At 35.3% G+C, this 101,505-nt stretch overlaps 6 protein-coding genes and 1 long non-coding RNA gene across 9 annotated transcripts; 1 reads left to right on the top strand and 6 right to left on the bottom strand.

The window, feature by feature from the left end:
• Positions 1-2,560: 2,560 nt before the first annotated feature.
• Positions 2,561-7,180, bottom strand: LOC111508904 (uncharacterized). Its single transcript, XM_023164543.2, has 2 exons — positions 7,025-7,180; positions 2,561-3,276 (listed from the first exon to the last, which is right to left on the bottom strand). Exons 1-2 carry the CDS (start codon positions 7,046-7,048, stop codon positions 2,632-2,634), a joined length of 669 nt encoding a protein of 222 aa, XP_023020311.2. The 5' UTR covers positions 7,049-7,180; the 3' UTR covers positions 2,561-2,631.
• Positions 7,181-15,507: 8,327 nt separating this feature from the next.
• On the bottom strand, positions 15,508-19,311 carry LOC141481631 (uncharacterized). The gene is made up of 2 exons (XR_012465065.1): positions 19,084-19,311; positions 15,508-15,938 (listed from the first exon to the last, which is right to left on the bottom strand). It is a non-coding gene; the product is annotated as an uncharacterized lncRNA (long non-coding RNA).
• An 18,528-nt stretch (positions 19,312-37,839) lies between these two features.
• On the bottom strand, positions 37,840-45,599 carry LOC141481630 (uncharacterized). Of its 3 annotated transcripts, none has more exons than XM_074173488.1 (3): positions 45,563-45,599; positions 38,317-38,478; positions 37,840-38,253 (listed from the first exon to the last, which is right to left on the bottom strand). In XM_074173488.1, exons 1-3 carry the CDS (start codon positions 45,569-45,571, stop codon positions 37,915-37,917), a joined length of 510 nt encoding a protein of 169 aa, XP_074029589.1. In that variant the 5' UTR covers positions 45,572-45,599; the 3' UTR covers positions 37,840-37,914. The 3 variants fall into 3 exon arrangements, with proteins under 3 accessions (XP_074029589.1, XP_074029588.1, XP_074029587.1); XM_074173487.1 differs by lacking the exon at positions 45,563-45,599 and adding an exon at positions 44,643-44,672 and having other exon boundaries at positions 37,840-38,238; positions 38,302-38,478; XM_074173486.1 differs by lacking the exon at positions 45,563-45,599 and adding an exon at positions 44,643-44,672.
• An 11,674-nt stretch (positions 45,600-57,273) lies between these two features.
• Positions 57,274-60,049, bottom strand: LOC111515569 (uncharacterized). Its single transcript, XM_023171787.2, has 2 exons — positions 59,911-60,049; positions 57,274-57,631 (listed from the first exon to the last, which is right to left on the bottom strand). The coding sequence occupies exons 1-2, from the start codon at positions 59,974-59,976 to the stop codon at positions 57,344-57,346; spliced, it is 354 nt and encodes a 117-aa protein (XP_023027555.2). The 5' UTR covers positions 59,977-60,049; the 3' UTR covers positions 57,274-57,343.
• Positions 60,050-62,384: 2,335 nt separating this feature from the next.
• LOC111515570 (uncharacterized) lies at positions 62,385-63,867 on the top strand. Its single transcript, XM_074173699.1, has 2 exons — positions 62,385-62,543; positions 63,392-63,867. Exons 1-2 carry the CDS (start codon positions 62,478-62,480, stop codon positions 63,695-63,697), a joined length of 372 nt encoding a protein of 123 aa, XP_074029800.1. The 5' UTR covers positions 62,385-62,477; the 3' UTR covers positions 63,698-63,867.
• A 6,800-nt stretch (positions 63,868-70,667) lies between these two features.
• Positions 70,668-74,534, bottom strand: rept (RuvB-like helicase 2 rept). The gene is made up of 9 exons (XM_023171786.2): positions 74,417-74,534; positions 74,158-74,271; positions 73,972-74,086; positions 72,552-72,708; positions 72,293-72,495; positions 72,024-72,212; positions 71,627-71,954; positions 70,883-71,130; positions 70,668-70,779 (listed from the first exon to the last, which is right to left on the bottom strand). Exons 1-9 carry the CDS (start codon positions 74,420-74,422, stop codon positions 70,742-70,744), a joined length of 1,398 nt encoding a protein of 465 aa, XP_023027554.1. The 5' UTR covers positions 74,423-74,534; the 3' UTR covers positions 70,668-70,741.
• Positions 74,535-78,366: 3,832 nt separating this feature from the next.
• Positions 78,367-92,704, bottom strand: LOC111511293 (protein takeout). The gene is made up of 5 exons (XM_023167304.2): positions 92,546-92,704; positions 82,394-82,486; positions 80,062-80,209; positions 79,697-79,830; positions 78,367-78,968 (listed from the first exon to the last, which is right to left on the bottom strand). The coding sequence occupies exons 1-5, from the start codon at positions 92,616-92,618 to the stop codon at positions 78,661-78,663; spliced, it is 756 nt and encodes a 251-aa protein (XP_023023072.1). The 5' UTR covers positions 92,619-92,704; the 3' UTR covers positions 78,367-78,660.
• Positions 92,705-101,505: the final 8,801 nt, after the last annotated feature.

Raw genomic sequence — 101,505 nt, 5'->3', positions numbered from 1 at the left:
TATTTGACTCAATTTCAAAGAGTTTCAGTAGAGAAAACTGAGAAAACTTATCGGAGATATGACCGTAGATTGAACCCAAAACCCGTGGCAAACTATTCCAAAGTTCTAACCACTACTCCAAAAAGTTGTTTAGGACTAATAGTGACATAAAGTTTTATGAATTTCTAATTAGTTTCATTTCATTATTTACTGATGAACTTTTGAAAAATGCAATTATTTGCCACAATAAAAATTTCTAGTGTGGTACACCAGTTTTCACTTTCGAAATCCATGTTTTCATTTTTTTTTTCGTTACAAACTATATTTTTCAGAACGAACTGTCAGTTGAATGATCAAATTTGACTTTTGAGAATATCTTTTGTAAGTGGAAATTATCAAGGCTAACTTGCGATCGAAAATAGTTGAAAAATAACCAGGAAGTAATGAATTTGCTCTTTTGTGATTGGCCTAGAGGTCAATTGAGAATGGTTGGAAGATGTGGCTACTTAATCAACAAGAAACCGTAAAATAATTGATTTTTTTCCAATAGTATTGAAACATTATTTCTATAAATACATACGAATGTAGTATCTGATGTTACCTGCTCGTTTTAGATAACTTCTGCCGCCGTTATAGAGTTGCGAAGTTCAGTGACTGTCTTGTGGATGCTTCATAATGACTATCAACATTTTTACAGGTACCTATAGAAGTTGATGATATTTGAATTCAATTTCAAATGATCATCAGTTAAGATGCCTGATACTATTTCGAATTCTATGATTTTTTCTGACTCTGAATGATATATTCATTATTGTATTCTACACACATCGGAAAAGTCTAGGGATATTTTTTAAAATTGCAATAATTTTTTTTAGATCGCTTTAGGGAAAAAAAAGTTGACGGGTGATTATTAAACGAATGTAACTTACAACAAAATTTATTAAATGGTCAAAAATACTGAGTGCGCATATAAGCAAAACTAAAAAAAATATGGCTCTTCTTTGGCACCCCGAAAAAAAATCATAATACAAAAAAAATGGAATCAGTACGAAGTATGGCCTCCACGCTGGTTTATTTCGGCCCTACATCTATCGTGCATCGACAAAATGAGATTGTCAATGTCTTGTTGAGGTACATTTGCCCATTCAGCGATTAAAAGCTCTCTCAATTGAAACGTTGTGTGAATGTTCCCCATATGGGGAGTAATTCTTCGTTGAAGCATGTCTCACACATGCTCGATGGGATTCAGGTCCGGTGATTGTGCTGGCCAAGGCAATACATCAACTCCTTCGTTGGTGAGCCAGTCAGTCACTAGACGCGCGACATGTGGACGAGCATTATCGTGTATTAGGTGGAAGTTTTCACCAACAGCACCAGGACCGACGATAGGTAGAAGAATGGTGTCGAGGTACTGTCTAGCTGTGAGGGAGCGATTTGGAAAAATGAGATCGGTTCTGCCGTCGATCATGATTCCGCCCCATAGCATTACTGTACCACCTCTGTATGTATGGACTTCCTGGACGTGTGTCAAACGTTCATTATTTCCAGGTCGTCTCCACAGTCTTACTCGACGAGAATCTGGATGAAATCCAAATCTGGATTCGTCTGTAAACAAAACTGTGGCCCAATCATTTGCATCCCAGTTTTGATGTTCTTGACACCACTCTAATCTTCTACTGCGATTGCCTCTCGACAAAGGTGGACATCTAAGTGGCCTTCTGTTGTGGAGATCTGCTTCATGCAGTCGATTTCTGCGTCTGCTGCAACACGTTAACCAACTCAGGTGCTGTGATTGTCGGTTGTCTTCTTGCGGTTAACACCAAAAATCGGTCTTGAACTGCAGTTGTAGCGCGTCCTCGCCCTGGATGTTGTTCGGCTGGACTGCCAGTTTCACGGAAAAGCCGCCACAATCGACTGATAACACTTTGGGAGACCCCCAAACGAAGAGCTACATCATTTTGTCGCATGCCACCTTGAAGAAGCCCTACAGTTCTATTCATCTCAGCCAATGGTAAGTGATGGCGTTCCATGTTAAAGCACAATATTTCCAGTTTAATTGCTGAGCAAGAACTGCATAGAATGTACAAACTCGACACTTTCAGATTATTCATTTTAGCCGAAAACCTACAGTTTGTAAAAAACTTGAATAAAAGATTAGTTACCGTTTTTGCAGGCTTTGTTCAACCCATAGAAATCTACAGGGTGGTCGAGTGTACCAATTTAATCGAAATTAAACGACCTCATGCATTTATTTTCATGATATTTAGTATGTTATAAAAATATCCCTAGACTTTTCCGATGTGTGTATTTTACTTCTATTTATTGGAAGAAACAATTTATTTTCATGAGCTCTGTATTAATTTTTCAATTATACATCATGGTTTAGGATTATTTTACTTAATTCCACTTGGGTCCTTTCTACTGTACGGATAGAATTTATGAAATATTATACAAACAATGAATAACAAGAAACTTATCTCAATTTCTTAGGGTATTCCAACTATCACTTAAGTTACCAATACTTCAATCCAACAGTAAAACAAAACCTATTCTAAGAAATAAAAAAAAACTCAAACCGTTACAAACCTCTTATTTATTACTATATCAAAATATCACCACTTTAATATAAAATGCAATACAACAGATAAAGTCTCATTTTCCATATCCTCCCCCTGCACCTCCTCCAAACCCGAAACCACCCCCTCCTCCATAACCCCCATTAGAGCCTCCTCCTCCGCCTCCACCCCCACCACCGCCACCACCATAACCACTGCTTCCTGGTTGGCCTCCGCAGCAAACTGGTTTAGGCGCTGGAGAGGGATGGTACGCAGGAGCAGGGGCTGGATGGTACGCAGGTGCAGGAGCTGGATGATATGCAGGCGCGGGCGCAGGGTAATACACTGGACTGGGTGCGGGACGGTACACAGGCTTAGGCGCGGGAGCAGGATGGTATACAGGCCTGGGTTGAGGGGCTGGGCGATAGACCGGTCTAGGCGGCGGTGCCGGTTGCTCAACAACAACAACTTCGACTGTTTTGGGTGGGGGCGCAGGCTTTGGCTGTACGTATACAGGCTGTTCCACTACCACCGTCCGTGGAGGTTCTTGGACATACACAGGCTGGGGTTGCTGGACGTAAACAGGTTGCGGTTGTTGCACTACCACTGGCTGCACACCTCCTCCGTAACCTCCTCCATAACCACCTCCGTAGCCTCCGCCGAACAATCCTCCCAACATTTTTTTAAGTGTTGGTTCGCAGTGTATACCCATCACCACGAAGGAGATCAGGATCAAAGATATCTGAAAAGAAATGTTATATCACCTCAGTGCAGAGAGCTAACTGTACTTTATCAGGATCATATGAATTGTGCGAGTTGCATGACTTCATTCATGTTACTTCCCTTTTCATTCTGATTGGAATTGTTTTTGGGTCCTGAATTTCTACCACCTTTTTTCATAATCTTGGATAGTAGCTCTGAGAACTACCAAGCACTTGGGTCTTTTTAAACGCGATAACTAGTACATTACTGGTACTGCTGATTCGTCGGTATGCCGCAGGGAACAATTTTTCTTGTGTTTGAAGTGTGAGGTACTTACACTTCTCGTGGTGGTTCCAGTGTTGACTGTTTCATAGCTGTAAGGGATCCGGTTTATAGCAGGTATTGCTGAAAGCTCTCTGGGGTTCTTAGTAATGGGAAAACCTATCGATTATGACTACGCTATACTTATTTCCCAGCACTCTTAACACTAGAGAAAGTGTCTCCTCAGATAAGCCGACAGATCAGCGAACATAAACACAGCTTAAAAAGTCACGTTGACCCCTTCGAAAAGACCCTATTACTCAGTAATTATGTAAAATTATACAGAGAGGCGACATAAATTCTAATATACAGAAAACGATTTCAACGGAAAGGAAGGGAAAACATAAAAAAATTTAGCATGTTATCGTGTATTATATGTTGGAGAATGATAAACAGATTGAAGAATATAGAAGCTAATCCTGGGTGTATTTCGAATATTAAAATCATGAAGAAGTGAAATATCCTACTCTCGACAAAAAACCAGTTCATTACTAACAGCATAATCTTAATGGGAGTATATCTGTAACACTTTTAAAGCAATTTCATTGCCATTTTCTGTAACATCCTCAGAGAAGATGTGCATCAAACAGAAATCTTAGGCTAGCACAGTAACCAAAATGAGGCATATGATTGTTTTAAATACTGTAACAGATATTTGAATGTTGAGTCGGCAGTTAACTCTTGTAAAATAAACCAATAGAGTTTTCTATTTTGAATGAAATGTATTGTTGATCATGAAGCCAAAGTTTTCAAAATCACCAACAACCTCAATATTTTCACCATCCATCTTTATGTTGGTTGTACTGATATCTAATACATTGTATTCGTATTGCGTTGTGATAATGATTGCTTTGGTCTCCTCTATATTTATTTATTGAAGGTTACTACTAATGTTGCTCAGGATATAATCAATTAGAAAGGTTAATATCGCTGACAATTAGCAAGGTGTCATCAGCAAATAGGTTGATGAATTCGTAACTGTCAATGTATTTGATATAATTCAAATGAGAAATGATGAGTAGAGAACCAAGCACACTTCCTTGAGGAATTTCTTAGCGAAATTTGAGAATGTATCGTTTCGAAGGGTCTCGTAATCTAGGAATTCAGCTATGATAAATTCTTTACATTGCTACTTTTCACTTCGAAGTTACTTGAATTGCTGTGTCATATGAATAATTAGATCTGAACCCAGATTGTTACTTCATCGAAAAACAATTATTCGGTATATATTCAATAACTGTTTATAGAAAGTCATTTCTTCCAATGATGGTAGGGTGTTTATAGGACGAAAATTACTAGCTTTGGTAGTTGGGTTGGGTTAGGTCCAAAATAAGTGGATCTATCCGACCCTCCACGGTAACCCGCAAGGGTTTATTGTTGCTCACTATTCACATGCGACCAAATAAACCCAGCTTCTTAACGAAGCCGATTAGTTTGTATGGTAAGTGGTCTTTCAAGTCAAATGGTAAGAGTACGGCTCTGCCGAACTCTAAAAACCTAATTGGGTCCCCAGTGGGGCAGGCACAAGGTATGTGCTCTGCTGTTTCATCATTTTCAAAACAGAGACTACACACACTGTCTTAAGATAATCCGAGTATCTGCATATGATTAATCAAATGACAGTGACCTGTAAGAAGGCCTGTTAGGCATCGCAGTTCATCCCTACTGTAGTCCAACACCTGTTTGGTATCAAGCCTCGAAGGTTGATTAAATACCTTGGAGTGAGCCAATCCAGGAAGCTTCTGCCAGAAGTCTATGAATCTTCTTGCCATCCAGGTGTTCAATGTTTGTTTAACAAAACCTAAAGCGATGCCAATGACAGGTTCTGGTCCGATGAAGCTGCTTCAGCACCCTCCTTTGCAAGGAAGTCAGCAGCTTCATTGCCTTTCAGGCCAGTATGGCCAGGAATCCAGACCAGAGACAATCTATTAAGTCTTCCTACTGAGGTGAGTCGTTTTTGGCAATTTGCTACCAAGCCAAGAGCTTCCAACTCCGCTTGACTGTCCGAGAATATTTTTATTGGCTTGTGTATGAGGTTGCATTCTTTCAATCTCTACGCACACCATTCAGTAGCCTTGGTAGTACTTGTATTATTAATTTTAAGTGCGGAAACCGTGTGATGAGTTCAATTTCTGAAGGAAATTTTCCTAAGAGTAGCGAAGTATTGACAAAGTTCAAAAGTATACGTCCTATAACTGTCAGCATTAACTGTTAATGTCGAAGCTCCATTTGTTATGTAGTTTGAAGGCTGAAGTTTCCAATTCCATCATATTTATTGGTTCAAATTCTGATATGAATGTATTGATTTCGGGGAGGGTATTAGCATGCAGATAAAAAGGATGGTATACGAAAAATATTATATTTTGAATATAAATTCGACAATTTTTTTGCTATGAAAAACATGTGACGAATACTCAAAACTTTAATAAAACCAGGCCAAAGTGGCATTTCTAATTGAACTTTATTCAACAATCAGTCAGATACTACTTTTTTCATACAGATTATCTTAGAGAGAACTAATTTACAGTTTCAGTTCTGGTCTGATAATACCGAAACCGGTCGTATAAATAAAATTTACCAGCGGTATTTAGACAATAGTGTTTTTATTATTTCATTTAAGTAATCATGAATTACCATGAAGTGAATAAGTTATCAATCACACACATTTTTTTTAATATTGAAAGATTCATTGGACGAAACTGAATCAGATACACTTCCGATATTCCACAAAACATCAGATTGTAGGTACTACGTGAATGTCAATACCAGCAAGATTTCTGTTGCAAAACCCAGTTGTTCATTTTTGCACATTTTCAATAGAAAATTTTCTAAAAGTTGAAGTAATACTGTTATGCGTTAAGTTACAACTACGAATAATGTCATCTGATATTATGATCGGTAATCTTGGAAGTGTCATGAAGCAAATTGAAGAATTATGGATTAGGATTATAAAAAATCAGCATATAGAAAACGATGAAATCAGTGGAGACATTTTTGTGTTTTCTTATTTACTTATGCTAAATTATAGCACAACTGACAACTTATGCTAAAATATTCTCAGGAAGAACAGCTCAAAACTTTAAGGCTTGTGATTGTGAATAATGACTAAAAATTAATTTTTAGGTTAGAAATACACTGCTTATTCATTATATCTCAGTTCTTCAGTATACTCTTCAATTTTAAAAAATTGATTTGTGAGTCTCAATATAATGTTGTATCAAATAACATGAAAAATACAGTATTCTGGTATTAGAACTAGTATCATCAAAATATTGTATGTCTAGCTAAACTCTTCTACCTATAGTGCAAAGAAATCATTTTAAGTCTATGGAAATATGATTGGTCTCATTACTAAACTTCGCTTCAGAAAAAATGAAAATTCACCAAATGCTTTCCTTTGAAACGAACGAAATACTCAAACAGTCCCTATAAAATCAATTGAACTGAAAAAATATAATCTAACTCACCTCATTGTGTTTGAAAGCGACCATTGTCACAAAAACTTGGAAACTACTGAACAATGCAAGCGATTTGTTTGCATTAACACTTTTTCAAAAGCATAATTTTATATATATTTTGTCAGCAGTAGGTAATGATGTACTTCTCCGGAGCAGAATAATTACTATTTTTGTCTCTAAATTACATACACTTGTGAATCAGATTAGCTCATGTTTTCCGTGTGGGTAATTCGATTTTCCCAGTGTTTCACAGGAGATTTTGATGACGGTTTAAATCATCCAGGAAGTTTGAGAAAAGTGGAATGGGATTTTGCGAATTCTGGATATGCTGTAGAAAACTCAAGATGAGAAGATTGGTATACTCTTCTACGGTTGAAAACCAGTGATTAACTATCACAAATATATGTCTCATCGAAGTAGTGCTTTTCTATTTATCCGTTTGTTTTCAAGTCTTTGAAAGGAGTGGCTTGAAGGCTCATTGTGTTATTTGTAAAGTTACCTGTACTTTGTTGGATATTCTTCATATTCTTCTGGACAAACGGGGCCTCATCAAAGCATAAGGCAACTGGTTGAATACATTTCAATACCATAACTCTTTCCAGAATTTGAATTTTTTTGTCAGATGTTGATAATAACAAACATTACATATTGGGAGCTCAAATAACTATTTCAATTTTAAAAATAAAAACTGAAGAAAATAATCACATCTCAGTTATTCATATAACAAAAGCCAAGTCTTCCTAAAAGAATCCTCTTTGGCTAATCAAATCTGGATCTGCTGAAGGTAATGTCACTGTTCCTATGGAAAAAGATGATTGTATTCGACATTGAAACAATATTAAACAATATTATTGAAGATGATGAATAAATAAATAGATCCAACAGACAGTATCCAAAAAAGTCAAATGACCTTGCATAAGAACTTTTGAATAATGAATTCATTGACAGAAAAAAAATACATTTTCTCACCATAAATAATAGTTTGTGACCAAAGTTTCATGGATGGCCGAAAGTTCATAAACCTACATTAGGTCTCAGACCTTTGATTTCGTCAATTAATATTCCTACTGAATATTACTGGAGTTTTTTCCCAACACCAAATCGTTATATCTTGTCATCTTCAAAGAGGAAGATTAAAACCAGTTTTAATCTTCCTCTTTGAAGATGATCACTTGGTGATCGAAACACATGTCGAGGTGTTAAAAATAAAGATTTGGTGTTAGGAAAAACTCCAGTAATATTCATTACTACATCAAAGGGTTCAAACAGTGCATCATAAGTAATATTTCTACTACTGAATAAGCAGAATATTCTACCGACATATCTTCTTTTCACAATTTCGATACTGAATAGTATATCAAGCACTCTTTTTACTTTGCAGACAGATAAAGAAACAACTTCCTCAGGGATGTGTGCTTATAAGTTTGGAAGCCGTGTCTTTGTTTAGCAATATTCCAAACCAAATTATTATAAACAGTATGAGGGAACTTTGGAATGACATACAAATCATGAATTTCATTGGTTCGGACTTCCATTGTCTGATATTATATAAAATGATTTGAAATCCGGAGGATAATACATGAAGATCGTTCGGGACCCTACTGCATCAATTGAAAAGAAGTTGTACCAGATTTTGATAAAACACCAAGTCTATTTTTCGGAAAAGGAGACATCACTAACACCGCATCACAGTAAGCCTCCGCACTTGTATGGACTACCCAAAATCCACAAGAAGAACGTTCCGCTCAGACCGAGCATCAGCTCCAGAGATTCGGCTACTCAAAACTTGTCCAGATTTTTACTCCCCATAATACAACCATTACAAGGAGAAACATCGTCTTTTGTGAAGAATTGAAGGCATTTTGTGGAACTACTAGGGACAATTGAAGTCACACGGGACGATCAACTAACCAGTTTCGACGTGGAAAGCCTTTACACCAACGTTCCGGTCAAAGAAGCACTCCAAATCATATAGAGGAAGCAATCCAAAGACGGAGACCTGGAAGCTAGGACGAATTTACCTATAGAAGTAAATATGGTATTACCAGGATGCTGTGTACGAAACTTTGCTGTGTACGACTGAAGGATGAATTCTTTACAAAAGATGAGGGACTTCCAATGGGATCCCTACTCTCACCAGTCATAGCCAACATATATATGGAGTGGTTTGAAACTCTGACCATTGAAGAAGCCCACAAGAAACCTCGTGTCTGGTTGAGATACGTTGACGATACCTTCATAAAATAGAACCATGGGAATACTGAACTAGACGTCTTCCTGAAACACATCAACAGCGTAAGACCTTACATCACTTCCACAATAAAGAAGGAGATCCACAACAAATTGTCATTTTTAGACGTATTGGTAAAGAGGACCGACACTAAGTGGGAAACATCTGTAGGAAACATCTGTAGGTTCCACATCGCCTTGGCTACTCCAAGGCGATGGTGGAACAGACCTTGGCTGAAAAACAGCAGGAGCCTCGCAAGAAAGAGAAGCCGCTATAATCAGTGCCTGCACTTCCCTACATCAGAGGATTATCGGAGAGGATAAGAAGAATTGGATCCAAGTACAACATCACAACCTGCTTCAGATCCGGAAACACTATCCGTAGCAGCCTCACGAAAACCAGGCTACCAATCGAGAACTGCGACTCCAAGAAATGCATTTACCGGATACCCTGTGAGTGCGGAAAATCCTATATCGGTGAAACTAAGAGGCCATTGAATGTTCGCATTGCCGAGCACAAGAAACACACACAGCGAGGGGAAACCAGCAAATCAGGAATAGCAGAGCATGATTGGACCCATCAACATAACATCGAGTGGTCCCAAGCTGAAAGCGGAAAAAGAAAAGCGGAGATAAGTGAGAGTACTCGAATGACCCATAAATAATCATCTCTCGGAGGAATTAGTCCAGTCATCACCCGAAGACGATTGTGGATACCTATAGCTACCTGCGTGACGCAGGTTGCCTACGTGGACATGTTAGATGTAGCGTGGGAATTCTAGGACTTCTAACTGGAACCATAAATGTGCGGTTGGCTCCTGTTGTTGAATCCGTGCGTGAAACTCTGCTTTACTTTACCAAGCTATCGCTTCTAGTGGGAAGCTTCTTCAGGGCAGTAAAAATGTCATTGAAAAATGACACTTATGTGAAGGTATGCCATTTGTCAAACCAAAAAACTCCATTAATGTTTAACTTTTTTCGTCGATTTATATGTTCAATTAATTGATTTTTACTCATTTTTACTGCCCTGAAGAAGCTTCACACTAGAAGCGAAAGCTTGGCAAAGTAAAGCAGAGTTTTTTATTTTTGATTTTTTGACTGAGAGACCCCGTTATTCCATTCTACTGTATATATATATATATATATATATATATATATATATATATATATATATATATATATATATATATATATATACAGTAGATCGTTCAGATCGATATATATATATATATATATATATATATATATATATATATATATATATATATATATATATATATATATATATATATATATATATATCGATCTGAACGATCGATCTTCACTTGCTACCGTCCAACCCGTGTTAGGAATCACACGTTAAAAGGTAAGACCTCGTTAATCCTTAGCTCGCACAAGTTTCGACTTCTGAGGGTTGTCGTTCGTAGGGGTGCGACAGCTGGTTAACGGAAAAACAGATATATATATATATATATATATATATATATATATATATATATATATATATATATATATATATATAATATTATTTTTTTTATTGAATGATGCAACTAATTTCCCTTCATTTTCAGTATTTCAATATTAAATTTTACAAAAAGGATTTGAAGCTTTATCTTCTATTAATTATCTGCGAGCGCAAATAATTAATAACGATTGTTTGGAATACAAACTGATTAGACGAAAGTGTTTTTATGTAATTCAGTGTTCATATAAAAGTATTTGTTTCGAAAGTATTTTTTCTTTCGTGTAATTCAATGTTTATATGGAAGTAGTTGTTTCAAAAGGCCTTTGTCTTGCAGTTTGTGTCTGAAAGTTACTTACTTGCATGATCTACACATATATGTATAAAGACATATTTTAATTCTTTCTTTTGGAAGATTCCCACATTTTTTTGTATCAAGATGGAGTAGTAAAAAGCCAAAATCTTTTTTCTCAAGACAAATTTTAAATAAGATATTTTTTCAATAACTTATTATTTGAAACTCAAAAACACTTCCACACTTCTCTGAATCTAATTAGCTTGACGAGAAAATCTGAACAACACTAAAGATTTGCCTCTGATGATTCATCTGATAATTATGGTATAGATCAAGGCAGATAAACACCGTAATTATCCTCATATTTTATCGATTTTATGGGAAATATGACCTGCTGATGATTTATTAAGACACATGATCGCAACACTATCTGTGGTAACAAATCAGTAGAAGGAATTGAAATAGAAATTGAAATACTGAGAAATGTTTACAATTTTGCATGATCTCGGAACTTGGAAAACATATTATTGCAGTTATTGAAGTTACCTATTGTATATTAATTTGAAAACCATAATTTAATTTCAAAAACTACGCAAACTACGCAAAAAACTCCACAAAGTTTGTGGAGTTTTTAAAATAACTATGGATTTTTATCAAATAACGACCGAATCAATCAGTAAAAATACAGAATTCAATTGATTGATAAGGTATGCTATTAAGTTGAACCCACCTAATTTGGAATTTTTGGACAACGTATTGCTGGCATTCCATAGCTCCTTATCTTTTAACAACTACACACACATGAAATTTTTTCTCAAGATGATGCTAACTTACCATGGGGTGATATTGTGACTATGCAAGATATTAATTCCAAAATAAATGTTCTCAACGAATGCATTATTATGCTTTTGGATGAATATGCTCCAATTTGCACTGTAAACAGAAAACATAAAGCATCCCCCTATATAACTCATAATATCAAATTGATGATGAAAACCCGTGATATAACTCATGCTAAATATCTTAAAGAAAAGACAGCAGCAACTAGACAGTACTCTGTAACTTTACGCAACTACGTCAATGACGCAATAAAACGTGAAAAAACAGCATATATACAATTCGTTTTGAACAAAAATAAAAACAATTCAAAAATGACATGGAGAAATCTTGCAGATTGGGGTGTTACTACAAAATCATCCTCGCAAACCAATAGCCTGCCAATTGAACTATGTAGACCTGAAGAAATCAATGACTATTTTTTGAACGTGGCTGGACATTCAATAGTAAATAATAACACTCTTTCATTCTACTATAATAATAAATTGAACGCTCCTATGAACTTCTCCCTCACCAATATATGTGATGATAATATTTTGACTGCTATCAAAGGAATAAAGTCTATTGCTTTAGGTATTGACAATATAACTATCAAGATGGTTTCTTTAGTGATACCACACTGTATTGATGAAGTTGAACATATTTTCAATGAGCCCTTCAGATAGGGTATTTTTCCAGATGGAAGGTTACTAATATGATTCCAATTCCGAAAAACAATGCACCTACCACGTTCAGTGACCTACGCTCTATCAGCATCCGGCCCTCATTCTCTAAAATATTCGAGAAAAATGTTTCCCGTCAAGCAAGCGCTTTTCTTGAAGAAAATCGAATACTCCCGTACGAGCAGTCTGGGTTCCGCAAAAAACACGGAACACAGACTGCCCTCTTGAAAGTAATCGACAATCTTGCGAGAATTAGAGATCAATCTAAAGTCACCATTTGATCAAAGTAAAGTTTACGATCTAGTTAATTTCGATTTACTCATCAGCAAGCTCAAGTTCATAGAATTCGATGACATTTCTCTTGAATGGATGACCAGCTATCTCACAGGCCGATCACAGAGGGTCAAACTGGATGATTACTCATGGTCATCCCTAAAAGAAACAATATTAGGTGTACCGCAGGGAAGTATTTTAGTACCTTTGATGTTATCACTTTCTTATCACAATGTCAAGTACATCTATACTTAGATGATATACAGTTATATTTGTCTTCTCATAACACTGATACAGAAAGTTGCGTGGCCAATATAAACACAGATTTGCACAAAACATTCCCATACTCGGAGAATCATGGACTAAAAATCAATCCAAATAAAACTTTGGTCTTATGCATAGGGTCTTAGAGACAAATAGTAGAAACTCAGTGTAACTTTAGGCTCACTCTCGATAACGCAGACATTGACTGGGTAGACAGTGCTAAAAATCTTGGCGTAACCATAGATACCTCTTTGTCTTTCCATGAACATGTGACAAACATTTTCAAACTATCATTCTTCAAACTCATATCGCTATATATATTCAAGTATCAGTTATCAGAAGAAATTAAACTCATAGGTAAAACTTTCGTTTACCCCCATATCGAGTATTGCTGTTCGGTGTATTAAAATTTTTGGCCTCAATATAACAAGCAGAAGTTACAAAGTATACGAAATACTTGCATGCGATTTGTATGCTGTATACCATATGGTGAATACGTCACACAATTTTTGTAAAAATGAAGGAGCTGAATGTGAGGTGCAAAGTCCAATATTTGATACAAATGTTTTTGTTTGAATTGCTTCAAACTAAAACACCTAGTTATTTATATAGTTTATAGAGCAGGCATTCTGACATACATATGGTAAAATTGAGAAATTACTCATTTAACATTTAATTGAAGGTGATTGACAACGTTTCATGATGAATTTCACTGGTTCGGACTTCCATTGTCTACTATATAAAATGATTTGAAATCCCTGAAACAACTAAAAAGATGAGGGACTGCCAATGAGATCGCTACTTTCACCAGTCATAGCCAACATATATATGGAGTGGTTTGAAACTCTGGCCATTGAAGAAGCCCACAAGAAACCTCGAGTCTGGTTGAGATATGTTGACGACACCTTCATAATATGGAACCATGAGAATACTGAACTAGACGCTTTCCTGAAACACATCAACAGCGTGAGACCTTCCATCACTTTCACAATGGAAAAGGAAATCCACAACGAATTGCCATTCTTAGACGTTTTGGTGAAGAGGACCGACACTAAGTGGGAAACATCTGTATACCGAAAACCCACTCATACGGGACAGTATCTGAACCACGAATCCAACCACCATCAATCGACTAAAAGAGGAATCATCAAGACTCTGTTAGACCGTGCTTTTGGGCTCTGTAATACAAAGGAATGTCTCGAGAAGGAACTAGATATCATCAAAAATGATCTTCAACGGAATGGCTACTCCAAAGCGATGGTAGAAAAGATTATAGCTAAAAGACAGCAGGGGCCTCGCAAGGAAGAGAAGCCGTCACAACCACAACCCTACATCAGAGGATTATCGGAGAGGATAAGAAGAATTGGTTCCAAGTACAACATCAGAACCTGTTTCAGATCCGGTAACACTATCCGTAGCAGCCTCACGAAAACCAGGCCCCCAAACACGGACTGCGATTCCAAAAATTGCATTTACCGGATACCCTGTGAGTGCGGAAAATCCTATAGTGGTGAAACTAAGAGGCCATTGAATGTTCGCATTGCCGAGCACAAGAAGCACACACAGCGAGGGGAAACCAGCAAATCAGGAATGGCAGACCATGTTTGGACCCATCAACACAACATCGAGTGGTCCCAAGCTGAGATCTTGCACAAAGAGGAACATTGGTTAAGGAGAAAATTCAAGGAAGCCGCATACATTTTGTCCAACAACGTATTCAGCCAGGCAGGTCACGAAACGTCGTGAACTAACGTGACTTGGAATCTCTATCCTTTTTATTTTTATTTTCTTTTTTCATTCCTTTATTTTTATTTATTCAATTGTTATATTTTTACTTGTAGTTTATTTTATTATTATTTCATTTCAGGTTTATTTTGGTTAATATAATTGTTATTTTCAGCTATTCATTTTTAATTATTCCGAACCAGTGAAATTCACTCATTTAACATACCTAGCCACCGTACTTTCAAATTTCAAGGATGTTTTTCTTATATAGCCCTTTCTTATCTGAATGATATTTTACCCGTTTTAAATCATAATATTCATCAATTTAAGAATGAAATAAAATCACAGATACTCGATGCTCAGTGGTAATTTGAAAAATTTAAAATTCAATGTATGGTAGTGCAATGAGATTGTAAAATTGACCAAAATAATGAGTTATCAGTAAATATATGATCTACTATTTTTTCTCTTCCCTATCATTGTAATGATAGTAAATAAGTATTTTTATAATTATTTCCTTACACTCACTGTAATTTTTGGGAGGGGTGGAAGGTCTTTGGCTAACCCTTTTTCTTTTATGTCTAAACGTATTTTTTATAGATAATAAACGATATTATTATTGAATGCAAAGCAATACTGGATAGGGATTTGAGGATCCTTTCAGATTACTCGTAAAAACCCGGCTGAGGATTGTATAGGGAAACTCGAGTTGCGTTTTTGGGCCTCCATCATGAAAAAAAACCTATTTTATTGAATTTTTGTCACATTTATTTTGGAATACACATTCAATTATTGAGTTATCAGAAATATAACATCTTATTCGCTTTAATAACGTATGAAACATATTTAGAATGGTGTAAACACTATTTTAAAACTATTTAATAGGTAATCAATAGATGAAGCATTGCATTTTTACATAAGAATCTGAAACATATCACAACTTAAATAACAATTTCCAAACTACCCATGATGATAGTTCCAGTAGGGTCTGTAACGAGGTCTGTAAGAATGATAGCGATAACGCCTCCATGGTTCAGGATAGGCTGTTTCGGCTGGCTTCAGATCATCTTCAGCTTGTGAGTCGGCAACCAATATCGTGGATATCTTGCCGCTACCAATGGGATTTGAAAGAGCCGTAGTTAAAATCACGAAACAGCAGAGAACTAGCAAGAGTTTCTGAAAAAGAAAACGAAATATTATACAGTGTCATCCCTAAAGTATGCACCATATGGGAAACTTATTTGTCAAGGGTTTTTCAACAAAACATTATTCTTGATAAAAGTTTGTGCATCCCCTAAAACTAAACGTGCACCAACAAAATACACTACAACCCATGTAATATACGAGGTGCCTTCAAATATTTGATTTTGTGACAAGAGTAAAGTACTCTTATTTTGAAAAATCCCGGGAAATGTTATTTAAAAAATTTGTTTAACATTGAAAAATATATTTAGATTTGAGTGATGGCTATCTGAGTAGAGTTTAATTTTTTACCCATTCGCAAATTTTTGCGAAAACGATAAATAGACAACATCCTATATACGACGGTTTATTTTGAAAGCCTGTAATATTACAAATTACACAACTGTCGTGTTAATCATGGTAAATTTTTTTGTGTATCACAATGTCTAAGTATTTGATGGAGTTATTTCCAAATCGTAATGAACTCATATTGAGTAAGTGATTGAAACGAGAAGAAAATGATAAGTACTTTATTTTAGCTCAATTTAGAGGTAATTTGTTATACCTAAACCACTTATCTATTTTACTGAAATCAGTTTCAGCTTTTGTTTTAAAATTCACCAAAGTATCACATTCATATAATAGATAGATATATTTTCACCACATTACATATATAAATACATTTATGGCATGTAAATATATTAATAGATACAATATAAAGTACACAATGAATACAATTATACAATAAAACTTATGATATTTTGAAAGTGTTACAAACATAATCAAGTGAGGCATAAATAAATAGCGTAAACAGAATGGAATATTTCAGAGAAGTGATGTGTTGAGTGCATGACTCAATTGCTTTGTTGTGACGAGAAACTCGTCTGTGGAATAAAAGCGGTGTTTAAGAATATATTTTTTTGTGCTTTTTTTGAACTGATCAAAAGATAGTGATTTGATTCTCTCCGGCAAGCAGTTATATAGATTGATATTCAGAGAATTATGTTGAGATTTGGTTAATCTATACCTTGGAGTTTTTAATAACTTAGCATACCTAGTATTATGGTCATGTATATCTGACTGGGTTTCTAACTGGTTGATATTTCTGTGTATTTCTAATAAGGCATTGTAGATATATAATGAAGGTAAAGGCATGATGCCAAACTTTATAAAGTGTGGGTGACAATGTTCTCTATATCCAACTCCAGCTAAAATTCTTACTGCTTTTTTTTGTTGTCGAAAGATGGTTATTGCACGAGTGGCATTTCCCCATAAAATTATTCCATAGTTTATCTGCGAATGAAACAGAGAAATATGTCATTCTCAGAGTATCAGGTTGAATTGCTTTTTTTAACTGCCTCAAGAGAAATAGAGTACTTGCTAATTTGTTACAGTGTCAATATTGCAGTGTCATCTGAAAAACTAATTATTTTTTCCTTGGTATCAAGGTGTGGAATGCTGTTCATATAAATTATAAATAGAAGAGCACCCAGTTCCTTGAGGTACACCATATGTAACAGTCATGGGATCACTGAGAGTAACACCTATGTAAACTTTTTTTCGCGGTCTGACCAATAATTTTCTGAGATTTTATGAATATCTTATGATTTTATGTGTATATCTGGATACAAGATACATACAAGAATGGTAAGTATTCAAAATGTTAGACAGGGATGAAAAATATATATGAAAATTGAGACATTAATTCATTAGAATTTGTTCATAGTAATATATTTTTTTCATTTTTGAGCCATTTGATCACTGAAATTTTGAATAACTGAACACAGATTCCGTTTTTATATGATCTGGAGCAAGATTGAATAATTTGGGTCCAATATATGTAATTGATCTTCGTCCAATAGCATTGTTCATTTTTGGTATATCTAGGTTATTCGCTTTGAGTCGGGTTTTCATATCCATGTTCATGATTTTTTAACTTATTTCTGTTGTGAAATATAAATATTAATAAGCGGTTGTACAGTTGTACTATAGACTCCACCTCATCCTAGATTTCCATACATTAAGAGAGACTGAACTAACGAAAAATATATACTGCGCAAATCATTGATACACAGTATATTTTAAAGTGTTCGGAAAACATACAAAAGGGCTCTGAGTCTTTTACAAAGATAGACTATATGTATTTTCCAACTGAGATTATGGTCGAGATACTTTACTGAACTAGATTTTTTCAAAGTTATGTTCTTATTTCTGCTAGTTAAATGAATATTGATGTTTTGTGCATTGGGAAAATCATGTCTGTTACTACAAAATGAAATGTAAGATGTTTCATCAGTATTTATCGTCAGGAAACTATCATCAAGCCAATTTACTATAGTGTGAGATATTACATTTTCCCAGGCTGTTCCATCAATTATTAGTACTGTATCATCAGCATATGAAACCACTTTTCCAGAAATATCAATGGATAAATATCATTCAAATATAATACCATCAGAATTGACCCTAAAACAGTACCCTGGAGAATTTCGTATTTAATTTCTTATGGGTCGCTCAGTACACCCTCTATTTAAACCATTTGTACCCTTTTATTGAGGTAGTTGTTGATTAGATCATTTGCCAGACCTCTGATACCAAGATTATTATCTGCCAAGAAATATTTTGTATCTTCAGGAGGAAGCAGATCACAACTAAAACCCTAATGTTGGCAGCAGGACGAGATATCTCTATCTCTAAATGATTTCCAACAATTTTTCAACAGTTGAGAGAAATTTCAATTATTGTATTGCAATATTTTGATTTTCTTGCATTTATGAATATGGTCCTAGTATTTTCAAAAATGATGGGTCATTTGGAATATTGCTTATTTTGGTATTTAATGTTTTCTATGAAAATGTTCATAGACTTACTTTTTACACCTCACAGTTAGTTTTAATTTTTGCAGTTGTTTGGATGGATCCCAATAGTATTAGTTCTAAGATATCTAGTTTGGAAGATTAAAGGAATGGAATCAATCACATTTGAAATATCACTAATGGCATGCAAGGAATATTTTTTTAAAATTGTTCGATTATTATAATATGTATTGAGAAAAAAAATGCGGACAACTTCGCCACTTTCCAAAACAATGATGCCTGCCAAAAAATGTCCTTTCAATTCCTAAACACAATTTTCTTACCTTCATATTTGAAAATTGACAACAAAATGGGTCTGAGAAATGAATTTTCATTGAAATTTTCACAATAACTGGAATTAGCATCATGATTGTGATTGGTATTTATAGTGCATTTTATTAATTCATTTATCATCTAAGGTCAAGACTGACACGAACCATTTCCATATGGAAATATAGTTTGCTGGACTGGTTGAAGCTCCGCCTTTTTTAAACGCGTCTCTGAACCACAGAATCTCACAAACACACAAATTAATTAATATGAATCATATATCTCCATGAAAAAATCAGACAGACATATGTTATTTACATGATTTACAATAAAAACATGATTTGGTGCAGCTGAATTGAAAACAAAATAGAGTAAAATCACCATATACAGGGCTATTCAAATTCGTTTCTGTACATGGGGATCTCGTAAACGATAAGAGATAGAGTGTTGGTTAAAGTGTGGCAAAGTTGCGTATTTTAGAGACCTATTCAATGATGTAAAGAAATCGAATGTAGCTCTTTCGGTTCTGGAGATATACAAGAAAAACCAAAAAATCCCAAATTATTTTTTTGCCTATATCTTCTTTATTCGCAGACATATTGAAAATCTGTCCACATTTTGCTATTGGCACTTGATGTGAGCTATCAGAATATGTCCATGAATCTTTTATACAGGGTGTCATCTGACTTGGGCCTCCCCCAACTTTGAATTTTTAAATACGGACCTGTACTTTTTGTTGTAGTTTTTGTATCGTAGACATTCACTTCATACTGAGAAATGAAATGAAGTTTTATATTTCGGGATGTTTTGGTTATATTTGATTATAATTGTGTGAATTATTCCCTTTTAAATTACGGCCTTGGAAATTGGTTGGCTGATTTAAATAAAAACACAATGGCAACTTTCACGTCTTCCTATGTACCGTAGAGTTTTTCGAGAGTGTTTTTTTCATTTTTAGGTTCCTATTCATATTTTTTCCATTGCTAAGAGCGTTTTCTACAATGAAAAAAACTTTTATGATTATCTGAAACATATCTACATCAAAAATATATTATATGTGTTTCAACAAGCAGAAAAAAAATGATAGCAATAATAACATCCGAAAAGAAATGAAGTAATGTATATACACAAAAAATTAATGGAGCAATAAATGTTCGAATTGGAGTTCTTTCATTTCGAAACATTTTTGAACTCGGTTTCTCATATTATTCATTGCCCTTAATACACTTATTTGCTGCCTTGTTGAGGCCATCTTATTGGCCCGTTATTTGTCTCTAAATGGAAGGAAATTTCGAGACAAGTTTCTTTATATGTTTGAACATTCAAATAATTGTTTTTGTAGAAACGTCCCGTTATTCAGAATTGTTATTTTGTTTTTCACGAATACCATTCGCCCTAATGATTTTCTCAAGTGAATAAATGTCCATTTTTCTCACTCAAACTAAGCTATTTTTGAGCAATACCAATTGAGCAACCAGCAGTAGATAAAACCACTCGTCTAACGGACTTGTGATGTTTGCTCTTATGGTATTGCGAAATATCTAAGTTTTTGTTCAAAAATGGAAATGCATGGTGGTCCTGATGGATTATATTCGATATTTTGAATTTTATGAAAATTTATAAACCCTATACAGTGCATTTCTTTAATGCCCCCCCTTATATTTTTTGAACGGATCAACTCAAAAAATTGTAATTTGGGATAATGAAATGAATGCATGAATACTTCATTATTTGCTGATATTTGAATTATTTGTGTTTTATCACTATTTAATTTTAATTTATTTGCTGCAAACCATTCATTTGCCTTGTTAGTAGCGCAAGTTAGTGAAGCATCCAAGTTTACGTTGTATTTCTCAGAAATAATAAACGTTGAGTCGTCAGCAAAGAGAACTGACCTATAAGGTGACATAAAGCAGCCTGAGGTCATTAATATAAATGATAAAAAGGAGGGGGCCCAAAACCGAACCTTGGGGTACTCCATGACTAACAATCTGAAAGTCTGATGTTTTACCGTTCACTGAAACGCATTCTTTTCTATTGGAAAGATAAGAACTGTTAAGTTTCAAGGGAATTCCTCTGACACCATAATAGTTTAGTTCTTTCAGGAGAATGTCATGTGACATTCAGTCGAAAGCTTTCGAAAGATCGCACAGCATTATAACTGTACGATTGCCTTGTGCAAGTGATTCTACAACGTCACCGACAACATTAAGAAGTGCCTGTACTGTTGAGCGGCAGTTTCTGAAGCCAAATTGAGAGTTATTAAAGAATCCCTTTTAATCAAAATATTCATACAATTGTTTTTTGATTAATTTTTCAATGACTTTACTGAATTTCGAAATAATACTGCTGGGGCGATAATTCTCGATAACCTTTTTAAAAAGAGGTAATACTTTGGATAATTCAAAAATTTTAGGGTATATATCAGTATTAAACTTAATATTTATGAGCCATTTCGCCATTTTGTAGTAGTTGAAGATATTGACATTATATTTTAGGGTTGGAGCTTCAAAAAGATGTGTCACGAGACCCCCCTTTCCATTAAATTGTTTTCCAGATGGCGCCCAGTCGCCATCTTGAAAGTTTCGTCTGTCAATTTCACTCCAAAATAAAGTATTCATGCAATAATTTTATTATCCCAAATTTCAATTTTTTTAGTCGACCCGTTCAAAAAATAAAATGGGGGGGCATTAAAGAAATGCAGCACTGTATATTTGTGAAATATGTTGTTACTCCGAGTTTATTACCGTATTTTAAGAAACATATTCCTTCCAGTGAGCCCTGCTATGAACCTATTTTCACTCACAATCAATCAATACAGTCTTTTTTTCTTTTTTCTTCTTCTTCTTTTTTTCTTCTTCTTTTTACTTTTTTCTTTTTTTTTCTTTCTCAAAATGTTCACCAAAGCTTTGTCAATAAGAGCTTTTCTTTGGGCAATAAAGCATATGTATTATAATTATTATAATACAGCATCCAGTCAGAAACAAAATTAAAAATACACACTTTCGGATTCAAAACTTTTATTACCAGTTTGAACATACAGTATCAATATTTCCATCAGAAGAAACTACCAGTAATAGCTCTTTCTCCAACCTTTGTAACCTCCCCAACCTGAGTGACCACCCCAACCACCACCCCATCCGCCCCCCCCGTATCTTTTTCCCCAACCATATCCACCCCGTCCGTATCCCCAATTGCCACGCCAAGCACTTTCGTCTGCACTGAGATCGTCATTTTCCCCCTGGATTGGCACTGCTACATTTTCAGGTTGATCAGCATATTCTCCCAAAGGTTCAGGATAAGCCTCTGTTACTACCACAACGGCAAAGAATAACAGCAACAGTTCCTGTAAAATAAATTGAGTGGTAGGACAATCATTATTATTCCAACGCAATAGCATAGCAATTTTATATTAGCATGCAATTTCTGTTCTAGAAAAAACCATTTCAGCTTCGTATCAGCTTGATTTCTCACCCAAATGAGGAAGCTAATGTTCCAAATGAGATATAAAAAATCTGTTTAATCAGCTGTCGCCCCCATACGAACGACAACTCTCAGAAGTTAAGAAACTTGTGCGAGCTAAAGACTAACGAGGTCTTACCTTTTAACGTGTGATTCCTAACACGTTAAACATCAAAACATCATCAAAATCAACAAAAAATAGGTGAGGACTGATGAAATGTTTACTCGCTTGCAAAATTTATCTGATGTATCTCAATTTTCTGATGAAATGAATCTCTCTCTGACTTATCAAAAAGAGAAATGAAAGTACACCAGACCCAGATTCCAAACATTTTTAAGAAGACAGCAGTTACAAAATCAACATCATCAACATCAGACCAGAAATATAATAATCAGTCGAAACTCTTGACATCAATTGATAAAAAAATATGTATACCAGTTCTTTTATAGTATACTGGGTGCTGTAATCAAGAGGTCACAGAAGTAATTGAAAAACTATAATATGGAGATTTATTAAACAGAGTGGTTAACATGTTTTTGATAAAACTCAATTTCTACGATTTTTCTTCCATGTATTATGTGCAGCAAGACGTTCTGGTATCTTCAGGTAGGTTTGCACGATAATGTAAATTGATTCACTGTGAAACCTGATACTGATTTTGATTATAACTAGCGAAAAAATAAATGAATGCAAAAAAACAAAAGCTCTGGTTGACAGTACTCCGAAACCGGTCTCCTTTCGGTGGTCATCCCGATCAAATGAAATTAGTTCCACCATATTCTTAATTTCTTCCCCTGTGTATGGTGTTTAACGAACCAAAATCGCCACAATTCCTCACGAACTTGGTGGGAAAACATTTGTTCGGTTCGCCAGCAGGGGGCACCAAGTTCGTCTGTGTGTGGAAGAGGAGAACCGTTATTCGACATTTTCCTCAGTGCTTGTGGTGATATGGCGCACGAAAACTTCAAGTCCTCCAAGTTTCTTCCAGTAGCTAAGTAGTGGGGTGTAGAAAAGAAGCGATGCTATTATGTGAGGTGTTTTGATATGTAGTGTCCAATAAGTAATTTAATTCTGTTTCGGTCATTGTTGAATAATTGGTGTAGTCTTTCGCACTGTTCTCCCAAAGATGAGATTAGAGATTGAGGTGACACCACTTTTCTTTCACGAAGCTACTGCTTGCTCTACTGCAATCTTTTCTTCTTCTTTCTTGTGGAACCCCTAAACTCATATAGTACAACAATAGCAGCTGCTATCTTTGAAAAAGATTGCAGCTGCTATTGCAGCTGCATGAACCAAATTAAGCGAACCAGGTTCCCATGTGTGTAGACCGATTCAGTTGTTGTTTTTCCATCGGGTATCTGCCACAAGTATCTACAAAATCGTAGGTTTACATGAGAGCCAAGTATGAGGTGTTTTGCACCTGTACTTGAGCATATCATATGCACCTCTGGAATATGTTCCATCATTCTGACTCCCACCCCGGGGTATGACTTTGGGGAGTGGAATATTTGTGAATAATTGATTTTGTTTGTTCAGGATATTCAGATGGTTCACTCCATCTGAAATGTTCCCTGGTGGTCGAAGGCTTTACAGAAAACGGTCCAGGCGAAGCTCTATGGGTTACAGAGACAGGCTTGTTTGGCCATCACTGGTGCCATTAGTAGAACACCGTCAGCGGCCATGGAGATCTTTCTAGATCTACCTCCTCTCCACATTTTTTATGGAGTGAGAGGCTGGATGAACTGCATATAGACTTGTGCACATTGTCAATTGCATAAATCGATTGAATGCAGAGTGCAATAGACTGTTGGTTGACATTGGAAGTCACAGCATTCTGGAAATGACCTCTGACTTTATACCTCCGATTGTCAACTACGAACTGCCTTATAAAGTACTGTTCCCAAGTAGAGAAGACTGGATCCTCCGGGAGAAGGAAATATTAAGAGCAGATAGTTGTTGGTTTACAGATGGATCAAAAACGGCTTCCGGTTCTGATGCAAAATACTATTTCAGTCGCAGACCCAGGACAAGGATATCAAACCTATGCGACATTATTCCAAGCAGAAATTTACGCTATTGAATTGTGTGCGGAGGGATTGGCAGTCTATAAAAATATTCTGGGACAGTCAAGCGACTTTGGAAGCTCTTGGCTCCTAGCGAGAAACGTCTAAATTGGTAGCAAACTGCCAAAAATGACTCTTCTCGATAGGAAGACTTAAACAGATTGTCTCTGGTCTGGATTCCAGGCCATACTGGCCTGGAAGATAATGAGGTTGCTGACTGTCTTGCAGAAGAGGGTGCTGCAAGCAGCTTCATCGGACCAGAACCTGTCATTGGCATCGTTTTAGGCTTTGCCAAACAAAGGTTGAACACCTGGATGGCAAAATGATTTATGAACTTCTGACAGAATCTTCCAGGATTGGCTCACTCCAAGGCGTATATTCACCCTTCGAAGCTTGATAGCAAAAAGTTGTTGGACTACAGTAGGGATGAACTACGATGTCCAACAAGCCTCCCTACGGGTCACTGTCATTTGAATCATCATATGTAGAGACTCGGACTGTCGGATGACAGTCCTCATTTGGAAAATGATGGAACAGCATGGCACATAGTTTGTGCCTGCCCCGCTGGAGACAGAATCAGGTTTTTAGAGTTCGGCAGAGCCATCCTCTTACCTTCTGACCTGAAATACCACTCACCATACAAACTAATCGACTTCGTTAAGAAGCTAGTTTTATTTGGTCGAGTATGAACAGGTGTCAGCCACAATAAACCCCTGCGAGTTGCGGTGGAGGCTCCAATGGACCCACTCTCTTCGGACCTAACCTGACCTTGACCCTGAAAAGACCTTGTCGGTACTGACGAGGAAATATATTTATACATATAGTAGGAGGGTAGTTGTTGCTGATCAGTTGGGAACTGAAGAGGTAAATATTTGACAGTGCCGAAGGTTAAATCTTTTTTTTGTAAATTTTCTCCTCTTTGAGAATCTTTCTGTCTCATTCCTTACATAATTTTAGTTTCAATGTTGATACCTCATTTATCCTCGATTATTTTGTTCATAACAATCGAAATAACAATTATCCACTGTAAAATCCTTTGAATACATTTTTCTAGCGCTCATACAGAATCGAATTGATTATTGCTCATGTTTTTATGAGCTTCTTCTTTATTTTTCACGTTTTTGAAAATTCAGCACAAATCATTAGTATTACTTGAAGATATTCCATTTCTCAGTATTGTTGATTCAAGCAAACAACAAATCAACAAAATAGATGAGTGAGGCTATTTCTTAAGGACAAAACACAAGCACCACAGGAAAATCCCTGAGGTGCCCTAAGAGCGGTGCCTGTGCGAAAGTGGTGATTCACATCCGATTTGAATTGCTTCAGATCAAATCCAATTTCTTTCTTTCTTTCTGAGGTGTGTATTTCAAGTGTATTTCACATAAAAGCAGTTCTCCAAATGAAAGAGTTCTCAAACAGTGAAGTTCGAGGTGTACTGAGTTGAACCTCAAAACGATGAGCAGCCACAGTCCGTCGCGTATTTCTGGTATGTACTGCTCTTGGTGGAATCAAATGTGGCAAGACACTTGAACACTTCCCGTGAAAGTATCTATAGAAGAGAGACAAATCCCCAACCTTTCTTCGAAGTTCCAGACTATCAAGGTTGCAGGTGATGTTCACGTCTCCAATCAGGCGGATGGTTCTTTTCTGGATGGAATCCAGCAGCTTCAGGTTATGCTTAGGGGAGGAGCTCCATACATGAGAACAATACTCCAAAGAAGGTCTGAACTGAGCTTCATAAAGCATCAAAAGTTGCTAAAGTGTGTACAGTTTTCCGGTTCGGAACAGTGTTCCAAGCTTTCGAGAAGCAGCCTTTGCAATTCCAGCGTCAAGATTGTGCAAAGACATATTGGTGTCCATTTTGACCCCCAACAAACAAACTTCTCGAAGCAGAAAACGGAATTGTCTGTCATGACATTATGATATGCGGTTCAGAGGAATTTTTTCTTGGAGAAAACCAATGCCAGCGTTTTTGTGGCATTGAATTGAACTTGGTTAGTTTCACCCCAATCCAAAAATCACTTCTAAATCCTTATTAAGATAAGCAACCTCCTCTTGGCGGTGAAGATGTGCATCCGCAGCAGATTTATTCATTTATTTATCATCAAATATTCCACTTGTTGAAAGGTACAATGGAAAAAACATTAAGAACATATCTTCCAATATACAATAACAAGGAAAACGTCAGCTTGAAAAAAATAAAAAACTATACGTATTTACAAATGATTTGCCAAATGAACAAGAAACACAAATAACATGGAGAGGGATAAAATCATCCATAAAATCCTTATATTAGGGGCTGCCTTTATATTTACGTCTAATTTGTTGAAAATTTTCGGTTCGAGATAAACATGGCTTTTCTGGTAGAGGGCTATTCGATGTGATCGAGGTACTAGCAAATTTCCATAGCGAGTTGGATAATCATGAGTTTGCTTGTTCGATAAAAAACTTGATTTGTTATTATAAACAAAAATACATAATCCATAAACATATATCCCAACAACCGTAAGAAGTTTCAGGTTTTTGAAAGAGCTCCTGCATGACTCTCTCCATCCAAGTTTAGCAATTATTCGAACTGCTGACTTTTGTAATATGAAAATCCTTTTCACGGACTCAACAAGATTTCAGCATTACAGTAGTTGGACAAGAATCATAACGCATAAAAATTTTTACGTAGTTTTTCACAAAATGAGTCGATATGTGGTGTCCATGTGAGTCTGTAATCAACTGTGATGCCTAATAATTTACTTTCTTTAGAGGATTCTACATGAAAATCATCGTCCTCATATATACTGAAAATTTCGGACTCATTTGTAACCATAGTAAATTTCATCAGCCCAGTTTTAGTTATATTGAGTTTCAGATGATTTTCACTCGCTCATGTTATAATTTGCTGGTATACCTTTCCAGTAATATCTGATAGAGTTGCCGAGTCTTTCTCTGTTAAAAGGAAATTTGTATCATCCGCATATGTTACCACGTGTACTGATGAAAGTTGTTGAAAACAAACAAGTGAAACAAGTCATTCGCAAAAACGATGAAGAAAAGTGGTCCGCGTATGGATCCTTGAGGGACACCTTGCTCTATGTTCCGTGTTCACTCACAGTGACGTCAACAATAACTCGTTGAATTCAGCTTTGCAGATATTATTTAATTAACTTGTGATGTCCTGGAATCCAAATGGAATGATGAAGTGTGCTGCCGTCAGCAAAGCAATATATTGGATTCTTGTTTTCTTCCAACAAGTCGTTGATTTACAATAAAAAGAGGGTTGGAGACTACCACTCGCAGGGAACGTTCTTTGAGGAAGTTGAAGAGCCTTACAAACAAATGAGCCATAGCATCGAAGTTTGGCCAGCAAATCCTCATGCCACACAATATACTACCCACTACACTATAGTACTACACCGTACTACATAGTGATAATTATACCAAAGGAAGACTGAAGATGAATTAGAACTAATATTTCTCTCAAATGAATTAATCAATCTTTCAATTTACATCTATCTGAGACTTCACCACTACTTTTCGAATCGATCAAAATCTAATCTGTTGAGAATAACGGAAATAATAAACATGGTAGAAATTTCAGCCAAAAAAACTAATGAAATCAAATCAATCAATACATTATCTCCAACCAAGAATATATTCATTATAAATCAATTAGGTTTCAGACATAAATACTTCTGCTAATTAATTATGCAATTTCACAGAAAGCGTGAATTGTAAAAGCGAAAATTGATGTTTCAATGCTATGATTGTTTTCAATATTATGAATCATTTTGGTACCTTTGTACTTTCAATACAAAATAATTCATTTGAGACAAAAAATTTAATCGTCACGCCTTTGAAAGCATTTAACAAGTTCATTAAGGGACATGATTGAAAATTGAAAATGAGCGAATAAAAAATTTATAACAGCCAAGAAAAGGAAAAAAACATCGAATATTAAATATAAAAACATTAAAAAGAGTTCATATGGAACACACTCTTCAGGTACTCAAGATGGAACTCTATACACTGTCATTACTGAAAAAGTAATAATTTTAAATTCCACAAATCTATATCTATAATATACATCTTCCAGTGAAGATTCTAAAGAATTTTATCGACTGCTATTTTCATTTGAGATATTTCAAGGGTAGATTACAAGAAGAGAAGGTTTTTATTACTACTTTAAATTTTCTTTATAACACAAATTTCCTCTAGACTGTCTGCTGAGGTTTATTTGGTTCTGCATGAAGATTTTTTGTGTTTCAGGTGAATACCATTAAGATCGAATGTTGATTAACATCGAAGCTTTCTTGAACTTGAGAAGAAAATGCTTAGTGCCCTCAATTGAAAATGTTAAGATTGAAACTGGCATATTTTCACAGGGATCATCAAGGTATTTCATTTGTTATGTATATGTATATGAAATGTGAATGTAACAATTTCAAAGTAGTGAATTTTCATAACTTTTCAACTTTCTCAAAGTTTTCTTGAACAACTTCTGAATACCCAAGAGAAAAAATATGTTCATCTTACCTTGATCATTTTTTACGAATTTTTCTTGCAAATGTCAACTGAACTTGTTGGTCTCAACTTTTCACAATCAGTTAAACTGATTCAAATTGCGGGGTGATGCTAAGTATTTATATAGTGAGAGACATTTTATTTGTTTTCATTTATTTTCCGATTGATCATTGTTATTTTAAGGTCGTCAAGATCATGAACGATGTCCCATGTGGTTGGGTTTTATGGGTTGTTTAATAACAAACTGGATTCTCTTCTCAGTGAAAAAGAGTCTGTTGCAGTTGCGGTCAAGGTTGAGACATGATTTGTTTTCTTCATTCTAATTGTAGATACTGGGGAATTGAGATGACAAAATGAAATTATTTTTGCTGTACCTAACTGGTCCATCTGAGTGTTGAAAAAATATTCTTTTCGAATCAAAAATATTTTGTATTATTTCAAATTACTTTCAATTCGTTCCTGTACTTCATGTCAATTTTTTTCTGAGCAAGTTCCTGGCAGGGCCGACTAATAAACGTTTTGATCTTACTGAGTTGCAACAAGTTGTACAACGACTTTTTTAAGTTATCTCAGGAAATCATTCCAATCTACAGGGTGTCCCTGGACTTCCTCTTTTCCTCTCGGGAATGTATAGATGGGGTCAAAATATCACCAGTACTTCATATAACTTTTTTTCCTAAAATCCTTCGTTACCAAGTAACGGGCCCTCGAAGTTACAAAATGAAAAATGTTTTTCTTTGATAACTTTTCAAGTGAATATTCAAAATCATCCAAATTTTGGTAATTGACTAAACAAATGAATTCCTTCGATGAGCTTTCATGCAGGAGTCAGTTGTTTTGCTACAAAGTCAGGAACGGACTACCCCCGATGGTCCACACCCCAAAACTTTGAAATGACAGATATTTTTCAATATTTTTCAACAAATTAAGGTTACTTGGACAATTTTATGAATAAAAGTACTCGTGTGGAAAGTCGATCGGAGCAACGAGTCTTGATAAAAATGTAGTTTCACTCGACGACATCAAACCCGCTCGTCCACCATTATTTGAAATGAATAATTATCAAAGCAGAAATAATAATGATAACGTTAATTCAACAACATTTATCCTGAGATGTCTACCATTATTCGAAAATATTAGTTTTTAAGGAAAATGGAAATGATAGGTAAAATGTTCATAACGAATTTTTATAATGCAAACACGTTTAACTAACGAAACTCAAGAGCCTCAAGACCAAACAGAAATGAAAAATCCGCTACAGAAACTGCTCGATATGACCACCTTCTCTCTCTATACATTTTCTTAGTCTGCGAAGACACCCTCTCTGTACTTGAAATAGCATTCCAGGGTCGTTTCGTATGGCTTCACAATGTAATGTTATTCTGTTCAACAATGCATCTCTTGTGTGAATAGGTGTAGCGTAAACTAGGCTTTTTAGATGCCCCCACAGAAAAAAATCCAATGGATTTAAATCCGGAGACCGCGATGGCCATGAATATGGCTCACCTCTACCAATCCATCTATTGTGGAAAATATGGTTCAGATGGTCACGCACAATCAAACTAAAATGAGGAGGAGCGCCATCATGCATAAACCACATATCTCTTCGGGTTTGCAATGGAACATGTTCCAAAAGTCCATTCAAATCGTTCTGAATGAACTCCAAATAACGTTCTCCATTCAATCGGTCCTGTAGAACGAATGGTCCTATAAGATGGTTTCCTATGATACCAGCCCAAACATTCACGTTGAATTTCCGTTGGTGTTTGGTTTGCAATATCCCATGGGGATTTTCTTCGGCCCATATATGGAGATTATGAGAGTTGATAACTCCATCTCTACTGAAACCTGCTTCATCAGTGAATAAAACTCGATTAATAAAAGTCATATCCTCTCTTTGCCTATCCATGAACCAATTGGCATATTCCAGTCGTGCTGGAAAATCTTGAGGTGTCATGGCACGTACCTTCTGGATGTGAAATGGGTGGAGCAGTTGTTCCCTAATTATTCTATGAATAGTGGACTTGGATGTATGGAACTGTTCTGAAAGATTTCTGATGCTCATTGAAAGATCATCAGCGACGGCTTCCAAAATATTTTCCTCCAATACAACGGTACGTACAGTCCTAGGAGCGCCCTCACCACCTCGTTTTAGCAAAAACTGTACCTACAATAATATCGAAATAAAACAACGTGCTCAAACTAATTATCAATTATTACATACCTGTCTCCCTTAAGCTGCGATCGACACGCTCGAATGTTTCTCTTGACGGTACCGTTCGATTGGGAAAATGCTCGGAATACAGACGACGAGCTTCTGCAGCATTACAAAATGCTCGTCCATAAAATACATGCATATCTGCATATTCATTGAATGTAAACTGTTCGGCCATATCAAAAAAATTCAAAATATCCTATAGAATATTGACAATACAATGATAGTCATATGACAACGCACCACTCAACAAAACAAAATCGCATTCCAGTTTCTCATTTTTTATCAAAACTTTCTAAAAGGTTTTTTGTCAACATCTGTGAAAGAAATGGAACATAATTATTCCCTGGATATTTTTCACCTGATCATGTGCAGCCGTTTTTGTAGTTCATTCGTTTGCTTTTTATTAGTATAGTAAATATTTTTTCCGATGTGCGTTTTTTCAGCTAAATTTAGATTCGTGTTAAAGAATTTCTCCCATAAAATTATAATTATCAGTGAAACTCCTCAACAGTTTAGCTGTGAAGAAGAATTTGAAACATTCGAATGTTGAGTTTCATGAGATTCAGATAACTGATCAACACGAAACGTGATTATTCCACACGTATTATGTACATACAAAATATGGAATGAATTCGATATTTCATAGTAGAGTAGCTTGTTAGTTTAAAAACACCACGAATCTACAGAACTAGATATTTCTTTTGAAAAAATATATGCTATCACAATTGTGACTTAAACTTCCATATAGGTACTGTACTTTTTGTTTACGACTTCATTTTAGCATACTTTGTATTATTCCTGTTATAAATGTTGTTGAATTAACGTTATCATTATTATTTCTGCTTTGATAATTATTCATTTCAAATAATGGTGGACGAGCGGGTTTGATGTCGTCGAGTGAAACTACATTTTTATCAAGACTCGTTGCTCCGATCGACTTTCCACACGAGTACTTTTATTCATAAAATTGTCCAAGTAACCTTAATTTGTTGAAAAATATTGAAAAATATCTGTCATTTCAAAGTTTTGGGGTGTGGACCATCGGGGGTAGTCCGTTCCTGACTTTGTAGCAAAACAACTGACTCCTGCATGAAAGCTCATCGAAGGAATTCATTTGTTTAGTCAATTACCAAAATTTGGATGATTTTGAATATTCACTTGAAAAGTTATCAAAGAAAAACATTTTTCATTTTGTAACTTCGAGGGCCCGTTACTTGGTAACGAAGGATTTTAGGAAAAAAAGTTATATGAAGTACTGGTGATATTTTGACCCCATCTATACATTCCCGAGAGGAAAAGAGGAAGTCCAGGGACACCCTGTATATCGAACATGTCAAACATGTTCTGTCTTTTGTTTCTATATTTTTTTTCAAGAGGCATAGCATTGAGTTCGTTATTTTAACACCTCGAACACGTGTTTTAATCACCAAGTTATCATCTTCAAGAGGAAGATTAAACTGATTTTGGCACGTAACAGACATACCTATAGCTCACAACTCCACTCATGAACTCTACATATTTTTCTACAGCATCTTAAAAATAAACGAAGCTGAATAGATACCGAACTGTAAAGTTTGACTGAGCTTTGTTTATTTTCCAGGTTGTGGAAGGTTATACACCTAAAAAAATAAAAATCTGTTGAATATTTGAATAAGACGGTAGTATGTCAACAGCTTTTCACCGAGTGTTTCGGCCGATAAACATTATCAAAGGCGGTAAGGTAAGTGCTCCACTTATTTCCTCCGGTTTTACATTATCATAGGTGAGCGTAGCTTCGTTTCTCTTGGATTGTGTAATCTTGTTTGTGTACAATTAAAGACAGGTAGCCATATTTCAATAATCTTTATTGTCTCTTCCTCGTCCAATAAAAAATAATTCATTATTTTCAGTACAAAGAAGAAGGCAATCAACATCAACATCAGTCAGGTAAAGCAATTGATACAAACGAAGCCAGGGCCACCTATGATAATATAAAACCGGAGACAAATTCCAGGATTGCAGTGTCCAAGACGCATGTTTAACACATGCATACTTCCCATCTGCCTGAAAACAGGCAAATACTATCCTGATCCCCAAACCTGAAAAATACCCCTCCAAACCCGACTCCTATAGACCCATTAGTCTTCTCAATGTCCTCGGAAAACTTCTAGAACGTTTAATCACTGACAGATTGAATAACTTCATCCATGAAAACAACATCATCCCTCCACACCCACCAACATGGCTTTAGACCCGGACACTCCATCCAAAACGCACCAGTCGAACTAAATACACATTAATAAAACATTAATTCTTCCTTCGGTACTGTCCCTATCCTTTTAGACATCAAAAAAGCATTCGACAAGGTCTGGCACGTGGGTCTGATCTGGAAACAAATTCAAATCCGACTTCATCTTCATTTCATCAAACTAGTCGCGTCCTATCTTACCAACCGACAAATCCGCGTCAAAGTCGACGAAGCCCTTTCTCCCCTTCTCATCCCCAAAGCCGGAGTCCCCCAGAGCTCAGTTCGTGCACCCTCTCGATTCCTAATATATCTGCATGACTCCCCCTTCACTCAAGAATCCTACACCTTCGCCACCAGTACCTGTATCCTACAAACACAATCCCAAACAATGATAAACCACTTTGAATAATGGTGCAACAAGTGGCGCATCAAAATAAACCCCCTTAAAACTCAAACCATCCTATTTATACACCATAATACCACTACCCGTCCCAAACTTAATAGTAACGACTTGAACCTCAGACTGTTGGGAGAGAACCTCCACCTCCAAGACTCGGTGTCCTACTTGGAGGTTACTTTCACCAGTACCCTTAACTGGGATACTGACTTTAGAGAAACCCTGGACAGAGTCAGGAAAAGGGCTAATTTCCTAAAAGCGCTGAGAGTCAAACTCGATAGATACAACAGTAAGACTCTCTTACACACCTGCAAAACCTCCATAAGACCGATAGTGGGCCATAAAGCCACCATCTACTGCACCCTTGTCCAGAGTCGAATCCTCCGTATACTAAGAACCGAGAGAAGAAACCTAAGAAATATCCACAACCTCCCATACCGATATTCCTTCTAAGACTTTTTTTATAACCAAATAGATATTACTCCAATTAATTTGAGATTGCAGAAATTCCAAGGCAGATACAACGAGAACAATGGGAAGCCACAACACCGCGGCCATCTGCACCATGACTACCCCCTGGAGGCCCCGCGGATGGGGAGGGGGGTGGGGGGAGGGGGATTGGAGACAATAAAGATCCCTGGGGAACACCAGCGTTCGAGAGACACACAAAAATGATCCGACAAGCTGTAGCATCGAAGTTTTGCCATGAAACATTCATGCCACACGTGGTCAAAGATCTCAGAAATATCAAGCGCAATAGCTCTTGACTCTCCATGTATATCGATTGCGCTATTCCAAATAAGAGTGACATACTTTCTTGTAAGACAGGTTGAAAAGTATGTAAAATACTGGTGCGAGTATTACGCACTCTTGAGTACGATGACGGACACTTCACGGACTGTTTCAGAATTCACCTGACTAGACGTTGTCGAAAAGTAATTTCCGGCATTGTAGATTCTAGCGTGGAAAAAATTGTTCATGCTAGTAGATTTTCTATTATATGGATGTCGTTGCAATTGAACCATTCGCTTGTATTAGTGGTAGAATTGTGGATTTTGTGAAGTTTTGAAGAACGACATGCGGAAGAAATTTGTAGCTATAATTCGTTATGATAATTGTCATTTCTTTCATATTTTCAGTCATTTCTAAGCAAGTAGTTCAGATAATTTTGGAATGCCAATAGCTGACCTCCGATTTCTTCAATTATGCAATGAAAGGTTGAGAAGATGGGCTAAATTATGGTTGGACAGTTGGTGGAGCTCATTATCATTCTATAATTTCGTTCCTATCGTTATTGTTTGTTATCAGTTTTTCTCAAAGGGAAAACGTGGACGTGTTGCTTAAAATTTTTGACACACGTCCACTTTTTAGTTACGGGAGTGGAATTTTTGTTACAACACTCTGTATTATGTGACATCAGGAACAACTCTTTGGATTCCTACAGGTGATATCCATCAATACTTAGATGTAACCTTTAATAACATCACTCAAAATGTTCTTATATTTTCGTATTACATTTCATTATTATCAGTTTGAAATCATATTATGTTGAAAATTTTTTGCCAAAAAAATTATCCTATCAAATTTGTCTATTTCTAGTCATGTGTGTCGAAATAACCAATGAAACCATCATTACACTGATAACTACCCATGGATAGTTTTCACGGGTTGTTATCACTTATGTCATGACATTGCTAAGCAACCAACACAATAAAGTTGTTTGACATTTCAGTAATTCAATTTATTTCGAAAATGTCACTTCCTCGCTTTGGTGTTCAAAATGATGCGGCAATTGACAAAATCATTGAAGAAAATACACCAAAAAATACTGTCAATAGTAAAAAATACACTTGGAAAATATTTATGGAGTTTCAACGGAATATCATTATACGAATTGTTCTTTTAATAACTGTGTGTTCAATAAATAATTTTGTTCGAATTGCAAAAAATTTTCTCACCGAATATCCCTCGAACATTGATAAATAACTCATAATTTTATCACAACTTCCTCAAGCACGTTATTTTAGGTAACATCCCTCCGCCTTCGGCGTCGGGATGTTACCAAATAACGTGCTTTCGAAAACTGTGATAAAATTATTTCGTTAGTTATCAATGTCCTTGGGATATTATAGCTGAAAATTTTTTGCCAAAAAAATGATCCTATCAAATTTGTCTATTTCTAGTCATGTGTGTCGAAATAACCAATGAAACCATCATTACACTGATAACTACCCATGGATAGTTTTCACGGGTAGTTTTCACTTATGTCATGACATTGCTAAGCAACCAACACAATGAAGTTGTTTGACATTTCAGTAATTCAATTTATTTCGAAAATGTCACTTCCTCGCTTTGGTGTTCAAAATGATGCGGCAATTGACAAAATCATTGAAGAAAATACACCAAAAAATACTGTCAATAGTAAAAAATACACTTGGAAAATATTTATGGAGTTTTGTGACCCCAGAAAATATGAATTGGATGGAAATCGTACTCTCGAAGAGCTTGCATTAATACTCAAGGATTGGGCGATTAATATGAGAAAAAAGGATAGCACAGAGTTTAAGGAGGCTACTGTTAAAACCGTATGGAATATAACAAGCAAATTATTACAAGAAAAGTATTACAAGGAGTATAATATCATGCTAGACCCCTTTAAAAGTGTTGCATTCAAACAAGCGCGGAATGCACGCGACGCAGCACGAAGAAATTTACAAACAGATCCCACTAAACGCAAAACAAGCTCAGTACCATTAACTTCAAATGAAATGAGTAAAATTATAAACTTTTGGGATGAAAATACCCCTATAGGACTCCTACGTAAATTTTATCACATAGCAGCGGTGGAATTGGCTTGGAGAGGTGGTGAAGGTGCTGCTTGCTTAGTTGATTATTTTCATATCGAAAAGGACAACAATGGATCTCCAACTAATAGGATAGAATATAATCCAATTTTCAGTAAAACCTGCCAAGGGGGTTCAAAGAACTGCGCCTCTAGCAAATGGTTAGTTCAAAATAGTGATAACAATGCTTGTCCTGTCAGATTATTCATTAAATTATTATCAAAACGAGGCACAAATATCAAGACAAATAGACTATTTTTAAGGCCAAATCGTCACTGGAAGACAGGAAGCGATAACTGGTATGACAATATGCCTCTGGGTATAAATATAATCAACGGATGGACGAAATCTTCTGCTGAAGCAATTGGCTTGGATACGAAACAGAGGAAAATAACCAAACACTCTAATAGAGCAACTGCAGTCAGTCAACTAGCTAAGAGTGGAGTTCAAGAACAGCAATTGTTGAAAATTACTGGGCACAATAATGGAAATTTCATAAAACCTTATTTGAATATTGATCAGGAACATCATAACCAAATAATCAATAGTATGCGTGGAAACACCTATGCAGTAACCGAGGCAAATACAGCAAGATCAACGGAATATCATTATACGAATTGTTCTTTTAATAACTGTGTGTTCAATAAATAATTTTGTTCGAATTGCAAAAAATTTTTTCACCGAATATCCCTTCGGCGTCGGGATGTTACCAAATAACGTGCTTTCGAAAACTGTGATAAAATTATTTCGTTAGTTATCAATGTCCTTGGGATATTATAGCTGAAAACTACCCCAACTGTAAACATTTAATCTCAATTTTGGATATCCAGACGCCTTTCTAGATTCTCTAGCGATTTATATTTTTTAAATTTGTTTTCAAACATTTATACTGGTTATAAAATGATTTGGATGCGTCTCTGATTTTTGCCTCTACTTTACAAAATATGTTTCTAAGACAAGAATCTTACATTTCAAATTATGGTTCTGAACAAACTCATGCAGGAATTGAGGAGTGAAATAATTTTGATATATCAAAACGTATACGTTATACCTGAAATTTCTTTAATTTTCATAATGACTAATCATTCAACTATATAATCTTCTGTTGTTCATTTCTCAATAGTGACCGTGATGACCGTGATGGTAATTGCCCCAGTTTCCACCTGATTGTTGACCATGACCTCCGAACTGTTTCTTGTATCCACCATGATGCTGTTGGAACCCAGAATCGTGGTGACCGTGTCCACCGAATGAGCCATGTTGATGAGCATGTCCTCCATATTGTTGAACGTGACCTCCATATTGTTGATCGTGTCCACCATATTGAATTCCAAAACCGCCATGTTGTTGATTATATCCCCCGTAATTTTTTCCTTGTCTCTCATATTGTTGACCATGCCCACTGACGTATTGTGGATGAATTACGTCATACTGTTGACCGTGTCCACTATATTGTTGCCCAATCACGTCATATTGTTTGCTGATGCCACCGAATTGTTGACCATGTCCGCTATATTGCTGACTTTGTGGAATAAAATGTTGGTAGCCAGTATTATATTCGTGATAGTTTGTGGCAGCTGTGTCCAAATCGATATCTTTGTTTTTGTGATCTTTAAGTGGATTCCCATTATCTGGAGTAGCCTGGCTGATTGCCAATATGGTGGTGACGAAGAAAAGTATCTGGAATAAAAGTAATTCTTACTGCAATATTGTGCGTGGTTCTAGAGATATGTTTGTAAAATGTCTTCACAAAATGTCAAATAGAAAATATTGGATGAATTATCAATAAACGAAAGAAATTTAAGATTTGAATATTCAAAATTTCGTGAAAGTTACAGTCTTCATCAAAATTTGGTGTAATTTATTAGAATTATTGCTCCTAAAGTTGATCGTTGTTGTGACCATGGAGAGCAGGAATTGGAACATTTCTCTTTAGGGCAGCTGTCCGAGCATCTGATAAACTGGTTTAGTTTTCGACACTGAACGAGGTGACCACAACTCTGTCACCGAGTTGGAACCCATTCAGCAAAAAGCTCATATAAAAGCCGCAGAGATCACCTAACTTCTGCGGAAACACAAGGATGAGCCAATGCATGGGGCCTTCTTCAATAACCTTGGAGACCTTGGCTTATCAAAGCGCCTGACTTAAGTTTTCCTCTGGTCGAGTGGGCTGAGTCGGAAACTAAGGGGTTCATCATGGCTTGTCCATCAACGGATATTGAATCCGTTATGGGGAACGAGAAGTGCCAAATTTATTGGAACTATGCGTTCCCCACCATCAGGCTCATACAGGGTGTTCCTTAAACACATGCTAATATTTAAGGAGGTAATTCTTAGACCCAATTTAAGAAAAAAACTTCCTTTGGACGTATGTCCGAAACGCCTTAACTTTAGAGATACAGGGTGGCAAAGTTTTCAAAAATAATCAGTTTTTTAATAATAACTGAGATAATTTTGTAGACATCTTTGGCATATTTGGTACATATGTTCCATGCCTCAAGGTGCATTTTCTGATGTACACAAATTTGTATTTTTTCAAACAGTGGCATCCCTACGGGTTTCGCATTGAATATTTTTGGGGAAAAAGTACTACGCCAATGCTTTCTTCTCAAAATAAAATCATTTTTTAAATCCTCATTTATTTTTGAGAAAATTTGATCTCTTGGTATTTCTTTGTCCGACGCATGATTTTCACTCAAAAAAATAAAAATCGACAGAAAGCAAATTAAGAAATTAGATCAATTCTAAAATGAATGAGAATCTGAAAATTGCTTCATAACGCATTACCAATTCCCTAATAATATTTGAAAACATAATCTGCAAAAAAATAAATTTTTCACAAAAACGAGTTTTATTTTATTTTGTGACAGTAAGTCTAAACGAATAGCACAAATTTGTTAATTAGTAATAATACCAAAACTGATTATAAAAATTGTTGGAAGTGGCCACCTGCACTTAGTATGCATGCTTCCGCCCTTCTACGCATGGAATTATGCACCCGTTCAAATATTCCCGGCGTATTTCGTATAGTTTCACACGAGGCTCTCTTAAATCTTCTGAAGTATCAACGGGAGTTTTATACACAAGAGTTCTAAGGTGACCCCATAAAAAAAATCTAAACTGTTGAGATCGGGGGATCTTGCTGGCCATTGCTGAGGTCCTCCGCGACCTATCCAAAGATTAGGATGAACTGTATTTAAATGGTTTCGGACAATTACACTGAAATGAGCAGGGGCGCCATCGTGCATGTACCATATTCGATTCCTTAACGCAAGTGGCTCATCTTCCAATAACCCAGGTAAGTCTTCTTCGAGAAAGTGTAAATAAGAACGACCATCAAGGCGTTCTGGTAGAAAAAATGGGCCTATTAGATGATCACCTATAATTCCTGTCAATGCATTAACCAAAAATTGGTGTTGGGAATGGGTTTCGGTTATTGCATGGGGATTTTCTTCAGCCCACACATGATTGTTATGGAAATTTTGAATGGCATTCCGAGAAAAATTTGCTTCGTCTGCGAACAAAATTTGTGTCTTAAACTGCGGATTTAGTGCAATACTTTGTAGATACCACTGACTGAAGTTCACACGCTGTGGAAAATCTCTGGGGAGTAATGCCTGCACTCTTGAAATATGGTATGGGTATAACAAAAAATCAACCAAAAGACGCCAAACAATTTGATGACAAATATCCAGAGTTCTAGCGATCTTCCTCGTACTCGTCTCAGGATGTTCCTCAATTTCTTGCAGCACCACTTCCTCAATTTCAGGAGTTCTTACTACACGAGGTCTACCTTCCGGAGTCCCTTTCTTGAAACTACCAGTTTCCCCAAGTCGACGATGAATATTTGAAAAGGTTCGGCTATCTGGTAAGGCACGATTAGGATATCTTTCCTGATAAATGCGCCTGGCTTCTGTTGCATTACTATCGGCAAGGCCATATACGTAATGCATTTGCGCCATTTCCGCATTCGTATAATTTACCATATTTACTGATATTCAGAAAAACAGCGGACTACCAAAATAACTTCAATAACACTTCAAAATCAATCAAAACGCGCTGTGACAGTTTTCAACACCAACACCTTACTTTAAACCAACATCAATATTAGCTACTGACGTTTGTACATACAGAGAATTCGTTTTTTATTGCTATGGTGGGTACGCTGTTTTTTCTGCTTTTAATCTTTGAAAGAAATCACATATCGACAAACTCCATATTTCCAAGAGGTGCAGTGAATAAATTCTGCTACACGTCATTTATTCCAGGATAACTAAATTTATGTTTTCAAAAATTATTAAGCGGTGCTGCGTTATGACGTAATTTTAATTGAGAACAGTGCATCTGACAACAACCAGATACCTTTTAGATCCTCAATTATTTTGCAACAAATCTGATCTCTTAGTTTGCTTTCAGTCGATGCAAGATACCGCATCAGATTTTTAAGGAATTTATCCTTAATTAAAGCGATTTTTAATTTTTTGAGCGAAAACCATGCGTCGGACAAAGAAAACCCAGCAAATCAAATGTGCTCAAAAATGTATGGAGATTTTAAAAATAATTTTTAATTCAAGATAAAGCAGTGGCGTAGTATTTTTTTCGCCAAAAATATACATTTCAAAACTCGTACGTACGCCACTGGCAGAGAAAATTAAGAAAATTGTACATCAGAAAATGCGCCTTGAGGCATGGAACATATGTACCAAATATGCCAAAGATGTCCACAAAATTATCTCAGTTATTATTAAAAAACTGATTATTTTTGAGAACTTTGCCACCCTGTATCTCAAAAGTTAAGACGTTTAGGACATACGTCCATAGGACGTTTTTTCCCTAAAATGGGTCTAAGAATTATCTTCTTAAATATTAGCATGTGTTTAAGGAACACCTGTATCAGCTAATAAGCCTGATGTAGTCCTTCTCGGCCACTAGAGCAAGACCATATTATGTCGTCTTCTGGCGAGACGAAAATCGTTATCTCCGAACTCTATCTAGACCACTCTGTTAAGATGGTTGTCCTGATTATTGGAGTCCTTGGTGGAATGATGTCTTCTCTACTCTCGAATCTCAAAAGCATACCGGCCTGCCGCATTAAGGCAGAAATCTTAGCCGGACAGATTCAGAAGGCTGCCATTCTTGGTTCACTGCGCTTGCTCAGGGCACATTATTCTCGGATTCAATGATCACTTATCCCACGGTGTGGGAGCGGTCGTTGGTTGATAATGCTGGCGCGCCCTCCCGAATGTATCGGTGGTTCGGGGATAGGGCCTGACCAGCGCATACTTCGATAAATGATAATAATAACAATTTATTTTCCAAGGTTAGGTTACAATGAACGATAGCTCGACTTTCAAAAAAGACGAAAACCGGGATAAATATATCTCAGTTCCATACCACCCATACACGAAGAAGTTTGGAAAGGTTTTTAAGGAACTAGGTATGAAGGTAGTTTTAAAAACAAGTCGTACACTACAGAGCTTTTTAGAAAATCCAAAAGACAAAGTCGAGAATTCGGAAAAGTTTGGAATTTACGAAATTAAATAAGGACTGCGATGCAGAATATTATGGACAGACAAAAAGATCTATTAAAATAAGATATAAGGAACACTTAGTACATCTAAAATATGGAAGACAAGAAAAATCAGCAGTCGCCCATTATATTCTGCAACAAAACCATTCCATAGAATTTACTTCATTAAGATTAGTTAGACAAGTTAACAACAACAGGCGTCTAGATGCCTATGAGAGTGTAGATATAAGTACACATAATAATATTATAAATGATTCTTATGGAGATTCTGTGAAACATGTTGTTCCTTACGAATCAGTAGATAGTTGTCCTGAAAATCTAGAGAAGAAAATTGGATTGCATAATTTAGGAAACACTTGCTAGATGAATAGCATTTTACAAGTGTTGTTCATGACGAAGAATTTCAAGAACGAAGTTTTAATGATGAACGAGAACGGGAATGTTTCCTACTTATTCATCAAACTCAAACACCTGTTCATGAAGCTGAAGTTTCGTAAGAAGGTATCATCTTTCCCTCCAACCGATTTCCTGGAGTCTTTGAAGTCCACTAGATACTCGTTAGGACAATAAGAGGATTGTTCCGAATTCTTGGGGTTCTTGTTGAATACTCTTCGTGAGCAAAACAATAGCAAAATCAATGATCCTGACCGCTCTGGACTGAATGATTCCGTACAGCCATATCGTCATGTGTTTGTAAATTTTTGTTGGAAAGATCCTCACTTGTTTACTATGTGGTAAATGTTCAAGAAGTACCGAAAACTTATGTGAATTTCTGGAACTTTATCCAGCTTTTCCTAATATGACTAATAACCAGTCCGTGCAAAGCTTATTGTTAAATCATCTGAAAATGGAATTTTTAACAGGTGATGATCGACTGTATTGTCAAACATGCGCCAAACTAACTGACTGTTATAAGGAAACAAGTATAGCTGAGGCACGAGTCAATCTTATAATAACACTGATGATTTTCAAACAAGACTCAACCTCTAACGGAAGCAAGAAACTCTTCGGAAGGTTCGAAATAGATGAACATTTCAACCTAGCAGACCACTATTATAATATTCATGCAGTCATTGTTCACTGTGGTTCTGGCGTTGAATTTGGTCATTATTACGCCTTGGTCAAAGACGAAACGGACTGGTTTAAGTTTGACGATAGTCGTGTCACGAATTGTTCTGGCGATGCATTGAATCTATTGGAGCCTCTGGAAACACCCTACATTTTGTTTTATAAGAGAGAGAACATTGTTAGATCAAGATCTTCAGATGATGTGGTGCTGCAGGTTTTTCCGGGATTTCCTGCAGCTGAAAAAGCAAATGCGCCACTGGAATCAATGAAGTCGCCCCGGAGCGCCAATTAATTTTTATTGATGGTTTTATTTTATTTTTATCGTTGTTTTAATAACGGTGGCAGATCAATACCTAACAGTATACTATATAGCCTGTTTAAATAATATTTTAATCATTAGATTTACCTGACTATTACATAAGGACACATTGTAAAATGAATGTAAGACTAGTAGATAAGGCAATATTGTGAAATTAATTTAAGACACTTGGTACGCAGGTGTATCTATGATATAAATAAGAAAAACATTGTAAGTATGTTTAGTTTGATCTTCCTCTTGAAGATGATCACTTGGTGATCGGAACCCATGTCGAGGTGTTAAAAATAACGATTTGGTGTTGGGAAAGAACTCCAGTAATATTCATTTCCCAAGAGACATAATATTGAATTGGAATAGTCAAGTCCAGAAAAAAACACATACAATTTAGATTTGCCAAATTCACATTCGGAGCTTTGGAATACAAAAACTCGCCGTTCAAAATTATAAACATATTAAAAATGTTATTTGTGTGAGATATAACTGAAATATTGATAACAATGTTCTTATGGGATATCTTTTGGAAATGATCACAGAAGTAATAGAGTGACAAAATACCTTTCGAATGATACATCACTCTACCCCTAATGCTATTGAAAAAAATAGGGGGGTTAGTTGTTTCGGCAATGATTTCCATATCAGAATTAGTCCCGCTAGAAATAAAAATTGATTTGTTCCTTGAAATTTTCGATTACACGACCGTTTCTGACTTACAGGGGGATCAAGTTTTCCGGAACGCCCTGTATAAACAATGTGTTACACGAAAGGAAAATAATTTTGAAAAAAATACTTCTTTATGAACACTAAATTATGCAAAAACATTTTTTTCATTCGATTTCTATCCCAAATATTTTTTACGGAATTGAATCAGACATCATTCGCGGGATTGCTACACAATATAGTGAATGAAAGAGATAACATTCCACTCACATGGAACACCATCATCCTTACTGATGAACATCTGATGTTTCGACATGAGACCTTATTGACTCTTCGGCACCAAATCTGAATAACATAAGATAAAATCATGACTTCATGTTACGAATGAGTTTAACCTGTCATCGATGACAGATGAATTCAATGTTTATTGATTGATTCAAACAGACCTACATGAACTTATGGAGGTTGGTATAGCGAGTGTTATCATTCGTTATCAAATTCATTATGGTCCTTTTTCATTATTATATTTTTTTGTATTTTTATATTGGGAAAATTGTGAGTTAAATTAGTTGTTTGTTTTGGAATTTTCGGTATTGTATGAAGTGATTACTGTTTCATTGTCATTTTAGACAGGCTTATATATTATAAAATTCAAATTTCAAGGTGGAAACATATTCTCATTGGCTTCACACATTAATAATTATCGACACTCTACCATGGACTACATGCACACCACAGACAGTCTTCGACTTTGTTTATCTATTTAGTTTATTTGTTATCGCCATTCTTCAATCATTTTTATGTATTACTTTTTTCTAAGAGTAAACCTAATATTATAATAATGTTTTGAGGCCTATCACTGCTTCAATTTGATAGTATTATATAAATATTTTAAATTGAAGGGGTATTTTTTTTGTAGGAGTGATTAATTTTTTATACAAAAAAAAATAAGATAAAAAGGAAGTACGAGGGAGTCTTTCAAATAAAGGAAGGAAGTAACTCTATACATTGATGTGTAGATCATGCAAAGAAGTAACTTTCAGACACAAACTGAAAAAAAGTCCTCCTGAAACAGCTACTTTCATATAAACATTGAATTACACGAAAGAAAAAAATTCTTCCGAAACAAATACTTCTATATGAACACTGAATTATACAGAAGATACTTTTCTGTTGCTTTTTTTACAAACCTTACTCATCTTGGTGGTGATCACATCAACAACTGAATTATACCGGTCCAGATTTTAATTTATACTTACATTTTCTGTCAAACTCCAGTGTTGAAATTTGAAATTCAAATTTTTGTTTCGACGGCTTATATTGATATTGCATAACAGAAAGAAGAGATTATTTTTGATGTATCCTGCTCTATTAAAGATGTCCAAGACCTTCAAATTAATGTTCTTGAAATAATTAAAATTCATTATTACTTTCCATTGCCTGCTGTTGTTTCTTTCTCAAGGATCTCAAAATTAACTAATGAATCAAGACTTAGTGTAGTGCTTTCATTAGTGCATTTGTTTTTTTGGATTTGTGTTGGTTTTCAACTTCATACGACATTGACTCAATTTTTTTTTGTCTAACAACTATACATTACTGCAACCTTCAGCTGCCGGTGAAGATGTGCATCCGTAGTCGATGTTCTGGAATCCAAATGGAATGACGCGACAAATGTGCAGTCGTCAGCAAAGCAATATATCGGATTCTTGTTTTTTTTTCAATAAGTCGTTGGTATACATTAAAAAAAGGTTGGAAACAAGTATTCGAGATGTATCCATCAAAGTCAAAGTCAAAATATGCTTTATTGTCTGAAGTTTAAGATCTTATTGACAAAGCTTGGTTAAAATATTTCGAGAAACAAATTCACACATAGTAGCTATAGCTACTTGTCAAGTTATAATTATTCGAGTAATGTTCTCGAAAACTATACACTATAAATTAATATATATTGGCAGGTAGTTGTTGAATAAAATTTCAGGTAGTTATTGAACATATGTACAAAGAACAGAAAAATAACAAAAACAATTAGTATTTAAATAGCACAATACACTTGCACGAATATAGCCAATAAGAACGTTGAACGTTTGAAGTTCCATTTGCTTTAGATTTGTTTACTGCCAGTCTTCAAGCATAGCCCACTGACTAATAAGAAAGTTTTTTCCTTATTCAGAGGAATCGGGCAAATTACGGATATGCAGTTGGTTAATACCTCGTCCACTAGATGGAGTGACATTTTGTGATGTTGACTCCAACTTCGGAAGAGGAATGAAATACTCTGAAAGAATTTCGGTTTTCAATTGTAGAATATCATTGACTTTAGGTCGATGATGGTCACTATCTTGCACTGATGTGTGGCTAATAAGCCCGAAACCGGTCTACAAGTGTGCCCGTTCCATAATTGAAGGTCGACTCTTTCAGTTGTATTGCTAATTGCATATGCAGGAAATTTTCTGTGAAGATTCCTGCACTGATGCCTGTCAGATATAATCCAACGCCCTTCGTGGTATTAGCCAGGGGAGTAGTTGTTTTCTGATAGGCGTCAGTCCATTAAACCTATGGTGTAGGTATATAGACTGGCTTGAACGTTTAAAGTTCCATTTGCTATAAATAAGAGTTCATTTGGAAAATTTTCAATATTGATTACATAAAACGAGTCAGTCACAAGTTGAATAAAAAGTATTTTGATAGTACTCTGATAAATTATAATAGGCTCTCTCACAAAAAAAATCCTTCAAAACTTCCCTAAAGTTTACGTTATTGCATGTCAAATATCAGATTTGATGGAAGGTGATTGAACATTTTCAACCCATTATAAATATATGTATCGTTTATTTAGCACAAGCTAATGCAGTTACAATATTAGTCTCAATCTAGGTTAAAAATTTAAATGTCACAATTAAAATTTAAAATTTAAAATCATGTACATTGAAACATATAAATAAAAACAGCACAATAAATAAAATAAAAAGAAGAAAAAAAACTGTATTAGCAGGTTCCTATACAAAACACTTTGTAGGTCTAAAAGGTGCACTTTTAATTTTCTTTTAAATATATTTAGAGAGGTAGCATTCTTAATATCCTCCGGTAGTTCGTTGAATGCTTGAACTCCTTTAATGAAAACTGTATTATTTGAATTGACATTACTAGTCTGACGTATATGAAAGTTATTGCGACTTCTTGTATTGTATTCATGATATTCAAAGTTATACTTTAATTTGTCATGTAGATATACAGGAACATCACCAGTTTTAATTTTAAAAATAAATATTAATGCTAAATAACGAAAGTAATTTTTTACTGATAACCATTTTAATGTATTCAACATTAATGTTATATGTGTTCTTCTATCACAAGATAATATTACTCTCATTCCTCTATTTTGAAGTTTCTGAAGTCCTCCAATTTCATTTTGGTTTAGTAAGTACAAGATGGTTCCACAATAAGTAAAATGAGGTAAAATCAAGCTATTATACAAAAGTAAAAGCGACCATTGGTTTAAGTGCTTAGATTGCCTACTTAAGTAATTAATTTTGAATGTTATTGTTTTAATAATATATGAAGCACGTTCCTTAAAAAACATTCTATTATCTACAATTACACCCAAATATTTAATTTTTCTTACTAACTCAATTTTATCATTTGATATTTTAATATTGTAATTATATTTTTTGAAGTCATGGTACTGCTTGTCATTTCCTATAATCATGAATTTTGTTTTATTTTTATTAATTTTTAACGAGTTGAAGCAGCACCAGTTATATACAGATCTACTCTAAACTGACATTTGTTTAATATCTGGTTTCTCTCGAGAAAATTAACTTGTCTTCTCTTGACTAGTTTTTCTATAATCTTTGCAAGTGTTGCTATTAAAGAGAAGTTAGAAGAGATGCCAATATCTCCACCTCTATCAAGAGGAATAACAATAGACGTTTTGAGAAAATTTGGAAAAACTCCTTCTTTATATGAGATATTTATTATGTCAACTAGTACTGATAAAGCATTGTCTGGTAGATTTTCGAAAATATTCAAGATGTCGTCAATTCCTGAAGTGTGTTTATTTTTTATCTCCCTAAAGACTCCTTTCCACTTGAGAGGTTTTTCCATTCTGAGAGGTTTGTGTCATATAGAATAAAATTATCTGCTATATCAATATCAATCAAATTATCAAGTGGATCATACGGAATGTGAATATTTTCAGTTAATTTTTCTCCCGTCATGCAAAAATAGTTATTGAAATCGGTGGATGATAATGGAGTGTCCAATTTTTGCTTTCTTCCCTTTCTACTGAGATCATTAATTATCTTCCATATTTCTCTTGACTTATTGCTTGCTTTGTTTATCCTGTAAGTATAATAAAGAGTTTCAGCTAGTTTTATGGTGTTTCTATATATTCTGTGGTAGCAGGTGAAATAATTTAAAAAATATGCGGATGATGTTAATTTTCTTCTGTATTGTAAGCAAAGAAAATTTCTTGTAGACACCCTTATTCCTTTTGTTATCCATTCCTTCTGATCATTATTTTTTATTTTAATTTTTTGTATCGGAAATCTATTATTGAATGTGAACAATAACATGCTATAGTATTCTAGAAAGGGATCTTCAGATAGTAGAATTTGATTCCAGTCTATATTCCAGTCGTAGAACCTATTATAATTTCTAGCACAGAACAGACTTCCATATTTGAATTTCGAACAATTTTCATTGTTGTAGTCTAATTCAACATTAAAGTGGATGATTTCGTGGTCTGACAAACCTGAGGGAATACCTCGCAAAAAACAGATTCAGTATTCAGGTTAGTAGTAGCAGTACATACATAATCAATAGTTGATTTTGAATATTGCGTAATTGCGACTGCCACTTGCAGGGAACGTTTTTTCTGGCCAGCAAGCCCTCATGCCATACACGGTCAAAGGCTTTGGGAATATCAAGCGCCACAGCTCTTGATTCTCAAAGTTCATCGATTGCGTTATTCCAAGTATGGGTGACATACGATAGAAGTTCGTCTGTTGGTCTTTGTTTTCGAAAGCCATATCGATGATCGCTCAAGCATGTTGCAAACACGTTGCCAGTCAGTATGCCCACTGACTATACGTGAAAGATTTCTTTCCTTATACGAGGAATTGGGCAAATTTCGGATATGCAGTTGGTTACCTCGTTCACAGGCAGAGGGGGCGACGACAAACCTGTTGTTTGTTGTAGTCTTCAGCTTAGTCCGAGGAATGATACTCTGACGGAATTCGATTTTCAATTATCGGAAATCATCGACTTTATGTTGATGATATACACTACCTTGCACGAGTGGCTAAACAGCCCGAAACCGGTCTGTAAGTGTGTTCCAATAATTGAAAATCTATTGCGGCAGTTGAATCGCCAACAGCATATGCAGGAATAACTTCTGTGCAGAATCCTGCACTGACACCTGTCGGATATAACTCAACGCCCTTCGTGGTATTCGCCAGGGGAGTAGTTGTTTTCTGATAGGTGTCAGTCCATTGACCTACTCCGTAGAGAGTTGAAACTGGCCTGAACGAATTGTCTCTTAGATGATTTGAAACACGTAGTAGTTTAGTAAACCAATTTTTAAATATAGAAATGAATTATGTTCAGTATTTTCATGAAGTCAAGCTCAACCTTGGAGAAATATGACATAACCAGTTATTATAGATATCAAGGAGTGCAGGCTGTGTTAAATATGAAATAGTATTTATATTAGTCTACACGGTGGCACAACGAAAACGAAAAACCAAAATAAATTAGGTGAATGAGAAACTGCTATTTCGAATGAAATTTGAAACATTTATAGCCCCTTTCTTACTCCAATGTTAAAAAACTTACACAAATATCTATCGGAACCAAAAAAGTTAGTTTTTCGATTTGAAATACTTCTTTCCTCAATATATATGTATTTTTTCTAGAGAAAGTCATCAATTCTGTTTTTATAACTTTATCTACCACATAATGGTAATAAACAATACCGATAATATTCAGTTAAATTTATAGAAATTATTTACTATTGCAAGATGACTGTATCGTTGATGAATTTCATGTAAAAATAGCTCAGGTTCAATTAGTTGTTTAGAAAAAGACAACCATATCTTGAATCGTCCAAGTCTTGAACAAGGAGATTATAACACAATATGCCATCATAGTTATTGCTATTTCGCTTTCGAAAATGCACTCGATTAGAAAATATGTTGCTTTGAAAAGTCAATAATACGTTTTTCTAAAAATGCAGCCAACAGAAATGACGCGTTTTACGAGGTATGTTCAGCAAATAAAATACTCTGTAGTGTATGACGAAAACCAAGACAAATATATCCCAGTTCCATTCCACCATTATCAAGGAACTAGGTATGAAGATGGTTTTTGAAACAAGTCATACACTACAGAGCTTTTTAGAAAATCCAAAAGACAAAGTCGAGAATTCGGAAAAGTCTGGAATTTACGAAATTAAATATAAGGACTGTGATGCAAAATATCATGGTCAGACAAAAAGATCTGTCAAAATAAGATATAAGGAACACTTAGCACACACAAAATTAGGATAACAATAAAAATCAGCAGTCGCCCATCATATTTTGCAACAAAACCATTTCATAGACTTGAATTCATCAAGATCAGTTAGACAAGTTAACAACAAAAGGCATCTAGATGCCTATGCGAGTGTAGAGATGAGTTAACATAATAATATTATGAATAACGATGGTAGACCAATACCTGATAGTAAATACACTATATAGCTTGTTAAAATGATATTTCAATTATCAGACTAGTTGATAAGGCAATATTGTGCAATTGATTTAAGACACTTGAGACACAGGTATCTAGAAGAGGTGTCTATGGTATAGATAAGGACACCACTGCATGTATATTTAGTCTTGAAGATGATCACTTGACGATCGAAACACGTGTCGAGGTGTCAAAAATAACAGAATGAGGAAAGTTCCTCAATTTGGGTTATTACAGCAAATGCAAGTTTGAACAAAAGTAAGTTGAGTTTAATTCATGAGTTTTTCAAATTCACTTCGAAAAGTATTCAAATTGATGTTTCAAATGTTGGGTTTTAATTTTTAGAGGGATTTTTTTCTAATTCACATATTGGCGACAGCGCTTATATCAAGTTGAAATAATGTATACGTACCTAGATATTCTACTTTAAAAAAGGAAAATTATCTTTATAAATCAACAATGAAGGTAAAATATAAATTATAGTTCAATACCACCTCCACAAGCCACATAAACAACAGTTGTTTTGTTATTTATTTATATGGAGGAAGAAAGGTTAGGTGCACAATGTCACTGAATGTTTTGGAACTCTGAACATAAGTAAACAGAAGAGCACGCCTCTGAAATATGTCATCTTTGTTTGTCTCATACAGGCAACAGATTTATTGTCCTTTATTAGCTATAACCGATTTGCCAAATGGTGAAATAGAAAAGAATCCCTTTAAATGTTGGATGCATTATTCCATTCCTCTTTTTTTAAGCATTTAAATAATTTTTTAAAGAAAAAGTTCAAAATGCGTTGTTTTAGAGCTCTTTTATGAAAACTACTTGATTTTCGTCAGGAGGAACATTCCCCATTACTCCGGTAATGGAAGGAACATTCCTCATTACTCCGGTAATGGGGAAAGTTCCAAACAGTGCATCACGAGAGTTTACGAGTAGTCAAGTCTTATATGATGATGCCTCTCTAAAAACGAGAGATTATATCGTATTTTCAACGGTACGTTTGACAAAAAGTATACTAGTAAACTAGTATGTCTGAAAATTGGAAAGCAGGTCCAGTAGATCACGTACATTTTTTATTGCCCAGCCCAGCAACAAATAATAAATTGTTCATGGTAACTAGAATTCATTGGACACTGTGTAAATTCATAATAAATTATCTACGATGCGGCAGTACCCTATTATTAATAATCAACTTGCGTTCATCTTCAAGATAATTGGAAAAATAATTGGCGTACATACTTTATGTTGGAAAGCCCAGTATTTACATCCATATTTGCTATTACCTGATATGATGATTCTGTCGTACCAGATTATTTATTCTGACAGAGCCGGCATCGATAGCTTTTGTTCAAAATCTTGTAATAAATGTACTTTCTTATAAGGTTTGATGATTTTCCTAATGAAATAATTAATTTCAAATCGATATGGCTTATTATTTCCGAGAAACTATTAAAGCTCTTCTGCTGAAACCTATTTTGCTCAGGTATATCTCTCCGTCTGTCGTTCATGAAAATTAGGTAACAATTACCTAATTGATTGATTGAATTAATCAACTGTATGAATAATAATATGGACTATCATTGCGACAAAAGCAGGTTTGTGACATAAAGTAGTGATTTTAACGGTTGTTTCAAAATTTTCGACCGTTTTATTGTCATTTTTTATTGTAGCTTCATATTTTTTATCCTTATTTCCATTGTTTTCATCATTTTCATGTTAATATTTGATATTTGAATAAATTTCTGTTTACAGTATTTCCTCTATTACAGACATCAAAGGTGGTGGGTTGTTTATTTGTAATAAATAATATCTATATATCGTAATTATTTTCGTTTGAAGGTGATTGACAATGTTTCATGATGGATTTCCATTGTCCACTATATAGAATGATTTGAAATCCCTGAAACAACTAAAAAAGAATAATCAAAAATGAATAGCTGAAAATAAAAATTATACTAAGCAAAATAAACCTGAAATGAAATAATAGTGAAATAAAATACAAGTAAAATAGAACAATTGAACAAAAATAAATAAAAATGAAGATATGAAAAAAGAAAATAGAAATAAAGAGTTGAGAGATTTCAAGTCACGTTAGTTCACGACGTTTCGATTGTTAGAATCTACAATCGCCTTCGGGTGATGACTGGACTGATTCCTCCGAGAGATGACTATTTATAGGTCGTTCGAGTACTTTCACTTATCCCCGCTTTAAATTTTCCGCTTCACTGGTTCCGTGGGAGATGACGTTTGGCGGGAGTTGGCCATTTTTCGCTTGATGATGGGTTTCTATATGTTGCGTATTTCTACGCTGGCTTGGCTGAATACGTTGTTGGACAACATGTAAGAGGCTTCCTTGAATTTTCTCCCAAACCAATGTTCCTCTCTGTGCAAGATCTCAGCTTGGGACCACTCGCTGCTGTGTTGATGGGTCCAAACATGGTCTGCTATTTCTGATTTGCTGGTTTCCCCTCGCTGTGTGTGTTTCTTGTCCTCGGCAATGCGAACATTCAATGGTCTCTTAGTTTCACCAATATAGGATTTTCCGCACTCACAGGGTATCCGGTAAATGCAATTCCTAGTTGTTTCAGGGATTTCAAATCATTTTATATAGTAGACAATGGAAGTCTGAACTAGTGAAATTCGTAATTATTTTCTATCTTTATTTCTTTAGAAGCATCCAACATTTTCGTTTCATCATAAAGAAGTAGGAAATCAAAACCAAAAATATGTTTTCCCACAAAAAATCACTTTGTGGTTATGTTCTGAGAAAGTTGTTATTCAAACTTTATTTCTGTAGAAAATTTTCTGTAGAAAGTCATCAGTTCCTTACCTTTCTTTCTGAATACCTCACTAGGAGTTACTGCTTGAGGTAATTTCATTGTGTATTTTTTTTCTTATTAGTCAGTGGTCTATGCTTGAAGACTGGCAGTTAATAAATCTAAAGAAATGAACTTCCTTATTCAGAGGAATCGGGCAAATTTCGGATATACAGTTGGTTAGATCCAATCCTGTATTCATGCAATTTTATGTAAATGGGAGGCGAACATTGATGATTCGCAAAACTAGTTTCCGTAACGGCAAAACCTCACAAAGGCTAATACAAAAACATTCCAATCCAAAACACTTCTTCGCTTATTTGTGTCCATGACGACTTATCTTGTTTATATCCTAAGCGAATCTAATTAGAAACGGTAATTACAATTGAACAGCCAGAGATTCACCTCCAAGTTAGTTAACATGACTAGATTAAGATAACATTCAGATACAAACTTTAGAATGATGAAGTGAGTTGAACTTCTCACATGAATGTTTACATATTTTTCAATTAATTCCAGTATGTGAAGCAGTCTCAACCATTAAAATTGTTATCCCTACTTTTAAACCACTGGAATGTGTTTTTCAAAATTTGGGTTTGTTTTCAAAAATTAAATATGACGTTATTTTTAAAAATTGTTGAAAACTCTTATTCACACCGCTCCCGTTATTTTCCAAAGGATCTTCTAGATAACCATCAGCTACCATTGAAGATGTCCAACCCCCATGCCTTTCAATGGTTGTTACGTTAGCCCATCGACCGCTTATGAAATTATGTATCACGCAAATATATTGGGTTGTTTAGAAAGTTTTGTCCGTTTCAATGTGATGTGTTTTTTCAGCTCCATATCTCAATAAATGTTTATTCTGCATTTCATTAGTTCGGATTTGCATTGGTCTGATATGATATAAATTACCTCAAGCAGTAACTCCTAGTGAGGTATGCAAAAAAGAGGTAAGGAACTGATAACTGTAGAAGTTTTCCACAGAAATAAAGTTCCAATAACAACTTTTTCAGAACATAACATAACCACAAATAGTGATATTTTGTGAGAAAAAATACTTTTAGCTTCCTACTTCTTTGTGATTGAACAAAAATGTTGGATGCTCCGAAAGAAAGAAAGATAGAAAATAATTACCATATACAGTGTGACTCATTTTTAAAGGAAACTCCCCCCTGAAATTTGAAGTTGTAAATCGATTTTAATAATTTCTTTTTTAATGTCAAGTACTGAAAGGTCTATCTTGGGACAAAATTTTAAATGTTTATTAAAGTTTCAGGGCATACTGAGATATTTTTTCTTAGTCAAAAATCGGGATTTTTTATTAGCGATTTTTTTATTGAAAAAATAGCTGCGCCACTGGATTCAAAGTGCCTCTAAATAGGTGTGACCAAAATTTCATGAAAAAATATTCATTATTAACAAAGTTATGACAACTCAGAAATTCGAAAACTCACACAGCTAACAGTCACAATTTTTTTTTATGATTTCAACAATAAAGTGCCGCCAGATGGAAAAAAACAAACAGCGTAAATATTTTTAATGGAAATAACGGAATTACATTCACACAATTCAACTAACAATGATGCAAAAAAATTTAATAAACGTAACTAATAACTAATTATTGAAATGTTTCGATTCAGTGCAACAATTAATTCTGAATCATATTCTAGTAGCCTCTACTAAGCCAACACGTATTTCGATACATGTGTCGTAGCGCTTACGAATGTTTCTGATTACGTTCCTTAGTTCTTGAGGGCTAATATCTGTCGAATTCTTGCACAAAGTTCATTTCTATCTCTTGAGCGGTTTTTGTAAACCTTTTGTGTGAGAAGTCCCCAAAGAAAAAAGTCCAAAACTGTGAGGTCTGGAGATCTGGGTGGCCACTCTATGAACGGACTACCACGGCCTATCCATCGGTTTGGAAAATGTTCGTTAAGCCATTGCTTCACAGGTCTGGCTTAATGAACTGAACACCCATCAAACTGGGCAATTAAATTCGATCGTTCATTGATTGGCAGCTCGTGAATGGCATCCCAAAACTCTGTGTTTGAAAATTCTAGAAACCTCTGCGCATTAATGTTTTCCTCAAAAAAGAACGGATCAATAATTCGTTCGTTCAATATCCCACACTAGACGTTGATTTTTTGGGAATACTGGATTTTACAGTTTATTACCCAGTTAGGATTATCCGCTGCCTAATAGCGACAATTCTGTGATGACACTACTCCATTTGTAGTGAAAGTGGCTTCGTATATAAAAATATAAAATATTTTTTAGAAAATTTCTATTGTTTAAATATTTCCCTTGGGCCCATAAACAATATTCCAGGCGTCTTGCTTCGTCTCCCTGTTGAAGTGTGTGTAAAAATTTTGGTTTGAAAGGTTTAATATTCTTCGCCTTGAGACATCTCCGAATAGTTTCTCGTGGAATATTCAAATCTAAAGTGGCATTCCTTATACTGGCATTAGGATTATTTCCGAAATAATCTAAAGTGATTTGATCATTCCTGTCATTCCTGTTTCGTCTTTGTACAGGATTACTTTTTAACATCATTTTTGATACTGCACCAGATTCATTGAATATTTTATTTATTTTATTTACCGTACCGCAGCTAATACGAGTACGATCTGGACGTCTCTCATTAAATACTCTACAAACCTCTCTAGCACTCTGACGTCATCTCCCGAAAGGCGTACAATTTCAATTTTCTCTCTAACGCTCAATCTTGAAGCCATGACACAAAATAATTCGAAGAACTGTAAGGTGAATATTGTTGACAATAGTACACTTGAATCTTTCACAAGTGTCAAACTGTAATATCATTTCCATGGCAACTAACATTTAAATTGAAATATTACGTCTCAGAGCAAAAAACTAAAATTCTCACAGCGTCGTCATGCAACCTGGCGGTTTCATGACCTAAAGGTATCACTGCCCTCACAAGTGAAAATAAATTATAAAATGGGTTCCTATCTTTTCTCTCTCTCTTTTATCTTTTTTTTTCTCTTGCTTCTCTCTAGTCTTCTTCTTCTTTTTCTTGTTTACTGGTACTAGTCAGTAGGTATATCTTAGTTTTAAGTTTAGTTTGTAGTAAGGGTCTGAGTGGAAGACCAGTTTTCCTCTTCCTGGTGTTGAAAGAGAACTGAACTCTCACCTTTTATTTACCTAGTTTTTTTTATTGAAACTTAATATTGGTTATGAATTTTTGGTAAATAATAAACGTATTATTAGTATTATTGATTTTTTGGAAATTATGTAGATACCTGATATCAGGAACATTGGCAATATTCCACTCAATCGTTACTTTTGATGAATGTATTGTTCAATGAAGAAAATGGAAGACTAGTAAATCAATGTAACATATTTTATACACAAGGAACATTTAGAATATACATTTGACCTTCAGTAAAAAACTATCTTCTACCAGTGTCTTCTGTACCCTCCATGTCCCTTTCCATGCCTGTTATAGTTTCCTCCCCATCCAGTGTTGCCATAATTCTGGTAACCATTCGAATAGCCATATCCATTGTTGTATCCACTATTTTTATAGTAGCCGTTGTTGGCATAGTATCCATTGTTGTCATAGTATCCATTGTTGGGGTAGTATCGACTCTCAGCAGCCTGAAGGTCAGAGTGTCCGTCTTCGCCGTCATTTGCTGGAGCACCGTATGCGAAAATTGCGGCCACTGATAACAGGATAAGGGTTTCCTGGAACAAGAGTATAATTGGACTCGAAGAGATTGAAACTGACACATATTTTGTAATCGTACAGCATTTCATTTTGTCAAAATTAGTAATATTTGACATTTCAAATTCTCCTTTTTTTTATCATTACGCAGATGATATTTTGGTTCTAATGAACAGTTTTTTCTAGTTTTGTGAACAACATAAAATCAAGTTCGGATTTTGAGAACTGGCTTCTTGACTGTTGGTTTGTGGGACATCAATTTAAACAAAAACCCTTACGATGTCATCGATGATATGATAATTTGTGTTTGTTATCCAGAATTGTGTGTTTTTTCTTATAATGTTATAATATATTGTGTAGGAATCCTGTGAATGATATCTGGTTTAATTCCATATCGAATGTTTGAAATACAAACTGAGTAGGAAAAAGTGTTTTTTGTATAATTCAGTGTTCATATAGAAGCATTTGTTTCGAAATATTTTTTTCGTGTAATTCAATGTTTTTATGAAAGTAGCTGTTTCAGGAGGGTTTTTTCTTTCAGTTTGTGTCTGGAGTTTAGTTCTTTGCATGATCTACACATCTATGTATACATTTATCACTTTTCAAATTGATTGTTTCCTTCCTTTCTTTGGAAAATTCCCACATTTTTTGTATCAAGATGGAGTAGTAAAAAGCCAACAACTTTCTTCCCCAAAAATTAATTACTCCCAAAAATATAGCCCTGTTAATCATGAAGATACATTTGACCTTGAGAAATTTCATTTGTAATTTTAGAGATTTCTAATTGAATTTGGTTTATTCTCGGAATGTTATTTCATTTCATCCGACGCGGTTATTTCAATAAATTCAAGAAATCTTCAAAACTTTTTCATTTTCATTAATATGTGTTAGGAATCACACGTTAAAATGTATGACCTCGTTAATCCTAAGCTCGCACAAGTTTCGACTTCTGAGGGTTGTCGTTCGTAGGGATGCGACAGCTGGTTAACGGAAAAACAGATTTTAAACAGATTTAAACAGCATATTTTTTGTATTCTGCATTTGACATTAGAGGTGATTATTTTCCTCGATGTATGAAAACAATGACAAACTTGAAGACTAGTCGGTTTCTACCGAGTTTTAATTGTCACTGTTCAACCGATCAAAATAGTCATTAGACGGTGTTCTTGACAAGCGGTGTCACAATCAATATTTTTGACAGGAAATGGGGAATGTTCCTCCTAACGAAAAACAAGTAGTTTTCATAAAAGTGCCCTAAAGCAACCCATTTTGAACTTATCATTTCCACCTTTTTCTTTAAAAAATTATTTAAATACTTAAAAAAGAGGAATGAAATAATGCATTCAACATTTAAAGGGATTCGTTTCTTTTCACCATTTGGCAACATCGGTTATAGCTAATGAAGGACAATGAATCTGTTACCTATATGAGACAAACAAAGATGACATATTTCAGAGGCGTGCTGTTCTATTTACTTATGTTCCGAGTTCCGAGACATTCTGTAACATATGACATTTTGTGCACCTAACCTATCTTCCTCTATATAAATAAATAACAAAACAACTGTTGTTTATGTGGCTTGTGGAGGTGGTATTGAACTATAATTTATATTTTGCCTTAATTGTTGATTTATAAAAATAATCTTCCTTTTTTAAAGTTGAATATCTAGGTACGTATAAATTATTTCAAGTTGATATAGGCGCCGTTGCCAATATGTGAATTAGAAACAAATCCCTTTAAAAATTAAAACCCAACATTTGAAACATCAATTTGAATACTTTTCGAAGTGAATTTGAAAAACTCATGAATTAAACTCAACTTTATTTTGTTCAAACTTGCATTTGCTGTAATAACCCAAATTGAGAAACACTCCCCATTGAAATTTTTGGAACTTGATAATTTAAAAATACTCATTTCACATGAATTCCAAAGTTTATATTTTTTGTAATTACCTATATTATCAATTTTTTTGCCTGGAAATAACTTCGACACATACGAAACCAGTGATTTTCCGGTGAACGCATAAATAATTAACTCACAGACGAATTTTTGATGCTTTGGTGATTTTCTTAAGCCAATTACATCATATAATTTTCCTAGGATCACTATTCCATAATAATTTCGATTCAGATATGTATACTTGAATAATAGGTAAAACAACAGATTTTTCAATTGAGAAACATTCCAATAGGTATACATAAACGAAACACCAACCAGTGTATATCTTATCAATAATAATAATAGTGAGCCATCGATTCAAGTCAAGTTATGATTGCAGAACAAAATTATATTTACTAACCTTGATCATTTTTATGATGATCTTAGTTGACAAATTGGAGATTAAAATGAATTGAGACTGATGCATCAAGTGGTCACAGTTCCTTTATATAATCGAAAGAAGAATGCTATTATTTTTTTGATTTCCAGTTTTGGATAATAATGTCTTAACGATATCACTTTGCGATCGTTTTTTATTTTATTTTCGCTAGTTTATGGGATTCATAGTTTTGTGTATTAATAAGTTGATTAGTAAGGATTATATACAGTAGGCTATGAAAAAAGTATCGCGAAGCATAATTGTCAAGAAAAAAATGTGTTTTTGAAGGGGGCAATTTTCAACCGAAATACTATTGCAAAACATTCAACTTAAATTGAAATGGAGGTTGCACGACTCCTCATCGAAGGAGCTTTCAAATTCCATTGCTGCTTTCCATAGTGAGTTTCGGAACTCCAGAAAAAGAATACAAAAATAAAAATTAACCAATACTATGAAATTTCAAATTTGATTATAATCAAACATCAATTAATAACAATCTAATGAAATTATAAAACAACAATAAAAATTAATTGGCACTCCGGAGTGACTTCAATTATTCCAGTGGCGCATCATTTGCTTTTTCAGCTGTAGGAAAACCCGGAAAAACCTGCAGCACCACATCATCTGAAGATCTCCAATGCCCTCTCTCTCATAAAACAAAATGAAGGGTGTCTCCAGAGGCTCCAATAGATTTAATACATCACCAGAACACTTCGTGACACGACTATTGTCAAACTTAAACCAGTCCGTTTCGTCTTTGACCAAGGCGTAATAATGACCGGATTCAACGCCAGAACCACAGTGAACAATGACTGCATGAATAGTATAAGTGTTCATCTATTTCGAATCTTCGTAAGAGTTTGGTGCTTACGTCAGAGGTTCAGTCATGTTTCAAGATCATCAGTGTTATTATTAGATTGACTGGTGCCTCAGCTATACTTCTTTCCTTATGCCAGTCAGTTAGTTTGGTGCATGTTTGGAAAATACAGCAAAGCCTGAGATCTGCGAAAGACAAAAGAGATCCACTATCAGCTGCGGGGGTATACCGTATACCATGCACCTGCGGAAAAGTTTATAATGGTACCACCAAAAGATCCATGGATACAAGACTGAATAAGCACCGGAGAAACTGTAGATTAGGTCAAACAGAAAAATCGACAGTAGCGGAACACTCGTTTATTGCACCCGATCATGGATACAACAGTCGGCTTGTACGGGAAGCCATAGTAATCCATGAACATACAGAAACCTACAACAGAAAAGAGGAGGCGATAACGCTTAACCGGATTTGGAATCCCATACTAAAAGATGCTGAGGTGGCAGTAGTGCAACGCTATATAACAGGTAATAACACTCCGGCTAAATATGCCAAGGAGGCAGCAGTGCAACGCAATGTACCAGGTAATAACACGTTGGCCAAAGATGCTGAGGAGGCAGCAGTGCAACGCGATGTAACAGGTAATAACATTTCGGCCAAAGATGCTAAGGAGGCAGCAGTGCAACACAATGTAACAGGTAATGACACTTCAATCAAAGATGCTAAGGAGGCAGCAGTGCAACGCAAAGTAACAGGTAATAACACTTCGGCCAAAGATGCTAAGGAGGCAGCAGTGCAACGCAATTTAACAGGTAATAACACTTCAATCAAAGATGCTAAGGAGGCAGCAGTGCAACGCAAAGTAACAAGTAATAACACTTCGGCCAAAGATGCTAAGGAGGCAGCAGTGCAACGCAATGTAACAGGTAATAACACTTCGACCAATAACAACGCACCAACTAGAGAGGTGGGCTACCTGTGTCAACATAAATACAGCTTACGAGCTAGAAATCACAAATCATCGGTGAACCATGGATGAATAGACCTCTGAAGAAGCCAGCCACTCGTGCTGGCGAAACGTTGAGATAAAGTTCGAAACCACAACGGCCTTAAAATCCGAACGAAGATCATAACATTGAGAATCTTGGCCGCGAAAGCCTTAATCAATTCATTAGGCCGGCTCATTTTAATTTTTGTATATTTTTTGGCATTTCAAAACTCCCTATTTTGTGAACAGGAAGACCAATTTTTGAAGGTAACGTAGGAAATTAATGGGAATTAGGAAGCTTTCTTTGATTAGGTGTCGTGCAACCTTTATTTCTATTCAAAACCTTTTGGAATAAAACCGCTTAGAGTTGAATATTTTGCAATTGTTTTTTGATTGAAACGTTCCCTTCAAAAATAAATTCAACGCGTTTGGATATTTTTGAGAGACTGGTTTTCCTGACAACTATGTCTTGCGCTATGTGGTCGATGGACCACCATATATAATCCTGACTATTCAAGTTTTTTATTATCAACCCTGTATTTATTGGAAATTTAATATAAACTACCGTTGAAAATATAATTTGCTGAAGACTATACACACCTTGGAGTCCCATAGACTAATGTAAATAAAATAAAAGGTGATGAGACTGCTAAGTGATATTGCCAAAACATCATCATTCGAAACTAGAAATCAAAAAACAAATGCCTTCTGTCATCGATTATATAAAGCAAATCTGACTAGTTAATGTATCAGTTCCAGTTCATTCTAATCTCCAATTTGTCAACAAGGATCATCATAAAAATGATCAAGGTAAGTGAATGCAATATTGCAATCATAACTTGTTTTGAATGGATGGCTCATTATTATTTTTGGGTTTTTTCTATATTCTCGCTAAAGTTTTTCGAGTATGTATATTAAAATAATTCGTATTTGTGAAGAATCTCTTGATATTTTTCGAAGATGATTTGAATCTAAACTAATATTGCAGATTAAATATCTTTGCTAATATTATGAAGAGGAGATCCTACGAAAATTGCCATAATATATCACCAGGTATCAAAAATTTGGTAATTGGTAATATAAAGTCAAAAAACATTTATCAAATTATGAAGTTTAGGATTAGGACGTATGTTAGGCAAGTTATAATTACAAGCGCTAATTACAGCAACTGATTATGTTCATTTTATTCGATTGATTCTATTCTGGTTCACAAAAACCGAAAGAAACTGTTCATAAGAAACAAAATATTATCCCACTGAAGATAAAAATGAGAATTTGAAAAATGACTCCAATCAGGCTCTATAATTTTGACTTCCTCTTACAAGATTAAGACAAATCACAAGTAACTCAGAATTTCATGATGTTCTCATATTTTCACAGTCTGAGAAACATCATTAAAGAGATGACTGTTCCATTAGGTAATTGAACAACACAATAAATCTGCATAATTATAATACAGATATTATAACATATTCTCAGTTTTCTGAATATAAATGAAACATTGTAGCTAGGAAATAGGTCCAGTAGGTACGTGAAACCAAACTACACCGAAGCACATAACCCCAAATATTATCAACTTTGACAAAGTCACAATATCTTTCAGGATACAAAGGTTTTCAGTTTCACTCTCTTCTAGTCCAATTATACTCTTGTTCCAGGAAACCCTTATCCTGTTATCAGTGGCCGCAATTTTCGCATACGGTGCTCCAGCAAATGACGGCGAAGACGGACACTCTGACCTTCAGGCTGCTGAGAGTCGATACTACCCCAACAATGGATACTATGGCAACAATGGATACTATGGCAACAATGGATACTATGGCAACAACGGCTACTATAAAAATAGTGGGTACAACTATGGATATGACTATTCGAATGGATACCAGAATTATGGCAACAACGGTTGGGGAGGAAACTATAACAGGCATGGAAAGGGACATGGAGGGTACAGAAGACAATGGTAGAAGATAGAGAGTTTTTCACTGAGGGTCAAATGTATATTCTAACTGTTCCTTGTGTATAAAATATCTTTCTTTCCTTTCTTTATAACTAGGAATTCATACAAACAGTTGGCAGTGTTAAAATGCTGTTGAATGTTAAATAAAAGAGACGAATCAAATAATAATAGTAATAAATGTTTTTATTGCTACACAAACAGCAGTTACAGAGAACAAGATTAATAAATAATGAGTAGCAAATGGCATCGTTCGCTCTTCTACCTTATGAGAACGATAGAATAGCGCTGTTCCACGCAACCACGTGAAGGTGCCAGTGACAAGAACTGGTCCTTCCAGAAGAAAAAAAGAATATACCTTCTCATAAACATGGTACAAATGAAAAAGAATTCACATATCAATATAAATAAAAATAATAATTATGTCACAAAGTGCAATGAATTTCACATAATTAAGTTCATCAATATATTCAGAAGTCAATTGTTAAAGTACCATCCAGCAAAATACCTTCAACCTTTTTCTGGAAATTAAAGATTGACAAGTTTTTGAAATCATCGGGGATACAGTTGTAGATTTTTATCGATGCCATAGGAGAAGCAAGATCGGTAAAGCGAAATGTTGTACATGGGTACAGATAATTTCTGTGAGACTCACATCATCAGTAATGAAATGAGGATCAAAATAGCTTATTCATTACTATATGCCATTATTACTGATGTCAAGAATTGTAAACATTTTACAAAGATCGGTCCCATATATTAGTAAATCAAAAATGTATGGCTTTCGAGAAAATAATTAAACATTTGATGCACTGATGAACAAGGCAACGAACAAAGGCTACAAATCTATTAGGCATAAGCAATCGATACTGTTGACCATCAAAAGCTAAAAAGTACGTCAGCAAAAGTTGGCATTGAGGAATCAGTATACAAATTGTTTCATAGTTAGGTAGGTAGGTCCAAAGTGAGTGGGTTTATTTGATCATTCATTGCAACCCACGAGGTTTTATTGTTGCTCTCACTTATTCAAACTCGAAATAAATTTCGAAATATCAATCTCTCCCAACTACATTCACAGTATAGGGTATGGTAAACGTCTGTCGAAAAACAACTACCCTACCACACGCTACGGTGGTTCTCTCCCAACTACTTTTAAAGGACTACACGATAACGCAAGCAGAATTTTTCTTAGACATTTCGTCTTTTAGAAAACATCATCAACTTTGTATTTTATATGGGCCGAAACTAAAGTATACTGAATACAGTAACGTATCACACACAATACGATTTCATAGTCATTTCTCGCACAAAATGAAAAGTGATTACTTAACCTGCTTTTCTTCAATTTCAGATAGTACGCACTGGAAAAAATGTCATGTTTTGGTACATGAAGTAAATGAATATTACTGGAGTTTTTTCCCAACACCAAATCGTTATTTTTACACCCCGACACGTGTTTCGATCACCAAGTGATCATCTTCAAGAGGAAGAGGAAATAAAACAGTTTTATCTTCTACAGTAATATTAATTACTATACCAAAGGTTCCAAACAGTACATCATAAGTATGAAGTAAATTGATTAGTCTTATCTATAAATGTTAACTTGCCGGAATTTTTGCGTTGTTGAATAAAAAGATGAGTCGCAATATCAAACGTTTAGTTTATAAAATGGTACTGTATTGTAATAAAAAGGAGCTAATATGTATTATAGGAAATGAACAGAAACTTATAACAAGTGTTCAAATAATCCACCGTTATTTTCTACGCTCGTCTCACAGACAAATTTGAAACTTGAATTAACATATTCGGATTTAGCCAAAGCCACGGCCTGATGACTTCAACAATTGCGGAACTAGCCAAATATGTTTCACCCATATGTTCAATCCCTGAAGAGATGATATGGAGTCAAAGGATGCAAACTTGCCAGGACCCTGGGAAGCTGGTGCCAAAGAAATATCTGGCGATGACCAAGAAAAACCTACGCTTAAAAGTAGGATTTCTGACTGGCCGCTGTCAACTGAGGAAACACCTCCATAATATGGGGCTAGTGGACACACCTCTATGCAGGATGTGTGAACAGGAAGATGAGACTGTACAATAAGTCACATGTGGTCTAAGAGCTGTGGGCTTACACTCACCCTCAGTACTCTACAGATACAGAACATATTCGAAACAATATTGTTAAAGGATGCAGTAACCAATCTTAGCAAATCTTCATTTTGAAAATTGTGAGAGTACACTTGATTCTTGATATACCCCCAAAGGAAAAAGTCTAGTGGGGTTAGGTCGGGGAACCTTGCAGGCCAGGATGTATCACTATAAGTACCAATCCACTGTCCTGTTCAAATAATCACAAACAATTCTAGCAATATGTGCTGGACCACCATCTTGTTGAAACCAGCAGCTGTGAGTAACCGCTAAAGGCAAATTATCTAGCTAGAGTGTCTTCCAAATCATTTACTAACAAAATTATGTACCGCTCTTTTGTTAAATTGTTTTGGTAGATAAAATGAAACGATATGTTGATGTCTGGACACTTTGTGTACACGCGGGTTTTGTTGCGAGCAATAATGAACATTTCGCCAATGAAAAATGCCATTGTTGGTGATCTTAGTTTCATCAGACCAAATTATTCTCAAAGGGAAATTTTCGTCTTGTCATTTTCTAGTGTCCATTCACAAAAGGTTGTTCGCCTTGCATCGTCACCTGGTCTGAGTCAATGACAAATCCTAAATTTATATGGATATTTATTTTTTCTCAAAATGAAATGAGAGGTGGATTTGACTACTTCGGTGTTATATTCAATGGTGCGAGTGGATATCTCAGGATTTTCAACAAAACAGCCTTTAACACATCACACAGACTTTCTTCATTAGATTGCTATTGTTGGGAAACCACAGGTTTTTTAAATGATTCGTTTTCTTTTAATTTCAGAACTAAATATCTAAATATTGATTGACCAGGTTGTCGCCTCTCTGGATACTTATTAGAGTACGCACGTTCAGCATTAACAGAATTTCTTTGGCACAAAATGTAACATGACAGCATATAAAATTTTTCAGTATTCGAAAAGCTGCCTTTTTCTATTTTCAACACAAATTAGGTAGGTAACGAGATATAAAAGTTGGAACGGTAATATGTCAAAAATTCTACCAAACAACAGTCTTATTATGACAACCCAACAGGTTAAGTAATCACTTTTCTTTTTGCGCGAGAAATGGTAATGAAATCATATTGTGTGATACGTTACTGACCATAAACCTAGCAAAACATTGTTTCTTCCACTATCCAATAATAAATACACTTTGCCGTCCTTGACTACTTTAAACATTTCTGATGATTTTTCAATAGAATCTACATTTGAATTTAAATATCTAGGTGTGATTATTGACAGTCACCTCAAGTGGAATAAGCATGTCGCGTATGTGATCAAAAAACTATATTTTATAATTTACAAACTGAAAAACGTCAGATATATTTTGAACAAAATCCAACTGAAAACAGTGTATCAGGCATTAGTAGAATCGCATATAGCTTATGAAATAGTAGCTTCGCGGGCAGCCGAAAAAACTATTATTATTGATTTAGTGATAGCACAGAAAAAATTATCAAAACTTCATTCTGTAAAACAATCCGATACTCTTTAGACCTTCTTTACTCTGAAACTGAAATCTTAGACCCGAGACAGCTATTTTTTTCAATTTGAATGTTGAACAGCATAAAACTAAATCCACTTTGATCACTAATGAACACCACTATAACACAAGGCAGAAACACAATACTTACTTGCCTCCTCCAGCTTTAAAGTCTAATGGGCAGAAGAATTTTGAATTTTTGGGCCCGAAACTGTACGGGCGCCTTCCGCAATATATCTCAGAAATTAATAATATCGAACAATTCAAAAATAAGTTGAAAGGTTATATCAAATCGACCTCGAGGGTTGATATACATCTACAAATCAAAAATCCCTTCATGATATAGTACTTCGGTCAACAGTAAAGTTCATTTCAGCATCAGTTCGGACTTCCATAATATAAATTGATTTGAAATCCCCGAGAAAAAATTAAAAAGATTATCCGAAAATAACAATTTTATTAAACAAAAAACTGAAAATTACAAAGAAATAACATACAAGCAACAACTAAAAAAATAAAAAATTATCAATAAAAGCTGAAAATTCAAAAATATCATTAACAAAAAATGAAAAATAAAAATTAATTCCAAACCAAGTTACGTCACGACGTTTCGATTGTTAGTATCCACAAACGTCTTCGGGTGATAACTGGACTTATTCCGAAATTCATCTTGATTTCATTCAGGCTTGGAGTCCAGCTCCCCTACCCTTTCGGCTGATTATTGGTTTCGAGAAGGACCAATGGGTCAATGACTGATGGTATGAATGTTGGACTTATTCCTCCGAGATCTGGCTATTTATAGGTCATTCGAGTGCTTTCAGCTATCCCCTCTTCCGTCTCTCTGCTTCATTGGTTTTAGCGGGATATGACCGTTTGGCGGAAGTTGGTCGTTTTTCGCTTGATTAGAGGTTTCCATATGTTACGTATCTCTACGTTATCTTGACTAAATGCGTTGTTGGTTAAGTCCCTTCTGATTATAAACTCATTTGTTGATATATATTTTCAGAGATATATTGCTTTGTCCATGCATGTGTTAATATGTGAAAATTACTCTCTAAAACACTAGTTATATTTTTTATTTTTACCTCGTGTGTTTTTCTTGTATTTTTTAAATTTATTTTTATGCATATAAAAATTTATGGCATTATATAATGGAGATTTTTTGAAATGATCGCTCTTATGTGAAGGGACCCTGAGAGCAGTAGCATGGCGAGTATTACGACCGTGAATGCTCAAGTTCGTTATGTACAAGCCAGGGTTCCTGTGCACAAAAATGACACATTTCATTATATGAATTGCGGGAGCAGTCAACAAGCGTTCTCTTTTGAAAACGGGTCTACAACTTTTTCGGTACCCCAGGTTGAATATCAATCTTATCAGTCGTTTTTGAGAAATGAAAACTCTAGAAAATTCCTTCGCACATCCCCAAGCCATTATGTTGAAACTAATGTGGGAGTATGCATTCGCAAAGTAAACATTTGGTAAACCAAACCTATCTAAACAATGTTTTATCTGTTTGATCGAATAATAAGCTGAATTAAGTTTACTGCACACTTTTTGTATGTGACTACTCCAGGTGAGATTCCCATCTAAAATAGTTCCAAGAAAATCAACTTTTTTTAATATTTTTGTGTCATTCACAGTGACTAAATTACAACAGAAATCTCTCCTAACAAATGTTTTCATCAGCACTGACTCAGATTTATTTAAAATCAGTTTGTTACGTTGACACCAACTACTGAATTCGTCAATAACTAAATTAATTTTCATTGATAATTAATTCTCGTTTTTTTGCAGAAACAGTGATTGTAGTATCGTCAGCGTAGATAGTTATGTGACAATCTGATATGAATTCAGGCAAGTCATTGATAAAAGTCAAGAATAACAATGGACTCAGAACAGATCCTTGCGGAACACCTAGTTTCACATCATGAGGAACTGATGTAATTCCATTACATTCAACCACCAAACTACGGTTTTCCATGTACGATTCTATCCAACACAACACATTATTGGGAAAGCCCATTACTAGTAATTTTTTCAATAGAAATTTGGAAGAAACAGTATCGAATACTTTTGATAGGTCTAAAAAAAGTGAAAAAACTAGGTTATTATTTTCCACTTGTGCATAAATATAGTTCAATAGTTGGTAAGATGCAGATTCAATTGATTTACTCTTCCTAAAACCATGTTGATTATTGCAGAATAGATCATTTCATTCAATATACATCAAAATTCTATTACCTATTATTTTCTCAAAGAATTTTGAAAAGGAGGAAATCAACGAAATCTGCCTATAATTGTCAACTTCTGTTATCCGACCTTTTTTGTAAAGTGGAAAAACAAGAGCCCTCTTCAATTCATCTGGGAAGAAACCCCCATAAAAGGACTGGTTAGGCAAAAAAAATAATGGTTCAATAATTATATCAATAATTTGCTTTACAGTAACAATAGACATATCATCAATACCAGCTGAATTTTTGTTCCTCATATTATCTAAAGTTTTCAAAACTTCAAGCTGTGAAATTTCTGAGAGATCGAATTCATTTTGAACAATATTCTTGGCAAAAGTGCATGGTAGAATTAAGTTACATCCAAAATGATCCGAAATTGCTGTTGCAGCCACTATTATTTAAACTTATGCATCTTTTCAACCTATCAAGAATTTGATTTCTTACAGGTTTCCCCACTTTGTTGTAAATTATTTAGGTTAGCTTATGATACTTATATGTTGTAACGGTTTCCTTTGTGCAATAAATTATTGTTATAAAGGGTATACTTTAGTTTCGGCTCATATAAAAATACAATGTTGATGATGTTTTTGGAAGACGAAACGTCGCAGAACAATTCTGCCCACGTTACTGTGTAGTCCTTAAAAAGTGATCATGGCAAAGTGCTATTTGTTTCACATTTCCTTTGAAAATTAAGCTAGGAGAAAAAAAAACGAAAGTGTCAAACTTTGGTTTTTCTCGGATATCTCCGAAACTACTCGCAATATTAAAACTTTGTAAATGGCATATTATCAGGCACATAAATGCGCTACTTTTCTGTAATTCAATGGACCCCGTATCACCTATTCCGATATCCCTATACTGTTCATTCTTATCTTGGACACAGTGTATATTTGTAATTTATAACGTACTTTTATAGACAACGAAATTCCATATTCTTGAAATTTATGTAAGATTCAGATTTTGTGACGTACTTTCACAGACGTTTTCTGCCACTGTTTTCATGTAGGACTACGAATACTCTGTGAAGTAAATAAACATATCTATCTATCTATCTACCTATCTAAGTTTGACTTCAGATTTTTTTATTTATCCTGTTTAAAAAAACAACTGAGAGAATAAAAAATACTTTAATGGAATCTTGAACAAGTACAGCAAGTATAGAAACACCATAATTAATATTAAAAACTAATTTGTTTCGATTTCCATATCATCTTTGTCATCCACTGAAAAAAAAAAAAAATCAGCAACTAATAATACCAGTCAATAATACAAAATCACTAATTTCAAAGTACACAAACCATTTTAATTTTGAATGAAAATACTCACAATCATTGAACATGAACTCCTGTTGGTACTCCCTCAAAAACTGCACAGATCTGCCTTCATCAAAGAACAGCTCGTAAGCCCTTTTAATGTCTTGAACGTCTACCTCGTGAGCTTTGCGTTTCCTCGCTATGAGACTCGAAGTCATGATAAGTTGCATGCCGTAACGCAAAGAGGTCTCTTTGCAAATGCGAGTGAGAACAGCCAGGGCAGTGTCTGACATCTGACAGTCTTCTTCCTCGCAACGGATGCTTGAAATGAAACAAATTCGTTAATTTGTGAGGCTACCTGTTTGGTATGAAATCTAAACTGATATTATGATATATTTTCGAAGGTTACAGAAACATTTGCTGGCATCCCAAAACACAATTGATGGTCTCCCTTCTCACGTTTCATTTTACATTCCAGAACTTTTTGTGATGAGAGTAAAGGAACTCAAAACGCCTTTTATTTCAAATAGAGAAGTGGATGCTAGCGCCATCTATCGAATAATAACAGAAACACGAGCAGAGCATGAAAATTCAACAGATTTACAACAGATAAATCAGAAAGAAGTAGATGTACAACCAAGGCCTACCATCAATCTCAAAAAACATAAACAGAAATATGATAATGGATATAGGTTTTTCGAGAAACTTTTGGCTTTCTTCTTCATTATTAAACAAAAAATATGGGGAATTTCCAAAGAAAGTAAAAAAGAAAATGACCGGGTTATGCTATGTTTTGTAGCTAATTCATTGCCCTCACCTCAAAATCTCCTTCAACTCCTTCTCCTCGTATGGCTGAGTAGGCACTATTATCGTCCTGTCCAGCAGATCTAATGGGATGCCGTGAGGTGACTTGTAGGTCGTCCCTCTGATCTTGGTGATGCCCCTGTTCGTTGCCATCATAACGATTGGGGACATTTCGTTTTCCAGAGCCCTGTTCAGGAACGAGAAACACTCGATGTCGAGCATGTGGACTTCGTCGATGAACAAAACCCCTGGAATAATTTCGGCTTTGCCCTCCTCTCGCCATTCCGCTACTTTGCCGTTGATTTGCTCGCGGACCTCAGCTTTGATTTCTCCGGTATCACCTAGTAGTTCAGAAAGGTGAGTTAGCTAGTGGGGTCTATTTTTAAGATCTGATATCCATATCAGCTTACCTGAAAACAAAGCTAAGAAACCATGCGTTCTGCTGTTTATGACATCGATTTCGTGCAATGTAACAGTATGGACCACTTCTTTTCTCTTCTGGAGTTCACCTTCAGGGCATTGTACGAACCTCGTTTGTTGCCCAGTAGCATCGTAATCTCTAGCTCTTGCAAAGGACCTGCCTAACCTAGTGATTTTTCCTAAAAATAACCAAAATGAAAAAATTATATTTACCTCTTTTTTTTTAAATTTCTTTCATATATTCCATAACATTCCTCACCTGTAGCTTTATCTATAGTGATAACATCTCCAGACTGAACTTTCTCCTTCAAAATACTGTCGATCATCTTCCCACCAAGATCATAGACGGTTTCCATATCGGTGGTTTTCAAAATGAGTTTCCCTACTTTCGTACCGACCCCAGTAGCTGGTCGTTCAATCTGTACCTCAACTACTTCACCCTCGATGATCTCGCTCTCTTCCCTAGTAAAAATTAACCAAGTTACAGCATGTCACATAATTTTCAATACTAAACTTACTTTATTCTAACGCCAATACTCTTTCTAATGGCCTGCGTTATAGCTTCAGTCTTACTCATCTCTAGAGAATATATTTCAGATCCAGCCATGCTTGTGAAGGGAGTGTCAACACCTAAAGCTGCTGCTAAAGCTGTAGCAATGGCTGTTTTGCCAGTTCCTGAAAAATGATAAGTTTAAGAAGAGTGAAGATTCAGAAACAATATTTATAAGTAAAGCTTTCACTGCAATACTATTGTGATCCAAAAGAATAGCTACCCACTATACCTAAAATTACCTTGTTCTTCATAATACACAATTATTTTTAGGTTGTTTCAGAAGTGTTTGTAGGCCCACATCTCGATAAATATTTATTCTTCTGTGCCGTGGTATGTAGGTATGTATTCTTAATAATAATAATAATAATAATAAATTTATTGTTTCAACAACAAATGAACAAAAGTAATATACGAAATTATTTAAATGGGTCTGCATTTGTATGTTTGTCCACAAAATGTAACCAAACGAGTCAGAAGTTACGCATGGGTTTCCCAGACATTTACTTACAGTATAGACAGTATAACAGCATAAAGTATAACAGTCAACATTCCGGCCCTATAACTACAGCTATATATATATATATATATATATATATATATATATATATATATATATATATATATATATATATATATATATATATATATATATATATATATATATATATATATATATATATATATATATATATATATATATATATATATATACAGTTTACAAAATTAATTGCATGAATTGTAACAAATCATATACTGGACAAACATTTAGAAGTCTAAAAAAGTTGCATTGTTTTTCATTCAGTAATTGGAAGAGGAACATGAATAGATCGGGGAACTGGCTGGCCAAAAGTACGGCCCATTAAATAAAAGTTGAAACAAAATAAATTGAACTGTTATATAGGTTGAAAATTATCACTAGCTTAGATTGTGTCGTATTGAGATTTCAGATACTCAGCTAGAGAACGTTTAAAGTGAGTCATTTTTTGAGTCCATTTATTAAAAACTTTAGGTGGAGTTTGAAATTTCAAGTGATTTTTCGAGTGGAATTCTATATAATTCAGTTGGGTAGCACTTAATTAGAATTATATTTCTCAACTTCCATCATAAATTAAGAAGGGACTTCTTTATAATTTTTTGTTAGCAAGCGAAAATAGTTTGATTTACAAATTCATTTTTTTTGGAAATGAAACTGAAATAAACATCTGTGGACGATCTATCCATTTTCATGAAGAATTTTGATCTGTAATTTTGTATCTTCTCTCCTTTGTAAGTTTCAAATATTGTACAATTGTTAATTTAAAAGTTGTAATTACAACATAACGTATAGTTTCAATAAAAAAATCAATGTACTATTCCTCATGTACTTGATAATGTTTGATCAATACCTGGTTGTCCAGCCAACAAAACTGCTCTACCAGCTATTCTACCTTCTCGTACCATTTGGAGTACGACACCAATGGCACGTCGTGCCGAAACTTGTCCAACCATTCCTTGTGAAACCTAAAAATTGTTATTTCGATGATGAAATTGAAAGGAATATTCATCTTCTTGTGATGAGACAATTAACTTACATGTCTAGCCTCAAGACTGTCATCTAAACCTAAACCTCTTATATGGGAGTGAGCTCCTATTCGTTCAACTTTAGTTGACTCTCGAACTTCTACGATTTTCGCAGCAGCTGCAGCCTGAAATTCGAAGGTATTAACGAATACTTGTAGTGTGGAAATGAGATTTTGAGGTTAAAATACACCGGAAACTTTGTTTGTTTTGACAATTTATAGGATATTCTTCTAAAGTTACAAATATTTGTTCAAAATTATTTCGACTTACGGCCATCCTTTATGTATTACTTTGTATTATTCTTTCAAAACCGATGCAAAAAAATCTCACGATGAAATATACAATGCCTACCGAATTTGAAAATTTGACAGTATAAACAAAATGTTGCCAACATTTGAACTTCTTTTCTCCGTATAATATGCGACATCTATTGACTTTTAATGTAAGCTGTATAATGGTGCCCAAGAGTTGTGGAAATAGAAATTTCATAATAATTCACTCACATATATTTTTCCATTACCATTATGTGAAACTTTCATTTTGATAAACTATCAGAAACAAGTGGTTTCAGAGAGTCTTGGATTAATATGAAATTTGATTCAAACATGCTTCGTTACCATTACTCACTAGTACCTTTTTATATAGTCTAGTCTATATACTAGTCTATATACAGAGCTAGTACTGTAACTACTATTATTATTATTACTACTACTGCTGCTGCTGCTGCAGAGACTGTATGTGCCGCAGTATTAAAAACAATTCAAAAGAATACAATTTTTTATTTTTCCATTGGAAATATAGAATTTTCATGAATAGGAAGTAAAAATGAGGCTACGTCTGAAAAAATGAATATTTAGCTTTCCCGGCTAATACCACACTGAACATTGAATTATATCTGAGAGACATTTCATTCATGCAAGATACCGAGGTTAGTCCTGCAGATTGATTCCGTAGTGCTGAAGTTTCTGTAACAGTATTTCATGAGTCACAAGGATGTGTCCCCATTCAGTCGAGGAATCGGCGAGTTTTTGACAGCGCGGAAACTCACGAAAATCCGTTAGTTAGGGAAGCTAAAGATTATGCTGTAGACGACCCCTTCCGATATAGAAGGCCCCGACACTCTGTTGAATGAGACCCTCATGTCCCTCGTTAAAGGACGAATAGATTTTTCATCCATCCCACCCCAGCCAGGTAGGGGTACCTCGTGAAGGGCGGTACTAATGTCTGAGGACTTCACTCCGCCAATATCCCCTAAGTCATAAACTCATTTGTCCTTCTTCGACAATAATCAGCCAAAAGGGTAAGGGAGCTAACTTGTCCAACTTGTCTGAAATCAAGATGGCTATCGGTCACAAGGATGTTATGCTTTTCAAAAAATGTCACCTCTTTAAGGATAACTAATCTTTCCATTATTTCAGCTAGTGTAGGTATAAGAGCTATTAATCTATAATTTACTGGGTCATTCCGAATATCTTTTTCCAAGGACAAAACACAAGCACTACAGGAACGTAGCACGTACGAAAGTAGCGATTAACATTGGATTTGAGTCGCTGGAGATGAAATCCATTTGGAAAAACGTTATCAAAATAGTTTTTCCACATAAACGCAGTTCTACAAATGAAAGAGGTCTTGAACATTGAATTTCGAGGTGTACTGAGTTGAATATGTACCGCTCTTAGTGGATTCAACGGTGCCAAGTCACTTGAACACCTCCTGTGAAAATATCTATGAAAGAGAGACAAATCTACAACCTTTTTTTCGATGTTTAGACTATTAAGGTTGCAAGTGATGTTCGTGTCTCCAATCAGGCGGATGACTCTTTTCTGGATAGAATCCAGCTGCTTCTGGTTATGCTTTGGGGTGGAGCTCCATACATGAGAACAATACTCCAAAGCAGGTCTGATCTGAGCTTTATGAAGCATTGAAAGTTGCTGAGGTGTGTATACAGTTTTCTGATTCGGAACAGCGTTCCAAGTTCTTAAGAAGCAGCCTTTGCAATTCCAGCGACATGATTGCGCCAAGACATATTATTGGTGCCCATTTTTCGGAGAAAACTGATGCCTGGGTTTTTGTGGCATGGAATTGAATCTGGTTACTTTCTCCCCAATTCGAAATCACTTCTAGATCCTCATTAAGATATGCAACCTCCTGCTTGCTCAGCCGATGTCCTGGAAACCAGGACCTGGATTACAGATAAAAGGACGGGCCAGGTACCAAGAATGGAGAGAGAATGGGACAAGGAAATCTGAGGACAGGGTGAAAGGAGTAGATAGGATATTCCTCTGGTTGCAAGGGAAGTTGCTGGAGGAGAGGGAGGACGAAGGGGTGAGTGAAGTAGGTATATGTAGATACCGGAGCAAGGATGGAGGAAGAAAGAATTGGTATAGGATGGGCATTTAAGAGAGCGTGAAAGTAGTCAGTGACTCTGCGATGGTGGTAGAAAGAGTGAAAGCAGGAAGAGTGGGGAGTAAAAGGGCAGTGATGATTCAGCGGATGATTGAGGAAAAGAATGGTAGGGGAGTACGTACCCTGATTACGTGAAAGAGGGGGCACGATTGGAACAATAAAGGAAATGCGAAGGCTCACGAAGAAGCCACTAAGGGCATGAATAGAGCAGACATTACTTGGGAAGTAAGGAAGTCATTTAGCACAACGAATGAGAGGAAAAGAATAAAAGATAATATTAGGAGAGAATGGCAGAGGGTGAGAGGTACGACTGGACGGTTGCTCTACAGGTTCTGCAGAACAGTCGGATAGGAATCCTTGGATCTGTCGCGGAAGCCTGTCCAACTGTTTACTGGGCATGGGAACTTTCCGGAATACCTGGCAAGATTTGACCTGGGCCCGGAGGTTCCCTGTCCCTGTGAGTACGGGGAGCCTGAAACGGCAGAACACGTGATCGATAGATGCATGAACGGGGACAGGATTGGTTGGCGAGAATAGTAGGAAAGGATAAGGATGAATGGCGAAATCATGCTGAAAGATACAAATGGGAAAAATGATGAATGGATACGTTATGTTAACGACTGGGCGGAGAATGTGGTGAGGGAAGAAAGGGAATGATAGATGTGGAGCTGCACTCAAACAAGCGTGGCAAACACTAAAAGGAGGGGATATAGTTTCGTCAATCATGGCTGGAAGCGAAACTGCTAGACTGTAAACGTATTCAGGGATGTACAACATAACATATACAACTTATATGTATAGGGGTTGGGTAACGAAAAACAAATTTAAGTATAATTTGTTTGATTAATGCTGGAGTAGCTATAGTGTATTGAGTTTTTTTATTTATGTTTTTGCTATTAGGTATGATTAGTGTTCAAGGAGCCATAATATTTTGAGTTCATGATTGATGTTATATGTATTTATTTTTTGGGGAAATAAAAGAAAAAAGAGGGTCTTCTACCCCGTTGATTCGTCTCTCCGTATAGCCGTCGCCTTGTAACGGTGGTTCGGGGAGGGGTTGAGTTTGACAGTGGTGGCGATAGATAATGGGAAGATGCCTGATGTAAGGCCTACCGGCTAGGGCATCAAAGGCAAAGACGTTATTCATGTCCATATATGGGTAACATATGATAGTGTGGAGTGGGGTGCAAATTTTTCAACTAGTAGATTTGGTTTTTCCATTGTTGTTGTTGCAATTGAACCATTTGCAATTGAACCATCCGATTGTGTTAGCAGTGGAATTGTGGATTTTGTAAAGTTTCGATTATCATCTCCTTTTTATGAAGTGGAATTGAGACTGGTTTCTTTAGAAAATCGGAGAAGGGTAGGATTTCACTTACATGGATGACAGTGTTCCATGTAAGTGAAATCCTGTGAATGATATCTGATTCAATTCCAAAACGAATGTTTGGAATACAAACTGAGTAGTATAATTCAGTATTCATATACCTAAAAGTATTTTTTTCGAAAGAATTTTCCATTCGTGTAATTCGATGTTTAGATGAAAGTAGCTGTTTCAGGAGGGCTTTTTCTTAGAGTTTGTGTCTTAAAGTTACTTCTTTGCATGATCTATACATCTATGTATAGAGTTACTTCATTCAAAACTGATTGATTCCTTCTTTTCTTTGGAAGATTCGCACATTTTTTTGTATCAAGAAGGAGTAGTAGGTAGGAAGCCAAAAACTTTCATTCATTCCCAAAAAATTTGTCTCTCCTAAAAATAAAACCCTTTCAATTTATAATATGGGAACCTAGTGAAATAAAATAGGCTAAACTGTTCCTAAAGACAAGTTTATTCATAAAGGTAGTCATGGTTATTTGAAATAACAGAGTGAACATCTTATAGCACTTCTAAACAGAGAATATCCAATTTTTTCATAAAAATTATGTTTCATACAGTTTTTGAAAAATGAGTAGGTAAGTTTTCATTCCATTGACAGACGTGAACTGGTAAAAGATAGTGGTAACTTCTAAATCCTAAATCCAAATCCAAAATTCGCTTCATCGTTAACTTCCCGAACTTTAAAACTCATATCGCACTAAATAGCCACTACAATGCTTGAATTAAATCATTCAAAATCTAAAAATATATCTTTCAACGCTACTCTGGTAAATACTCTGTTGGCCAACCCGTGGAAGATGATTCCGAAGCTTTCTTCATATCCATCTCGCACATCATTGAACACCGCGTCCCAGTTTTCGTTGAGAACTTTGTTGAGTTCCGCTCCTAACCTTTCATCACCATCGAAGAGGTTATCGAATTTGTAGAGCATTCTCTCGGGACGTAGAGTTACAGTGTAGCTCTTGATTTTCCAATAGTTATTGCCCTTCTTTTCGAAACTTTCTGCCATTATGGTGTGGTTGATTTTGGTATTAACTGAAAAAAATCGAAAAAACAATTATATATTAATCACTAATTTCCTTGATACTTTTGTAACACCCGGTATAGCAGACTGAATTTCATCTTCAAGAGGAAGATTAGACAGATCTTCCTCGAAACACGTGTCGAGGTGTTAAAATAACGATTTGGTGTTGGAAAAAAACTCCAGTGGAAGATCAGTTTGATCTTTCTCTTGAAGATGATCACTTGGTGATCGAAATACATGTCGAGGTGTTGAAATGATCACTTGGTGATTGAAACACGTGTCGAGGTGTTGAAATAATGGTGTGGTGGACCTGAATTGTAAAATTTAGTATAATTGTAATGCGATGAATGTAAGTAGGTTAGAAAATTTTAGATTTGTTCTTGGCAAAAGGTTTCGCCTTAGATCTGTGAGACTTAAAATCGCCCTAAATTGGAAAAACTGAAGGGTAAGCCTAATACACTTTCAAACGATAAAGTGAAGTCTATAGAATGAAGGTACTCAAATATATCAAGGAGATTACGTGGAACGCCATCTGTCTGCGAATATATCAAGCAATAATGCCGATAATTCCGGCAACACAGATTTCGAGCTTGAGAGTTACAAACCAGCAAACAAACAAACAAATAAACATACATACATACAGGTGAAGATAACAAAAGCGTGTTAAAAAAATCCCAGAATGTTTTGAAATTTCATGAGGTTGTTGTTTCAGCATATGTCTAAAATGAATCGAACTTACTCAAAGTGACATTGAATAGTCCATCACCTACAATTGGCAGCAGAAGTACTTTTCCTTTCACAGTATATTTACCCTGTAATCTCAGTTCTGGGGTTGTTGATCGTGCCGTCATCATTTTTTTGTCTTGGTCCATGCTAAAAGATAATTTGAAATTAGCGATTATTTTTTGACATTCCGGACATTTTTTCACGAACCCCTTCTAAACAGTATTTTATTCGGGAAGTAAAAACGAATTTATTTTAGAAATCTCGGATTCACAATATACAGGGGGTATTCAGAAAATTAATGTTTTTCTTCCTGATACCTATGTTGATTTGGCAAAGTGGTACGATGAAAATTATTTAATTGAAAAAAATATTACTTACTGAACCTCGTGTACTATGGATTCCGTCAGTCCATAAAGATCGACGTCTCTGAAATGTTGAACTACATTCACAGGACCTTTTCCTTCACCTATGACCAATTCGGGGATGTGAAGGGGATCAAATGTGTCGAATCCAAGTTCTGGAGATCCTGGAGTGATGAAAAAGTGAATATATAAATTGGAAATTACATCTAACTGACATATGTCGGATATAATCCAACGCCTTTCGTGGTATTAGCCAGGGGAGTAGTTGCTTTCTGGTAGTGTAGGGAGTTAAGACTGGCCTGAACAAATTGTTCCTTCAGATGATTTGTTTTATAGAAAAGTTTTCTTTTCTTTTGCGAGGAATTGGCCAAATTTGGATATGCTGTTGGTTACCTCGTTCACAGGCATATGGGTCGATGACAAACATGTTGTTTGTTGTTCGCTTCAGCCTAGTTCAAAGAATGATACTCTGAAGAAATTCGACTTTCAATTATCGGAAATCATCGACTTTAGTTTGATGATAGGCACTACCTTGCACTGACGAGTGGCCAAACTTCCCAAAACCGGCCTGCAAGTGTGTTCCAGTAATTGAAAATCTATTGCGGCAGTTGTATCGCCAACAGTATATGCAGGAATAACTTCAGTGAAGAATCCTGCACTGACACATGTCGGATATAGTCCAACGCCCTTCGTGGTATAAGCCAGGGGAGTAGTTGTTTTCTGAAAGGTGTCAGACTATTAACCTACAGTGTAGAGAGTTAAGACTAGCCTGAACGAATTGTTCTTTTAGATGATTTACTCAGCGATGATAGAATTTTTATTTCTTGTGGTTCTAATTTCAGGCATTATCTTTCAGCAAGTGAAATAATTGAAATTGAATAATGAACGCACAAAAACTGTTTTGAAAAACGTGATAGACCTTTGAACTCTGAACATATTTTGATCATGGTGTTTTTGTGAATTTTTCTGATGAGATCACTTATCAAATGGAGGGCTAGTCATCAGAGGTCAACTAGGGAGATACTGTGTTCCAAGGTTTGCGACTGGTAAGCTACTTATACCGTGTAATCATATGAAAAATTACATTATTTGACAGTAGAATGGCCCGCAAGATTATCTGACTTGGCCCCGTTGGATTTTTTCGTGAAACCCCCACACATTGCCACCAAACAAAGAAATGGTTAGGTTTACCAAAAATTTGGTTTCCTGACATTCCGTTCATGAAATGCTAGTTTCTACGTAAAGTCATCTAGCCTTCATCAACGAGGAGCAAACACCCTGAGAATGGTCTGTTCTTCTGTTCGATGTTTTTCATAATTTCCGAAAATTTATAATGAAGTGTTTGAGATGGGTCTTTTGTTTTAGTCAAGTTACATGCAGACACAGGACAGAGATATCAACCTGCCTAGGAACCTATGCGACTGTATTTCAAGCGGAAATTTACGCTAGTATCGTACAGTCAAGTGGCGTTGGAAGCCCTTGGCTCCTACCGAGCAATATCTAAATTGGTAGCAAATTGCCAAAAACGACCCTCTTCGATAGGAAGACTTAACTGATTGTCTCTGGTCTTGATTCCTGGCCATACTGGCCTGAAAGGCAATGAGGCTGCTGATTTCCTTGCAGAGGTCCTTGCGGACCAGAACTTGTCATTAGCATCACTTCAGGCTTTGCCAAACAAACATTGAACACTTGGATGGCAAGAAGATTTATGGACTTCTGGCAGAATCTTCCAGGATTGGCTCACTCCAAGGCGTTTATTCACCCTTCGAAGCTTGATACCAAACAGTTGTTGGACTACAGTAGGGTTGAACTACGATGTCTAACAGGACTTCTTGCAGGTCACTGTCATTTGAATCATCATATGCAGAGGCTCGGACTCTCGTAAGACGGTGTGTCGCCTCTGTTTGGAAAATGATGGAACAGCAGAGCATATACTTCGTGTCTACATCGCTGGGGACTGAATTAGATGGTAAGAGTACGGCTCTGCCAGTTTGGCAGAGATGGTAAGAGTACGGCTCTGCCAGTTTGGCAGAGATTGTAAGAGTACGGCTCTGCCAGTTTGGCAGAGACAGTAAGAGTACGGCTCTGCCAGTTTGGCAGAGATGGTAAGAGTACGGCTCTGTCAGTTTGGTAGAACTAATCGGTTTTTTTAAGAAGCTGGGTTTATTTGGTCGAGTGCGAATAGGTGTGAGCCACAAAAAACCCTTGCGGGTTGCGGTGGGGGGTCGAATAGACCCACTCACTTTGGACTTAACCTAACCTAACCTACATGCAGAAATGTGAAAAATTTGAATCAGTCATAAGTGCAAATTTGATTATAGTAATTCCTAATGAAATAAATATCTTACCGGCTTTCAGAAAGTGGATAGCCCCCTCTACGTTTTTTCTCAAACATTCATCTATTTCTGGATCTTTCACACTGCATCGTCCAAATGCACTAGCTGAAAAAACGAAAGAAAATACATATTTAGTCAAAAGTTTGTCAACATAAAGAAGAGAAGAAATATTCGAATAATAAGTTACTATATTTTTATATTTTGAGTGAAACGCGTCTTAAATGAAATTCATTGTGGAAATTCTATTGTTATTATCATTATTATTATCATCAAGGTTGGTGTTATTGATTTTTATCAAGTAAGTAGTCAGCGTATTCATAATTTTGGGTGTGACTTTTACATAATTTCTCAGTAATTCCCTCAGCAATAATGATGATACAGTGTGTAAAAGCCAAATGGAATAAATTCATTACTTCGGTTACTGTACATATTTAAAAAAATTCCGAAACACGTCAAATGTAAATTATAGTTTGACATTCTTCAATATAAAAATGCCACCCCTACCTTCAATCCCCTTTGAATGACAGGTACAACCCTCAATTTTTTGAATGAGAAATATAGGTTTGTGATATATCGTTTGAAAGGTCTCACGGAAATTATTTACAGTTTTTTAAAGGATACCATCTAAAAATAACATTGCTATGGTTTTTGCTTACTTTCTTATTATCATTACGTCAACATGAAATAAGTTTTGAGTATATTGCAATAAGTTTTGAGTGTATTTTGTCGAATTTCGATAACCACATGATTTTAATTTATTTAATCAACTATTTTCTGTGATTTTTTCAAAATCTGATTCAAGAATACAGAATTTGACAGCAATAACAATTTTTTTCGAAAAATTTGCCTCATACCAATTTATAAAATGAAACATACCAAATTAAAAAATGAATGCATCTTTCATGATGACTTCTTGTTCATTTTAACTGTGAGAACTGTGACAAAGACTATCTTGATTGAACGAGCTATAGAAGCTCATTTCAAAGATCATATGGCCAATATATAATTTCTCATATCGTAAAGGCATTGCGTTGAAGTAAGATAACCAAAATGGTTGGTAAGGGACTAGTCAATAAAAATACTACTACTACTGAGGTGAGCTCAGAAAAAAGGACCACAGGTGATTTAACAGACAATTCATTATGAATTGAGAATATGAGGAACTTGGCTATAAGATAAGTAATTTATAAACAGTCAGATTATGTTTAGAAGAACATTCAGCAAATGACCAGTACAGACTAGTTTAGGAAATACGGTTTTTGAAACCGAAATATAGAGGGGCAAGTGTCACAAGATTTTTTACGTCCGCACTGTATAGTTTCTAACGAAAAACAAGAATATAAATACCTACTAGGAAAGTAAAAACGAATGTATCCCTCTAGACATTTGTTATCTACCAAAAAATGTTATATTTTTCAAAAGTTTATTTTAACAAAATGAAAGTGATTGAAACGCATAGAACTTTGCACACTAACTTTTAGTTGTGTTTAGAGCTCTGGACTAGTTTACTAAAGGTACCAGGTTCAATTTCGGGTCGAGTTACACCAGTTACAACAGTTTTTTTCCATTCTTGATATTCAATTTAATGCCATCATTTTGATTCGAGAGATCCTTTACAAATAATTCTCAATTCAAAAGATCCCTGCCATGAGAGAAAAGGTATAGTATTCTACACGCGAAAAATGGCCAACATTCGATTGAATGAGTTGAGGCACTTCGTCTTCCGTCAATCAATCGAGTAATAACCGTATTTGTCGTTCGTTAAATAACATACCATTATTATATTTATCACCGACCGTTACTATAAAAAATTAGTAGTTTGGAAATCAATAATTGCTCGAATGAAAAAACTAAAGAGATTCTGGTGGAATTCCAGTAATGTTAAATGATTCACAGTGAAACCTAATTTACGTAAAATAGTTCGCTTTTTGTTCTGACGTCAAAATTGGATCGGATGTAAAACACATAACTTTTTGCTGTATGTATTTAATTGCCATAATTGTTTCTATTCCATTCTTTTTTTTTTGTTGTAACGTACTCACAAAGTGGAAAAAATATTTATATTATCACGAAGCAATTATTAAACACACTGTTTTCAAATGTACACAACAAATACATAGAATCCTATTTGAAACATACGCTTTTATGGTTACTTAATGTGTTACAATTTTTATCAACTTCCAGAACTAAGACTGGTATCAGAAATGTTAACCGTAATGGTTTCGATTTTGTGGGGTTTTCATTAAAATATGCCCCAACTCATTTCATATTTAGAAATAAATGAATGGGAGGTAATGATAAATGAAAATTTCAGTGACGCACTCGAATGTTTTTCTGACTCATATCCATATCCATACTCATTGATATTCAGATCAAGCTCGCCTTAAATATATCAGATCTCAACCAGCGGAATCTTGTTAAAAATATTGTCACGTAAATCAGAATCACAGACGAATGATAAGGAAACTAATGACGTAATGCATTCCTTAGAGTCGTGGGAAGTTGCGTCAAACAATGGATAAAATGTGATTATTGGCATTTGATCTAACTTGACGAAAGGTAGGGATATAGCCAGAAATACTTTTCCCAAATTCAATTACCTTTCACGTCTGTGTTCCACCAACCAGGCTGGTGTCATCAGGATATTGTAAGAATGTATTCCTGGGCATTAACTTGGCTAATTTGTATTTGGGTGATGGAATTGGTTGGTACTTGATGAAAATCCATAACATATTCAAATAACATTTCATAATCTGTATCTGTAGTGTAGGGAGGGTAAGTGTTAACCCACAGCACTTAGGCCACATGTGACCCATTGTACATCCTCCCGAGGAGTTGTCCTCCTAGGTCATCGTCCATCATGTCCTTTCCAGGAAGGTGGACAGGTCACTGGGAGATATCTCCCATCGTCATCCTCCTCAGGGAGGATGACGATGATGTCATTCGTCGGGCTTCTGTGGAAGAATTAAAGGGCTATAGCAAGGCCGCAAAGGCAAGAAAGCTCCGGAGGTTGACTCAATAACAAACAAATTATTGAAGAAGCTCCCGGAAAACTGCGTTGAGAGCCTACTGTCCATCATAAACAGCTCGCTGGCTCTAAGATACTTCCTCAGAAGGTGGAAACATGCGATCGTCGTCATGCTCCCAAAACAGGGGCAGCGCCGGCTTTTCCCGCAGAATTATCCCCCGATTAGTCTGCTCTCGTCGGCGGCTAAGCTGGCTGAAAGAGTCGTACTTCAAAGGCTCGACGAAGAAGTTGAGGACCGAAATGTTCTGCCTGACGAGCAATTCGGCCTCAGGAGAGAACATTCCACTGAGTTGCAGGCTCTGAGACTGGTCGAAAATACCATCGCGGAGCTAAACAGGAATAAAAAAGTTCATCTAGTCTTATTAGACATTTCGAAGGCCTTCGACCGTGTTTGGCATGAAGGCCTTCTACACAAACTAATCGCATTCGACCTGCCTCGGGGCCTGATCCGGTGGATTGGGTCTTTCCTGAAAGACAGAACATTTCAGGTTAGAGTAGAGGGCTCTCTGTCTGATAACAGAGAGATCCTTGCTGGAGTGCCACAGTAGGCCGTGGTCTCTCCCACGCTTTACTCCCTTTACACCAGCGACCTTCCGAGGTCCGAGCATGTGAAGGTATCTCTTTAGGCCGACGACACGGCTCTTCTCTCGTCTTCCATTGGTCGGGAGCTCGGGATCGTCTATATGCAACGTGGATTGGGTGACCTCGAGTGCTGGTACCTCGAGTGGAAGATCCGAGTAAACCCGGAAAAAACTCAGGCAATAACCATGGGAAGAACGATATCTTCTCCGGCTATGAAAGTGAGTATCTCTGGAAGGGAGATTGACTGGCAGACGCGGGTCAAGTACCGTAGGCTCACCTGGAACCCGCACCTGTTAAGCGTGAAGGCAAAGATTCAGGGTCGTGTGGCAAGCCTGTACCCTTTGATTAATAGAAAGTCCAAGCTAAGCCTAAAGAATAAAATCAGGATCTATAACACGATGTTCAAGTCTGTCATCATGTACGCTTCAGGCGTTTGGGGACAAACGGCTCCGACTAACATCTCCATCTTGGAGACCTTACAAAATAAAATTCTACGGATGATTGTGAATGCTCCGTGGTTCGTGCGGAGTGAAGCCATCCGCAGAGATTTGAAGCAGCCTTCCATTCAGCAGTCCATCCAGTCGAGGAATCGGCGAATCCATTAGTCACGGAAGCTATAGATTACGCTGTAGACGACCCCTCTCGATCTAGAAGGCCCCGACACTCTGTCGAATAAGGCCCCTATGTCCTCCGTTAACAGATGAATGATATCTTCATCCATCTCACCCCAGCCAGGTAGGGGTACACCGCGAAGGGCGGTATGGGTGTCTGAGGACTTTCATGCCACCATCACAAATCAGTCATGACTCATTTGTCCCTCTGACGAAAATCAACCCAAAGGGTAAGGGAGCAAGGCTCCAAGCTGACTTAAACGACGATGACCATCGACTGTTATCTGACTATAATTCATATTTAACATGGTTAAGGTGCACATTCACTTTGAGTCAAATAAAAGAAATGGTGTGTGAAGGACAAAATGGATTATTTACAATGGGCCCTTCATAAATATGCATAGCTCCCTTGCTATGCAATATTCCCGTTTTTTGCTATACTTTTTCCGTTTTTGCTATTTTCAGTCTGGGCGAGCTAATAGAGAAACTGATTGAAATAAGATTGACAAATTTTTCAAATAATAATAATAATATTACGAGCAAAGGCCAGTTCGGCTCTCAATCAAAAAAAGAACACCCACGATGCTATATTTTCTTTGTTATAAAATGTTTATGGTGGTTATTTGTTGTATTTTATAATTTTGTATATTAAAAAAGTGCTTCAGTGGTCGCAAAACACTGTCCTTTAAACATTTCGAGAGCTGAAACTTACCACCCTCTTCAGAACTGAAAACTATATGATGGAATTGGCCGATGCTTGATGAAAATCCATAAATAATGTATTCAAAAAACACTTTTTTTGTGATATTTTCACTAAACGATTGTACAAAAACGCAACACGTGTTTTGCCATACAATGGCTTCTTCGGGCTTGTCTTTACTCAATAATTCTACATACTCAATGCCTAATATACCTGTTTTTTACCTAAGTGTGTAATGAATCAAATTACCTAAGCTTATGTCCCTTTGGCTAACCCTTTTCCTTTTATGTATAAATGTATTTGTTATGCATAATAATCGATATTATTATTATTATTATATACCTAATTTATTATAATATACCTACTTTTGAAGTACCTGAGCTTATGTACCAGTTTCCACATTTAAAAAATATCTAGTGACGCGGAGTTATTCAATTCTAATTGATCATTAAGGAAATTACCTGAATTCCTGAATTTATTGATTTCTGAATTCTAGATTCTATAAGATTGAGTTTCAAACTCTTCTCTTCTGAATGTAACACGTCGTATGCATGATTGAAGTCATGTACTTCTGCTAAAAGGTGGTTTGCAAATGTGGAATTGGTCTTCCTATTTACAAAACTACTTCTATGCTCTTTAATTCTTTGGGAAAATGTTCTTCCAGTTTGGCCAATAAACAATTTATGTAAGAGTCACAAGTCAGATTATATACTCCTGATCTATCCGATACCGAAGTTTCATCTTTAATGTTTTAAATAAATGCACTTAGACTATCATTCGGACTATTATTCGTTCTGTGAGCTAAGTTTACGCATTCTTTCTTAAAAAACGGGCAATATTATTGGTTGGTTCACCCAAATAAGACAATGTCCTATAAATGACGTTAGGTCCATGGCCTGCTTTTGCAGTTTTTTGGAAAGAATGCAGTCTATAACCGTTGTTAACCGCGATTTGTTTGATCAAACTCAGCTTTCTCTGGAAATTACTCTCAGACAGTGGAATATTCAATAGTCTGTGAAGCATAATATTGAATGCAGAAACTTTATGCTGGTTGCGATTAGATAAATCTACGTATACAGCAGTAATTAATTTTATCGAGCATTTGATATATTAAATAGAAGCAGGAGAATGTACTGCAGGCATTTTTTGCGACTTAAGTAGGGCCTTCGATTGTGTTGGCCAAATAAATCTCTTATCGAAATTGTATTCTTATGATATAAGAGGGGTAGCATATGATTGGATCCAATCGTTTTTATAAAGCAGAAAACAATATGTGAGTATAACACATAACAATGAAAATACAACTCTTATACATCACTCCGATTATGCGGAGATTTTCATGGGAATGCCACAAGGATCGGTAGTAGGTCCGCTACTGTTTTTGCTGTACATAAATTGAATGAACACAGTCATGAGAGATACTTTTGTGACGATGTAGCTGTTCAGAAATATAAGGAATTTCTTGACGAAACAACAACTACTTTCTTTATATCACTCACAGGTTACATCCAGGCTGAGATATGGCATATGCATGTGGGGTAACTCTACATTGACATCTGAAGTATTCATAGTACAGAAATGGATTTAGCGAATACTGGCTGGAGTTAACAGCACTTTTTCTTGTAGGATTTTATTCAGGCAGTTCAGGGTTATGACTCTTGTAAGTCTTTATATTTTTGAATTATCTTTATATACTTTCAAGAATGAAGATAGGTTCTTACTGAACTCAAATGTCCATAATGTGAATACGAGGCAAAAATCAAATTTTCATATTCCGTACTGTAAGTACAAAATTTCATCAGACTTAATAAGCTGCCAAAATACATAAAGGAGGCAAGAATGTTTTTATAATTTGGCCGAGTTTTTTCTTTATCGATTTAAGACGATTGTAAATGTATTTTTACGATTGATACTTTTTTACTCATGATTTGTTGTTACTTATGATCTTGTATATGTATCCTTATTTTAATAATAATTTATATGTATTAATTTATATATACATATATGTACATTTATAGTGCGTGTGCTCATGATTTCATGTGTAAAATTTGACGATTCCTTTACATGTATATGTCTAATGGAAAATAAAGATTATTATTAAGGATGTGTGGAGGAATTATGTATGATAATGTACGTGTAAGTTGTTTGGGAAAATTAAGAAGAAAAGAGTTTGAAACTCTTGTAGAATGTTTAGAAATCAATAGGTTTAGAAATTACTGAATATTCAATCAAAATTGAATAACTTCCCGTTACTAAATATTTTTGGAAACTGGGACATAAGCTCAGGTAGTTTAATTCATTACAAACTTAGATAAAAATCAGATACTTGAAATGTAGGTACTTCCAATTGTAAAGTAAGGTATATGAAGCATTGAATATGTAGAATTAGTTAGTACACGCCCGAAGAAGCCATTGTATGGCGAAACACGTGTTGCGTTTTTGTAAAATCGTTTAGTGAAAATACGTAAACTACAACTTGGAGTTTTTTTTAAATTATTTTCAAACTTCCTCGACAGATATCAGAGGAGTTTTTGAATGTGAAATTAGTCAATGGTATTAATTGTTCTCCATTAAAATTCGTATTTTTGGGTTATGAAAGCTGAGAAATACTGTTTCCATCCTCGACAAATTGCTTTTGTTCAATTTGATATATAGTAGTGTAAAGTATTGATTTAAAAAAATGTATGGTTCTGGTATTACACGATTCTGAAATACTTGTAAATTAAATCATATTCAATGATTCGAAGACATGTTTCACGGTGGTTTTATTAGAATTTCTACAGAGTATACAATAAGCTTGACGAATGTGGAACAAGTAATACTCGAATGACATTGGTACAAAAGGAGATGTCAAGTTTGTGCAAACATATTTTCATGGCATATGTGGAAATACTAATGAGAAAACATTAGAAATTCAGGCCAGTTTCGTATAAACAAACCACTTGTAACGAGTAATTGTTGATATAGAATGGAAGATGACTCGAAACAATAATATACAGCGTGATTCAAATGTTACTGAGTTATTATTTTTTGCCTCATTGTCAAGTTTTAACGAAAATTACACACCTGTAATTTTGAACCAATTAAAATATGTTATTCTGAGAAATCACCATGGCAAAGGAGGTATTTTAGTGGGAATTTTTTTTCTCGTGGAATACCCAACAGCGAATTACACTGGAAAATTTTTTACGTTTACAATAACAGACCATTTTTGACAGATTGGTGTTTATTTGTTCACATAATATTTAGTTTTGATACATTTTAATTACAAAGCTAAGATGTTTTCTATATTCTTCGGACACCTCTTCTCTTCTTAATGGCGATAATGCAGGACTTTGAATGTTTTTAATTCACTGTCTGTGTCTAATGAAATATATATAATATTTGAACACTAATTTATTCACCTTTTTCCCATTCAGTACTTTCAATTTTGCGTAGTTTAGATGCAAATATTCTTGGACAATTCGGAACAAATTTTTTTCTTCAAATTGGAGCTACAATCCTCTATTAACGCGAGTAAATAAGTCATGGAACGATGATTGATCATTACATCAGACAAATTCACGCATATTTTGCATATAGTATTATTTTCAAATCGATTCATTTTTCAAACAAAGAATTTTGTTGGTTTTACTGGCTGTGCAATATTCTTTATTGCAACAAAACACGAGTTTTTTTTATGGAAACTAAAAAATCGTCCATGCTGTACTTCCCTGTAATGAAAGACCTTTTACTTAAGTAAAAAAACATCACTCTATTGTTTTTCGGTTTCTCAATGAGCGTAAAAATGGTCCTAGTTTGCTAATTTGAAGAATTTCATAATTCCAATGACGCACATTTGATTGTGATCAATTACTAGTGAAACAGTTACGAATATTCAAGCTATATTAAAGTTATGGTGGAGGATATTTGTAGAATATGGTGAAGGTTATACAAGGTCATGGCGACACCAAAGTTTTAGCTTTCTGCTCCTCCATCGTTAAACAATAAATGTGAGGAACTTCCAAAGAGAGGAAGGAATAAAATAACTTCATTGAAAACTCCATGAGAATATGTTGAGTATACACAAAAATTTCTTTCAAATACAAAATTGCAGTAAAACAAACTCATCCGGAACAACTACTTTCACATAAACATTAAATTACTGTTATTGTGACAGAGTTGTCGCTTCAAAGTACAACATTGAAGATGTTTTTTTTCTGGAAATAATTTTAACATATATCCCTCGATATATAAATAATATAAATTTATTATTTCGCTTACTGTACATATTAAAATAAAATCCCGAAACACGTTAAATGTAAATTATAGCCTTTAAATGACAGGTACAACCCCCAATTTTTTAAATGGGAAGTGTAGATTTGTGATATATCGTTTTTTGCTCAGCAAAATTTAAAAAAATTACGGATTTGCACTAATTCCAACTGATTAAACTTGGTGAACTTGGATTATGATCCTTGAGACAAATATGTGTAGGTACTCGTATAAATATCGACTTGTTGGAAAAAACCAAAAGTTTTATTTTCCAGCATATATCTCGAGATCTCTACTGCCATTACCAGACCAAAAAATTCTAATTTTTTCAATAACTTTCATCCTCTGAAAATAGAATTGAACTGGCCTATGCTTGATGTAAATCCAGAAACATTTCAAAGCAGTTAACTCTTCGATATTTACTACAACAGGTTTTACAAATACCGCAACATGTAGGTATTAACAATAACAAAGACAAAACAATTCGGTGTCGTGAGTTAATATATTGTCGTGTGGATCATGTCTGATGATTTACATAGGTCAAACTAGAAGAATATTCAAAAGATGGATGAAAGATCATATAAATAAAACATGAACTATCAAATTGATACAGATAATTTGAAGTTGCTCAAGATTATTCTATATGATGATCATTAATTCATTCATGTGTTTTTATCAGGACGTGAAGAATTGATAGACGTACCCGGCCTTTTCAGGTAGAATTCAGGTAGAATTCATCCTTTTGGATTGTAGGTGATACTTGATATTGTTAAAGTACGACGTGAATGTATTTTGGAATTAATTTATCAATTCTGGAAACAAAACACGTATCAATATATTGTAAACTTCTTATAAAGAAAACTTGCGTTGAACTTTATTGGAAGATTTTCAGATAACAAAAATTGTGCATATCATAACAAAACTGGCATTTCAGATACTATATTCAACTCTACCCAACGTCCTCGATCGAAAAATCTAACACAACTTACGTAACTTAGCTGCCCGTATTGAGAAACAGAAAACAGTCGCGAAGAGAGCAATAACGTTGACACACAAACCCATGATGGCTTGTAAAACTGCACTAGACGATTGTTTTTCGAATCAGCGAGACTACTTGGAGATGAGGTATATGGGAACTCCCTACTCCTTTTATATACTCTCACAGAGCAATTAGTGGCCGGTGTAATCATACATACGATAGTAAAAACTGTTTTCGAGTAGGGTCATTCAGTCGTGAAGGATATTGACGTCTGTTTTCAGGTTCAGGGTGACATGAAGGCAGAAGCCTTCATGTCAAAATTGTAATGGAGATGTTGAGAATAATCATTTGCAGGCTTCATCCTATTCAGGTCAATATGTACTTCTATTGGAACAGAGTGAAAATTCAACGTACATCTTTGCTGACTGCAGCAAATTCAACCTATGTTTCAAATAAGAAGCCCCAAAATCATCTTCCAATAGGCATCTTTGCCGAAAATGAACCTTTCATATCTTGACGTAGACTTGAAAGATGTTTTTATTTTGGATGAAAACTTAGGTCTCAGTTTTGTCTATAAGAAAAGACACGGTTCTGCAAGAAATTACTTCTCAACAGCATTTAGTCAGGCGAATTTTGAAACAGCTCAATATCAATAAGGCGTCTGGGGCTGATGAAGTGCCCGTCATCGTTCTTAAATAGTGCACAGTGAACATTTGACCAGAATCTGCTAGGATCTCTAGACAGACTTTTGCAGACTTTTCAACCTGTCACACAAGAGAGGGGTTTTTCATTCTTGTTGTAAGATTGCTCGCGTTCAGTCTATTTTCAAAAAGGGCGAGAAAAATCTTCCAAATAACTATAGTCCAGTCGCTTTATAATCAGTGATATCAAAAATCATAATAATTATAATAATAGCTTTATTTTGTTAATTTGTTAGTTAATTTGTTCAACAATTTTAGGACAGTCAACTCTCTCATTCACTAACTTGAATAAAAATATGAGCGACGCATATTTTCTGCGATGCTCTAAACTGAAAAGCTTCATGGCTTTAATATTATGAAAGTTTCTGCAATTTCTAATAATGAAACCATGAGCTCTGAGAGATTCCGAAACTTTTTGTGAAATGTGTCTACCAAATGTTAATTTATGATCGAATATTACCCCTAGGTCTTTGATCTTATTACATCTCAGCAGATCTGAATCCTGTATTACATACAGGAATGTATAAATCTCTTTTTTTCGACTATTACTCACTACTTCACATTTCTCCACATTGAGTTTCAATTCATTATTGCTACACCAAGCAACAAGAAATTCTAATTGAAATTGAAGATTCACACAATCACCTACTTCCTTGATTATAGAAATTAATTTCAAGTCATCCGCGAAGCATAACCGCTCACAAGCTCAACTTTCACATAAGATATTAATACACAATAAAAACAAAAGAGGACCTAGGTTAGAGCCCTGAGGCACACCAGAAGAAGCTATATATGTTCTAGATTTATAACCGTTATAGGACACGAATTGTTTTCTACATGTCAGATAGGATTGCATCAGCTGACAGGCAGTATTCGAAAAACCGAAACTCATCAGTTTATTGAGCAAGATACCATGATCAATTTTATCAAATGGTTTAGAGAAATTCGTGTATATAATATCAACTTGGCCATTGTTATCTAATGCCTCGGAAATAAATTGAGTAATAATAACTAGATTTGTAACAGTAGAACGCTTAGTAACAAATCCATGTTGATGTTGAGATAGTTGCCGTTGAACAGAAGCATATATGCCATTATATAATATAATCTCAAAAATTTTAAAAGAAATACATAAAATAGATATGTGTCTGTAATTCTCTTTATATGATTTTTCACAACTTTTGTATACAGGACATACTTTAGCTAATTTCCAAATACCTGGAAATGTTCCAGATATCAAACCTGAATTAAAAATTCTCGTTAAAGGTTTTGCCAATGCTCCTGCACAATCCTTTAACAAAAATGATGGGATCATATCTGGGCTTGATGTCAGTTTGTCCTTTAGCTTTTTAGTTGCAGATACAACCTCATTTTCTTGAATGGGGTAAAAATGAATATGAACATTATTATTCACTGTACCAACTTTGTTCAAAAGTGAGCCAGATTTTGAATACACCTCACTGAAAAAATTACTGAAGGCATCAACAAAATCTTGAGGATTCACGAGCTTGTTTCCTGAGTAGGTTACTGATCCTGGTATTCTTGTGCTGTTATTCTTAGAGTGAACATTTGACCAGAATCTGCTAGGATCTCTAGACAACATTGTTTGTATGTTTGCAAGATAGTTATCATGTGGAATTCAAATCTATCTTCGTCACGTCTAAATTTCTTGAATTTTTTTCTGAATTTAGCCTTCTGTTTAATGTTCTTCATGATATCAGAATGAAACCATTTAGGATAAACATGAGTGAGATTTTTGAATTTGGGCATATGATCCTCAAAAATGCCATATAAAATTGAATATAAGTTATCGACTAATTGCGTCATGGCAACAGAATTCAGAGTGGGGACGGAGTGAGAGAGTAATAGATAGAGAAAAAGTGAATAGAGAATAAAGGAATAGAAACTCGGAGAGGGAAATATAGGTATCACATAGCTGCACGCATTAAACTTTATCGACGAATTTTTGTTATTTCGTCTTGCGGAAATCATCAGATTATATATTTTTCGTTATCCTTGAATTATTTCCTTCAAAATAAAAAAAATTAGCTACGCTCGAGAATGTCAAAATGACGTTATTTTTTTACAACTTTGCTGCCCTCTCCTGTCTTTACGTCACTCTCAAATTGTCAGATTACTGGAATGTACACTTTTTAGCAAGTAATTAGCTCACGCTACCTTAATCTGACGCGCTCGAGAATTTCTGATGATCAATTTTTTTTTACTAATCTGATCTTTTATCCCTCACAAGCGGCCTTATATATGGGGCTCGTATTTGGTACTTAACCGAGTACAAGGTATCCCTCTGTATATTAATCTGCCACGCTTGAGTAAACCCCGAAATCCCTGCTTGGGCTTCCCTTTTATAAATCAAGATAACTCACAAAAGGTGAACCTTGAGCGTGAGATGCTTAACTATAAGCTATACATTTATAAATGAATAAGTTTTATAAGTAATACATATTTTTTACATCAACATATTGATGTATTTGGTTTGGGTTGGATTCAAAGAACCCATAACTTGGTTAGATGGTTCACCAGTTCACATTAGTGGCATAACAAAGGTTTGGTTGAATAGGAATCTAGCTATGAAATGGATAGGACCCAATAGCCCTCTCGTGGTATGGCCACCACGATCCCCAGATTTAACTCCACTGGATTATTATTTATGGGGAAACTTGAAAAATAAAGTTTATGAGGATAGGCCAACAAATGAGGAAGATCTCCGTGCATGAATTATACAAGCGTTTAGAGAAATTACACCTAGAGAACTGAGAAGAGTTGGAGGAAATAATAGAAGGCGCATAGAAAATTGTGTTCGATTGGAGGGAAATTTCATAGAAGGTACGGAAATATAAAATTGTCAACAGTTAAATCATTTGAAATTGATTGTTTTGTTTTTTAATTGAAAATGTGATTTTGAAAGTAGTACTTCGAAAGAATTTTGAACTACATAACATTTTTCGCCACAAAATATCCTTGTTTTTTTTACTTAATGGGAAAATGAGAATATGAACTAACATTTAACTCTTACCTCTTAGAAAATTACAATTTTCTCTCTTATTGAGAAGGAATAACTTTCCTGATAACAAAATAAAAAATAAATTATTTATGTGAAAACAAAAGTCGAGTTTCTCTCAAACAATTTCTTTCATGTTTTGATGTCAAAACCAAAAAAAAATCTACTTCAATTATTACAGAAGATACGGGGGTGTTTCCATGAGAAGTGAAACAAATTCGGATTTTTCAGGACTGAAATTTTTTCAGGAAAAAAGTGTATTCGCAGTAAGTTGGTAGTCCTGATCACGAATCTGAAGGAGTTTTGAGCCTATTTTGCCCCCTAATATGTTTTACCGTAAAAATGGGGTGTTCCATCGCGAGTGGCGGACAGTGTATATCACTTTGGCCAACCCCATTCAAGTGGTAGGTGCATTTTGAGCATTCACATCAGTCCAGAGAGTTTCATCGTTCTAGGTACCTCGAATATTACGGAAGATACGGGGGTGTTTCCATGAGAAGTGAGACACTCTGTATGTAGGTAGACATCCACCTGGTCCTTTTGAGGTTGACAATAAACCATTTGCGTTGGTGCAGAGACTATGTGAACGAATTTCAGGCAGTGGACGTGATGAAACAACTGACAACTGTTTCACTAGCGTCGAATTGGGTGACACACTTCGTGATAATCACAAGCCCAGTTCGCAAGAACAAAAGACAAATACCACCAATATTTCTGCAAGGGAAACTTCGTCCTGCCGGAGCTAGTATGTTTGGTTTCCAACAAAATTCTATATTGGTTTTATATATCCCGAAACCTGGAAAGACTGTCCTTCTGCTATCCACTTTGCATTTTGATGACAAAATCGATGAGGAAACAGAAAAACCAGAAATGAAAGTGGACTGTAATAAGACGAAAGGAGGAGTGGACTTAGTTGATAAGTTGATTTAGTCTCTGATCAACTGAAACTACGTTCTGCGTCAGATTACATACCTAGAACTCTGAGAGGCCGAATTTCGGAAGTATGTGGTCTCAGTCAAGAGCCAACTCAAGATGAGGAAAGAGTCCAAGTAACCGGCCGTTGTGTTATTTGTAGTTCTAAGAAAAATCGAAAAACACGATTCTCCTGTCGGAAATGTAAAAAGTTATATGCTTAGATCACATAGAAATATTGTGTGAAACATGTTACAACAACTTGAGTTTTCAATATCTCGTTTCTTTCAACTTTTCAATAAGAATGTTTTTTCTTATTTCTTGATGTGCTTTCGAAACGATGAAATATTATTTTTTATACCTCATAAGTGTGTTACCTATATGTATAGAGTGTTTATTTTATAATTGAGGAGATATTTTATGTCCAAGTAGTGAGAATACATTTTTTTTCCAATAAAAATGCACCTAGGTTTCATTTTGGTAAGAATACACCATTACACTTTGAAATTTAGCTGATAGTGGAAATGCCGTATGACAGAAACGTCAGTATCTGTGTCCAATGTCTATACGTCAGTAACGGAAGGTTAACAAATAAATATTAAAAAAAAATTAAACTGCGCCTTAATTTTTGGACAGAGGACGTATACACTGAGAAAAAAATATGAAGTGAAAATATCTTGGATGGAGTATTTTTGCAAAAAGCCAAACAGATTTCAGAATGAAGAGTATTGCCTTCCAAAGTATATTCAGGAGACCTCAAGAGGAGAAAAAGGATTTTTTTTTAATTATCAAAATGGTAATTTCCCAAAATCATTCACATATGGTTAAAACAATAACAATAGGAAATGAATGACAGAATATTTGAAAAGTATCCATAAATCAGATGACCTTATCTTATAGATGTTATCTCTCTCACCTTAGGAGATGTTTTGTCGTACTTGCCTAATAATTCTGAACAGAGAACTTGTAAAACAAAATTGCAAATATATTTTTTAATTACAGTTTTGACAACAGGTGATGTATTCTTTATACAAACAGATGGGATTTGATTACCCATATGGCCAATTGCCATCACGACTTGTTGAAATATTGCGCTAAGAACGTAAATTTGAAAGATACAGGTCAAAATTGTTACTTCTAGTTCCAAAAAAGTAATGTCAACAATATGCAAGTGGTTAGCAACTGCTTTTCGAATTTAGCAATAACCCTGAATATGCTCGTATTCGCTTCTATGTTTATCTTTGTATTAAAATGTATTTATTCAAATGCACCGTCTAATATCTATTTGAAGATTACGCGTCTTCTTCAAACGTGTGGATAATGGAATATTGATTCTTCAATTACCTACTGAATTACATTTTAAAAACTTTTTACTAATGGTTTCATCATACCTATACAGGGTGTTCCTTAAACACATGCTAATATTTAAGGAGGTAATTCTTAGAACCGTTTTAAGAAAAAACTTCCTATGGACGTATGTCCTAAACGCCTTAACTTTTGAGATACAGGGTGGCAAAGTTTTCAAAAATAATCAGTTTTTTAATAATAACTGAGATCATTTTGTAGACATCTTTGGCATATTTGGTACATATGTTCCATGCCTCAAGGCGCATTTTCTGATGTACACAAATTTGTATTTTTTCAAACAGTGGCATCCCTACGGGTTTCGAATTGAATATTTTTGGGGAAAAAGTACTACGCCAATGCTTTCTTTTCAAAATAAAATCAAATTGCATATCAGTTTTTGAGAAACAAACTGACGTTTGTACATACAGAGAATTCGTTTTTTATTGCTATGGTGGGTACGCTGTTTTTTCTGCTTTTAATCTTCAAAAGAAATCACATATCGACAAACTCCATATTTCCAAGAGGTGCAGTAAATAAATTCTGCTACACGTCATTTATTCCAGGATAACTAAATTTATGTTTTCAAAAATTATTAAGCGGTGCTGCGTTATGACGTAATTTTAATTGAGAACAGTGCATCTGACAACAAACAAATACCTTTTAGATCCTCAATTATTTTGCAACAAATCTGATCTCTTAGTTTGCTTTTAGTCGATGCACGATACCGCATCAGATTTTTAAGGAATTTATCCTTAAGTAAAGCGATTTTTTATTTTTTGAGTGAAAACCATGCGTCGGACAAAGAAAACCTGACAAATCAAATGTGCTCAAAAATGTATGGAGATTTTAAAAATAATTTTTAATTCAAGATAAAGCAGTGGCGTAGTATTTTTTTCGCCAAAAATATACATTTCAAAACTCGTACGTACGCCACTGGCAGAGAAAATTAAGAAAAGTGTACATCATAAAATGCGCCTTGAGGCATGGAACATATGTACCAAATATGCCAAAGATGTCTACAAAATTATCTCAGTTATTATTAAAAAACTGATTATTTTTCAAAACTTTGCCACCCTGTATCTCAAAAGTTAAGGCGTTTAGGACATACGTCCATAGGACGTTTTTTCCTTAAAATGGGTCTAAGAATTACCTCCTCAAATATTAGCATGTGTTTAAGGAACACCCTGTATATGAAATACGGAAGAGACTAAAAATATCGTATTATGTCCTATATCAAATTGAAATTTTGATAACTAGTGAATGGAGGATTATGAAAAAGATGATAGATAGTTGTTTCAATTACTTCTGAAACAGTACCTACGAATAATAATAATAATAATGTTCATTATTTACAATGTATCTGTTGTGCTAGCAGGACTACAATGTTCTTTGAGTTATATATAGGGTGTTTCAAAGTTAATCCTCACCATTGGGATCTCGGAAACTATGAGAGATACGAAGATAATTAAATTGGGGCAAAGATGCGCATTAACTTGACTAACTATATGATAAATATGTGAAATTCCGAGTATATCCGGAGATATCAGGAAAAAACAGAAATTTCGGAAAATGGTTTTTTTTTTGGCTTCATTTCGTCTTCCGGCCTCCATCATCAACTTCATTTTTTCTTATGGGCGCTACATTGGATTCTTTATGTTTTGAATAGAACCAGATTTCACCTTTTCAAGGATAAGTTATCATTCTTTTTCGAAAAATTGGAGATATTGAAAAGAATTAATTTTTATCATAATAGGTTTTGACTTTGATGTTTCTAAATTTTACTTTCAATTTGTTACGCTCAATGAAATTTTGTTATTGTACAAGTCATTGAATTTTCGGCGAAAAATAGCATTCAAAAATGAAGAAAAAAGAGGTATACAAATTTATTACAAATACAATAGAAACCGTGTTAGGACATCAGAAATGTATTTAAACTTGTATCCCGAAAGACGACAACCACATCGAACTATGTTCAAGTTAGCATTCACCAAGAGGACTAAAACGGAGGGTTTGGGACCTCTGAAACTACGAGGTGAAGAAATACAAGTGTCGGGGGGGTAAATATCTGGGAGTAATCCTAGATTCCAAACTGCCCTACAACCAACACTTGGACAGGATAAAGAGGAAAGCGGAGGTAGCACTGATGCTCGCCGGACGCACCTATGAAAAACATGAGGGCTGAAACCAGACATGGTATATTGGCTATACACGATGCTGGTTGAACCCATGATAACATACGCATCTCTGGTCTGGTGGCCAAAGATGAAGCAGGTGACCGCCATCAACAAACTAGGCAAGGTGCAAAGACTTGCATGTTTGAGAATGACGGGAGCAATGAGAACTACCCCAACAGCTGCATTGGATACACTCCTGAATCTACCTCCTTTATAATGGGGGAGACCCAACATGGAACGGGAGCTGGAATATACCGAGCGGATAGAAATCTAAACTACAGCTATCCGCTAGGACTATATACATCCGCCTTTCAGGCGGAAGTGTATGCTATCTTGCAGTGTGCAAGGCTTATTAAATTGAGACCTCAAAGGAATGAGCGGATCAATATTTTTACAGACAGCAAGAGCGCACTCTGACAAACCCGAAGATGACATCAAAACTGGTCTGGGAATGCCATGAAGAACTGAATTAACTGGCAAACAGGAACAAATTAGCTTTGTACTGGGTGCCAGGGCATTCAGGAATCACAGGTAATGATAAAGCTGATGAATGCGCTAGACATGTATCATCAACTTCCTATATAGGTCCTGAACCAGCTCTGGGGGTATCAAAATCATTGGTACAAAACCACATTAGGACATGGACCAATAAGAAGCACACAGAGTACTGGACAAAAGTACCTGGCAACAAAAACAGTAGAACCTTCATTAGGGAACCGTCCGTGAAAAGAACCGAAGAACTTCTTCAATATAGTAGGGATTGGCTCAGAATAATTACAGGGTTACTAACCGGTCATTGTCCGCTTATGGGACACCT

This window comes from Leptinotarsa decemlineata, unplaced genomic scaffold (assembly GCF_025532065.1).
Source record: "Leptinotarsa decemlineata unplaced genomic scaffold, Ldec_3_MD MMD2_tig00000251_RagTag_RagTag, whole genome shotgun sequence".
Classification (NCBI taxonomy): Eukaryota; Metazoa; Arthropoda; class Insecta; order Coleoptera; family Chrysomelidae; genus Leptinotarsa; species Leptinotarsa decemlineata.
The sequence above is the reverse complement of the archived record's forward strand: the minus strand, read 5'-3'. Positions and strand labels throughout refer to the sequence as shown.

What these genes read in the sequence shown, in the direction of transcription:
- LOC111508904 (XM_023164543.2), bottom strand. Translation starts at nt 7,048, where the DNA reads ATGGTCGCTTTCAAACACAATGAG. An exon ending in TCGCTTTCAAACACAATGAG is followed by an intron (nt 3,277 to 7,024) that starts GTGAGTTAGATT and finishes ATTTCTTTTCAG; the next exon opens with ATATCTTTGATCCTGATCTC.
- LOC141481630 (XM_074173487.1), bottom strand. An exon ending in GTCAGCAATATAGCGGACAT is followed by an intron (nt 38,239 to 38,301) that starts GGTCAACAATTC and finishes TATAGTGGACAC; the next exon opens with GGTCAACAGTATGACGTAAT.
- LOC111515569 (XM_023171787.2), bottom strand. Translation starts at nt 59,976, where the DNA reads ATGCATCAGTCTCAATTCATTTTAATCTCCAATTTGTCAACTAAGATC. An exon ending in TCATCATAAAAATGATCAAG is followed by an intron (nt 57,632 to 59,910) that starts GTTAGTAAATAT and finishes CTCTTGTTCCAG; the next exon opens with GAAACCCTTATCCTGTTATC.
- LOC111515570 (XM_074173699.1), top strand. Translation starts at nt 62,478, where the DNA reads ATGTATCAGTTCCAGTTCATTCTAATCTCCAATTTGTCAACAAGGATC. An exon ending in TCATCATAAAAATGATCAAG is followed by an intron (nt 62,544 to 63,391) that starts GTAAGTGAATGC and finishes CTCTTGTTCCAG; the next exon opens with GAAACCCTTATCCTGTTATC.
- rept (XM_023171786.2), bottom strand. An exon ending in ACAGTCTTGAGGCTAGACAT is followed by an intron (nt 74,087 to 74,157) that starts GTAAGTTAATTG and finishes AACAATTTTTAG; the next exon opens with GTTTCACAAGGAATGGTTGG. An exon ending in TTTGTTGGCTGGACAACCAG is followed by an intron (nt 72,709 to 73,971) that starts GTATTGATCAAA and finishes ATCATTTTTCAG; the next exon opens with GAACTGGCAAAACAGCCATT.
- LOC111511293 (XM_023167304.2), bottom strand. Translation starts at nt 92,618, where the DNA reads ATGGGTTTGTGTGTCAACGTTATTGCTCTCTTCGCGACTGTTTTCTGT. An exon ending in AATACGGGCAGCTAAGTTAC is followed by an intron (nt 82,487 to 92,545) that starts GTAAGTTGTGTT and finishes TCGTTTTTTCAG; the next exon opens with CTAGTGCATTTGGACGATGC. An exon ending in TATCCACTTTCTGAAAGCCG is followed by an intron (nt 80,210 to 82,393) that starts GTAAGATATTTA and finishes TCATCACTCCAG; the next exon opens with GATCTCCAGAACTTGGATTC.